The following is a 120,156-nucleotide window of genomic DNA, read 5'->3' on the forward strand; positions in this document are numbered from 1 at the left end:
CGGGGCCGAAAATTGTTTTGAAGTCCATAAACGATAACAGCCCTATAACTCCTTTAAAGGGTGTTATAAAACTGTTATGACTTTGTTTTATGGCGGGTTTATCGTTTACAAGTACTTGGACCGTTGACCGAATGATAATGTACGTATGCCGGGACGCCTCCATTTAATTTTGACAAAGATTTTGTATAATAATGTCATGGAGTCTCGAATCGAAGTTCGATTAATTGAATCGAATGAGGAGAAACAAACTAGGAGAAACTTAGACCGGCTACTCACGTACCTGCAGCAGGGGCAATATTGGGATTGGACCCTTAATTGCCTCCTTAATTGTTATGTGTATAGGCAAGCAGGGGCAATTTAGAGAACAACCGAAATTGCTCCGACCGCCGACCAACCGAGATTGTAGGTACCAATATCGCCCCTGCAGCTGCGGCAGGTACGTGAGTAGCCGGCATTATAAAACTGACTACTCCCTATGAGATGCACATTTCAGTTCGTAACTACTTAATATTGGGTTTTAGAGTGTGAATAATTTTTTAAATTAAATTCACAGGTAATAACATATACAGAAAGTACTTAGTTAGATAAAAAAAGAAAAATAGCAAAATTAAATGTTACAAAAATAAATAAAACGGACCCTTCTTTAGCTACAAATTTACGTGGCAAACGAACAATTAATTACCTACAGGCCCACCAGTCACCACCACAGAATACGTAGGTACTTTACAATAGTTACACATGGTTGAAAATGATGATTATAAAAAATATAATAAATAATAATGTGAAGAACATTTTCAAACTCATTTCTGCTTGTTCAGTGAACACTCTGAAGGACAGCAAAGTCAGCAAATATTACATTTAGCACATTGATGGTCGTGATCGTGTGGTTAGGCGCCCACAGAGACACCTACTCATTGGTATGTTTATTTTTAACATATCTATAGCATTCAATTCCACGATATTTGTACTTAACCCATTGAGCCCCGAACGGCCCGATGGGTCCACGACACAATAGATTATCTATTGTGTCTGTGATTCCGGGGCCTGAGTTATTAAATAAACCTACGAGAATCTCTTAAAAACCATGCAAAATAAATTACATAGTCTTTCGAAGTTTTGAAGTGAAACTTATTTAGGCGCGTTGAGAGTAAAATGTCAAGGTCACGTCATGGCAATACCGTAACGTCATGGAGCAAGGCGACGATTTTGGTACCTATCTTTGAATCTTGCCAAAGAAGTTTCATTTCTGACACATGTGCTCCAGTTCTTCGCATCAATATATTCTTGAATATCTAAAACATAGATGATATCCATATTGTTTGTCAAAGATTATGAAATTGTGTCATAAAATAATTGTTTGCGCGCCGTTGCGTCACGGCCAGCAATTAATCTCTGTCCCGACGAACTTTCATCAAGATTGATTCTCAATTAAGCAGCAAACATGGTGTATAGTTACAGGCTGTGAAGCGTGAAAGATTGGAAATATACTAATGTTATGTTTTTTAACATGTAAAGTATGTATGTTGTGCTTCTGTGCGGTACGGCGAAGTTCGGAAGTGAATTTTTACGTCAGATGTGGATGTGGAATGTTGGATTATATTTTTATGACTTCTAAAAATATAATTTAACACGTTAGGTGCGAAACAGGGCTTGAAACACCCTGTCCGTGTCTCGTCGTTATAGCGGTAGGAAAAAACTTAAACTTCTCTGTCGTGCGGGAGGCATAACTTCCATCTGGTTCAGTGTACCCCCGCGCACCTCGTACCGCACCCTAATGCTAGGCGTCCACTAGGCGGATCGGGCCGGGCCGCATCGCAACGCAAAAATACGCCGGCCTATGTTTTGTATGAAACATCGTCCATTAGCGACGGATCGGGTCGGGGCGGGCCGCAACGCATTGGCGGATATCGCTTCGCAGGCGGATTTCTGCCGGCGCGGCGGTGCGCTGCGGCCCGGCCCGCCCCGACCCGTCTAGTGGACGCAGGCAGACGGATGTGAGCGGCGAGCGTCTGTTAGATAAAATCCGCCTAGTCGGTCCGCCGCGCCCCGTACAGGTGGACGCAGGAGCAAACAGCGCGTCCATTAGAGACGGCCCGTTGCGATGCGACCCGGCCCGATCCGTCTCTAATGGACGCCTAGCATAAGCTAGCTTCACGCGGTTAGTGTTGTGCAACGCATTCGAGACTGAGCACGCGACGAAGTACGACTGCTGCCGCCTGCCGATTATGTCGAAACGTTGCCGAAAAAAGTTAATCAAGGAGGAAGATGAAGAAAAACCGGGTGGTGAATCTCTAAAATCTGAAATCTGAAAATTTATTACTTGGCCTGTTTTAATGAAAAACATCCATAAGTTTGATAAATAAATACAATTAAATAAAATCGATATTTCTTTTCCCATCACTAAATTATATGAAAAACTGCTATTGTTCAGTGCGGTATGGGGTACATCAGACCCCACATTTTAGACCCATAGAATCTAAACTAACTAATCTAACCACGGGCGACGGTAGATTTGCGTGCAATCAATGCAATGACGTGAATGAATTTATATGCACAATTAAAATAAAAATATGTACATTATCACATACTGTGATCACATATTAATATTATGAATCTATATTTATAAATATTATCAATGATAACACGAATTTGTGAATGTCTACAAAAATAAATCCATACATATATATTATTTCTTTGTGAAAAATCTAAAATGAGTAATACGACCTTGATATTATAAGGACTTAGAGTTCATTATCAATCATATAATAAACAGGTAATCTATATAATATAAAGAAACCTAGATAAATTGATAAAAACTTTCTTATCCAGTTGGAAGAAAAAAAGGCAAATAGTCTCAAATATGGATATTGTGTTTCAGAATTCGACGCGAAAACAAATGATGAAATTACATCGCATCGTACCGCGTACGATAGGTACTACAAGTAAATGTAAATATTTAAGTATTTATTCTGTAACGCCTATTTACTTATATCTATTAAAAAGCGCATGTTTCTATATAAGTAGGTACCTACATACCTATGTTAGCTTGTATTAAGTATTCTGTGCCAATGTTTAGATTTGTATTCAGGAACATTCCTGAAGACTATGTTCGACCCATAGATAAAAATCTAAATAACAGTGCCTTGTTATTTTGATTTCTATGGTACGGTATTTCGGTCGCTATCGTGTTAACAAGAAAAAGGATCCGCACATACAGACACACGGACGTCCAAGACAGAACTTTTTTAAACTGTTTTTTAACTAGTTTAAATAACAACAATAAAACCGGCCAAGTGCGAGTCGGGCTCGCGCACAAAGGGTTCCGTAGCAGCAAATATAATAAATTACAGTTAAATCAACCTATCTCAAAAACTATAAGAGATACTTTGATCAAACCAAAAATCGTTGAAAGAGTTAATTAGCATGCATCACCTCTATTTTTTTTAGAATTTTATACCCCGTAGTTATAAAAATAGAGGGGGGGGGACATACTTTTTACGACTTTGAGAGCTGATATCTCAAAAACCGTTCACTTTAAGAAAAATGTTTTTTAGAAAACTTTATATCATTTTAAAAGACCTTTCCATTGATACCCCACACGGGTATGTACATCGAAAAAAAAAATTTCATCCCTCAGTTACATGTATGGGGGGCCCCACCCCCAATTCTTTTTTTTACTATTTAGTGTCATATTTTTGTAGCGGTTCATACAACACATATTCCCATCAAATTTCATCACTGTAGTACTTATAGTTTCCGAGTAAATCGGCTGTGACAGACGGACAGACGGACAGACGGACAGACGGACATGACGAAACTATAAGGGTTCCGTTTTTGCCATTTTGGCTACGGAACCCTAAAAATGACATCAAAAATATCATGAACGTTAAAAATAGTGTTTTTTCTTATTATGTGTGTGTATGTATTATCTTACAAGTGCAATGTATGATACATAAAGACATTTTAAGTTTGAAAAATCAGATGTTTTGCGCGAAGTGACAGTAGTACCCACCTCAACGCTTCGCTTATGAGGCGTGCAATACGACATACATTTCAATATAATGTCGGAAATAAGAAAGCACGCCATAAAAAGATAAACTGCGTTTGATAAACTGTTTTATTAATTTATGTGGTAGTTTATTTTGTGGGATTTAAGAATAATCAGACTCAATTAGGGTTTTTAAATAATATTTATTATTGTTACGTACTTACAGTCGTATGCAGGTGCATGGGGTAATTATAAAATTGCAGATATTATGTACCTACTTACATAATGCGAGTTGTTATTTTGTACATTTTGAAATGTCTAATTACAATTAATAAATAATAATAATACATTAGGCACGCTTATTATCTTGGAATTTGTCAGCTATTTCACACACAAGGCTATTTTTATGTTTTCAAAATATTCTAAATACAAATTAATCATTATAATATCTAGTTACTATGTAATGTTTGGAAATGTATTTAAGTAATAATTTTGACATCATACTCAAGGAAACGATTTCAGATAATTTGGATAAAGAGGGCTACTCACACACCTGCCGCAGGGGCAATACCGGTTGCACGGCAGTCGGAGCAATTAAAAAACCACTACTGCAACTAAGGCTGCAACTGCTTGCCACAGAATAATATCACAGTATTACAATAATATATGTAATATCGAGTAACTAACGTTACCTATACACATTACAATAAGGGAGGCCATTAAGGGTGCAATTCCAATATTGACCCAGCGGCAGGTACGTGAGTAGCCGGCTTAAGAAGTAGGTACGATACAAAATTGCCAATGCATAAATATTTATAAACATAAGTTTTATTTTAGCACTAGAGCGTTAATCATCAATCAATATCGAAAAATATGATTTAATACGAATTCCTCAGACGTCCATAAAATTTCCACTCTCACTAATCTTTTTGGATATCTTCCAAAGCCCTGTAATGTAAACTGTGGTCTGTATTCAATTATGAAGTATGTGGTGTAAAAAACTGTTATTTTATGAGTCGTAAAATATTTATTACTTACCTATCTCTATGAGATATTTGGATAGAATTTACTTTCTAAATATTTTGTTGCCTAGGAATGTTGAATAAGAATGTATTATTCTACTGGTATTGCTTGTAAAAAATGTTATAAAATATTTATAAACTATACCTACCCGCTGGTCCCGGCTCCGCCCGGATTTTTCAGAGATGATGTTGTTTTCTGTTGCTTTACAAAAATTAGAAAAAGATTTAATCATAAAAAGGGAAAACAGACTAGGTATATCTATGGCCTGGAGGCCAGTGTCTGCAGAGGGCTATATGGGCTGATATTGTTATTATGCAATTCATAAACAATTAAAGAAAATAAACGTATTTAAGTAAGTAAGTATTATATTTATAGAAATAATAAAGTACCTATCCAAAGTTGGGTATTTAATATTTATTTTGAATCTAGATTTGATCGAGGATTATAGTTCATCGTCCCTATAATATATCATAATGGACGTATGTACCTACCTACATATAAATAACATTGGAATCCAAATAACTTTACAGATAAAAATAACAAAGGTTCTTTTGTTTAAATGAATAACCCTAAATTTTTATTGATTGATATCTGTAATCTCTATGTTTGATCTGTTTAACCTCAAATACCAAGTCCAATAGGACATTTACTGACAAAATGTCGATACTGATATTGTATAGCATAATAATTAATAATTAACTACCTACATAATAGGTACCTATTTAAAACAAAAAAGGTCAAACCGTCGAAATATGAAAAACTCATTTTACGCAGTCGAAGTCGCGGCTTTCAGCTAGTTCAATAAACATAAAGCTTACTCTAAAAAGCGCGAAAGCTGGTCAATCATCAACATCACTTCACATCAGCGAATACAGATAAATAATATACGTCCATGTATACACCATTCAAAAACATTAATTATTTAAAAATAAACCGCAATAAATCCTCCGCATTTGCGCAGATAATATTAATAGTATCACATAAGTGATAATTACTTGTGCTTGGCTTTCAGGACGTCTGAAAAAAAACAAATTTATATTTTATTCCTTCAGTGTTCCGCCATCCGCGTTACCGAATGCACGTCGCTCGTTATAGCATTGTGATAAATACGATAATAAAACGCTTAAACGGAATTAGTGGCTTACGAATTATATTTGTTTTCACATTAAAATAAGTATAGAGTATTTTTAAGTCATGTTTTAAAATTTATTATTTGGCGGGAATTATTATTTAATCGAATAGACATGTGATAATATTGGTTATTTTGGTGGGACAAATAAATATGAATTAAACAGACTGTGCGTGAAAATGAATCTTCTGTACATTTTATTTCCTTCTTGGAAGCATATTTTGGTGGCGTGTATTTATATTTTCGGTAAGTTGTTATTTATTATGCTTATATTTTTGGTATTCTTAATTTAAATGTTTTATTTATTATTCCTTCTAAAATAATTAAACATCTATAATTTAATCTTTTAATCTAAACAGAAATAACATGTGTGATGAAAATAACGACAAAAAAATAATTCAAAGTATTTTAATCCTTGTTGGTTTTACAATTATATGCGTTATCAACTATCTTAAGTACTGAGATTTATCTTTATAACGTTGCAGTTGCTATGTAGCCTAAATGATATTATGTATAAGTAAAAAGGTAGGTAGAATTAAGCTAAACGCTCCGGAAGTGGTACGTGCGGAAATGCGGCTAATTAGCAACATTCTACTTCAGTAATTGTCCCTTTTCGATCCCGATATTTCATAATCATGCCATTTCGCTTTGAAGTCTTATCTGCAACTATCCTACTCATATTGTAAACTAGACTTCCGCCCGCGGCTTCGCCTGCGTTTTCAAGTTCAGTAATATTTGGGTGAAAGAATGTTGTGAAAATTACTCTTTCACGTAAATATTACAGAACCGAATACAATTAAATTTGGTATATAGGTATCTGAAGACCCAAAATAAGACATAGGCTACTTTTTATCCCAGAAATCGCACAGGAACGGGCACTATAGTTTTCTTTGTAAACGCGGTCGAAGCCGCGGGCGGAAATCTAGATGTTTATAAAATAACAAACAAAAATATGTTTGTTGTAAAAATAAATGAATTAAAAGTCCACAGCAAATACCAAAGCAATTATAGTAAAACAATTATTTACTATCACATACTTATTTTGATTCTGGTTTTACTAAATAAGGCTAGGCTATAATTATTATGTACATAATTATATTTTATATAATTAATATGAAGATATAATGGCGCCGGTACCTGCACTATTAAATGAGTCATAAGTAATAATATAATACATGCTAATATAATATGAATAGCAGCTCATTCTATTTATGGAGTTTTAAATACAGTATTGCATGTATCTAAAAGATAGATAAAATAAATAAGCAAATACTTGACTAGCTTTAATTCTACATTCCCATAGAATCTGCAGCAACTTCGTCCGCGTTTTCAATGAAAAGCCCGAATAGTTCCAGTTCCCGTGAGATTTCCGGGTGTTAATTCTAGTAACCCTCTATAGTCTATACATGTGCTAAATTTCATTGTAATAGGTTCAGTAGTATTTGCGAGAAAAAGTAACAAGCATACATACATACATACATCCATCGACTGGTCTCCAGTAGCAGAGCGAGTAATATTATCTATAAGTCGTAATACATATGAACTTATTTTATTAAGCTAAAAACCCTTACATCCGCGGTAAACTGCGTAGTTACAAAATTTGTGTGTCTGTTTGTTTTTCGTATATAAATTGTGTTGACACACCGTGACTGACATATTATAGAGAATCAACGCGATAACGTTCAAAGAAACCGACCAAAGTACTTATAACATATTAACTACATGAATACAAAAACATATTGTAGTTGAAAAATTTTGTGGATTAATTGAAGCAGGATAATGCGTAACGACATACTTATAAGTAAGTGTAGGTAGTATAAAAGAAATCTTGTGTAGAGCGCTATTTAGTCAGTCACTGAGAAAAAGCTCAGCAAAGCTTGCGCAAAGAATACCAATATTGCACGCTTATTTTAGTAATTACGGTTAAACCACTAAAAACTGTAGGTACCTAATAAAAAATAAATTGTAGAAATAAAAACTAGAATAATAGTATTAGGACATTGTAATAATACTATTAGTTTTAATTTCTACTGTGCTACTTTAGCACGTGCGCGTATATTTATAATTGTAATAAAGTTACAATTTACGTTTGCTAGACAATTATTGGCTTTCGTTTAATCGTCGGATGTAGATCATAAAAAAATGTTTTGCAAATGAAAATGTATTTCTACATTTATTCAACATTTATTTTTGTCTTGCGAGCTCTACAAATAACGTCTCAAACCTAACTCTGTATTAAATACTAGCTGTGCCCTGCGGTTTTCCCCGCAGTGCTGCGCACCTGTTGGTCCTAGCATGATAATTTATAGCCTCATAGCCTTCCTCGATTAATGGGCTATCTAAGACCGAAATATTTTTTTAAATCAGACCAGTAGTTCCTGACATTAGCGCGTTCAAACAAACAAATAAACTCTGAACTTTATAATATTAAAAGTAGGTATAGATTAAAAATATTTAGATGTAGTGATTCCGGAGACTGCTTATTAGTTTATTTTTCATAACTCAAATACGTATCTATTTGTGCAATAATTATTTTATGAAAAGTACAACTATTATTGTTACAATATGGAATAAATCAACAACAATATATTATGTACTACACGTGTAACATACAACATAAATATGTATTACTTGTCTTCTTTCTACATATATATAAAAATCAAATCAAATGCTGGTTCGTTAGTTTGATAAAACTCGAAAACGGCTGGACCGATTCACCTGATTTTAGTTCTGAAGTGTTTGTCGTACCTACATGAAAGGTTGTAACCGAGAAAAAACGTAACACGAAAAAATAACGCGTGATACGAAGTTGTACCTACCGGGGCATCTTGTACTTACTTTCTTTTTCACAAGGTAATTCAACGTTAAACATTTCACACACAACAGGACGTCTATATATTATCATTTATCTCTAGTTTCTAGTATATTTGCCTCACCTTACTACAATATATTTACGTTACAGTGAATAAAGGCCGTGAAACTACGGGCGGTGAATTAACTCGAGTTTCCTTATTAGAGCTTTTACGAGGTTTGTAGTGGTGCTACGAGTTACGACGTAGCTAAATACTGACAGGTCTATTGGGAAAATATACCTTATTTGTAAACGTTTAGGGATTTTATTGGATTGAAATCATCTGGTATGGTTTTCTATTAGATTGAAAATTAAAAAACGTAGATGCGCATGAGCTACATTTTTCGTGCGTACATAAATTCAATAATTAATATTTTGTCTATCGTGTTTAGTCTTTATAAATATTGAGCGTTAATGTGTCCGTAATATTATAATTTCAATTAAGAGTATAAACGTGTTTATATCCATGACTGGAGATTTTTATTTTAAGCTTGGAATATTCTTGAAATCGTATGTTTTTTTGTGGGTTCGACAATCAAGAAGGCAACTTCATCGCTCTGCATGTGCCGAGTTAAATAAGAAGCTCTTCATTAGTTTTTATGTTCCAAAACCAGGGCTAATAACTAACCCCTTTTAATAGATAGCTAGTACGGTAGTACCTAGTAGATTAGCTAGTAATAACATCAATAAAATTTCAATTATCTATGACCAGCCCTTGCACTGTTCTATCAATTTGATCTAAAAATACATTTTTTACATTTATAAAAGGTCGATCGTCTCAAAAGTGCGTCCGACAATAAAACATATATTTTATGTAGTTGGAATGTAATAAAACTACATAAATAACTTGGCAGACTCGATTGAAATGTTTAACCGTTCCCTGTATCAAAACATGTGCTTTACGTTCATCAAACTGACTTTTATAACGATCGCGATGTATTTAATATGAATTATTTAAATAAATTCAGTTGATTGGATTGAAATTTATGGACGTTTCTCTGTGTTTAAAAGTTAAATTCTTAAAGAACTGTATTAACTATTTAATAGTGCAACATTTGCTTGTATGAAAATTTTATTATTGTTTAAAGTTTGCGAGTTTCGTACTCTTTCACTAAAAAACTTCTGCACAAATTTGGATTAAACTTTACAGAAATATGGGGTATACATCAGGATAACACATGAGCTATAGAAATATTTGATTTTGTCCGAATTGGGCGGCAAAGCTAGCATTTTTTTTTTAATTTTAGAAATTACATTTTTCATGATTTAACTCAACGTATGGCCCAATGAATACAGCATTGATTTTCAGTAGTTATAGGAGTGTCATCTATGTACTTCTAAATTCTTTAGATAATTACTTAATTACTAATGCATCGTCGATCCATTAATTACCATTGCTGTTTTTTATATTGAGTACGCCTTGAGTGATAAATATAGGCAATCGTTGATAAGATATCTCTGATAAACGTGAGAAAACTTTTAGCATTTTCACGACATTGCTTTAAATTCGACATAATATTTCCTAACAACTTTTTAATCCCTGTCAACCACATTTTATTACCTTATCTTTAATCTACAACGGCTACATTTAAAATAAAAAGACGTGTGGCACTCGGGGACTGCCGCGGTAAAGCTATTGCATAGCATGCCTTCAAACCACACCTCCGTGGCCGTCGGAGTGGGGAGCGTGAGGTTTTTTCGTTACGGAATTTCTCGATCCCCGCGCTTAAGGCCCGCGATAGAAGCTATGCAATAGCTTATAAAAATGTTATTTCTAATAACTTTATACTTATTAATGTTTACAGCAAAAGAATTAAGTATAATAATAATTAATATATGAATAATATCTGATATGCAGCATCAATCATACTTTCTAGTTTCTAGTTAGTACTCCTATACTCTACAACGGAACGTGAAAATTCTTTAAACTATTTACGTGTAGTTATAGTAATTGTTTCAAATTAAATCTGTCTCAATTTATATTATGTTCTGTGGTCTCAATACCTACCACGGTCGTTGACTCCACGAATGTCGTAGATATCTATTGTTTTAATTATCACCCACATCTAAAGCAGGTTGCAGTGTAATTACGTCCTACATAGTAGAACTGATAAAATTTTAGAACGTAAACTAGTTCCCAGTTAAAATGGAAAGCCGTAGAGTGGATAAAAATAAAATAAAAATACACATCACACATGTTGTAGAATTCGTCATTATAAATCAACGTCACATATAATATTTGGTACCAAATGCAACATGGTATCAATTTGTCACTTTATTTCGATGATATTAAATTATGTGAACCATTCTCCGGAAGCAGCACATCGAAATGTGGATAATAGCCACATTTTACTTCAGTTGTCTCTTCGCTCACAATAGTTGAATCTTACCAAGTTACCATCTCACTTTGGCATCTAAATCGTGTGTGCGATCGTGTGCCGTTTTTGAAGAACGAATGTTTTGGTGGTAACCTGCAGTACGGTTGGTATCTACCTACTCCTTTTTACTTGCAATATCATTGGTTTATTAAGTAACTATAACTCATACTTAAATCACACAAAAACTACTCTAGATTTCTTATCAGCAATTCTCTACACGATTATTTTGTTTTTGAACACATGTATTATTTTTGAAGCATTTTGTTTTGATTAGAACGACATTTGTCAAATTACGCGACAGCAAACAAAGACAGGCGTCATCTACTAATTAGCGACGGCGCGGCCGCGGCGTCGCGAGCGAGCAAACACCGAAGTTGCTAAAGTGTGGCCCTCGATAATGGAAATTAGGAATATAGGTAATAGCCGTAATACATAATATGAGTAGAGACGTGGGACGACCTCCCACATGATGGATAGAAGACCTGGTCCGAGTGGCAGGGAGCGGCTAAATGCAAGCCGCCGGTGACTGCTCGTACTGGAAATCCTTGAGCCTTTGTCCAGCAGTGGACGTCCCACGGCTGAAACGACGACGACGCGACGACGATGAGTAGAGAAGAATATTTTGTATGAAATTGTAAAGTCTATATGTATTATAATTTGGCGAAATCTTAGTTATAGGGTTCCGTTTTACACAAAACATAAAAATACACAAAACATAAGACTGACACAAAAAAAAATGAGGGTTCATACGAAAACCTACCTTCTGATTATGACTTAGAGCATTAATTATGAACACATTTGCTTTGTGATAAAAAATGTCTAAAAACGGTGACATTTTATCTATGTGCCTGCAAAACTATGCATTTAATAGGATTAATAAAATTATTATTAGCATTATCAAGAAATTTGGCACCCTATCATTGTGTAAGTTGATTAAGAATTGATACTATAGATATAGAGATAGTAATATCTAGAATTTTTAATTTTCAAAACTTCCTGATTAATTACAAATTATGTATGCTTCGTGTTTTTAAACAAACTTGAACGAAAAATCTAACAATGTCGCGATAAAATAAAGTAGTAGGACATAGTGATGTTCTTCATCCTTCATCTTTTATTCAAATGGTCAGAGCTAGACAAAATTTAATATATGACATGAATGTGAAATAAAAATGTTGTTCTGGGGTACTAAACCCAAAAAAATACAGTTGAATTGAAAACCTTTTTTTGAAGTCGGTTGAAAAGTCTTTACTATAAAGTCACAAGTTAGTTGAGAGTTGAGACATATTATTGTAGGAAAAGAATTTATTCGATTACGGTTAAATAGGTTAATTTGTAAAGATACCGCGAGTGAGTCATTCAATAATTGATGCTCTCGAAACTAGGCTGATTTATGACGAGGCGACTTTAGTATATTTTTAACTGCTTTTCAAATTATGATGATTAGAACTGAATTATTTTCTTCTTCTAGCTTTTCGCCCTGGCTTCGCACAATAGGCTCTTGATTCTTAATTATAAAAGGAAAGCACGTTTATTTTCGACAAAATTGATCAATTTTGCAATATCTCTTACCGAGCTATCAGTAGAATTCTTGCTACTTTATATTGTGACTGAATAATAATATTTAATTAATAATTTATTTATGAAGTGGATACTCATGCTCAGATCACAAGTCTAATAACAAAATGTAAATAACAGTTACCGAATACCTGAAGGCAAATATTGACCAATTTCAATATGTACTGTCTATTGGTTATCAATATCAAACATTACACCTTCAAGAGTTCAAGAGTGGTTATTATAAAATGTCTGTTTGCTTAACCGATTAACGACAATTGAGCAATATTGAACAATCTCAGAATAAGGTATTTTAACAGGGTTATGAAACTGTATAAAATCGCCGCCTTTATTTTTGACTAGCTGCACTCCGCGGTTTCAACGTGGCTCCGCTCCTGTTGGTTTTAGCGTGATGATATATTGCCTATAGCCTTCCTATAGCTATCTAACACCGAAAGAAATTCTCAAATCGGACCAGTAGTTCCTGAGATTAGCGTGTTCAAACAAACAAACAAACTCTTCAGCTTTATAATATTATTATAGATTTGATCCACTTCCATCTACCACATCCAACTTACAGATTTAATTCAAACTTTGTACTTTGCAAGTTTGCACACCTATCAAGCATACGTGATCTTATATATAAAAATGAATCGCAAAATGTGTTGGTAAGCGCATAACTCGAGAACGGCTGAACCGATTTCGATAATTCTTTTTTTATTATATTCCTTGAAGTACGAGGATGGTTTTTATGTAGAGAAAACGTAAACATGTACCACGGGCGAAGCCGGGGCGGACGGCTAGTAATACAATAATTTCGTGTGTCTTTTTTAAACTTATTGAGTGGTTAATACTTCTTGTTTATGAATTTACGCGCGGTTTACAATTTCAATATCACCTACGCTTTTTTAGTGTTTATAATGTCGGCTTTTAAAATTGATTAATACCACGTGTAACAGTCTTAAATTAGTTTTAGCTATTTTCAATTTATAACAGCGGAGTAGGCTTAAATTTTTTTGACGATTATTAAAACAAAATCGAATGAGAGATTTTAAGGCTAACTAAAGATTGTCTGTTTTTGCGACTGAATTTTGAATACCTACTTATTTAACATACGTAAATAACTACGTATTTATAACTGCTTTTTCTGAACCGCTGTTACTGCAACTTTTCTCTATCTCATTAAAAAACCGCTAATTTTGTCGTTTCAAACTGTGCCTCAATCCTGCAGAAATGCAGACAAAATTTATAGACCAGCATATAAAGCTCCATTATTCCTGACTTCCTTAAGCTGTCCTTTCTTATGCTACTGGTTCTTCAGTCGCCATCGGCCATGCATGCCCTGCATAACGAAATGTCCATGGTGACCTTTTTGCGGCTTGTAGTTCGTTCAAAATAACATTGAAATAACATAAAATAGATAATATTCAAGAACCCGAAATTTTGATCCATTACCACGATTCAAACACAGAGATCGATTTTGACACTATAAGTAATTTGGCCTTCCGGCATTTTTTGTTAATTGGCCACATACAGAGTGACCCAAGAAGAAGTGATATACCCTGTACAACAACAAATATTGCAGTGAAACTTCTTTAGGCACGTTGAGAGTAAAATTTCATGGCAATACCGTCACGTTGTGGAGTGGCGACGATTTTGGTATGTTTGATTCTTGCCCAAGGAAGTTTTACTTCTGACACGTGCGCACACACACGCTCTTTTTTATGTTACTATATAATTTACTGGACTATGGTGTATGTAAGATCTACTCTAACACTGCCACTAATTTTATTAATAAATGTCGTGTCTAGAAAGCCTTATCCCATATGTAGTTCAAACATCGTTGATAGGTACACTACAGTGGCATGTTATCAGCCATCTATTATGTGATAAGGAGGTGTCTTTTGATATCAAATATTAATATAATGCAGTTAAACAAGTGCCCGTTTCCGCAGTAAATAACTGTATTAATTCTGAGTTAACTTTTCAATGAATAAGTATTAGTTTTTTATGCGAATAACTTGTAGGTATATGACAGAAATTTGCCCTTGTTAAAGGCAATTGTAAAAACTAAAAGTATGTATCTCATCTATAAATTAGATAAAATAACGAACTTCTTCTTATTTAAAAACGATAATTGAAATTTGAAAGTATAAATGCATGTTTGAAATGAAATTCATTGTTTGGTTTTGGCATGATAATAATTGACTGCCATCTCTCTTCATTGTATATCTTTGTTCATGGCAACTATTTTATAAGCTTTATTGACAAATTTACAAATTAAAAATGAAAGCCAGATGCTATGTTTTGAATAGTTGTTCTAGCCAAAATACTTATAAATACATATAAAGTGTTTGTTTGCTCTCCTTCAAACTGCAACGAAGCAATATTGACGCATTTCATGCACAGAATACAGAGTAACAGATGGTTCAAATCAAGTGAACCAATTAACGTATTTATTTTACAGGTCATAAAGGCTAAAATTACTTATTTATTTTCTTACGTGGCCCAGTTAGGGCTTGACGAGGCACATGCATGACATGCTCCTTGATGAATCTCCAAACGAATTGGCGATATTCCAACAAGCTTACAATTAACGTGCGGGAGTTGGAATTGGAGATGGTTAAAAGGCCGTTTTAACAAAGTCTTTTAATGACTCTCTTAACGCTTTAACGAAAGCTTTGAAATTACCCCTTTAATAAGCTTAAAAGTTAAAATACATTTTGCGTCGAGAAGTGTAAAAAAAATATCAGCAATGCTTGTTTTTAACAAAAAAATGAACCGCCTTCTCATTGTCAGAATTGGACTTAATTTGAATAAGACCAACCGGAAGGCACTACCTTTCAAATAAAAGAATTATCAAAATCGGCTAACCCAGTCGAGAGTTCTGATATTATAACAAATCCCAAAAAATATCTATAATATATACAGTGGAATTAAGAACCTCCTCCAGCCGCCTTGTTTTGAAGTCGGTGGTAAATACAAAGAATTACTTCTATAACTTATCAAATATCACATAGTTAAGTGTTATTTCTAATACCAATACGCTACAGCACTTCCAAGTATCATGAAATCTGTTGAGTGTTTTTCAGGTAAAAGAATAACACACAAACTTTCGTGATTTTACATAATTCTGTTACCAATAAAGAGATATTGGGATATACGATAGACAAAAACATGAATAGAAAAAAAATCTGATAGTTTTTGGACAAATACAAAGTAAATGACAGTCACAACAAATATAATGAGACGTGGGGGGTGGATTATCGTTGGAAGCGATCTCTCAAATAAAATTAAGCTTAGATAATAGATACATATAGGTAAGTACGTTGAGAAAATTGTAATAGCTATAGTAAAACAAAACATGTTAATGTGTTCACTAACAAAACTGTGAAAAGCCTAATTATAATCAAAATAATTACCAAATTTCTAGATTACAGCTAGGTACATAAAATATTGAAATTAGTAAACACCATAACACCACGGAGAAAAGGTCATTATAACGTTTTTTTTTTTTTTTTAATGCTATTCACGTACCTACTTATCAACAAAAATGAATTAGTTCAGAGTCCTTGCTGCAAATTACTTTGTTATTTGACATCAAATAAAGACTTGACGTAATGTATCCACAAGGAATCCTTACAATTACAGACGAATTTCGTATCTACACGCCCACGAAACCAATTTGTTATTAACGATATTGGCATGTCATCTGGCAAAAGAAAAAAAATAGGATAGTTTGGAAACAATAAACTAACTGGAGCCTGCAGCGTCACTCCCGTACGTACCCGGTTAAAAGTAGCCCATATTCTAGTCCAGACAATAATCTCTCTCTGTACCAAATTTTATACAGATCCGATCGATCTATTTTTGCGTGATAAATTAACAAACATACGCGTTTGTATATTAGTAGGATAGGATAAAGTACCGAATAATTTTTCATGGAAAGATTAATCTATACGTGACTACAATATGACGTGACTATTGAGAGTGCCGACAAAATTTAGATTGTAGATAAGTGGACAATAATCTGCAAGAAATAAAGATAAAATCAACATACTTTTATAAGAAAATCCGCACCTAAAATAATTTGAATCTTAGATTTGAATGTGTTTTTGTTGAAATGTTCTTTATTTTGTGCTAGCTGTATCTAGGTAGTTGTCCAGAAAGTCTTGACTTCGCGTCGTTTAAAACTTTTGAATTTTAATAATTAATCGTTGTATATTTTCAGAAATTTTGAAATAATATGCACAATTTTCCGTTCTTGTTCCCTCTGCCCTTTTCTGGGTTTTCTTACCATACGAACCTTCCTTCTGCTTTACCAAAAACGTTAAATACCTAAATTTAAAATAGGTACCCGTAAATGTTCTCGAGTTTTACGCTTAGCATCACATTTGGCTATTCATTTTTATTATAGAGAAGATATATTGAAAAGGAAATTACATAACTGAGAAATACACGCCATTAACAACATAATATACACTAATTTTGAATTTCTTACTTTGTAAATCAGTCACTGTGATTGATTCAATTGCTTCATATTTTTCACCAGAAACATCCTCTCTATATACATATATTTATACACATGTCATGATCGTGACTTTGTGACTGTTTATCCAACAATTTAGTTCAACGTGACACACTTATTATAATATATGGAGTTAGTGCTGCTGTGGTCTAATTTATAAAATAAACAAATATACAGATGATATTAACAGTTGACTATAGTTTGCAATAGAGAACGATGAAACATGGCGGAATCGCGAAAAAAATGTGTTTACAAAATTTAAGGTTTATTTGAAAACTATAGCTTACCGCCCGCGGCTTCGCCCGCTTTGTCTAAAACCTAATAAATTATATACTAAAACCTTCCTCTTTAATAACATTATTTATTAAAAAAAACCGCATCAAAATCTGTTGCGTAATTTATTTATTTATTTTATTTATTTAACATAATATTAATTCTTATGATCTAATTTACATTGATGCAATCATAAACTCATTCAAGTTTTTCTGTGCACCATAAGCCCACAAACCGCTACATATGTTTTAATACTTATTGTTAGTTCTTAATCCTAATAAAAATTTTCTAAGTACCCTCTACTTAGAAAATTTTTAGTGACGAGCGACATCGGTAATCTTGCTGGCCGTGTAAACATACAGTATGATCCTTCCGTGAATCTATAATTTTGTATTATTTGTATTTATATTTAGATAAAATTAGTAATAAGTTCTTATTATTTTATGAATGAATAGTTTAATTATATTTTAGAGTTATTCAAGAGTTATTAGAAGGTTTTTTTTTTTTATGATAGTTTATTTATATTCACTAAAAAGTATTGCTTTAGTTTGAATTTTAGATTTTTGTGAGTAATTGAATCTCTTAAAGATAAAGGTAATTTGTTGATGAGACAGGGTACGATATAATTTAACGTTCTCTTCCCGTGAAGGTTTGTAAAAGATGGAAGTCTTAGCGTAGCGTTTGTGACGCTACGAGTTATTATATTATTATGAGGCGTTTTTTTAATTTTGTTTATGTCAATATTAAAGAATTCCTCTTTTAAAAGTGTTAGATTAATTTTTTCATGTATCGGTATGATTTTACACAGTTCAAATAATTTACGATAGTCATTTTTATATTTAGCCTTAATGTTATATGGAACGATCGTTTTAAGTAATCTTAATTGGAGTGTATAAATTTTGTCAAGATTGGTCTTACAAGTCCGTCCGTAGCTAGACAATCCATAGGCGATTATTGATTCGGCTAGTGATTTGTAAAGCAATAATAAAGTTTTGTAGGGAATTTTGTGTTTAATTTTCGAAAATTTAGCCAGGATACACCTCAATTTATCACACACTCCGTTAATATGTTCTTGCCAGTTCAGTCTGCTATCAATAGTAACACCCAAGTATGATTGATAATCTACAATGTCTATAGCGTTGCAGTTACAATGTGGTGAGTTATTAAAATTCTGATTTCCGTGCAAGCATTGGTGTTCGTGAGCTATTAGTCTGGGTATATGAGAGCTTCTGTTCTGACTAGAGCTTATGTACATTAATTTTGTCTTATTCTCGTTAACAGCTAGACCTGCGTCATGTGACCATCGTAACAATGAGTTAAAATCCTCTTGTAACTTCTCGAGTGCTTCGCTTACGTTGTTACCAGCAGCAACGAGACAGGTGTCGTCGGCAAATTGATAAGTCTCACTGTGTTTAATGACATTTGTAAGGCTATTTACGTACGTGAGATAGTGCAATGGCCCGATGACCGAGCCCTGCGCAGTGCCCTCCGTAGCAATAACAATGTCACTATTCGCATTACAGACTCTAACAGTGTATCTTCTATCGTTGAGGTAGTCCGAACACCAGTCCAATAGGTTGCCTCTAATACCGCTGTCATGCAGGCACTCTAATAGTCTATCGTGACAAAGCGTATCAAACGCCTTACTATCTTATATATAAAAATGAATCGCAAAATGTGTTGGTAAGCGCATAACTCGAGAACGGCTGAACCGATTTCGATAATTCTTTTTTTATTATATTCCTTGAAGTACGAGGATGGTTTTTATGTAGAGAAAACGTAAATATGTACCACGGGCGAAGCCGGGGCGGACCGCTAGTAGTCTATAAACACTACTAGTACATGTTTTTTGTTATTTAAATGTGAATGGACGCTGTCGGTAAACGCTGACAGAAGTTGTGTTGTGTTCTTGTTTGGCCTAAATCCATATTGATGATTGGTTAAAATTTTATTATTTTCATAGAATTCATATATATGTTTGGCAATATATTTTTCAATAATCTTATCAATAGTAGGCAATATTGTGATCGGTCTATAGTTGGTATAATCTGTTTTTGATCCCTTTTTATAAATCGGTCGGACAATGCCGGTTTTAAGCACTGATGGGTAGCTACAGGATTTTATACATAAATTAATTAAATTTGTGATGACTGTTTGAATTCTTGTACATATTTTTTTTAAGTCACAGGCTCTAATACCATCTATCCCTGGGGCTTTATTATTGTCTAAGCTCATGATTATATTTTTGACTGCATCAGGCTTCGCGGGTTTTAGTCGCATAGTGACCTGGGCCGAAGTTTTGTATTGTGATTTATTAAGTAATGGCATTGAGCAGTTAGGGGTAATATTTTTTGTGCTATTTTTAAAAAATTGTGCAAAGTTGTTTGCAATCTGTTTGTATGACACGTTAGTTTTTTGAAATGCATTATTAATTGTATCATCAATCGACCTCTTAATTCTACCAGTGATTCGATTTAGTATTTGCCATAATTGTCTAGTATTATTCCCGTTTGCAACTATTTCTGATTTGTAATAATTATTTTTAGTTCTATTAATTAATTTATTAGCGTAATTTCTCGATTTGTTATAATTTTGCTTTAATATTAGGTTATTGGGATCTTTTATCCATTTTATAAATAATGTATCTCTATTCTTGCAAGCATTCGTAATTTTCTTGTTTATCCAATTATTATTGCGATGTGTTGATCGGTTTTTTATTTTAATTGTATATTCAGATTTTTTATAACACTCCCGAAATTTAGAATTAATAAAGTTATATAATGTTTCTGGACAGTTAGTATCATACGATTCCTCCCATTGAATTTGCTCGAGATAGTTAAGAAGTTTTGTATTATTAATACAAATCTTTTTTTTGGGAACATCCTGTGTTCGTGTACCAATGCAAGCGAGTATCACCGCGCGATGATCGGCCAGTGTAGTACCGAGTGCCGCCGTGAATAGGTCTTGTGAGCGGGATCGTGCAAATATATGATCTATACAAGATTTACTTAGTTTGCCATTATTTAATTCTAGTCTAGTGTGTACAGTGATCCCGCATACAAGGCCCATTTCATATAACATGTTGTTGTATTTATGCTTTACAGGATTTTCACTCTTAAGGTCTATGTTAGTATCGCCTAGTAGATATAATTCAGTGGTGTTAGTGAATTTTTTAAGTGTACATTTCAATTCATCAATAAATAAAATTTTACTTAAGTTAGGCGGGCGGTATACCGCGCATATGTTGGCAGTGTAGTTAGTGTTTGTGGTTATAGAACAAAAGATGCTTTCAAAGTATTTTGTTTTTGCGTTTATAATATTACATTTAAGATTGTTATTGACATATAGTATTATACCACCGCCTTTTCTATAGTTACGAAGAGCTTTGTACATTCGGTAACCGCTTATTTCATATAATACACTATTATTTTCTGATACATTAGCCTCTGTTAGAATTACAATATCAATGCATTTGTTTGATTTACTTAAAATTTGTTCAAGTGCGGTGAAGTTTTTTATAATCGATCGTATATTAATATGTATACATAATAAGTTGAGGTGACTGTGAGGAATACAATTTAAAAAGTTATTGACATTACTACAATCATTGATTTCGATTATATCATTACAAAAATTAGCCATTTTTATAGACAAAGTTAATAATATAAGTGCAGAGACATGAAATTTCTTACTTAATTATTCCTTGTTGTTAGTCAATGCATGTATGTCTTTAATGGACCGTAAAGTAATAATTTTATCATTGTCTCCTTTGCGTGCTTTGATTAGTCCCCTTTTAAACCACACATACTTGTAGTTGAGATTATTTTTCAGCTCCTGTTTGGCATTCCAGAACAATTGCTTATGATGCTTTGTCATGGCTTCGCGTACATAGACAACGTTGTTGTTAGTTTTTTCGTTCGGAATTAATGCTGCAACTATTAACTTTGTACTTCTAGCTGCTGTAATCCATTTTTCCTTCACTTCTTCGTCAATCAGTTCAATTAGTATATTTGCTGTTTGCTCCTTCCGCCCCTGTAGTCTCCGTGCACTTTTGATGTCTTGTTTAGGCTGGTTAAGTTTATTTGCGATATTTTCAGTAATTAATTGAATGTCTTCCTTTGTTTGGTTTGGTATATTTGATATTTCGATGTATTTTCCTAGCTTCTCCTGTTCCGCCTCCTGTATTCTTTGTTCCAGGGCGCCGACACGTGTTTCAAGGTTGTTATTTTTATTTATAAGTTCTGTGTTCTTCCTCTCGAGAGCTTTAATTGTTTTTTTGAAGCCCTCGATGCATTCCATAGCCTCATCGAGTTTTGCGCTATGAAATTGCAAGGATTCGTGTAGCTGCGCCATTTCGCTTTTGATCGCTCTTTCTACGTCTTTTGAGATGTTACTTAGTAATTTTTTTGCATCGATTTGAACCGGTGCATCACTTTCGTCATCGTCCTCTTCAGGCGTAATAATTGATGTACGTCTTGGGAGTTCTTGCTGGCATTCGTGACACGTCCACTCCAGATTGGGGGCCGCTTTTAGGGCAGTAATCTGTTTATTTGTTAGCCCCGCGCACTTTGGATTTAGATGCACTATCCGTTCACACTTGCAGCATTCTAGTCCCGGAGAAGATTTTGATAGGTTCCTTTTGCAGGAGTCACACTTAGACATTTTTTATTTTTTATTATAACTGGGGGTAGATGTACTAGGCGTGCGTTATTAACGGTAGCCGGTTGCAGACTGTAAGTAGTTTTAAAGATTTATAGGTACTATCACAGACTAATAATAATATACTACGTACTATGTATATAGACTCTAGAGCTTATTGATGATATAAATCGTACTTTGTTTCCATACTACTTATGCAACTGCAAGTCCCAAATGTAACTTGTAGACAACTGTAGAAAAATTAAATCTATTAGAATAAGAATAGAATAAGAAGAATAAAATAAATTTATTGGAATCACCAAAGTACCACCCGCCACATAAAAAAACAATAACAAAATTGAAAATAACAGAGATAAAAAATTAAGAGCTAAAAAACTAATATAAATATTTGTGTGGCGACTGGTGACCTAAAGGGTCACTCAGACCACTCATGACCACTCAGCATATTATACTATGCCGCACTGGTATGGTCGGCATAGCGCTGGTTTTCAGGGCCCAACCAGACAACAGACGCGCGAATTACTCATTGCATCGAAAAAATTTAGGTATCAAATTATGCCATTATGATGACATCTTTATTTAGAAGCTTCAGCCCGCGACTTTCATTGTCATCGAAAAAAAAATATTTCGGTGCGTAATTTTTTCGGAGAGCCATGCAGCGTTAAAATAACATTCAGTTTGTAATATTTGCAGGATTGTATTAACTATTAAGTACCTACTGCTAATTCTGGAAATAATTGTTCAGTGCGTTATACGATAACACAAAGATATTAGATATTATATCTCAGGTATTTATATTCATACATATTAATAAAGACCACTAGTTCGTTTATCATTTATTTATGATAATTATAACATTCTTGCTGATTTATAAATCATGATTCATAAGGTAAGTTCGATTAAAAGTGACACCTAAAGGTACATAATAAAAAAAAAATAATAAACTCTTTATTAGCTGGTAGGCAATATTAAAATTAACACTTTATGTACTTACAATCTACACCTACATATGCTAAGAGGATTACCATTTACCGTTCAGCATTTTACAATGAAAAGGATAGGCTTTCACTAGTACTAGTAGTAGGTATCTAGTATACAATTATATGAAAAATTCTTCAAGTTTCATTTTCAATACAAACATACAGTTGATATGTTTCGACGTCCCCCGCGAATAATCCGGTAATGACCTATTACGGGGTTTTTCATGTTATGCGTTTTTCGGCATCTAGAAGTTAAAATACACCATGTGAATTTTTTTCAGAATTTTTCTATCTTTATTTACGAAGATATGAAAAATTACGCGTATATTCCATAAAATAACATTAAAATGTATTTTAAACGAATAATATGGTTTTAGATCTTTACGAAAAATAATATCAATATGCTTCGACAGTAAACATTGTTACGATATTATTCAGGTAAATAGTTTTCTACATTATTTAAGTAAGTGCTAGTACAGGCTTATTCGGGGCTTTATTAAGAAATCGATTTCCAGATACATTCATTATGGAGTGCAAGTATGCAAGGTATTTTTTTAAACACTTTCTATTACTGAGCAAATGATTTACACGGCCTTAGAAAAATTAAAAGAAATGAAAGTTTGATAGATAAACGAGGCAGGCATCAGGATAGACCACATCGAAACCTTCATCTTCATCTTCATTAGATGCTGTTCGTCCGACTCAGGTTCTACCTGCTGCCCACAATAAGCCCACATCAGTATGGCTTCATGCCACAGAGGAGCACCGAGGACGCCCTCTATAGACTAGTGAGCCACATCAGAAATAAGAGGGAGGAGAAGAAGATTTCTGTTGTGGTATTTCTGGACATAAAGGGAGCCTTCGACAGCGCCTGGTGGCCAGTCATAAAGGTGCGGTTGGCCGAAGTTGGGTGTCCGGGGAACGTAAGGCGGGTGATCAGCAGATACCTGAGTGGAAGAGGTGTGAAAGTTACCTAACTTTCACACCTCTTGTCCCCCGCATACCTGCGGGTGTGAAGTGAGTAGAGAGACCAACAAGGGGTGCGTGCAGGGTTCCATAGGTGGGCCGCTCCTGTGGGACCTCTTGCTAGATCTTCTGCTGTGGATGTTAGAGGAGATGGATGTGTTTTGTCAGGCTTTTGCCGACGACATTGTGCTAGTGTTTGATGGAGATACTGCTTTAGAAGTAGAGACGAAGACAAACTGCACATTGAGGAAAATTGACGAATGGGGTGTCAGAAATAAACAAAAATTCGCACCACACAAGACATGTGCCCTGCTCTCGACACAAAAATTAAAATTTGACATGCCACGACTTGTAATGGGGAGTGTGGACATCCAATATTTCGAAAGTATTAAGATACTGGGCCTTACTATTGATGGCGGCCTGACATTGACCGAAACGTCGGGAGCGTTTGCAAAAAGGCAATCGCCCGTTATAAGCTATTAGCAAGAGCAGCTAGAGTAAGTTGGGGGCTTAACCCCCAAGTAGTTAAGACTATATATATCGCAGTTAACCGACTATCTTGTATGCATCAGCAGCGTGGGCACCCACTACGGAAAAGATGGGGGTCCAAAAGAGGCTTAACACCGTTCAACGGGGTTTTGCCCAGAAGATCTGCAGAGCATATCGGACTGTCTCCCTGAAATCTGCGATGCTGTTGGCTGGGATTCTCCCTCTTGACCTCAGGATACTCGAAGCTTCGAGGCTTTATGAGATCAAGAGGGGTGTGTCGCACCCGGCGGTGTTGAGGGACAGGGAGGTGGAACGAATGGCTCTTGAGATTGAGGACCCACATCCGGCAGAGCAGGTAGAGCTGGGGCTCGGCTTGATAAATGAGGACACCTATGCTGACGTGGTTAACAGCCATGTCCACAGGGTCTATACGGACGGCAGCAAGATTGAGGGTCGAGTCGGAGCCGCCCTTTCCGTATGGAAAGGTGATGCCGAGACAAAGGCCATTAAGCTTGCGTTGCCACCGTATTGTACCGTCTATCAGGCTGAGCTCCTAGCGCTCAAAAGAGCAGTAGACATAGCCTGCAAGAGTGGAGCGGCAAAGGTCGGTGTCCTTATTGACTCCAGATCGGCGCTCCAGGCGGTCACCCTGAGTTCCCCTCATCCCCTGACTGTACAAACACGGGCGGCCCTCCGAAAAGCTGCATTGCAGAGGCGGGAGGTCTCCCTGTTTTGGATTAAGGCGCACGCAGGGCGGGGAACGAAAGGGCAGACGAGTTAGCCAAGGAGGCCGCTTTGGGGTTGAGGAGGAAACCGGATTACGATCTGTGTCCTGTTTCATTCGTCAAGCGTATTTTGAGACAGGCTACGATCAGCGAATGGGATAGGAGATACGATGTAGGAGGAACGGCCGGAGTCACGAAGCTCTTTTTCCCAAGCGCTGCTACTGCATACAAGGTAGTCGGGAAAAAGACATCACACACCACACCACACAAGTACTGACTGGTCACGGTGGATTCGCATTCTGTGAGGTTCTGATGAGGATTCTGATTAAATTTTTAACTGTAATAGGACCATAGTATAATTTTCATGATTATGTAATCATGTGTAATAGTCGTGTCTTCAGTGCAGTGTCTATTTTTTATAATAATAATAACTATCGTGTTTTGTGAAACAATCCAAAGTTGTTTCATTTAATAAAATGTCCTGTATTTCATAAAATATACTATAATAATCATCAAATAATACTTAAGTAAACTATTCGAATAAACAGTAATAGTTATAACAATAAAATGTACGTTACTGTTAAACAATCGAATAACCAAATAATAGATTTTTACAAATGTTCAGTATACAAAACAAATAACACGAATATTAGCGCAACAAGATTTTACTGTTGCCGTCGAAAATATAAATTTACACGAACAATATCGTAAGTGACATTACTGACCAGAGCTTGACCTACACTAGTATAGTAAAATGCATCCAGCTAAATTATAACGAAGCCCTTGGGACTACTTAAATTTTGTTGAAATAACCAGATAGCTGAAAAAATTAGCTTCCATATGCGATATTAAGAGTCTCTGATACTTGTTGTTTAATGGAGTTATTAAGGAAAAATGGTTTTTTATTTTTCCTGAACATTTTCACTTTTACGATTACCGGATTATTCGCGGGGGGCGTCGGTTTGTTAATTTACTACAAAAGCGTAAGAAGCGTATACTTACACAAGTCGGTATGAAACTTGGTAAACAAGCAATTAAGTAAATTGAAATACACGACAAGTGATATTGTTTAAAACGACGCAATAAATACTTACCAATACCTACACGTGGACTCATCTGAGTTCTTTGTGACACGTTTGTATGTGAACATATTTTCGTCAATATAAATCACAGAAAGTACAAAGTTTCTGTAATGTATTTGTGACGAGCGTAAAGTACGTTTTGTGGCTATAATGTAGTTATTTATTTATATAAGCAGTTTTTGTTATACATTCGCTAGTTTTTGGAATATACAATTTTGCTATACACATTGCCGATCAAAACCAATTTTGACTACAAATCAACGCAACAAATCCTCAAAAGTGGTTTTGATCGAGGCTCTTAGACAGTTTTTACTTAGAATTAGATCATTATTTCATGATCTAAGGTTTTTACTGAATTTTAAAAAAAATAATATTATTAGGGCAATACCTATTACACTTTCTGTAAAAAATATTTACATAGCACGATGAAAAGTGTTTCTACATCAGAGAAAGTGAGCGACTATGTATCGGATAGAGATACGTAATCAGTAAATAGTAAAAAAGATACTAATCAGTAATCGTATCTATACTGTGGATACGGGCAGGATGAATTCCGTTATATATTTATAGGTATTCAGAAATACATTCTATTGTATCCAGACCAGAAAGTGCCAGAAACTTGAAAGGAATTCCTCAAAGTATAAATGAGATAATATTGAGAAAATAAGGAGTAGGTATTTAACCTAATTCATGAATAGGGTTTGAAATGCAAATGCTTAATTCGACTGAATACGAAATGGCTCACTTCCTTTGATATTTACATTTATTGTTGTTATAAACTTCACTGTGCTATTTTTACCGCTTATCTTTTATCTATACAATACGTTAATAAATTCAAGTAGGTAAGGTTAGTGCGTTCAAAATGTGATAAATTACCTAGGCCTTGCGGACTCTACTTTGGAGGCGGAGCATTAATTAATTATTTATTTGATAAATAGTAGATTGTCTTCTCGTATGTATCTTGGTGTCTTTAGTGCATATATCGCGATAACACATATTATTTATCATATTATTTATATGTTTTACAGTTATCTTTTAATTATAATGCCAATTTTCCAAATTTTTGTTTCATTAGTATAACTACAGACGAAAACAGGTTATAACTTATAGCCTTTAGAATGATGCCCCATTTCATCTAACGTTTTAAAAACAACGATTATTTTATTACGTTTTATAATTTATTTTACATTTTACAGTACGGCCATGTGAAACAGACGCAGTGTCTGTGGTGTTGCTGAAGACGAACATCACGCGGCTGACGGCGAGGACCATCCATGCGGCCGGCTACCATCTACATACTATTGAACATTTGTGAGTTTTATCTACGATTTTTTCAAACTTTTGAATCTTCATTACATTTCCTAGGGATCCAGAAATACCTATACGCTATAACCAACCAAATGAGGATGCAGTGGACGCAACTCCTTCTTTCTCTCTAAAGGTTTTCAGTATGAACGGTGGAGCGGTCTTGCTCTGTTCAAGTGGAAGCTTTGCTACTTAGCCTAATAAATTACGACTACAATAGACATAATAGACTTTTAGACAATATTATTTTTATAATAAAACGCTTTCAGATCAGTGATGGACGCGCCCAACTTGGAGCACGTCGCCGTTGAAGATCTGACTAAGATGCCTAATCTCAAATCTTTGTGAGTACTCTCTTTTATACATCTATAGGTACTATAGATTTAATCATATTAAAAAGAGGAATTATTTAGGTTGTTGTTGATGAATACGTTCAGAAAATATTGAACCGATTTGAAAAATGATTTCACTCAGCAGAAAGTTATTGTATTCCTAGAATCCTGTGACATATTCTTTACTGTTTACTCCCGGGTCAACTGTTTCCAATAAAAAAGTATAGGTAGGCAGGTATAATAAAAGAAAGCAACATAAAAATATCGTAATCATCTTATAAATAAAATCGTAATCGTAATCGTAAATATCGTATCGTTCTTTATTTCTAATCAATACAAAATGTAAAACAATCACAATGAAGCGTGTCGAAGTAGGTAATATACCTACTAATAACTAAACCATTGTCTGGACTCTGTAGGTCATGAAATTCATTAATTCTATTATATACCTATAGCACAGACTAATAATAATATACTACTATAGGAAGTACTATTTAGAATTTAGACATAGTAAATTTGAAGTGCATTCTAACAGTAGTAAAACTAAACAAAACAATTAATTAAGGCGTCTTTATATCCTCTTAGAAACGCGTATATTTCGGTCCTTGTGGAAAAAATAATACCGTTTATTATAACAATAAACAAAGTTACTACAACAATCCTACTGATACTAAATTATACTACCATTATATTGAAATTTGAACTGCAGAAAGATTACACAGATAAACTTCTTACATCTTCCTAATCTTTATTGAGCATTGCTTATCTCAGAAGAATGGTTATAAGTACATAATTGATATTCTTAAAAGCGAAGAAAATATTTTATTAACTGAATTATAAGTTAGTAAAATTGGTCAAAATGCTAATTCTAAAATAACTATAAAAAGTTCTCCAAAAATGTATAATACTTCGGCCTACTACCTATAGCGCCATAATCTGTGGCCATCTTAGTGGCCATAGTGAATTTAATTTTAGTATCGTAAGTTATAAGTAAAAATATTGTTTTGAAGTTATTAATTAACCAATGTCAATGTTGTTAGAGGCCATTCTAACGACACTCCATGTTTCAAATTATGAAAAATACAGTAACTATACAGGGTGTCCCACTGCGCACTGTTGGTGTACTAAACTCAAAGGAGGTTATAGTTTTGCATACGCTGAGTACGTAAAAAATACTTATAAAATTCCAGACGCATTTTTTTTCAAATATGTAGATGAATTCTTGAAACTCTATGTGTATACCCCTAACAAGCAACCCGCCCAACTTTGCCACCCGCACGTGAGCTATAAAATGCTCACTTTAGAGAAGCGGTATATGCCGGCTACGCGTAGCTAGAGAAGAAAACATGGATTTTCAGGAAAAATTTAGCAAAATTTTTTTTAAGTATTTTTTACGTGATCAGTGTATGCAAAACTACAAGTTCCTTCGCGCTTAGTATACCAATAGTGGGACACCCTGTATAATTTGATGAAGAATGAAAATATTTTGATGAAATGTAAATTCAGTTAATCTTTTTGGTTTCACTCTAATCGCGTTTTAGCATAATACTATCTGTGGTTTAGTATAAATTATAATCCACAGTAATCATAGCAACAAGCAGTGAACAATAGAGATTACATTTACAACATGTTAAACGTCTTGAAGTATTTACTGCCGTTGTAAATTATATAATGAATGGTGCAATTATGATAATTTTCATGAATTATGATACAAAGCTGTTTTCAGAGCAATAAAGCTGATTTTTTTCTGCGTTAGAGTAGGTATCATTAAAAAAATATATTACCGGAGATAATTAAACATGTGTTTTTAATTTTCGATGTTTTATGCAAATAAATTACAATTGACCAGCGGGTAGCGAGCTAATAAGAATATATTGTTTCAAATATTATGTACCTATTCTTTTTACACTTCGTCTACTTTTATATATCTAATGTCTAGTAATTTCAAAGGAAAATCAGACAATAAGTTACCTATTTAAAAATGTATTTTTAATTAGATTTTTTATGTAAGTATCTGTTACCGGCCAAACCCGTCAGGACAAACTAGTTTTGCCTAGGCTAAACTAGTTCGTCCTAAAGACGATCGGATGAACTAGTATAGCCTATGGTCTAGGCTAAGGCTAAGGCTGTCCTGAAATCGGGTTTGGCCGGTAACATATCCAATATCCATCGATATAAAAATATATCTACTAGAAGTTATTTTAAACAAGAAATTATAAAACAAATATAAATTGTTAGTGTCAAGTCAAGGAATGCGTGAAGATAATTCAGTCGTACGATTATAATTATTCATAGTTTATGTAATTGGACGTTTAATTATACTTTAATATGAGTATCAATGAAGCTAATTCATACTTCATAGTGTATAAAATATAAGAAAATTAACTATGTATATTGAAATCCAAATTACCTAGGACTGTTCAATACTTTGACATCGCCAGATGCCAATTCACCAGGCCAAGTTTACAGTTCATGATACAAAATAAACTATAAAAATCAATAAATATAGTATGCACTATTGTTTTATTAGGAATTTATCATCACATTCAATACTTCAAAAAATTACCGTTCACTTAAATTATTATATCAACTACTTAACTATAGGTACAATCATAATTTCCTACACATAATTATTTGCTACTTTTCTATACTTTTTTTAATACCTACAAAGATGATAACATAACTTGACGACAATAAAATTGTAGGTGTTAATTATCCATATAATACACACATAGCCACACAGCTATAAAAATATAAAATCCCGAAGTCAGTAAGAGGTTGGTGATAATCAGCAAGCCAACAACATAATCTGAGAATATAAACCAAAACCACCAAAAGATACACTTACTTACCTTGTACAAGTTTAAATATACCTAAGTATAATTTTATATGCTTTGATAGTGGTAACTAACAGCAACAACAGTGTTAGGCTTATAGACCGGGAGATATTGACACAAAATTTCGAGTCATTTGTAACAGGATGGCGGTTCTACAGGGGTCTTAGTACGCAATGACAAAAAGAAAAATGATGGTGTGAACGCTGGTCAATCGTCTGACTATCGCTATTTTCCGACGAGTTCGACTAACGCCCACACGACTAAGCCGCCGGTATCTCCCGGTCTATTAGGTTTTAGTTAAGTATATGTAGACATTTCACATTTCCGAAATATGCTAAATTTTAACCACCATCGCTATTCGCTCCTCCGATTACTATTATAAGGAAGGACACAAAAGGCTGATCAGCTATTTGTCTGATAAGAAATCTATCAGTGAAACACATGCGTATTATATATGTACTAGTGGTCCGCCCCGGCTTCGCCTGTGGTACATATTTCGTAATAAAAGGTAGCCTATGTCCTTTCTCGGGTTTCAAAATATCTCCATACCAAATTTCATGCAAATTGGTTCAGTAGTTAAGGCGTGATTGAGTAACAGACAGACAGACAGAGTTACTTTCGCATTTATAATATTAGTATGGATTATACCTATCCTATATCCAACAAATAGACTCGGAAATTAACTTTTACTTTTATAAAGCTTGATAATCAAGATAATCGTATTGAAATATTTACAAAATTCATAATCGTAATCATTTTGCCAATGGCACATGTTGGGTGTAGTTTTTTTTACCAAATGTTTATCTGCCTAATAATTATTTTATATTAGCCTAAATAATATCCTGTTACCAGAGTCAAATGATGTTCAGAAATCAGAAGAAAATTACATCTAATCGTACCTGCTTACCTATTTGTTACAGTTTTATAACACAAGCACCAAGGCTGCAGAGGCTAGCGCCGCTGCCGGCGTTGCCTGAACTGCGCACATTGTACGTATGTATGTTGTTAATTGATGTTTTAAATAAGCTAGTTTACCACTTTGTTGAAGGTTTAGGGGATACTTCGATAGATTATTCATAGTTTTGTAGGTACAAGGGGAGTTTATTATGAAATGCAAAACTTACGTGCATTAAGTCATGTGCTTCAATGAAGAATTTGTTATTGCTGTAACTTATATGCACATGCCACTTCAAATTACAGAAATGTGCAATTTATACAATTTTTATGCTTATTATATTTTCCTTAATTAGTATCTAACTACCGTGTAAAATGTTGGCGAGCACTATTTGAATTTTTGTTAGTATTCTTTACAATGAATTCCTAATCTTAATATATATAAATCTCGTGTCACAATGTTTGTCCTCAATGGACTCCTAAACCGCTTAACCGATTATAATAAAATTCGCACACCATGTGCAGTTCGATCCAACTTGAGAGATAGGATAGTTTAAACATGTAGGTACCACGGGCGAAGCCGCGGCGGACCACTAGTTATTTATAAAATAACTAATTACTAACACACCGCATTAACTGTGGCACTACGAGGTTATCCAGCATAATAAACTACTCTACTGCTCAATTGAAAGAAGTTATATTCACAGCATGGTGACCACTTCTGGACTACTTGAGGTGCCCAACTTGAGTCACGTCCACGACCACCATAGGAAGCGGTCTAACAGCACACTATCTTATTTACAAGCTATGTAAGTACATAATATACCGAGCGATAGTACCGTCTCACTATGTGTTTTTAGGCCCGAAAAAGTTTCATTCTTGTTTTATTGGAAATATCTAAAGAGCTTCTCTTTTTAAATGCACGAGTAGAACACCCAGAGTTTTATTTCAAAAACACGATTTTTAAAAAAATATTTAAAATATTGGAATTTTCGCGGCCGACTGAGCTAAATAAATTCGTATAAAAAAAATAGATACACTAGATAATTTATTATGTTGCTAATATATGTAGTGATTACAGGCGCAAATTATCCCTTTTTGAAATTTTCGATATTGTCGATAGAGGCGAAAGTATTGTAATTTTTACTGATTTTCGTTTTTATTTTTTTATATTATATGCAGGCGTTAGTAGAAGCTCTGTTTAGTACCAAAAGAAGCCTTGCACTGAGGTCTACATGTGACAAAAATACCACATTCTAACCACGAAGTTATTACGAGATATCGATTTTCAAAGAATTCAATGTCAGGGTTGTCCCTAATAAAGAAAAAGTCAAAGCTGTTTTTTAACAATTATATAAATCGTCTATCTATTACCAAGTTTTTGTTTATGGTTTAAGTCGTTAGTTATAGTCGATATTTTAATATTATTCAACGATTTTTAATAAAATATTAAAAAATTGGAATTTTCGCGGCCGACTGAGATAAATAAATTCGTATAAAAAAAAATAGATACACTAGATAATTTATTATGTTGCTAATATACGTAGTGATTACAGGCGCAAATTATCCCTTTTTGAAATTTTCGATATTGTCGATAGAGGCGAAAGTATTGTAATTTTTACTGATTTTCGTTTTTATTTTTTATATTATATGCAGGCGTTAGTAGAAGCTCTGTTTAGTACCAAAAAAAGCCTTGAACTGAGGGCTACATGTGACAAAAATACCACATTCTAATCACGAAGTTATTACGAGATATAGATTTTCAAAGAATTCAAAGATAGGGTTGTCAATGTTTTTACTGTTAATTCCGTTTGACTTTTAATGAGATTACTATGATCAATGCTCAAAATATTGACGAAAAAGGAGATTTATTTGTATTAATTTGATATTATTGAATTGTCTTAAAAATCTAAGATTTTTTTTTATTCAGTTAATTTATTACATATCATATGGATTACCTACCTATAATAATATATTGAATAATATTAAAATATCGACTATAACTAACGACTTAAAACATAAACAAAAACTTGGTAATAGATAGATGATATACATATATATAATTGTTAAAAAAAAGCTTTGACTTTTTCTTTACTAGGGTCAACCCTGACATTGAATTATTTGAAAATCCATATCTCGTAATAACTTTGTGGTTAGAATGTGGTATTTTTGTCATATGTAGCCCTCAGTTCAAGGCTTCTTTTGGTACTAAACAGAGCTTCTACTAACGCCTGCATATAATATAAAAAAATAAAAACGAAAATTAGTAAAAATTACAATACTTTCGCCTCTATCGACAATATCGAAAATTTCAAAAAGGGATAATTTGCGCCTGTAATCACTACATAATATATTAGCAACATAATAAATTATCTAGTGTATCTATTTTTTTATACGAATTTATTTAGCTCAGTCGGCCGCGAAAATTCCAATATTTTAAATATTTTTTTTTTAAAATTGTGTTTTTGAAATAAAACTCTGGGTGTTCTACTCGTGCATTTAAAAAGAGAAGCTCCTTAGATATTTCCAATCAAACAAGAATGAAACTTTTTCGGGCCTAAAAACACATAGTGCGACTGGCCGGTTGGCTTGGTTGGTAGTGGCCCTGCCTTCCAAGCCAGAGGTCGTGGATTCGATTCCCACCCAGGGAAAATATTTGTGTTATGAACATAGATGTTTGCTCTGTGTTTGGGTGTTAATTATCTATATAAGTATTTATTTAAAATTATATATGTATGTTTATCAGCCATCTGGTTTCCATAACACAAGCGAAAGCTTAGTATGGGATCAGATCGTGCCGTGTGTGAAAATTGTCCTGACAAAAAAAAATATAAATGCTGTTGCATGATCTTTGGTCCTTATTACTTCTGGGGATTTCGTATGATTTTGAAAAATAATAACTCAATGCATTGTTAGTTTTGTATGCCTCTGCCTGTAGTTGATTATATTGTTTGACTCATAATAATAGTTAAATATGCTTATACCTATATCTAAACGCGTCAACCTTCCATCCAAGATCATCTTGGATTGCTTATCATCATGTCTATTTACTATTGTCATAATATTTGAACTTGTATATTAAAAGCCATTTCCTTGGATTTTAATCAACACTGGGAAAGCATTTTATGAAAGGAAGAAAATGCTATTCTGACGAATTATTACCACCTTTAGTGACAGTCGTTGTCGAAAAATGTAATTAATCCAACTATCATTGGCCATTGCCAGATTTTTTTTTTTAAGAAATTCGAAACTTTACTTTGTATTCCTCTCACTCTCATATTTTTCATTGCACTTTTGCATTTTAAATTCCCAATTATTATAAGTTTTAATGTTTGCAGTGATCTCGAAGGGAACCACATAAAGCGCTTACCTGCGCACGCGCTCAGAGTCCGCGCAGATCAAGTGTAAGTCACTAGGTACATGTTTAACCATTTATTTTTATTTTATCCGAACCCAAATTATTATTTTTTCCCTTGTTGCTTAGAAATATCGATAATTCTTTTTGACGTGACAACGTCTTATAATTCGATAGAGCCGGCTGCACGCACGAAAAAACATGACTCATGCGGCGTTACCTCGCTCTGAGGAGTTCCATGTAAGGACAGCGCGGAACGAGCGACAAAGAAATCAGTATTTTCTTACGACGTTGTCACGTTCAACTATCGTCAGTAAACAGACTTTACAGACAACCAATTTTTCTTTAATTTTTTTTCATTTCATATCGTAATTTCAGATATATTATTATGATTTTTCTTTCAGATCTCTCAACTACAATCTCTTAGAAGAGGTCCCGGCGCATGCGTTCAAAAACGCTCAAATTTCAAAGCTGTAGGTAAACTTTTAAGTTTTTTTTTATATATTTCATAGACTTATAAAAAGAAAGGAAGATTTAAAAATATTTTTTTTTATTACAGTAGCTTTAGAGGTAATCCGAATTTAAGAAGACTGGACGAACTTGCCTTTGCTGGTAATCTCCTGCTTCGACAATTGTAAGTTATGTTTAAGTACGAATCTAATTTAACTTGTTTCTCAAATACCGTTAATTCAATTTCTATAATTATTATTTTCGGGTTGATATAAAGGTGTTTGATGATGCACTTTTACGCCAAAACTGCTGAAATAATTTGGCAGAAAATACACTTTTAAATGTGAGGTGGTATATTTTTGCGATTTCCATCTAGTACCTTAAGAAAATGTACCCTCATGGTATCCAAAGACCATCTGCCTATCCAATAGTTTTTATATTGTTTAAGACGATACACAAAAAAAAATCCACTGCTTGGCGGGCGGAGTCTAATAGCTCGCTATCGCGAACGCGGGTGTGCGCGAAGTCATTCTTGCAAACTCGCCGCGCTGCCGCTGGCCGACTCGGGACAAACATGTATGGAGTCGTCATACAGTTATAATATTGTCATACATTTATTTAATTGTTGATTTATTGGTTTTATTTTCTTGCTTATAAACAAATAATCTTCTTTTTAACAACTACTTAGACATTATTAATAATTATTACCATTTCGTAATGTTTACTTTATTACAAAATAATACAGGTTATAAATAATCTTTAAAATAACAAAAAATATTGTTACTCTGAAAAAATGAAATGGTACTCAATAACGCGGACTACTGAATTGATTTAGATAGAATTTGATGCTGACGTAGATATTACATCATGCCCAGAAATGAAAGGTACTATTTCTGAAAGAAGTTATAAACCCTAATTCTTCTCAGTTAAAGTCAAGAGTGGAAGATATCACTAATACAGTAAAACTGATGCGAAACTTTGGATGTTAATTTGTATATTTTTTTGTTAGTTGTTACTTAATCACGTCAAGACTACATTACCAATTTTGATAAAATATAGCTAATTGCCTGGATTTACACATAGGATACTTTTTATCCGAACTGAACACTTCTGTGGGATAAAACAGGATTCACGATATAACCTAATTCCAAGCGGGCAAAGCCGCGGTCGGAGTGATATTTTTTTAAATAGAAAAATTGTTTTAAAAAAAACACAAAATATATTGACGCATGTATTTATTTTTTGCACTCTATTATAATTGTAATTATTCATTACAAATAATCAAAATAAAATAGCCAGAACAAAGTTAGGCCCTGGTAGGGTAGGTAGGCAGGTACAGCAATGTGAGACGAACACTGGCTTATTTATACCAATAATAATGTATTATAAACATTTAATTAAGTTTACAACAAAAATACATAATATTAGCTAATGTGAAAACGAATCAACCAATCATCCCACAACAATGAAATGTGCACACAAATATTCATCCAAATCGGTTCATGTGATTAGGAGGAGTGACTGCAGCGCCATCTTCCGGGCCCAATTGTGTTTCCAGATCACCCAGGAACTCAATTTAATATACTTACACAAAATTTTTCGAAATTAAAACTCACATTACTATGTAAATATGAATATAAACCTGTTTTAGTACTAAGCAATTTCCCGCACAGGTGTAGTAAGTATAAATGAAATAAATATCAACATCAAATTCTTTATACAACATACTTATCTACCACCTACTAAGAAATGTAATTCTTGAAATTTTATCGTATTTTTTTTAAATATAATACTACTCCAATGAGCTCCTGTTCCATATCACGTCCGCCATACTTCCACTAAGTTCACCATGATTTTTTATTTCTTTGCACTTTGTTGCTTTTTGCTAAAAATGGAATCATGCGATAAAACCAGTAGAACGTTGATAACATACATTTTTGACTGAATAAAGGTACTTACGAAGGAGTGGGTTCACATTGTGAACAATCAGTGGGTTTATTTTCCTTCTGGATTCCGGATTTCTGAAAAGATTATCTATGCTATAAATGAAAAAAATCTTACACATTCGTTATGTACTTAAAACAGGGGTACATATCAAACATCGTCTATAATACAATTATCATCAAATTTAAAATAAAACCAACTTCTTCATTAATTTGTTCCAATTGTAAGCATTCTTTTTTCTCCAACCTTTATGTTTCTTCTTCTTATTTTCTTTATTGTCCCCATTTGTCTCATTTTGTCTTATCGTGTTGTCACCCTTTTTTACGATTGCGCGAGCGACACAAGTTCCCCGTGTGACGGCCGTAGCGGGAATGACTCGTGCAGCGATCGGGGTAGGAAGGTACAGGGCGGCTCTCGCTATATTGGCTGGTCGCGCGCTAATTTCAAGTATTTCTTGTTTATTTCAAAACCATCGCATATTTCAAAATTCTAAATCGGTAGACGTATAGGTTGTATATTTTATAGTTAATATCCAAAAAGTCGTAACTTTACGTTTGTTATTTTGAAGATGCCAGAGATTATAAAAAAATAACAATGAGAACTTTGTATTTTTTTTCTATCGAGAAAATATCATGGAATCATGTTTCTAAAACGGTAGACGTATTGTGTTACTATTGAACTTTCTTGTCAAGAATTTTCATCACGACAACTTTAATAATATAAAAATTACGAAGGTTTGAAAAGGGCCGTAAATGTTAGAAAAATTAATTCATCACCTTGACCGGTTCAAGAGTTCCGGTGATTAACGCGATCAAACAAACTATTCAGCTTTATATTAATAGTTAAGATTTATTTATTTTTAGTGTTGTAGTATTGTATTTAACAAGATTAGATTTTAATTGTTAATTTATTTTCAGAGATTTAAGTAACACCGCCATAACATCATTGCCTACCAAGGGTTTGGAGAAACTAGAAACATTGAAGATAGAAAAGACACCCTCGTTGAAGTACATTCCGTCTATTTACGAATTTCAAGTGAGTGGCATTTCTGTATTTTGATATGCGTTTATATGCACTATCAGATATAGGCTATAGCTTTATGATTTATAAATGGACTTAGGACTACTTTTTTGTTTAAGTCGTATAGAATCTTAAATTCAATCTTCTACGGATTGATAGAAATACCACGTATGGAATTTGTAACAATTAGGTTGTCTATATATTTTTCGAGTTCTTATTACCTGTATATAATACAGATCCATACTAATATTATAAATGCGAAAGTAACTCTGTCTGTCTGTCTGTTACTCAATCACGCCTTAACTACTGAACCAATTTGCATGAAATTTGGTATAGAGATATTTTGATACCCGAGAAAGGACATAGGCTACTTTTTACCCCGGGACATAGGATAGGTTTTATCCCGGAAATCCAACGGGAACTATGCGGGTTTTTCTTTAACTGCGCGGGCGATGCCGCGGGTGGAAAGCTAGTAACTTATAAATAAGATCTGGAAAGGATAGTCAACCTAGGTATTTCTGTTCATATTCTGTATTTTATAGGCTTTTTATCACTTCGTTATGTATGATAAATACTTTTTGTCTGAGTGGTGATCAAACCTTATTTTATATACTTACGTAGTTATTTAGTTTTTATTTAACTCTTCAATAAAATAAATGTTTGTACTTAGTTAACAACAAAAAATACCAATAGTATTCAAACAAAAACACGGTATAATTAGTTCCCTATCACTTAGCATAAATTTTGTACTTGTAGAACTTAGAGCGGGCACATCTGACCCACCACTTCCACTGCTGCGCCTTCGCGTTCCCCGAGCGACACAACCCCGCGAGACACGCGCTATATGAAACGCAACTGGCTATTATGGCTCAGGTATTTATTATAATTATTTATTCAACTAACTGAATATAACTCGTGCATTATTGTTGTGAAATATTATTCGGTAATAAATCTAAAGAAAAAGTCTCTGGACATTAATTCAGAGGTGACGCGAAGACATTGTGATGGTAGGTGCCATTAAAAAAATTAAAGACATTTTAACCCATTGAGCCCCGAACGGCCCGATCGGTCCACGACACAATAGATTTTCTATTGTGTCTGTGATTACGGGGCCTGAGTTATTAAAAGATTTCTGCATTATTCATATAAATGTAACAATTAGATTGTATTGTTTATTTGTTATTTCAGAATACCCTGATATATTTATAAGATGTCTTCATACGTTTTTAAATTAGGTATTTTTCTCTTCCTTTCAAAGCTGCCTCCCCCTGCCTCGTAAATAATTTTTAGTTATAAACTGTAACCGATAGAGATAAATCGAGTTCCAGATATTTTAATTAGTTAAATTAAAAATAGTGTTATAGGTAATAATTATCTGCTCACAGAGATGCGGCAAAGACAAGAATGGATCGAACAGATCACGAAGATCGCTCCCACCTGAAGAAATAATGGAGATATCAACAGTTGGAATAGAGTAAGTTATAAATTCTATTGTCTTATCATATAATAAGATATTTTTTGGAATATGCATTTGAATATTTTCAAAGAATTTTCTTTGTCCAAATAAAACCACTAGATACTTCGCATTTGTAACTATAGTAGATAGTACTTAGTCTGTCAAAATCGATTATACATAAAATTAAAAAAATAAGTGTCAGAAGTGAAACTTCTTTGACAAGATTCGTGACGGTATTGCCATCAAATTTTGAATTTTACTCTCAACGCGCCTAAAGAAGTTTCACTTCAAAAATAAAAAAAAGTAAATTAAATAATTGTAATACGCCTATAACTACCTACGTACCTACTCTCTTTCCTCACAATAATTATTATACTTCCAGATATTCAGAAGAAGAAGAAACAACAACAAACAGCGAGGAATACGACGGCTGGAGTGAACAGCAATATTTCTCAGATTCTTCCAGCTTTGAGACCAATGACTATTTTCATCCGCCTGTTAATAATACTTTTGGAGTACCCTTGTTTGCGGAGTGCGGGAATTTTAGCAAGAGGTAAGATAAGTTAGAACAAGTCTATAATTAACTTACCTCTATCTTTTCAGCGTTTATTACAACCTCAGACGGAAAAAAAAGCTCACAACGTGTTGTGGTCATAGTAAAATGTTGCATTTTTTGTGTCGTGCTTTAATGAAAAATATACCAGCCGAATTGATAACCTCCTTCTTTTTTTGAAGTCGGTTAAAAACGCCCACGACACGACGCGTTGTGTCAACCTTGGATAGAAAGACTGTATTGGAAAATTCGTGTCGTAGCTGACTATGCACATTGCATGTTGGTCGAATAGCATGGCAGTCAAGATGGAAATTTTTCTATATATATCTATCTTAACGTCTCGTGAGCGCTTTGGTCTATGACAATAAAAAGACGTGTGGCACTCGGGGACTGCCGCGGTAAAGCTATTGCATGCTATGCCTTCAAGCCACACCTCCGCGCCCGTCGGAGTGGGGAGCGTGAGGCTTTTTACGGAATTTCTCGATTCGGTCCCCGCGCTCAAGGCCCGCGATAGCTTAAAAATAAACATAAAACTTATAACAATTTCCAGCCGTCGGAAAGTAGAGTGCACGCCACTACCAGACGCTCTAAACCCGTGCGAAGACGTGATGGGTTGGTCGTGGCTCCGCGCGAGCGTGTGGTTCGTGGTCGCGGCCGCGGTGGTCGGCAATGTCGCCGTGCTGCTCGTGTTGCTCACCAACCATACGGAGCTCACTGTGCCCAGGTCAGTGAGTAATTGTTTTTAAGTGCATTGTAGTACTAGTACATTACGTGTATCTGTTTGTTCTTTTTCTGTGTTTTATGTAAATCTTGTGTGTGTGCAATAAAGTATTATCTTATCTTATCTTATCTTATCTTATCTTATCTTATCTTACATTGTAGTACCTACTTATCGAAGTAGGCTATAAGTTATATAGCCTACTTCGATAAATGGGCTATCTAAAACCAAAAGAATTTTTCAAATCGAACCAGTAGTTACTGAGTTTAGCGCGTTCAAACTAACAAATCTACAAACAAACAAACTCTTCAGCTTTATAAAATTATATACATAAGTATAGATAAATAGACACACAATCACACTCAAAAACTGTCTGAAGCACAATTCTGCCTCTGTGTCTAGTGTATTCCATGCATTTTTATCATCAAGGCATTTGTTATAATAATTTTTTTTATCAATATTTAACTATAACTAAATGATTTTTTTAGGCACTAAACCATATAATTTTCCATAATTGATCCTCATTGAAAGAAGACAACCATATAAAATTAAAACATATAATATCTTTTCAGGTTCCTCATGTGCCACCTCGCGTTCTCCGACCTCTGCACCGGGTTATACCTCTTTATGCTCGCAGTAGTTGACCTCAGATCGTATGGAGAATTCTTTAACTACGCGTACGATTGGCAATACGGCACAGGATGCAAAGTCGCCGGCTTTCTCTCCGTCTTCTCTGGCCAACTCTCCGTCTTTACCCTAACTATCGTCACTTTAGAAAGATGGTTCGCGATCACATACGCAATATATCTCGAAAGACGCATTACTCTGTCCGCTGCAGCGAAGATAATGCTCGGAGGGTGGTTATTCTCTCTACTCATGGCTGGGCTACCGTTAGCAGGAGTGTCTGATTACTCATCAACATCTATTTGCCTTCCGGTGGAAAGCGAAAACATTGGAGTCGCTGTGTATCAAGGATCTTTATTCGCGACGAATGCAATCGCGTGGGTAACGATAGTGATATGCTATGTGCAAATATACAGGTCTTTGGGAGGAGGGGGGGAGAAGTATGGCGGGAGGGGGGCAGCGGCAGCGGCTGAGAGACGGATTGCGAACAAAATGGCTTTACTAATCGGGACTGATTTGCTCTGCTGGGCACCTGTTGCCTTCTTTGGAGTGACGGCCCTCGCTGGAATTCCTCTAGTCGACGTCAGCCACGGCAAAGTGCTCCTCGTATTCTTTTATCCATTGAACGCCTGTGCGAATCCATTTCTCTACGCGATACTCACGAAACAGTATCGTAAGGACCTTCTAACGTTGATAGCGAGGACGGGTAAATGTAATTGGTTGATAGAGAAGTATAAGTTGGGAACGCCGCCGCCAACAGCACATACGAACCCGTCGATGCCGGCACCTCTGCTACCGCTGGTCGATTATCAAAGGTCACAGTCCCAAGTCAAAGAGAACGGGGAGGCGATGCTTTAATTGTATTAGTGATATTATTTGTATTATAGCTGTAATTTATTTATATTTTGTTGTTTTATTTCAAAACTACGAACTCATTTGCCTACTTCCCTATCCTAGTTTGATGTTTGTTACCTATTATGATACAAGAAGTCTTGTAGTATTTGAATGCAATAGAATTAAACCCAATCGAATCAGGTGTAAGCAATTCAGTTCAATGGAATATTATGATAGTAGGAATGTATAACAAAGTATTTATACAAATTATTATAATTTAAATTCATGGAATGATGGAAATAATAAGACTTGGAAAAAAATCATTAATTCATCCCTATCCAAGATTCCATATTATACATAGTAGGTGTAGTAGGTAGGGTATATAAATCGAAATTAATTCAAAACCCAGTATAGGTAGTTCAACATTCGATTTGATTTAATAAATTTATATAAAGTAATGAGTTAGTCCCTACTAATATTATAAATGCGAAAGTAACTCTGTCTGTTACGCTTTCCTGCTTGAACCTCTCAACCGATTTTGATGAAATTTGGCACAGACAATCTTTAGACCCTGAGAAAGAACATAGGCTACCTTTTATCAAAACACCACGTGGGCGAATCCGCGAGCGGACGCTAGTATAAAATAAAACAAATGTTTAAAAAATTTACAAATTTATTTCCTTAACATAAAAACATCTGACCGTCATTAACACTATTCAACACATCTGTGCTAACATATTCCATAACCAATTTATCGTCTTCTAATAAAATCTCTTTTTCCATCAATTCCTGGATACCCACATCCATTTTCCCCGGACTTATACAATAACCATCAAGTTGCCGGAACAATCTGAGCTTTGTTGAACCAATTTTATTATTCTCGTTTTTAATATCACACGAATCACATATACTGTCTATAGTTCTTCCAAGGCTCCATTTAGAACTTATAAATACTGGTACAGTGCCTTTTAAATCTGGATCTAAAGTAACAGTTTCTATTTGGGTAATATTTTCCAGTTCATGTACAATTTTAACATCTTTTGGATCAGTATTTGCTGGTTTTTTGATAGCAAAATAAGTCCTATCTGATGGTGATACACTTTTTGGTCCTACAGCTTTTTGTTTTATTCTCATTAGATGTATTTTAGACGCTGTCTTCACTTTTGCTGTTGATTGCAATGCTTTTCTTATGTTTTCTGTTATCTGTAATGTTAAGAATTATATTTATAAAGATTTGTTTTTAAGATCAAAGGTCTAAGAATCTAAAAAAATATTTCATTCTCAAATTAATTTTTATATTAACCGAATATGATACATTCAAAACCAACAACCAATAATATTGAACACTACATTTATAATATAAAAAGTTATAAAACATTTAAAAATTCTTGTCATAGTGAGATAAATAATTAAATTCTGTATTATTTTACCTTTTCCTGTAAATGCTTATTAGCTTCATGAAACTGCCTTCTAGGAGCTTCAAGTTGTTCAATTTTGAATGCCATTGTTTCATCATCTATTTCTGGACATGACCTAAAAAATAAGCATTCAATTCAATAAAATAGTCTATTTAAATAATAACACTGCGATGACTGGATGCAGATAAACAAGGGCTAGCCAGATAGATCTATATGTATAACTGAAAATACTTTTTTGGTACATATTTCATCACAAACACAGAAGAAAATGTGTTTATCTTGAACTCTATTGCATTTTCAGGTAAAACGGAGATCGAGTTATGTGTGCAATTTATTAATTAGACGCTATTTACTTACGGATGAAACCTGTGCTCTATACAATAATGTTTATTACACTTAGTGCACAGCATCTCATGAAGGTTACCCTTCCTGCATCCTTTCTCTGAACATCTGTATATTTCATCATTACTAGGCACTATATCCCGAGGTTTTGGCGCCATTTCACATAAACCAGAAAGACAGTGGTCGTTGAAGTGAACTCTACAAAATATCTTTCCACATTTACACTGAAGAGGTAGAAAATCAGTCTGGTTGCAATCCTTATACTGGCAGTGTTCACCGAGATCAGGGAATTCCATTTTGTAGTAATTGTAAAAATATTGTATTTATGTTATCCAAACAAATATATATTGCAATAATATTTCTTGTTTACTTAAATTCGCCTGATCATCACAGCTGATCATCTGTGTTGTTGTCAAAAGTGACACATGTCCATGTGTAAATTTGACATTGAATTTGACATATCTTTTTGTTTGCTTTTTCACGTTTACGAATTACGATGCGTTCACGTAAACGTGTTGTATACAGCGGTGGGCTTATTTTTCCCATTTTGAATATGTAGTGCTACATTGTGCTACACCATAGCATACACCTTGCTCTGTGACATACACCATGCTACACGGATCTTTTGGATCACGTTACTGTGCGCTACTGTCTTAGAGTTACTGTATATATATATATTTTTATTATTAGATTTTCGAACATTAAAATGAAAATAAATCTAAATCCACTACATTCTATATCTAGCTTACCGCCCGCGGCTTGGCCCGCTTTGACTTAAACCTAATAAATTATATACTAAAACCTTCCTCTTGAATCACTGCTTGCGTAGTTTGAAAGATTTAAGCATACATTGATGGGGATATAGGGACAGAAAAGGCGACTTTGTTTCATACCTACTATGTGGTGATAGAAAAAGGAAACAAATAAAAAAACATAGACGTAAAAATCATTTATTGTATAAAACGGAAATAAATAGCTTACATAGATCGTGACCTTGAACACATTAATGTTTAAACTTTAAACAAATATATGCGAGTGATATATTATATCAAATATACATAAAGATCAGTTTTTACTCATTTCCATAATATTTTTCAACGTTTGCATAGCTTTATTAAGTTTTTCTAGTTCTCCTTTGATTTGTTTGAGTTTTTCCGAGTTGGCCGTTTGAACGTCAGCGGGAACTTTATTAGCGTAGTCGTCTACGGCCATCGCTTGGTTTAGTTTTTTCAGTGTTTGCTCTAATGTTTGTTCTTTCTTCACTATTTTTTGTATCTCCTTCTCCGCGTCGATGAGACCCTGGAAATAAATTATTGTTAGTTGTATTCGCTTAAACTATCTATTTTATTTTAATTTATAAGTAGTCTTAATTTCGTTTTATTCCTTAATATTATTATAAAGAGTAAATATAATATTATGTATGTCCCTCAAAAAATAACTGGGCTATATCACTCTCAGATAGTAATAAATTATTAATAAAAAAAACTACTAAACTGACTTTTAAAATTGTTTTATAAACTGAAAGTAATACATTCTAAAGATACTTGGTGCTTATTATCTATCCTTTTTTGCCTTTCACATAAATAAGTAAGCCCATAGGATTTTAATAAGAAATGCATTTTAATGCAATTGTTTTGAAATACGTTATACTTTTCAAAAATATCAATATTTTTTTTAATTTCTCATTGAAATTGTTAAAAAACTCACCATCAAGGACAGATGTACTTCAATTTTATCCGAAATCGGAAGAATCGAGCAGCCGGTCGGCGGCGCTTCGGCTACGAAACGACTATTTGCGAGACACTCCATCTTTTTGAACACCTGAAATCATATACAAGATAAAAAAACTTAAAACACACTTTAATATATCAATTTAAATTTGTTGTTTCACGGATCCTTGATAAGTTTGTGTTAGATCTGTCTGTTTGAAGTGGGTCATGTCAAGTCTAAAGGAGTCGGTTACATACAAACATGCAGATTTAAAGACAAGAATGGTGATATCACTTTAATGTGCTTTTACTATATACTATTTATATTTTCATTGTTAGACGTAACTTTTGATTTACCTCACTTTGCTAATAGTCGTTGACTTGCTGCGTTTTGTTATCAACTACCTACGTCAATTAGGTAGTTGTGTAGAATCGCAGTACATTCTTATTACATTCAAACTAATATTTAATCCGGCCTAGCGTCTTATTTCTTATATCATGATAATAATTTTGTTTACCTCTTTCAAATGTTCCAAATCGTCGCTAAGGACCAGATATACGTCCGTTTTGGTCTTATTCGGCACGGTATACTCGGACCTAGTGGACCGGATCACGTGGACCATTTTCATCACTTGCTCTACGTCAGATTCTAGCTTCTTGCACTGCCATGGCGTGTCTTCGTCCTGAAAATATATTATATGGTTATATATATTAAATGGTTAGAAAATTATTTTGTTTTAAAACTGTATATAGTTTTGGATTGGTCGCATTCAAATTTTACAGAGGTTTTGATATGACATTTAATTTAATATTAAATGGAAGTTTAGGTACTTAAAAAGGTGTGTGTTATAAAGCCAGTACACAAAGTGCTATAAAGCCAGTACACGAAGTGCTATAAATACAGTACACAAAGTGCTATAAAGACAGTACACGAAGTGCTATAAAGACAGTACACAAAGTGCTATAAAGATAGTACACAAAGTGCTATAAAGTCAGTACACAAAGTGCTATAAAGACAGTACACAAAGTGCTATAAAGCCAGTACACAAAGTGCTATAAAGCCAGTACACAAAGTGATATAAAGACAGTACACAAAGTGCTATAAAGTCAGTACACAAAGTGCTATAAAGCCAGTACACAAAGTGCTATGAAGACAGTACACAAAGTGTTATAAAGTCAGTACACAAAGTGCTATAAAGCCAGTACACGAAGCGCTATAAAGACAGTACACAAAGTGCTATAAAGACAGTACACAAAGTGCTATAAAGACAGTACACAAAGTGCTACAAAAGACAGTACACATAGTGATAATAAGCCAGTACTCACAGTGGGATAAGGCGCGACACACACGGACGGGCAGGTCGCATCGCTCCTCGGCAACCGCTGGTAAAGCTCCTCAGTCACAAACGGCATGAACGGACTGAGCAGTTTTAGTCCATACTCTAGTACGGTGTAGAGCGTTCGGCGAGCGGCCGCCTGCTCGTGTGGGGAGCCTTGCGTGAATACGGGCTTTAGGTATTCCTGGAAAATTATTATACATATTGAAAAAATTATTATCAGCAACTTATTTTTTTTTTACTCTAGATAGGGAAGCGCTCAAGCGCTTTGATATGACAACCACAATCTCGCCTGATGGAAAGCTAAGATGCGGTCTAAGATGGTACGCGCTTCCCTAGTAGGTACCGGTTCACTCTTCGCTTATAGTAAAAAATAAACTGCTCGTTAAAAATAGAACGAAATTTATTGTCTTAAAAGAAGTTGTGCAAATATATATTCTATTTTGAATTGTTCATTTTCATTTTAAATAACAAATTAAGTTTTCTCTCCGTTTTAAACGGTCCAATTAAAATGTTTCTGTTACTCTATTTTTGTTTTGCTAAATAAAGGTATGTTTATGTCAATGTATAAATGAAAATAAATTCATACTAGAATATGTATATTGTATATTAATAACTCAGGCCCCGGAATCACAGACACAATAGAAAATCTATTGTGTCGTGGACCGATCGGGCCGTTCGGGGCTCAATGGGTTAAAAAAAGTTATCTAAAATCGATATGCAATTTCCATTCCATGTCTTACTTTACTCTTCTGACCAAGTCTTGCTTTAAAATTAAAATTTAATCATATTGATACTTTGTTTAAAAAAAACTCACCAAATACACATCACACAGATCATAAAGCCACAGATTATAGCAGTGCGTAGTGGCTGACGGAAAGTCATAGTTTTTGAAGCCCTCGTTGACTTTATTCACTGCCACGGCTAATCTTGACATCATCCATTTGTCGATCATTGATAGATCATCTGGGAGGGGACCAGGCGTATGTACCTGAAAAAAAAATATTATGAAAAAAAAACACGTGTGTTTCTGGTTTTATTTAGTGTTTAAAAAAAAAATAATTGTCTGTAAAGTATATCTGGTAATAATATGAACATGTCACAGGGGAGTGTGTTTGTGTTATTAAAATGTTATTAAAAAATGCAGTACAATTTGAGAATTAATCTAAACAATATAAAATGAACTTAATCCTAAAATCTTTTTATTCATATAAACTTTTACAAGTATTAAATAAATCTAATTTATTACAAAATAAATCTGATGTTTTAAATGTATGTATGTAATCAAACATTTAGCAAAATTGTTACACATTACTCATACATTAAACTGCGGCTATTTTTATTATTTTTTATTTTCTTTTTCCTTTTGAACACAAAACTTACCTCATAAACAGTGTCCTTCGGGAAGTACATAAGCGCAAACTTGGTAGCGTTCCAAAGTTTATTGCAGAAGAAACGATAACCCTGCACCCGCAAGATGTCCAAGTTGAGATCGCGCCCTTGAGTCATGGCGCACAGTGCGAACCTGGATTATTTTAGATTTTTGTTATAAACATTTGTTTGTGTTAAAAAATTGTTATTTGATCAAAAAACTTGGGTCGTAATTTTTCTATGTATTATTGGAACTTTTTATATAAGCCAGACGCAAATCAGATTGCTAATTGAAACAAAAAAAATTGATAATAAAATATAACTTTTTCGCACAGTAAATTTGCAGCTTTGTGGACGCATAATTTTAATATTTGGTCAAGTAGGTTTTCAAAAATATTATTATAATGTTACTTTTGATAAATACACATAATTTTTAACATAAAATATATAAATAAAGATATACTGGTAATACCTGATTAACTCTCGTCTCCAATGTATAATATTATGTATTTTGACAAACTAAAACACAAGTGTTACCTCAACGCATCAGTCCCGCACTCCGGTATCCCATTAGGATAGTCCTGTTTCTGGCCCAGTTTCGCCTTCTCCACCTCTTTGGGGTCCAGGTTCGAGTCCAGCAGCTGTTCGTGGAGCTGTTCCAGTGTGATGCCGGTCACCACATCTACTGGGTCGATGACGTTGCCCAGGGATTTGGACATCTTTCTGCCGTGGGCATCGCGCACCATCGGGTGGAGGTAGATTTCCCTGGAAAATTTTGTGGGAAATGTTTTTAAGCTATTGCATAGCTTCTATCGCGGGCCTTGAGCGCGGGGACCGAATCGAGAAATTCCGTAACGAAAAAGCCTCACGCTCCCCACTCCGACGGGCACGGAGGTGTGGCTTGAAGGCATGCTAGGCAATAGCTTTACCGCGGCAATCCCCCGCGAGTGCCATACGTCTTTTTTTTTCTTGTTTATCGATATTCTACAGCTGTATTCAAAAACATAGTTAATAGTGTAAGAAGCACTGCACAGTATTTTGAGAAAAAACTCGCTGAATTTTCAAGTTCTTATTTGAATGTAAACTACTGTAATATTATGTGGGTAGTTAGAAATTAGAACTACCCTACAAACCTTTGAAAAAAAATTGCACTGAAAATATAAATTAATGTGACTGTGCACTTCAATGAGTACAAGTACCGTAAAGTGTCACTTCCCTCATATTATTTCAGTAATTTGTGTGTTTAATTAACTACATACATAAAACAGTTAAGAATATATATCTCCAATTAAATTAAGCATAAATCTATAAAACTCACTTGAAAGGTAGTTTGCCCATAAGCTTCTGGCCAAAGAACACCATCCTCGCCACCCAGAAGAACAGGATATCGTGACCCGTCTCTAGCAGTGTTGTTGGGTAGAACGCCTATAAAACAACAACCTCAAATGACTACTGTATAATCTTCTACTATATAAAAATAAGTTGGGTTTTCCTTCCTGACGCTATAACTCCAGAACGCACGAACCGATTTCCACGGTTTTGCATTCGTTGGAAAGGTCTCGGGCTCCGTGAGGTTTATAGCAAAGAAAATGTGTCTCTGGTGGCGAAACGGAGTTCGCCCGGTTTCCTAGTGTAATCATAAAATAATTGACAAAAAAATAAAGTTTACAGGAAGGATGGTAAAAGTGTGAATTTAATTTTTTTTTGTTTCTGTAATTTTAAAGGTACTTACATAATATTTTCTTAAACAAATTGAGTCAATACTTTAAAAGGGACAACTTTTTTTGCTTCCAGGATCACTGAGCCGATTTTAATAAGACTCATTAAAAGACAAAGGAATTTGTAAGGGATACCATTAAAAAAATATTCCAGACTGATTGGATATATTATTATAATTGTGTAACCTTGAAACATGGTAAAAAATTATTTAAGAGAAACCTCACCTTCAAATCATCAGTATTGTCTGGCCATCCGAATATAGCGAAGGGGAACAGGCCTGACGAGAACCACGTATCCAGTACATCATCATCTTGCTTCACGCTAATATCTTCTATTGGTACATTGTACTTTTTGGCGGCTTTTTGTAACGCCTCCTTTTGCGTATGCGCTGATACCCATAGCTCTTCAGTCTATTGGATTGAAGTTCAAATTTTAATATAAAAAAACTAATATCTAATTAGCATGCACACAGGTACAAAAAATAAACACTGCAAAAAGTTACGTGAAAAAGGTATGCATACTCATTTTTCGATTAAAATCGACAAAACAAAAGTAAGAACATGCTGCAAGGACCACTATATTACATTGGGTTATAACACGCATTCCAAGGTAGTGCGACGCAGCGCCGGTGCGGTCAGGTGTGCGAAGCCATGTCACTAACCTATGTATCATTACAGTTTAATAAATTTTTTAACATGAAAATCGAAAATAAATCGAACAAAAAGGAAAAATTACAAAAATCAAGCATCACGTCATCACGCAAACAAGAATCACTAGGTATATCGATCGAAAAATGAAAATATACAACTTCCATTTAAAAAAATATGAAAAATCGAATATAATACAAAAAGAAAAAAATTACAACAAACGATCGTAACGCTGCCTAAACACAACTCAAATAAGAAAAAAGAACACGAAAACAAGCAGGATTCCTAAAGCTGTGCGTACATACGTGCGCGGTCTGTGTGCGGGCGGGCCCGCGGCGCGCAGCCTTGCGCCGCCCCGAGCGCGTGCGGCGCCGGAGCGGACGTGGGTACGTTGTTACGTCACTGCCCTTCGACATTTTATTTTAATTATTCATTTTTATACAATTATAAATATTCAATGTATAAGTTATAACGCACCGAATCTGCCCTAGATATTTTTTATAATTTCTAAATATTTCATACTAAGCGAATCATAATATACAAAAGTCGAGAAAATCAACAACCAGTGAGATATGCGACTGGATTGGCAGTTTTTTAGACCTCCTTACAGAATGATAGTATTTTATAACAAACTGTTTTTGTTTTAGTAGCAAACTAACAGACAGAGGATTTAGGAAAAAAAGTAATGAGAAGAAAGATCCTCGGAATTAGAATTTGTTATTATAATAGATCGAAAAACAAGAAAATATTTTTAACACATTTTTTCCTTCCTAGCACTTTATTTTTGTAATAGTTCAAAGACCAGGAAAGATTTTTGAGAATTCTTCTCATCTAGCACGTCTATACTTAATAAGAACCTACTACTACACCAAAACCTCACCTTTTCCGGCACAGTAACCCGGTACGCGGGTATCTGGTGTCCCCACCAGAGCTGGCGGGAGATGCACCAGTCCCGTATGTTCTCCATCCAGTGGTACCACGTCTTCTCGTGGCTGTCTGGGATTATTTTTAGATCGCCATTTTTGACCGCTTGAATCGCATCAGCTGCCATTTTGTCGCAGCGTATGTACCTAAGAGATATTTTTTTTATTTTAAAATAAATGAATAAATATAATAATTGCGTTAACTATTTTATATTTAACGCAATTCTAAGTGATAATAAACAATTTTAGATTTTATTACATAATTAAATATTACAAATAAACATTATTCATCGATTTCAGTAATAAATAACACCCTGACAAACACATTTCCAAATGGAAATTCTATGAATTTACTGCAAAAATTTAAAATTTCCACCACAGATATAATTTCCATCCGGAAATTCCGATTATTAAACAAATTTCCACACGGAAATTCCGGTCGGAAATAATTTGCTCGCGGAAATTCCTCTCACCACTGGGGCTTCAGCATGGGTTCCACCACATCCTTCGATCTACTGCAGAGCGGCACCACCATCGCGTGGTCTTTCGTCTCGCGGTATAGCTTCTTCTCTTCAAGCACTTTGATTATTTCGCGGCGGACGTCGAAACGCTTTTTGCCCTGTGAATGAAAAAAGGTTATTCTGTTAATGCATTAAATATTATAAAATGTCATTTATATAAAAAGAGTATTTCTAACAAAAAATCATGATTTTTCTTTTGAATATTTTTTTCGTTTTTTGAGATACCTGCCGTTTCAATAATGTACGTGATCGGTGTGTCATAATTATAGGTAAATGTTTCTTAAATACACGAGTCGACTAGGTTATTGTTAGAAAAGACTTTTCTTATACAAATGCATTAAAAAGTCAATTAATAAGTTTCATAATAGCAATTAAATTATAAGTAATCAATTAACACTTTTGTTACAAATTAATTAATCTATATGTACAAAATACTAATTAATTTTGTAAATATGTTTACAACAGCACTTATTTTGTACACCACGTTACAATTATTCAAAAGAAAACAAATACAACTCTTAGGCACTTGTAATAAGGTTCAATATCTCACCGAGAAAGGTCCACAATTGTCCAGCAATTTACCCTCATCATCAAAAATGTTGATAAAGGGCAGATTATGCCGTTTGCCGATCTCATAGTCGTTTTGATCATGGGCGGGTGTTATTTTCACAGCACCTGATTTGATAACACTTATTTAATATTGTTAATTTATTTTGATTTATTTCATTGACAAATAAGAATAAAAATAACATTTTTTTGTGTTGTATTGAATAATTTTATAATTACTTTGTGAGACAGTTGAGACAAAAAATTTGTATTATTTGTAGTAATATTTTTTACATTCTTATTTATTATTCTTATTCTTCTAATTTATGAAATAATTTGACCTTAAAACCCGGTTAAATCATATGTTTTTGTATAAAAAATACAAAAATAAAACTAACCAGTTCCAAAGGCCATATCGACATATTCATCGGCGATAACAGGCAATTTCCTGTTCAGTATTGGATGTACCAACTTCTTGCCTATTAGATTCTTGTATCTGGAAACACATTTTCATGTTAAAAAGTTGGATAAATCTTGTAGATCTATTTTTTTATAGGCAAGCAGGAAATCTATCCAGAAGGACCAGTTTATAACAGTCAATATTTAGTTCAAGATTCTAGGTCCAAGTCCAAGTTATATATTATTAGCATGTTTAGTTATTAAAAACTAGCTTTCCGCCTGCGGCTTCGCCCGCGTTTTCAAAGAAAAACTCGCATAGTTCCCGTTCCCGTGGGATTTCCTGGATAAAACCTAGCCTATATTACTCGTGGATAATGTAGCTTTCGAATGGTGAAAGAATTTTTAAAATCAGTCCAGTAGTTTATGAGCCTATTCATTACAATCAAACAAACAAACAAAGTTTTCCTCTTTATAATATTAGTGTAGAAAAATATTCCTAGACATTCTTGTGTTACCCTCGCAATAGGTTTTAAGTATTTGCTCGTAAATAAAATTAAAAAAAAAATATCTTAAATATTTCATAAAAAGAATCCTAAAGTTAAATGGAATTTTTCGACACTTATAATTTTTTTTTTCAATCCAAAATATTTTTTACATAAATTACAAACCTTTCATCATTAGGATGCACAGCCACGGCCACATCACCAAGCATGGTCTCCACACGAGTGGTGGCGACTACCACTTCACCACTACCATCTTCGGATTTGTACGCAAAGTGGACTAGCACACCGAATTCCACCTGTTGAATTTTTTTGGTTAAATACTTGATAAGGATTTGCACAGATTAACTGTAGTAGTAGTAGTAGTTGTCATAAACTATGAAAAACTTACATATTATAAGGGTGAGTCCATTATTAATGTAAGGAAATTTAAATTAAAAAACGTTGTATTTTATTTTGCATAATTTGTACTTATCACATTTAATTTATAAAATTAATTTTCTGCATTGAGTTTGATGGAAATTACTTTTTTTCTACCAAAATCAGCAAACCATTGTTTTTTTTTACATTATTCCACCAATCACACTGGTTGGCGCAGTGGTAAGTATCTGCCTACTGAGCCGACGGTCCCGGGTTCGATCCCCGCGGCCTTATTAGCTAAAAATCAGCAGATAACGACTACCGCGCAACAGCAGCGCGACAGGTTCGCGACTGGTCGCAAAACGTCAAATAAATTCGTATTATGTAAGCTGTTGCGTCGCTGTCGCACAACATCTGCTTTCTTCGACCGATGCACTTGATTTTGTATGGAAAGCAGCGCCACTCACAATCAAGTGGCAACTGTTGGTACTATGTATGTTTATAAACAAGCACAGACACTCGTAGTTCTCCCTCTAACATTTATTAATTAATAAACATGTTCGTGCCATTGTTTATAAAATCGTAAATTAAGATATTATTAATGTATGCGATGACAAAATTTAATACCTCCTTATTGGTACAATGCTACAATTATGTTCGAAAACTTGTCGAAAATTTTAACCTAAAAGCTTTTGCACACTTACCGCAATATATTTTAATTATATTTATAAATATTTGATAATCTTAGTTAACAATCAATAAAAAACACTATATTTGGGAGTAATTTGGCGTTTTTATACACTTTAGTGATGATAATACAAGCAGCAACTAGTCAACAACAAGCATTAGACCTGTCGCATATTTAATAGATGAATTGCTAAGTTGTTGCTGTCGTGTTGCTGTCACAAGTCATAGATAATACCGTTTGCAAAGCAACCTTTGACTTTACATTAGCGACAACTGCATTTTTAGTTTTTCAGTTGCTCGACAGAGGCAGCACTGTTGACGGCAGATTATCTGCTTGTTGTCTGCTTTTACGTAATAAGAAATAGACGATTGACAACAGCTATTGTGCAATTTTTGGTTGTTGCTGATCGTCTGCAAGATCCGTAATAAGGCAGCCGGTCAGGGCAAATATTTGTGTGATGAACTCAATTATTTGTTCTTGGGTCTGGGTGTTATTATCTATATATGTATTTATTAAAATTAAATATTATATTTATCGTCGCCTAGTACCCACAAACACAAGCCTTAATTGAGCTTACTGTGGGACTAGGTCGATTTGTGTCATAATGTCCTATAATATTTATTTATTTATTTATTGGAAGGGGGCCTGTTCCTTCCCAAGTATTGACCCCTTGCATGAATTAAAACATACATTATTAATCGTCCTGAAATATATATCTATCGTTGTAGAACACGTTCTCGTTCGGTGTCCCCGCGGCGCTACCGCTCGGCGCGCTACTCGCGCTCGCGCTCGCGCTCGTACACGCCGCGCGGCCGCTCGCACTCGCACAGCCCGATGTCGTCGCGCCGGCGGCACACGGGCGACAGGGTGAGTGGTGTAAGTTTGATTGTATCCAAACCATATTACGTGCATGCTTTATTAGTTTTAAGTGCTAAGTGTTGTGTACTGGGTGGTGGGTAGAGATAGGGTGGGCAGTGTTTTGTTTTGTATAGTAGACTTATTGACGTGACAACGTCTTAGAATTCGATAGAGCCAGCTGCACACACGAAAAAACATGACTCATGCGTCGTTACCTCGCTCTGAGGCGTTCCATGTAAGGCTTGAAGTGCAAGCGAGAGCGCAGAACGAGCGACAAAGAAGCACAATCGGACGTTGTCGCGTTCAACTGTCGCCAGTAAACCGACTTTACAGAAAACCAATTTTTTTTGTATCATCTTTTCTCTTTGCATAAATTCTCATATCACATTGTTAGTTACCATATGTCTCTAAAACAGCCGAACCGATTCACATTAAATTTTGTAGTCATGTTTTACAATAACATAATTTTGCTTAACAGCTAGTTTTTTTTGCTATACGAGTGGTGGCGACTACCACTTCACCACTACCATCTTCGGATTTGTACGCAAAGTGGACTAGCACACCGAATTCCACCTGTTGAATTTTTTTGGTTAAATACTTGATAAGGATTTGCACAGATTAACTGTAGTAGTAGTAGTAGTTGTCATAAACTATGAAAAACTTACATATTATAAGGGTGAGTCCATTATTAATGTAAGGAAATTTAAATTAAAAAACGTTGTATTTTATTTTGCATAATTTGTACTTATCACATTTAATTTATAAAATTAATTTTCTGCATTGAGTTTGATGGAAATTACTTTTTTTCTACCAAAATCAGCAAACCATTGTTTTTTTTTACATTATTCCACCAATCACACCCTCTCATTCCAAATTCAACCTTCTTCCAACCACCATAAGGTCACTTATACCATACCTTATTATCATACCCCGGTATAGACAGCATAGTACGTCCAGTCAACTCCACTTTGTCCACTTCAATATCCGATATCGCACTTTTCAGCGAACACGACCAGTTCACAAGTCTGTTAGCCCGGTAGATATCCCCGGAATCGTGTAGACGGATGAACGCTTCCTTTACAGCTCGGCACATCACTGGGTCCATTGTGAACCGTTCTCGAGACCAGTCTAGAGAGGAGCCGAGAGAGCGTAGTTGCTCGTAGATACGGCCACCTTTTCTGGATTTGATTTATTAATTAATATTATATTTAATTATCTAGAATGCGAAGAAAATATTCAACACATATGGAGATGGTACATTTGTAAAGAATAGAAAAAAAACCGATCAAACCCGCGTATTCAAGGAGAAAGGTTTCGAACCCCGCCTCGATTTTTTTCTATTATTAAAAAAATATAATTAAAAAGCATTTGAATGCTATAAAAGTAAATATTAAATTCACATACATATTATGGAAATGCTAGCGATCCATGTTTTTTTTTTCTTTTTTTTAAAAGTAATGTTTTGAATTTACCACTGTTTAATTTTAGTGTCACAAATCCATACATCAATGAAACAATATAGCAAATAAGATAGATCAACAATATAATAAATCGGTTTCAAAATTTATTCTATCTTCTACCATGAACCATAGCAAGAAGTGACTAATCACGTAATCAAACGCAAACTTACTCTTCCTTCCATTTCCAAACTCGCTTGATAAACTCCTCTCTCCCCAGATCGTGTCTCGTCTTCTTTTCCTCCCGCCATAGTTTTTTCTCGACCACCACTTGCGTCGCGATACCGGCGTGATCGCAACCCGGATTCCAAAGTGTTGTTCGACCGTTCATTCTGGCAAAATAAATTGTATGTGTTATAAATTTGAAGCCAATGTTTTAAATGTAAATATGTGACTATAACAATATGTGAACCGCCAGACTTTGTTCTATCTCGCGCAAACTGAAACGCGTGAAGTATTCATTTTTGGCCATCGATTTCTTCAGTGTTTCTTACATAAGACCTTCTCAAAAAAACAAATATGTACAACAATATTGCATACTTGCAACATGTAGCTACAAAATTTTTAAACACAGAAAAACTGAGTTCATACTTCAATTTCAATCTATGATGTATATCACGAAATATTAATTAAAACAGACAAATTTACGATTTCATCTGTAAAAAAAATTTTGTACGCCATTTAAAATGGCTGTATTTGTGATAAAAAAAATTGTAAATACATATAAAAAAATTTTTATTATATATTAATTTTTTTTATTAAATTCGTAATAAATTTTTAAATTTAAATTCAAATAAAGATTTGTAATAAATTACCTATGCCATCTTGTAATAGCGTCTTCAACAGCATTGGTGAGAGCATGGCCAAGATGCAAGCTCCCCGTCACATTTGGTGGTGGAATGACCATGATAAACTGGCCTTTGGGATTTGGCTCCAATACAGATTTTTTCTGAAATAGATATATATATATAGAAATAATATTAGATAAAAGATGTCTCCTTAAAATTCTGAGTATTATATTGTATATGTCATATTGGTTTAATTTTTAATTCTTCCTTTAATTGCGTGGAGATGAATGACGATTGCCATGTTTTTTTTTAATTTAAATTGAAGTTGCATGGAATGATGATAATGACATAGATTTTTCACATAGCTTGTGGCAATTTTCTTTTGTATGGGGACAATTTATTTTACTTTAAAGTACTGTATGTAATGTAATGAAAATAAAAAATACCATACATGGTTTAATAATATTATTTTACACATGACAGTGTTTTAGTAGTTATTTATTATGTTAGCTTAAAAATCAATATAGATTGTTATATCTTACTACAGCTAATAATAAGAAATTGCAATTTTTGTTTATTGTATTCTTATCACAGACTTTGTGATAATGCAAGTAGAATAATTATATTTAAACTTTATTAACTAACTGAATTAACATAACATAAATTAAATGTACACATTATAACTTTCTCTTTTACCGGTAACACTATCAGTGTCACTTAACATTAGGTGGCCCTTTGCTTGTTGCGGAAGAATTCCAACCAATACCTGCGGCCCCATAATTAAAAAAGCTCAATGGTACACAATGGGGTTTTAGTCAATAAGAATCCGACATAACCCACGCCTCCTTCCTCGGGGGCCCTGGGTATCTATGCAAGATTTCGCCACTTAAAAAAAAAAAGGTGGCCCTTTGCTGACTCTGCCATTAAAAATAAATCACTAACCCCATATTCAGGTTTGAAGAATCCCTGCTTTTCCCACCAGGAATACCATGCAGCCTCCACAAACTTGGGGCTGTAAGCATCTGGCATAGGTCCATTGATGTCCTTTTTCTCTCCTGGTGCAGTATTTGCTGTATATACTGCGCTTTCCTTTGTTTCTTTTACTTTTTTCTATAAAATAGAATTTTACTGTTAGATATTAATAAGTTTCAATTATAGTGCATTGAATAGTATGGAGGTTCTATGAATAACAATGAGTTAGAAGATCATTATAAGATATTATAGATAATATATTGTATAAGAGTAGAAACGATAGAAGCATATGGGATAAACGCATGTATTCAGGAAATGATGCAACGTTCAAACAATACACGTAAGATTCCTTTCACCTAAACATTTTCTAACCTACAATTTGCATTATTTATTTTGATTTTTTAAACAATGCATAAAAAGTCAGGTATCATTTGGAAAATTTATGAGAGTTAAGCTTCTGCATAATCTACCTCAGGTTTATCTTTTGGTGCAGCTGGCGCAGTACTCTTCTTATCCAATTTGGCTTTCAGTTTTTCTAACTTAGCAGCCTTTTTAGCTTCTTTTTCCAACTGTTTAGCGGTCTTTTCCTGTGGTTGGTCGCCCGAGGGACAGTTTTCGGCATCTTTGTCACTCATGATTTTATAATTCTTTCTATTTCTAATTTAATAAAATAATGAGCATTTCCACGTCCACGCGAAATAATTCCCGATTTTCGAATTTATTGTGACAATTGACATCAGACATATGATTAATGACATTGACATATTATGATGACACAATGGAGAATGTTCACTAATTTTGATTATTAGCACTCCATATTCTCTGTCAAAAATAAATAATACTAGTGAAAAAATTACTTCGATACGTCAATTATTTTCCGATTTAGAAGTAAAACAAGTTGTAAACGCCCGGTGATGGTGTGACGTCACACCACAACACGCTCAATCTGGCTCACTCAGTCCGCTAGCGATCGCGCGCCCGCGCCGTCGAAATTATAATTAAATACTTTTAAAAATGTCCAATCCAAATACCAGAAAATCATGTGTTGTTCCTAAATGTAAAAATACAACTACCAATTCGCCGGATAAGTTGTTTTTTATAGTTGCAAAGGAAGTAAGCTACATATTATAATATTTTGAGAACATTGCAGCTGTTTTGCGTTATCCTTTGTTTTCTATACAAGTTTTAATCTATATTCTATACCTACTAGACTGTGCTGCTCCTCTGCTCGTATGGGCTAAGTATAGGTAGATGGCTAGTAAGATTTTTTCTTATGATATGGAGAACTATACTAAAATATAAGTTGGTCGGGGGAAGAATTAAACAAAAACAGGGTATAGTTCCACACAAATTCAAATGTCAACAGGAAAATGAAGATAAACCTCAGAGATCAGCAGTGCAAAAACGCAATCGTATAGAATATTTTGAGAAACTATTAAATAAAGATGAAACTTTGGTATGACTGTTATTTTATTAAACGAATAATAATTACTATTATTGGACTATTAACGAAATTCGCGGACGAAAACCCATCAAAATACTGCGCACGCTATAACTCTAATACTTATTATGATTTTTTTTTCATAAACAATTATATTAAAACATTTGCAAGATATTTGTCAGAGAATTTTGAGTAATTACTTTTAGTTTTGGTTTTATCTGCGATAAACCACTTTTATCGTGACAAAACCAAACGTTTATCTCGAGAAAAAAAGAGCGCCAAAAATAAAACCAAAACTAAAAGTAATTACACAAAATGATTGACGAATATCTTGCAAATGTTTTAATATAATTGTTTATGAAAAAAAAATCATAATAAGTATTACCATGTCAAGTAGAAAACGTAAAAGTGTGGAAATTAGAGCTAACTTGGTAATTTTTTTTTATCGAGTAAATTTTAATATTTTATGTTTTTGATTAAACAGAATCGTTGAACATATCATCTAGTTTGATATATATTTTATTTTTTAGATTTGGTCTTGAATATTACACGTATCATCCAATAGAAGATTGGTAATTTTGCTTTATACACACCGCGCGGGGACGCGGCCGCGCGGTGCGTTGTGACGTGACGTCACAAGCGGTCACGTGACTATTAGCCATTTGCTAAAAAGAAGAAGAAGAAGACTATTAGCGGGACTCGATATTTTTCGAAACTTTGAATGCGTATAAAATCAAAACTACTTGGTATTTTTGACTACGACAAAAACTAGTGTATTTGTATACATACAGGCTTTACTGAGACACAATTTCAAGGGATTTGGCATACCTAGTAACATTCTTCATTATGGTTTTGACCACAGATAATATAATACTATACTGACACAGATCTAGTATGTACAACATTGTACAATACAGCATTGCAAATCTACTTGTACTAGATCCTCAGAGGAATAAACCTATAGAGTTCTTATATTGAGACAGAACAAAATACATATTTTCTAATCTACTTACTCTTAGTCAATAACAGCATAAGTCAGATTGAGATAGCGATAGAGTATCTGCACTGTCTTCAAACGTAGCGCGCCGGCAGTCAGTTTGTTTTCCAACCAGCTGGTGGGCTCAGTGCGTCAAGTGTTTTTAACGAAATATTTAGAAAATATAAAGTGTATAGTGTTTCTTTTTATTTGTCAGTGTGCTAAAATGACTATTGTATGTTTAGCTACCGGCTATTACTAGTCGAATGGGAGTTTTGGATGAAAACAATGAAAAAATATCTTTCCATCGGTAAGTGATTTTCAGCAAATTGATAAATATTTATGTTCTAACCCTATTTGAAGGTTTTATCAAGCGCTTTTTTATAAGTTTATGTTGTAACTGTAACATTTACCCACTTTATGGGGTTGTGGAATACAAAAGAATTAAATAATTTTTAAAAAATGTCACAATATTATCACGTTTGGCATTTTGTTTACCACCGTAGTGTTGTAACACATCTAGCGTATATTATCGATTTATGACAAAAAATCTATTTCATATTAACGTTGATTTATTTATTTTGTTTCTTATATCAGATTTATATGTAGTTGTTGTAGCAAATAATAGATGTAAATTTTCTACAGCAGGAAAATAAAAAATACCACGTGGTTGTTTTATTTGACTTATCTGTTTAGTTTGTTGTTTCTCTTTTAGATTATTAATAAATTCATTTTGTTTTAGATTTCCAGAGCTAAATAAAAATTTGCTAGATTGTGTTCACTGCATTTCGAGCCTGCGTGTTATCAAGATGGATACTCTAGAAGAATTGTGCAATCTTACGCTTACGTTTTTTTTTTGTTCCTTTAGATAATAAATACATTTGTGTGTGAGTGAATTTTTATTTGGAAATTTTTTTACACATTTACTTTAAATGTGTAACTATGTGAAAATTAAACGGTTGATTAAATGACAGTTCTCATAGATGAGAAACTACTATTGAAATACTTAATATACATGCGTTTTCAAAGAAAAACCCGCATAGTTCCCATTTCTGTGGGATTTACGGGATCAAAAGTAATTTTTCCAAATTTCATTGTAATCGGTTTAGTAGTATTCGCGTGAAAGAGTAACAAACATCCATCCTCACAAACTTTCGCTTTATTAGTAGGATGTAAGGAAAATGTTTTCTTTAAGACTGTCCTTTTATGAACTTGTTAAAATTCATGCTGACTGTGCCTTTCTCCTCACTCCTTTAACTTTATTGATCTTTATTTTAAATTAGTTACATATCAAGTTTTAAAATTTATTTTAAAATATACTAGCTTTCCGCCCGCGTTTTTAAAGAAAATCCCGCACAGTTCCCGTTCCCGTGGGATTTCTGGTATAAAACCTATCCTATGTGTGTATGTACAAAATTTCATTGTAATCGGTTCAGCAGTGAAAGAGAAAGTTATCCATTCTCGCATAATTTCGCATTTATTATATTCGTAGGATTAAACAAATAATGTATTCAACTGAAATTTATGATTAATTTTGTTTTTTTTTATTATTTATTATTTCACGAAACCGTAAATGCAAAATGCATTCACGATTTTATCGATTGAAGCACATCCCATCACTATCACCTTCTATCTATCTAAATACGTACCTATAGTAAAAATGGTGCCATGACTATGTTGAAACGTAGCTTGTAGTCTATAGCTATCTCATTCTTTCATACGACGTTTTCTTTAGATAAAGAGAAACAAATATATGTAAATTGTATACGCTCGATACAAGTACTCTATAGGTTTATTCCTCTGAGACTAGATCTGTGTATACTGATTACTGACCACTGACTATGCTGACTGCTGACTATACTGACTCAAACACAAAAGATTGCAACATTTTTAAAATTAAGCAACACTTTTCATTATTGCGTGCAAATGAAACTTATTCAATGCTTATTAGTAATTAAATATGTTATACTGTATTCGTTCTACTACAATCTACAAAACATCCTGGTAGAAACTTTAGAGTTATTAAAATTAAAATTGCTCACTTATTTTAATGAGTTGAAAAGATATACAACTATTTAAACCATTTGGAAGTTATAAAAGTTTATTTATAAGTTAATTATTATGTATTTGAAATTCAAAATAATTTAAATTACAATTATAAGTTTTATTTTGGCATAGATAAAAAAATGTATGTAGTCTGTGGTTGCACGCCTCGCGCCGATTCAAGTTGTGAATGCGGTAAAAAGACGCCATTTTGTTTCTTTCTCGACCGCGTTGTCGGCGTTCGCATGATCGGTTTTGTTTTTAACCGCGATCTAAAATTAGAATAATTGTGCTTATTTAATAATAGTAAACGATTGTTATTTCTTTCGTTTTGTGCAACATGTCGGATCGAGAGGTACTATAATTAACTTGACTTTTTAGTTATTGGTTGAAGCTTTGTACGTTTTATTTTGCCGGGGCGCGTGAGGTTATTTGGTGCGAATGTATTTCTGGTAATTTCAGAGGAGCCGCTCTAGGACCCGCAACGGGTCTAGGGAGCCAGTACCAAAGCCTCCAACCATGTCTCGGGGACACACCAGAAGCCGGTCGAGAACACCGCCGCCGCCAAAAGCATCAAGCCGGAAGTATAGGAGCCCGTAAGTCTACAATTACAGCATTGTTTTGATTATAGTCGTTAAAAGTAGAGATTTCTAGTTATTTGCCAAGATATAATAGCATTTCCGTAGTTGTTTTTTATCGATATAACCTTGCTGTCAAGGCAACGAGTTGCGCAATAATATATTAAAAAACGATACCGCAATTTTGATTAAATTATTAGAACTTGAACATTTGATGTAAATTATGTGACCTCTATAATCATACGCCTACTGGAGATGTTTTTAAATAATGAGATACTATTACAAATTTAACATAGCATGATGTAAATTATAATTTATAATATACACTGTATTGTAGATATGCCCGCTCAAAAAGTATACAATGCTAGGCAGCTTGCGTGTTTGATCAATATAACACACATTGTTTTATCAATAACAGAAACGTTATTGCTGATAACGTTTATGCGTGCTTCGTTTTTACGATAATTGCAAACTTGTTACTGTGCTGACTGTTTGCTGTTTATGTAGCTTAAATGAAATATGAAAAAGTAAAGAAAAATTTGTAAAGTTTGCCATTTATTACGATAAATGATGAACATGTTTCCATTCATTTCATACTACATCTACAAATCTACAATTAGTAATTTTTTTTGCTATTGTTACAATGGACTTTAATTATTTGTTAACAATTTAATTAAAGTCTTATCAATAAATATGTTACGAGGATGTGTATAAATAAAAAATGTAATTCAGTTTGATGTAAATGGCAAATAAATAATAAACACGCTAAAAATGTACAGGATATTATGTGATAACGTCACATTCAAAACATTTTTGTTGTGAAGAATGATAGCCATTCTTGCGTTACTTTCCTGTTATGAATGCATGCAAAGTGCTACAAGGAAGTAGGTATATTGGTTAATGCAACACATTCTAGTGTCATCAAAACAGTATACAATATGCGAAATACAAAAGAATTTAGGTCAGGCAGATGTTTATTAAAATAAGCTTTGTAACTGTAAATAAAAGCGAAGACTTGAGTGTCAAATTTCTATCATTTTTCTAGCGGTCCACCGTACCTACATGTTTAAACTATCCTATCTCTCAAGTTGGATCGAACTGCACATGGTGTGCAAATTTTATTATAATCGGTTAAGTGGTTTAGGAGTCCATTGAGGACAAACATTGTGACACGAGATTTATATATATTAAGATTAATTGCCATATGGTTTTATGAATATACAATTATTGTGTGGAGTTATCAAATACATTTGTTTAGGAGAAAATATTTTATTGTTAAAAAAGGAAATGATTCATGTGCAGGTTCATGTTCAGTTTTTATAAAAGACTGTAGTTGCTAAATATTATTCTAAATTAAATTTTGACAATGTGTACGGCACTTTATGCAACTGCATATTGAAAATATTGTATGCGATTGCATTTTGGTAATATTTCTATGTGAGTAAATTGAATTGGCACAATATATTTCGGCACTTATAGCAATAGCTGTGCCTTGTGAAAGGGGAAATTATAAATTTGAATTTTGCATTAACACTATTTAAACAGTTTATTGTATAATATGGAACACTTAATAAATATACCAATGGCAATAAATATACTCGCACTTGGCCACTGTCGTGGATTAGGGCTTGTACCTTCACAGGAGACCTGTGTCTCAGAAGTGAGAATGTAAATGGTCTGATGATGTCAGATGATGATTTAACATTTGCACATCCAATCAATGAGTAGAATGTATTCCAAACATTGTAACCAAAACATGTGTAATTTGTAACTACATTCTTGCAAATATATAATTTGAATTTGATGATTACATGCAGCACCCGTTCCCGCTCAGTGTCAAGCAAATCAAACCAACAGTCTATATCTTATGTGCTAAACATTGGATTTATAAATAGTATCTATATAATATAAGATGTTATGTTAGGAATGTAAATAAAACAACAGTTATCATCGGTTCATTCGACTGACTGGGTTAGCTTGGTTGGTAGTGGCCCTGCCTTCCAAGCCAGAGGTTGTGGGTTCGATTCCCACTCAGGGCAAATATTTGTGTGATGTTTGCTCTGTGCCTGGATGTTAATTATCTATTAAGTATTTATTTATGTATGTTTATCAGGCATCTGGTTTAACACAAGCGAAAGCTTACTATGGTATCAGATCGTGCCGTGTTTGAAAATTATAAATAAATAAATACATAAAATCTTCATTTGAATTCATACATAAGTTTGTCCTATTGGATTGGGGTTCAGGCCCCCTTACTAGGTATAACCTGTATTAAGGGGACTCCCTAGTATTGATTCCTTGCATGAATTAAAACATAAATTAATTATTAATCGTCCTGAAATATATATCTATCATTGTAGAACACGTTCCCGCTCGGTGTCCCCGCGGCGCTACCGCTCGGCGCGCTACTCGCGCTCGCGCTCGCGCTCGTACACGCCGCGCGGCCGCTCGCACTCGCACAGCCCGATGTCGTCGCGCCGGCGGCACACGGGCGACAGGGTGAGTGGTGTAAGTTTGATTGTATCCAAACCATATTACGTGCATGCTTTATTAGTTTTAAGTGCTAAGTGTTGTGGGTGGGTGGTAGGTAGAGATGGGGATATGCAGTGTTTTGTTTTGTTTAGTAGACTTAGGCCATTCTCCCATTGCGATACACACAAGCGATTCAAGTATCCTGCAAGTCTCGGAGACTAGTCACCACGGAATATCTCGCATACATTGTACCGGTAGCGTAGTGTGCGAGCCTATATACAAATGTATGTGAGATACTCCGCGGCAACTAGTCTCCGAGGACTTGCAGGATACTTGAATCTCCTGTGCGTATCGTAATGGGAGAATTGCCTTATTTTGTATCATCTTTTCTCTTTGTATAAATTTTCATGTCACATTGTTAGTTATCATATGTCTCCAAAACAGCTGAACCGATTCACATTAAATTTTGTAGTCATGTTTTACAATTACATAATTTGGCTTAACGGCTAGTTTTGTTTGCTATATACATTATACATATAATAGTTCATTACATGCTATTAATTTTATCATTATTTATGTAGTTTAAGTGATATATTTGTAAATTATAATTAGTACAATAAATGATGTTAATGTAATTAGTAGGTACTTAAGCTAATGATGTTTCATTAGTTTAACATGCAAATATATAACTTAAGCAAGAAAATAAACATAGAGTTTTAATTTTGTACAGAATAAATTGAATTTGAATTTTCCAACACAGAAATGCTTGTACGAACTACTTATTCGTATTTGTATCCTATATGTTGGAAGAGTAAAGAGTGGAATTAGAGTGAGCTAACTGGAAAATATGTTAGTTTACTAAAGGCCCATTTGCACATACCTTTTAATATTCATATTCTAATATAATACCTTAATATTACATAAATCACACTAAAGAGAGCTTTGAAGGTAAAATTCATGTATGTATATTATGTAGTTACAAATAGTGTAGAAAAAGTAACAAAACACTGCTTAAAATTAATTTGCTGGGTCCACCCGACCACTTGGAAGGGTTTAGTTAGTAATGCATGCATGTAACATTCTCAATAACCTCATTTAAAAGGTGCTAACCAGATTGATACCATTACGATTTGTCTTGATAAACATACTCTCAAAAAGAATAATGTTATGAAAATTGAGCATGAAATTTAACTGTACATTAAATGATTTGAAAATGGTATATCATGACCATACTAGTAGTAGTGACTGTATTTTTTTTCTTACTTATTTTTATTTTGTTTTTTATTCATTAAAAAGCAATGTCAATTTTTTTTAAGCTTCTTTGCGGTTTTGTTATATGTAGAGAGGCGCCATACCACAAGTTTTAGTGTTCTCTTTTTTCAGGAGAACCCAACGCCATCCCGATGCCTCGGTGTTTTCGGCCTGAGTCTCTACACTACGGAACAGCAGATTCATCACATTTTCTCCAAATACGGACAAGTTGACAAAGTACAAGTTGTTATTGATGCAAAGGTGTGTAATACTGATTAATTTGTCGTGTTAGAAATGTACTGATTAAGTGTTTCTAGAAAGTCTGTTATCAATTACTTTTTAAGTGTGTGTTATTAAAAAAGTATTTATCATGTGCGAAAGTTGTTAACACTTACAATTTCTCTTTACTAAGTCATAATTTAACTAACTTACTTTGGTTTAAGCAAATTTAATTGAATAGTTGCAAATTTATTGCACGCCTCATAAGCGAAGCGTTGAGGTGGGTACTACTGTCACTTCGCGCAAAACATCTGATTTTTCAAACTTAAAATGTCTTTATGTATCATACATTGCACTTGTAAGATAATACATACACACACATATTAAGAAAAAACACTATTTTTAACGTTCATGATATTTTTGATGTCATTTTTGTTATTTAAACTAGTTAAAAAACAGTTTAAAAAAGTTCTGTCTTGGACGTCCGTGTGTCTGTATGTGCGGATCCTTTTTCTTGTTAACACGATAGCGACCGAAATACTTTACTAATCGAGTCTTTTTTTTTCTCTTACGCTTGAGTATGCTCAGGAATAGAACCCTTTCATTTTTCAGGGTCTGATTCGATGTGGTTTAATTGTTATTAAATAAACAAAAAATCTCGGATGTTTTTTTTTTTTTTTTTTTTTGAAGTGAATTTTTATATTTTTATTGAAATTGATTCCAGAAGATTACTGGGAACTTTAAAAATTCATTTTGTTACTTTTATTAGTAGGTACGATCCTTATAAGTATTTTAGTGTATTCAACCAACTTAAAAAAGTGTGACTATTTTACAACAATTTGAATATGAATTGTATTATTGTATACAATATCGAAGCTTTTTAAGAAATGTATAAAATACTTTTTTAAGAATTATTATCATACATAATATTATGTTACCGGCAATATATTAAAACCGGCATTGTATGCAATTCTTAGTAAATGTATGTTATTCCGAGAAACAGTCGGAATGAAATAAATTAAATTCGTCACATTACCTACTTATATCTTTAAATCTTAACTTTTCCTTAGTAGCAAACACATTTGCAAATGTGGGTGGTTTTTGGGGTAGCTATTAACCAATATGAGGTCAAAACTAAAATCCAAGATGGCGCCGACGAAAATTTGAAATCTTTTCGTCATGGGTGTCATTTTCATGGTTTTTGGGGTAGCTATTAACGAATATGAGGTCAAAACTATAATCCAAGATGGCGCTGATGAAAATTTGACTTTTTTTCGTGATGGGTGTCATTTTCATGGTTTTTGGGGTAGCTATTAACGAATATGAGGTCAAAACTAAAATCCAAGATGGCGCCGACAAAAAATTTACATCTTTTCGTCATGGGTGTCATTTTCATGGTTTTTGGGGTAGCTATTAACGAATATGAGGCCAAAACTATAATCCAAGATGGCGCTGACGAAAATTTGACTTTTTTCGTGATGTGCGGAGGATTTTCTTGTTAACACGATAGCGACCGAAATACTTTACTAATCGAGTCTTTTTTTTTCTCTTACGCTTGAGTATGCTCAGGAATAGAACCCTTTCATTTTTCAGGGTCTGATTCGATGTGGTTTAATTGTTATTAAATAAACAAAAATAATAATTAATAAATATTTATTAAAAAAAAATTATGAGGCGTGCACTTTTGGATTTTCCAAACTATTTCTTGTTATGTTACATTTTAATGTTGAATTATTTACCTAAATCATAGTATTTAATCTTTATCTACTGTATTCACAGACCGGTCGCTCGCGCGGTTTTTGCTTCGTATACTTCGAATCGCAAGAAAACGCCAAAGTGGCGAAGAACGAGTGCACGGGAATGGAGATTGACGGCAGGCGGATCAGAGTGGACTTCTCGATCACACAGAGGGCGCATACGCCAACACCCGGCATTTATATGGGGAAACCTACACAGTGAGTGACTTTGTCTACTATGTTGAAAGGAAAGTGCATGCTTAAATAATGATTGAAATCATGATATTTTTGAATTATGAGAAAATTGTTTTATTGTGGAAACTAATTTGGTAAATTACTTTTTCAGTCTTGGACGAGGTGACAATGGATATGACAGACGCGGTCGCGACAGAGAGTAAGTTGTGTTTTATTAAGTGCTTTTATTTCTCTATCGGTATTTCTCTATCGTTACCATCACCACATTTTTGACACTACTATCATTACCACCGCTTCAACAGTACTTCATACCTTTCTATCATTACTGCTGCCCCTTAACAGTGCTCATATAGCGCTCTATCACTGCCGGCACCACTTGAACAGTGTTCTTATATATTGTTGTCCCTTTCCAGCGACTACTACTACCGCGGCGGCGGCTACCGGGAGCGCGACTACTACGCGCGCGGCTACCGGCACCGCTCGCCCTCGCCGCACTACCGCCGCTCGCGCCGCTACGAGCGGGAGCGCTCCTACTCGCCGCGTAAGTGATACCGCAGTACCGCCGCACCGCTGTACCGCACTACCGCACTACCGGCACCGCTCGCCCTCGCCGCACTACCGCCGCTCGCGCCGCTACGAGCGGGAGCGCTCCTACTCGCCGCGTAAGTGATACCGCAGTACCGCCGCACCGCTATACCGCACTACCGCACTACCGCCCTACTACAAGACAACGTATGTGCACAACACTAGAACAGCTTTAGTGCAGCAGTATTGTGGAGAGCGCCTGCTACTCAGCCCGTAAGTAACACCAGTGCTCGTAGGAATGCCGTCCACGCATTACCGAACATTCATACCGCCATACCGCACCACCGTCATACTGCAACACAGCGCTTGTGCTCAATACAACAGCATTAGTGCAGCAGTGCTGTAAGAAACGCTGCTACTCGACCCGTAAGTAACGCTCGCAATGATACCGCCCATGCATTACCACGCAGTCATACCGCCATACCGCACTATCGTACGGTCTCGGTCATTACGCAAAAACAAGTGATGCTGTCAATCTCTGGTGTCGCGAAGTATGATGTTCTACTCCCCGAGTAAGTTACGCTTTACGCTTGCCCTTTAGTTTTTCGATATGTAAATGATAATAAATTCACATAGCAACAGTATGTTATTTACGCTAAATACTACAGTCAATTCAATATATCGATCATTTTATTTATTTTCATTTACATAAAAAAATACCGTGAATGTTGTTCGAGACAATTTATATGGATGGAAAAAATCCTTCAATCTCCCAATGTTGGTTTAAATGTAAGTATTTATATGTAACAAAGCACTGCATGTATGTCTATGTCATTTTTAAATGTGTTATCTTACTGTATGTATTTCTACTATGTTCTTTAATATGTTTCCCTAAAATTTTCTCAGAAAGTGTTAAGGAAGTGGTAAATATCTTCTATCTGTGTTGTAATATTTTTCTTCAAGCATTTGGTCTGAAGATGTCCCGATTTTATTGTATACTGGTCTGATCCCTTATGTTAGAGGAATGGAGAGGAATATAAAATTACGATGTGCATTTTCTATGACACTATTATTGTTTTTGTGTGATGGAAAATGCTATTTTATTTCGAAATACTTTGTTTTTTTAGAAAAAATTGAAAATAACTGCCGTCTATTACTTTACCAAAATATTTCTTAAATTTCCTGTTAGTAACTATAACGTTGCGTATGTTTCTGCAGATTCGCGTAAAATTTATGTTCTTTTTAATTGGAATTTCGTAACCTTTGTTCGCGTTATTAATAAAATAATATTTGAGTTTTGTGGGCGTTATTAATAAAGTAATATTTGAGTAATATAAACGAAGTATTTTCCGTTTGTGTGCCCTCCATTCGTCTACAGACGGGCCCGACCACGTGCCGTGTGCAGTTCCCGAAGTGCCGCGTGATTACATTGCTCTTTGACTTTGCAGGTCGGTATTAGTCTCGCGACGGTGACGTCACTTCAGACATTTTTTATACACCACCACTTCCCAAATGTAGCCGGATATGCATTTATAGAGAAATGTCGCGAACGGCTAAACAGTCATAGTGTAACTCGCGAGATAAGGGTCTAGATGTAAGGTAGCCACTAGATGTAACGCAAACGTTAGATGATAATAAAAGATTTACAACTAAGTCTAATATTGATTTTGTTTTTTTGAAAAGGTATTGAAACAAGAAGTAAAGGATGAAGTTCCTTGAAAAACTAACTGTGTTGAAGTTTTGCATTTTGAAATCTATATTGGTCGCCGAAAGAAGGGGCCGCCGGCTTGAGAACCGAAGTTTCGCGAACTTGTAAAGAATATGATCGGTCTGTGCAAGCTCCGATACCAAGAAGATCCGCCATCAGATCATATTCTTTCAACAAATTGTTCCAATACAAATTAAACACACCCTACACAGATATTTTTTGAGTGACTCGTACGTATTTCTATTCGATTCCGTAGAATTTGTATTTTATATATATGTAATTATTATTATTTAGTTTGATGATATCGTATTTTAGTGTAGACTTGTGTTGTGAACGAGTTGTTAATAAATAATGATTTTTTTAAATAACAGTGGTACTTCTTCATTGTAGTCTTTCCCACCTTATCTATCCTTTCAACATTTTATCTGTAGTAAACAATAATATATCTACATAAATATTTCTGAAGGAATTGCATAATAAATATGATGAATAACAGCAATAAATATCTTTCACTTTCATGTTTGGGGGAAACCTAATTTTCTATCTAAATATCTTGGGATCATTCATCCATACTATGTAGCTTATTATACTGAATAAGAAGCATTGAGTTACTATGTACTACGTACTAGAGGACATCGTGTAGTAGCGATATTTGTAAAACGAGTTAGAGCCAATCGTTTCAAACCAATTTTTGTTACATTGATTGGTTTTAATTGATAAGTTTATTCATATTTTTTTAATAAGATAAACAATTTTTTTTTTGTTTCATTGAGTTTTAATTTATAAGTAATAAGAGGCAGAATATCAACAAAGTGTATGACTCATTAGCCGCCCCGCGCCACAGCGCTTGTCGCACAGATTTTGTTCGTGGTGTCTGTCCTCTCTATACGTATCAATAATACCTCAATGATAAGAAGTAATTTTGTACACTTAGGGCTGATTTTTCACTGCTTGGTTAAAACTTATTCGTCGAATAATGTATAAAACTACCATTTTAAAAACGTATTCTAATTGCCTGTATTTGACAGTTTAAGTGACATTTTATTATTAACGTGTAATACTTTATTGGACGGATAAGTTTTATCCAAGCATTGCAAAATCGGCCCTTAGTAAAAGTAATCTCTTTACTTTTGTTCACTTCATTCATCATGATATATAAGTATGAAATAAAACCACAACATATTTGTAATATTTTATTCTCAGTATATTGTATTACACGTACGAGTAAAGTTAACAAAAAAATCTCACTATCGGGTTTTTTTAAAGTTCTTAAAAATATCTATGTATATAAGTATAAATAAATACCGCATTCTGTATTGGCACTTGTTTCTAAGATGGCATTGCGCAGCGGTTCAAAACGAAGAAACACTTTTTGATCAAAATAGTTTTGGACGAATATAATACAAAAGAATAGTCATTGCCAGTATAAAGTCAAAGCAAAAACACCTGTTGCTATATTTGAGTAAACGAGTTGGTATCGAAAATTACAAATTATTTGCTTACATACATACAAGATTCTGGTACAACTTAGAATTGGGAAAAATCTTAACAATACATGTTATAACACTTGAAAAGATACAAACTGAAAATTATACAAATTTTACTATAAATCATCACCATTGCTTCAACATAACATATGGAGTGTGGAACGAGCGGCGCCTGCGCAATCGGAAGACAGTTTTCTACGGTTAAGTATTAGATTCATTGTTTTTTCTGTATACCGAATTGAAAGTATGTCGTATTTACAAATCAAATTTCATATAAAATGGTCGTTTTTTTTGTTAAAGATTTAAAAACAAACTTACAAGCTATACATAATTGGACAAGTCATAAAAACAATGGTAATGATTACAATAAAAACTGATGCTACATTCTAGATTTACACAATGCTTAGATAATGTATAAATAGGTAAAAACATACGCTCGCATATAAAATGCCATAACTAATACTGAAATAAACAAAAACAACAAAATATAAGTAACAATGGAATAAATTAACAGGATTCTATGACATCGATAATATAATTTACAGTACTTATTCAAAATTATAATGTAACAACAATCTAAGAAATTGATAATAATCTGACAATAAAATATATACTACAAATCTTCTAATGTGGATATCTCATTCTGATTACAAAATTATTAAAAGTAATAGTACCATATAAAACGATCATGATAAGCATAACAAACATATTACAGCACATATTGCAAGAATCCCATGTTAAAAATATGGAATAAACATCTAAAGCAACGAATATGGAATGCAAAAAATCCTAAATACTGACACAAAATAGACGGCTTCGATATTTAAGATAAAGGCTAAGACATCAAAACGCCGATCTAAGCTTGTAGCATATTATTTGGCATCTACCTTACATAAAGTAGGTAAGGTCTAAGACCCACAAATTAAAAATATGAAGCTACCAGACGGCAAGATTGAGCATGACTAGCTGTAGATATATGGCCGGACATTACAAGCTAGCGTAGCATAGATAAGTATAGCTTCATTTCTATGGCTGGAATATAGATAATTAAAATTGTTTCGGACGCCATACGTTATATCTAATCTGTATGACATAAAAATTACCGCCAAAATGCAACTCTATGTCAAACAGATCAGACGAGCATTGCAATAAAATTCTAAATTGTTGCGAAATATTGTAAATAAATATTTACTTTTCGAGATGGCATCAAAGATATGTACGGATGTAAACTTACGGCTACTTAGTTGACTGTTTTTAATATGGAGTTATATTGTGGATAGATAGAAGGTTAAATGTTATAGCGAATATATAAAAATTCTAACGTCCGATAAGAGGACAACTGTCGCTCTACTATCTATAGTTACGTCTACAACGAAAAATAACAATCCTACTTTAATACTAATCGAATATCTACAACTAATACTAGGTATAATTACGGAATTAATACATTTTCAATGTTGAAAGTCTACATTTATTGTCCAGAGTCTACCAAGTCTGAACAGATTAAAAACTTAAGAATATTATAACAGATTAATAAGATAATAGTGCTGCCATGTATAAGGCTCTGTCTGAATAGATACAATAATTTTGGGAATGATAAAATGTAAAAAAGTGTACATAAACCATTACATCAATTCACATTAAAAGTAAAAGATGATTATTTTGGATAAAATTTCTTGCGAATAAATTCATTTCATTTCAAAAGATATTCAAATGCTTAATAATTTGTAGCTCTTCTTTCGAATATGTTGTTATTTTTTGGGTAGAAAAAGGACCTAATTTTAATACAAATCAAGTTCTACACGCGCCTTACCTTAAATTATTTGAAATTTAAAAGCTTTGTCATTCAAATCGATCGACTAAAAATATAAAATATTCAAAGTTCATTTAAAGGTTATTGACAAACAAGAGTAAAAAAATCATGAGATCCATATTAGGAATGTTTTGCTAGGGAGATTTCTATAACTTTGCATATATATGCAAAGTTATAGTATAGTTTAATTATAGGGTCAGGATATTAAAGATTGTGTCTTTTATAACGCCTTCGCATTTGCTTTAAACTGCAAATGTTGAAGTTCTTTTAGAAATAATCTTCTATTTAAGTTAGTTTCAATTGACGTCATCTAAGTCTTAATTTATGTAATAACTACGTTTTTTATCCTGGTTATCACTGGTTGTGGAGCAAATATCAGCTTCATACATTTGCAATAAGGTGCATTTTAGCATGACAAGAGTATAAATTAGTTAATGAAATGAAAAAAAAAATGTAATTGCAAAACTTGACACACGCTTTGGCCCAGTTTACTATGACATCTTGTTTACTCCAGTGTTTACTTATAAGTTATAACATTGAAATAAGGGTCAATTCACATGAAACACGTAGATGGTTACTCTCGTCTTGCTTTACATATAAACCACAAGCTCAGGTTCAGATTACATTGACACCATGCAATGATCATGATCATAGCATGAAAATATAATTTAAGAAAACATTATTACACATCGATACATATATTATAGTAGTTATAGCGCGGATTTTTTGTTTTGTCAAGATTTCACATGAATTTGAGATTTGAAAACCTCATATCAAAAGAATTCATGAGTCATATTCCAATAGAAAAAGGTCACGTTTGCAATCCTATTACCACATTTTTCACAATAGCACACAGCAGAGATGTTTCGTTAAGATGTCACTCCAATTTGAGATCTATTAGCACACATTACGAACAAATTTAGAACAACACCAATATTTCAATGTCAGTTCAAAATTAGATATCGAATTACAGTGCCACAAACTTATCTGACCCGGTGGCAAAAACTGGAACTACGTGCCGCCATTTTGAAATGTCACATTTTCACAGACTTTTCATACGGAATATTTTGTTTAAATAAAAAGAAAGCGACATCAGTGACACCGTCACCGGGTCAGATAAGTTTGTGGCACTATAGATCTTATAATTCTTACGAGGTGTCAATCGAATAAGAGTTTAAGAGCTATTACGCACTGTCGACTGGACTTACTCCTGGACGACTGACGACTAAGTGCGCAAGCCCCTATTTAAACTATAGTAAGTCACAGTCGCCGGCGACTGAGTCGCCGGCGACTGGTCGACAGTGCGTAATAGCTCTTAATGACAATAATAATAAAATAATGACAATAAGAGCTATTACGCACTGTCGACCAGTCGCTGGCGACTCAGTCGCCGGCGACTGTGACTTACTATAGTTTAAATAGGGGCTTGCGCACTTAGTCGTCAGTCGTCCCGGTGACTCGGCGACTCGCCGCGTTGTGGCGACGCACAGGCGACTGGCGGTCGCCGGCGACCAATAGAAGCACGGCTTCAAATGGGAGCGTTCGCACTGCAAGCAACTGTCGTAGCGACTCTTGTAGGGACCGGGTTCAGCACGAATGTACTTAGAATACTGTCGCTCGGCTTGGTTTCCTGCCCCTAGTTTCTCTGTTTTGGTCGCCGAGAGACTGAGTCGCCGGCGACTGGTCGACAGTGCGTAATAGCTCTAAAGGTCAATACATAGCACACTACATTATCACTTCCTCATATAACATAAATTTGCCACTCCAAATTATGGCAAAAATAAACTACTAAAGATGTACTCTATAAAAGCAGCGCGTATTTTTATATTTCAGACGTCAATAGAAATTGAATCATATTTCATTACAATAAAGTCCATATTCCGTTACAATAGTCCTTATAAATAAACGACACTGTCGATAACTTGTCACACCAAACTCAACCCTACCCCCACAACATAAGGTCTATATCAGAAACGCACAATGATTGAAATGTATCTTTACAAACGTCAGTGGCCAGGATGTCGGAGGGCCCGCTTGGTAGAACTCTTCCTTTACAATAAAGTCCACAACACCACACTATCCATAACTTTTTCACACGAAACTGAACCCTATTCCCACACAATATGGACCATTTTATATTAGCAACGCACAATGATCTCTATGCAACCGTCGGCGGGCCCGTAACGGTGCGGTGGCGAGTATATCAGAGGGGGGCGGCGGGCCGGCGGGCCGGGGGCCGCTCTCTTGGTAGAACATTTGTGCTCGACCGCATGAAGCGCCTAGTACTACGCTGTCGTCGCTCCTGGGGAGAGATAGTGATTATTATTTACACTTTATAGGATTATTGGGATAAAATAGATGTAGAAATAATGTGCTGTGTTTAACATCAAGAATAAAAAGGGAAGAATTATACACTATATAAAAGGTGGCGTCAATAATAATAAAGAAACTTCGCAATAGAATTTATTGTTTTATTTAATTGCTTCAAGAGAACTGCACTAAAAGAAACAGAATTTAGTAGAATTTAGGGTACACACTTTTAAAAGTTTTAAATAACTCTATAATAATTACGTATTATGGTAAAAACATTCTTAATTCGTAAGGCGTTAATTAAATTTTCAATTTATGCAGTTAATTCTGCATCTTGATGCACAAAAATTTACATAAAATTCAGTACATAATAAATTATCATTTTTGGGTGGACCGTTCCAAATTTATTTTCATAATATTACATCTCTTAAGGTTGATGTTCCGACTGTCCCTCCATACATTTTTGATTACCTCTAAACACTTAACACAGACACTATTTCTTTAAAACTAATCATTTTATCACTTCTCTATAATGAAATGTGTGCGCGTTCGACCTTTTTAATCAATAATTTACAATATTTACTTAGAAAAACAACAGTAAAATACCGGAAAAATTTGACACTTCTACAGTAGTGTGCGTGACTTTTGCCAAGCGAAACACGACATAAAGCACGACATCTAGCGCATAGACTATATACTTATTACAGATCTAGCGCGTCAATGTCTAAACGAAAGGCGATGTTTAGACATTGACGCGCTAGATGTCGTGCATTCGCGTTCGTTATCTTATGCATAATGAGCATAATTCTAATAAATCAAAGTTCTGTGTAAAAATTGAGTAATTTCATTTCCAATCGTTCAAAGAAAATAACAATAAAATAAAATAAAACTAATGACCTTAGAAACTATGTTTTTTTTTATTTATTACTCATTATTGTTCGTCCGTCGTAGGTCTGTAAACTGTATTGTACACTGAAGGTAAATGGTACTGTAGGTACTTTAGTTCGGCGTCGTCGCTCGTCGGCTTGATATAAAATTACATTCTTGATTTCATTGACACGCGCTATGATTTGCGCGCGGAATTTCTTGTGTTGTGAATTTATTTTTGTATGCTATGCATTTTAATTGATTCAAATTGCAATGTTTCTCTAGTATGCATTTGAGACTATATTGTAAATTGTAATAATTGATCGTGGGTATAGTAATTAATTATTCTAATAACGCAATTAGTAATATATGTATTTTTGGTGGGATTCAAAACAAAAAATTGGCCCGTGATTTTTATGAAATTTCACCACATTGCAAATCACATCAATCATAGTTCATACACATGTATGACGAAAGTGATTAGTATTGTAGCTAACATTGACTCATCAGTTCATCACTGAAACCAGTGATAAATCAGTACCTATATCATATTGTGTTTGAATATTTTTAAACAATGATATAAGTATACAATTATTATAAATCGGTAAACTATCAAAGTAATCACAAACTTGCAAACATTGGTAAAATGTCCAGTAGTTTATGAGCCTATTCATTACAATCAAACAAACAAACAAAGTTTTCCTCTTTATAATATTAGTGTAGACAAACACTATGAATACGATCACGAATGCAAATTCGGGGATTTTCTAATTATTGCTAAATAATAATTGAATTCGTTTTGAAATACTCTATAATTTTTAGTGTATAAATAGACATTTATAATGTGGTGCTCATTTTTTTTGTACTGCTAACGCTATTGTAGGTACCTATTTTCGTTGTTTTATTTCAAGTGAACACGGCCATACAATTTTGTCACGAGCCGCCTATGATTGTAGGTACTTTTGTTAGGCTCCTTCGTCGTCCGCGTCGGCTCGAAAGTTCTTGATTTCATTGTCACGCGCTATGATTTGCGCGCGGATTTTCTTGTGTTGTGAATTTATTTTTGTATTATTATTATTTTTTATTTTTTTTTTATTTTATTGATTCAAATAAAATATACGATACGATAGTGATGATGAATGAACATTTCAACAAATGCATGCGTGTTTTTTTATGTTGTTTTGTAATTGTTAATTGTTTCTTAAATAAAGAAATAAACTAAATATTTAAATGATGATTTGTTATTTGCAACACAACTTTATATTTGAGATTCTTTACAAATGTATATTTAGTTTTGTATCATCAAATTTATAAATTTTATTCCATAGTTTTCAAAATTAAATGTAAATGACCATAAAAACATTAATAAAGTAAATCATTGATGTAAGGTCAGGGAACGTAATACATATATACATCTGACCATGTAGAAGCTAAGTCTTGTTGACTGCTGAAGTCTGTAAAGTTTTGTTGTCTGCTGAAGTCTGTACGCAATGAAAATGTCTGCCGTTTCGAAAATAAGTTTTTAAGACCCTAATAAATAAAATATATGAATGGCAGATCTGGTCAAATACTTTCAAAATTGTATTTTTTTTCAGCACTTTCATAAGTGTCTGCCAGAATGTTATCCGCGTGATAATGGTCTGCCATTGTTATTTTCCGATAGTAATAATAATCTATTTTCAAATATCAAAATGGCAGACGTGGTCAAATGGTTTCAAAGTTCGCCAAAAATTTCCACCTGTCTTACCTAAGCGCGCGCCCCGTCCACCACTCTGGGCTTAGTGACTCCTCATCTCATGTATAGTAGGTATAGGGGAATCAACACACAAAAATCCAGGTCTGGTCAAATACATACAGGTAGCTTTGCGCTAGCTCTCTAGCTATTACTTCTTATGGAGAGAAAACGTAAACATGTACCACGGGCGAAGCCGGGGCGGACCGCTAGTAAATAATAAAATAATAAATAGTGTATTAGATTTGTTATTGTATCTTGTATACCTACGAATAATTATTCTTACGTCTTGTTGGGAAATGTTCAAATACCTACCTATTGAAATAATTTACTGTTACAAATCATTAGTGTTATTAGTTTTGAGTGAATAGGCATGGATCAGAAATTCAGAATATAATATGCTACTAACTACTCAAATACATACATGTTTACACAACAAACACCACTGACCTCTATAACTATAAGTTATAGAGGTCAGTGACCGTCAGTGACAAACACTATGGATACCTACGCTCGCGAATGCAAATTCGGTGATTTACTAATTATTGATACCTAGTCATTGAATTCGTTTTGAAATAGCCTGTACTTTGTAATTTTTAGTGTTATAGACATTTATAAAATGTGGTGCTCATTTTTTTGTAATAAATCATCCCGAACGCTATTGTATTTTCATTGTTTTATTTCAAGTGAACACCTATACAATTTTGTCAGTTGTCACGAGCCGCCTCTGGCCTCTGGGTGAAATAAACAAGTCAAATGATTTTTGTTCTAATTGTATTTTGGTAGTAGTTTGTTTAGAATTTACATTACCATTGTTTAATTTTTATTTTGTATTTGCAGTAAAATAAAAAGATGAAAAACTTCATTAGGTATATTGTACGACACCTCACTCTGAATCGCGCTAGCGAAATTTTTTCGTTACAGAGCACATATACAACTTTCGGACAATCTTCATTGAGGCCGGCCGGCAAATCGAGTATGTCGAGAAACTTCACTTATTCGATGGAGGTATTCTACCTTCCTTCCTCCACAGTTGTGGGACCCCGACGTGCATTGAACACGCAGCTTTCTGATACTAGTAGCTAAAATCAAAACCACAGATATTATGTCTGTGATCAAAACCATAATAATATTTTTACCTATTATTTTACTAAAAGTCGAGTGCATCGAAATCGTAAATATGTTTTTCACCTTCCTGGTTTTTTTTCCATAGTAAATAGTGTTTTTGATTTGTTGTTGTATGAATAATTATTCTTACTTGTTGGTTATGAAATGTATTTTGAAATAATTTACTTTTACAAATCATTAGTGATATTAGTTTTGAGTGAAAATGCTTGGATCAGCATAATATCATATTTGCTACTTCAAATACATGTTTTGATAAAAAAAAAACAATAGTGTAATGTAGGTAATAAAATAAAACTGCGTTTTATTGTAGGTAATCAATTTTGACATTATTTATTTCCCAAAATTACAATAAAATAGTTTACGCCAACAAATATAACTTTTATTTTTATAACAATCCTACTTCCTACTAATGCGAAAGTTTGTGAGGATGTGTATGTGTGTGTTTCACGCAAATACTACTGAACCGATTACAATGAAATTTAGCACACATATAGAACGTAACTTGGACACATTGAATAGGTTTTATCCCGGAAACCCCACGGGAACGGGAACTATATATATATATATTTTTGAAAATGCGGGCGGAAAGCTAATCGTTCATAATAATATAAACCGTAGCAGGTGGCGTTTTGAAGTTTTGTCTACAGAAAAATGAAAACCACAGGAGATTGCCCAAGTGACTATGGCACTTGGTATCGCAATCAAACTTCTTGTGTCAAGATGAAATATAGCTCAATTTAAAGCTTGATGTTAGTACTTTTAGATATGATTAAAGTTTTTATGTAAATAAGCCGCAGTTCGCGACAATAAAAATAAAACAATAGTTTTATTCAACACTTCAAAAAACTACTTAATCGAGTTTAAACTAACGATGAACGTTAAGTTTTACATTTATTACATAGGTAATATTTTAATTTACAAGACAAATGTGAAAAGTAAATCGTAATTTAAACATTATTTCAAAATAACATCGAACAATGCGTCGAACACATTCATTTGACATTTCAAATAGAAACTATGACATATGACGTTTGCAAGAGAGATAGATATAGGTATGTGTCAAAACAAAACTTTTACTTTTATTTCTATTTATTCGGTATAATTACAACTTAATAGTGATAAATATGATCATTATAAATACAAATAGGAATTAACAATATCACGAACACGTGACACAACTAGTATTTTACCGATTCCATACGTAGTCATACATGTTTCAAAAGAAAAACTTTTACTTTTACTATTATTTCAATTTATCCGGTTTAATTAAGACTTAATATTGATACATATGATCATTATAAATACAAATAGGAATTAACAATATAACGAATACGTGGCACAACTAAAATTTTACCGATACCACCCGTGGTCATTCTCCTTTGTGGGTCATTTGTAACAGGATGGCGGTTCTACAGCGAAAAAAGAAAAATGATGGTCAGAACGCTGATACCGGATACCTTAAGATACTGTAATATAAAATATTACTAGATTAGATAAAATATTATAGGTAGTATCTTCACCGTGTGTGACGCGCTTTACATTCACGCCATCTAGAGTTAAATCTTTATCATTTTTGTATACGTCTGTGTGTGTAAACGACCCTGTATGCAATGACAGATGTTAAAACGCATAATTTTACCGAATTGGGTGGATTTTAAGGCAATGATATAACATATTTCAATAAAATATAATATTCAGTAACCGCCATGACTATTCCTAGGTTTGATGACTATTCCAATTACGCAAAAACTCAAATAAACTAGAAATGTAGAATTCAGCGCCATCTAGCGGGATATTGGCTGGGAACAGATCGTTGCAATCACCTTAAAGGTAAAAAGTTATTTTTAGAAGTCCTAAAGTTTGAATCCAATTTTGGGTAAAACCGGCTCTGAAGGACAACAAACATTTTAAGGCACTTTCTTTATTACCTTTAAAAGCTTGTACTTTATTTTTAAAACAAAAATGAGAGCGCAATTTATCGATGGGCAATATTTACAAAAATAATCGAATTATTTCTTCAAATTTACTTTGTCTGGCACAATAAACTGCACAAATTATAGTTCTTATAACTCACCTTAGCATAAACTCTGCCAAATCGGGATCTTCTTCCAATTCATTGTGTATAAGTCCCATAGTGGCTATATCAACCGCAGCCCAGGGCCCTCCACGTTTAACCGTGCCCCAGTCGGGGTCCAACAGCAAGTAACTATAGTCACTACACTCGGGCACTGCCAAGGGGGGCTCCACACATTGCTGCTCTATGGGGCCCAACGCGTTAAGGGATGTCTCCCACTAGAATAATAGAAAAGGAAATTGCTGAACCTAATCATATATAGATAATCATATAGGATAGTATCTTAGTATTTATTCATTTCAAAAATTGTATCACTAGCTGTAAGGTACCTTATTATAAATCCCTACCTAATATTATAAATGCGAAAGTAACTCTGTCTGTCTGTTACGCTTTCCCGCTTGAACCTCTCAACCGATTTTGATGAAATTTGGCACAGACAATCTTTAGACCCTGAGAAAGTACATAGGCTATCTTTTATCAAAACACCACGCGGGCGAAATGTCCTGAAATATTTATTTTTTATTATATAGTATGCATGGTCCAGTTTCTTTTGTACCTTAATGCACGCTCCAACGATGCAATAAAGTATTTTCGACGACGCGGTTGGCGCAGTGGTAAATTAACTGCCTACTGAGCCTACGGTCCCGGGTTCGATCCCCGGTCAGGGCAAATATTTGTGTGATGAACTCAATTATTTGTTCTTGGGTCTGGGTGTTATTATCTATATATGTATTTATTAAATATTATATTTATCGTCGCCTAGTACCCACAACACAAGCCTTAATTGAGCTTACTGTGGGACTAGGTCGATTTGTGTAATAATGTCCTATAATATTTATTTATTTATTTATTTATTTATTGTATTAACTGGAATAACTTTGTCAATATAATATAATAAATACGAAATATTGAATACAATATTACACTTAAAAATATATTCGCATAAGTCAAAAAATAAAGATAGAATTTCGCCTTTACAAGTTAAATGACAACATAGCAAAAATACTGCAATTCACTAAATGCGTGAAACGCGAACACGCTTCGTCTTCGCTCGCTTCGCTATCGCACTTATATTGTGATATTTTTTATTTTAAGATTGTGTTTACTTTACTCACCAATGAATTAATAATATCCGCATCGTTAGCGGCTTCCAAATCAAGTAATTCCAACAGAGCAACATTGTGCAGACCGCTAACAAAGAGCGCACATCGCACGGCGCGGGAAGCGAACCCGCTGACGTTCGCTTCGCCTTCGCTCGCTTCGCTATCGCTGTCACTGTCGCACTCGCGTTGTGCTGGTTTTGGTCTGTGGATATTCAATTTTTTTTTATTCAATACATTGTTATTACAAAGAGACTAAAAATATGTAGCTGTTTTATTAATGTTAAATAATGGACTTGGTGAAAAGAATAATTTCATTATTGTAATCAATGATATTATATATAGAAACAAGAGGTAGATACGTCATCAACGCACCAAAATTGCTTCCGTGAATTGGTCCTATTTGGGACCAATGCAATCAGTCAGATTGTCACCGGTCCCAGTGAGCGCATGTGCCGATAGGTACATTAAAGTTGTCGAAAATGCCTTCCTGTGTGTTCAGAAAGTGCACGTATTCGTGCAAAAAGATAAAGGAATATCATATCACAGGAAAATATATTAAATTATTACAGTTTATGAGTAAAATAACAATTTACAATTCTTTATGAATGACACATGCTTGACACTTGTATTGAAATAATGAAAGGGATAAAACATTGCTTCAATCACTAGTGTGACAAAGCTAGCGTACACTGTGTTCAAAGATTATCATGTAGATACGATTATTGAAAATAGAACGGTTATTTTATTAATTTCGATTTGGGTAAATACTTGATTATTTTTATATTTAAATCCACACAGTGCATGTAATTAACAAATATATCTATTTATTATATACAAAGAAATCGTGATGGCAAAAATGTTTTTTTGCAAAAATGATGTTGAATATACGTATACATTAAAGAAAAGATTATCGCTACTGACGAAAAATGCTATTTGCTTTTCTGTAAATAATAATAATGTAATTGAACATAAATTTTATTTGTGTTTTAGATAAAAAAGGCTTTTTCATCCTTTCTTTTATTTCATCCTTTTTTTTCATCTAGGCACCACTATTATTATATTCTACAAGTTGGAGTGATGACCTTGTACGGGTTTCGGGAACTGCCTTGAAACGAATAGCGTAAGATCGGTCCTTATGGAATTCTATAAGGAGGACTATGCTCAGCAGTGGGTGTTTATCGGGTAAATGATGATGACCGAAAACGAACACCACAGCTAGTAATAAATACTTAATACAGTTGTATCTCCAAAAAAGTTTTTTCATTTTAATACAATAGTAAATGAAATTGTCACATTTGTTTACTTGTGCAGGAACTGTAACATCTATAACATTGAACCTTCTGTGTCGTTAGTCTATGCCAATTACCATGGCAACTATTTGTTTATTTATATTTAATTGGTGAATTCTTATGACTTTTGCTTACACCTGCGCGGAAGTGACAAACTATCTTTGTCTTTTTTTGTTTATATCATTTTATTAGAGCCATCTCTCTTATACAGTCTGTGAATGTAATAAATTAAGTAAAATGATACTTGTATTTGTGTGTGCCTGACACTGCATATGAAGCATTTTTTTGGATATATTGTGAGTATATAACGTATCTATACATAAAATATCATTGATTGTAATGCAATTTTAGTATAGTTAATACTTCACACTTTGTGTAAGACAATAAAAAAAACTTAATACTCTTTTTTCTATTTTTTTAAGTAAGTTTAAAATATCAAACAATGGATATGACTTACTTATTTGAAAAATTAATCGGTTTCTCCAAGCCCGGCGTTAGAATGTCCCTCAACTCCAACGGCGTCATCACTCGACTGCTGTACCCGCTAGATTTATCCGAGAACGCTAAATGGCTAAGTTTTTCCATTAACGGCGTCAGCTGAACTCCGGTCAACTTTTTCTTAAAGCTTATCGTATCCGTCTCCGTCTGGGAATCCGTGTTCAAAGACTTCAAAGGCAACGACAAAGACTTCCGCCTCGACTGGTCCGTAATCGACAAAGTTTTAGTCGAGTCCTTGGCAATTTTCTTGGGCGTCCTTTGCGGGGATTTCGCCAACTCCGAGTCGAAGTCTTGGAATTTATCCATTTCGCACAATTTGAGGTTGAAATTAAACATGTTATCTTCCTTCGATTTGTCCTTCATGTCCGCGTAATACTGTTCGAGATACTGATTGAAAAGCGATTCGGATATCGCGATACCGTCGTTTCTGAATACTGGGAAGGATGGATCGTTTATAGTTATTGTGTTCTGGTTTTTACGTTGCGCCGTCGGTGATGCATCTATATCCTCTTTGGACGTTTTTAACTTTATTTTCGATCCGTTTTTATTAGTTATTTTTTGTATTGTATCATGCAAATCCGTGACGCTAGATAATTTCCTCAACGGTTCGGGTTTATTAATAAAATGTTCGGCCACACAGTCGGTATTTAGGATCGTTTTCGTGTCGCGTTTTTCGTCTATTTTACAGTTTTCGATATTTTTCAGAACGTCTGGTTCCACATCAGTTTTTTCTTGGCTATCGAGGTTTTGGCAGATGGATAGCATGTTTCCGTGTAATCTTTTGTATTCGACCATTGGTGTTGAGCAAACACTCGTCTGTCCTGTGAAGACATTTTCGTCTTCTTTTACGTCTTCCTCTAACGACTTTTGGTTTTTAAAGCTAAGTGATAGTTTGTTGGGTCGCGGTCTGGGTTTATTGGCAAAGGGAACGACATCTGGCATACTGGGTTTCCGTTTCTCTCCTGGTATTTCTTCTCTATTGGGTGGAGAGATCATTGTGTGATCTTCCTCAGGTACTGCTGTAAATAATAGCGATTTGTCTCTTTTCATGCCTGTTTGTGGGAATTCTCGAGCTCTGTCCTTATCTGCTTCTTGTGCCTGTAAAGAATCACATATAAGCATAAAATTAACAATATTAAGTACCAAATTATAAGGAAACGTGTTGGAAAATTACCTTTTTAAACCCGTTGACCAGTTCCTCTCCATTTTTCGCAAATTCCTGTAACTTATTGGCTTGTTTCTTCAAACTATTATACGTCTTTCTGCCCACGTATACAACTAATACTTGTGACCCTAGGGGCAAAGGTGTATCGGTCTCTAAGCTCTCCGCTGGGGATTTTATTCGATACGGATCTACTACTGTTAGGTATGAGGTCAGACTCGGTGGTAATTGTGTTGCGATTATCCTGGAATAGATCATTAAATATGGTTATAATGTGTGTGAATCTAAAAACGTACGTAGTAGAATTGTCATTTTACAATATTAGCATCACGCTATAAATTACGTCCGGAATTTTATATTTAAATAGTGTTTTAGAAATAGTCGTATAATCTTTCTCAATCGTATTAGATTCATTAACGTATTTCCGCATTCGATATAACTTCCTTCATACATTTAATATAATCACCCCTATCAAACCAATAACACTTGAAGGCTAATTAATAACTACTTGTACAACATAAAATTCCTTGCGTCCAAAACATCGACCATTCCCAAAACTCGTTTTTGATCAAAACCACTAAAGGGGGCCATAAACACGGTCACTTTGGCCACTTTTGGCTCGAGAGAGATTACTGTAAATTCGACGAAATGGAATGTTCAATAAGTTGTACAATACTGTTAATGTTGTTACAAGTATTTTATGAACAATAATGTTTCATGTACATGTGTATGAATTGACGATTATTTAGGAATTATCGTGAAGGACATTTTAATTCTGAGCCATTTTGGACACTGTTTTGTTAAATATGGTGTTCTAATATTATTTTTTAACATTAACCAATGCAATATAATAGAGCTGCGAATGCTGGGAATTAAAATTCTTTGCTATTTATTATTAAAATCTTTTTCGAATACAGTCAATGCGTTATAATCGAGCAAAATTATGTTTGTGTTTTATATTATCCGCGCGGTTTCACCCCCGTGGCTCCACTCCTGTTGGTCGTAGCGTGATGATATACATATATATATAGCCTATAAGTTATCACCTTCCTTAGATAGCCCTAACACCTACAAATAATTTTTCAAATCGGACCAGTAGTTCTCGAGATTACCGCGTTCAAACAAACAAACTCTTCAGCTTTATAATATTAGTATAGATATTCAGATTATATTCAGATTGCAGTGATTGATAACGACGTCGCCGTCTATTCAAATAGAAAAAAATATTATCAATATAAAATTGCGATTCGATTTCTCTGTATTCAGCAGCTTTGAAAGCGTTATTATAACTCAATGACACTTATCTTCGAGGTCTAGTAGTCTATATCATTCTAATTATAAGAAATTATAATAAATCTATAATAATATTATAAAGCTGAAGAGTTTGTTTGTTTGTTTGAACACACTTATCTCAAGAACTACTACTGGTCCGATTTGAAAATTCTTTCGGTGTTGGATAGCAATCGAGGAAGGCTATAGGCTATATTATATCATCACGCTAAGACCAACAGAAGCGGAGCCACGCGGGTGAAACCGCGGAGCGCAGCTAGTAATAAATAATATTGATTATACTACATGGCCACTGCTAAACTGTGGAGGAAAATATCGTGACGAAACCGTCATGTCGAAGAATCAAAGTTCGACGACATGTGCCATCTGCCAAACCGCACTTGACCAGCGTGGTGGATTATGGCCCATACCCTCATAGGAGGCCCGTGTCCCAGTAGTGGGAACGTAAATGGGCTGATGATGATGTTGAATCAGAAACACTTTAACGTAAAACTTATAATGTAATCACACATGAATATTTAAAAAGCTTTCAAAGGCAGAATAACAAAATAATAAAATTCGATTAGATATACAAAACGGGTTTGGGAATGTCGCAAGGTAAAACTGGAATATCTAAACAAAATGAGATGATGTTTATTTCATTTTGTTGCGTAATATTATGACTACTAATTATATATCTCATGTCCTTATAATAACCGCCACCCACACTTAATTGAGTACTTCTAAAAAATAAAAATGTATTGGCACAATCATAATAAAAACCTCCACTGTATCTATAACAATATCTTACTGTTAAGTCTATTATATTGACAACCCTAAATACATCTACATCGAAGAGACAAAAGTACACCATTTCATTTTTATATCATTATCATATAACTATCTCAAACAAGAATTCTAAATACAGGCGTTTTCAACACCAAAATATTTATTTAGTGCTATAAATATCGACATCAAGTCAATAATCCGAGTATCCTAAAAAAGGTCGTGTTATCTCCAGAAATAACTTCTCAAACAGGTTCTGTTTCCAAAATATATTCGATATTCGCTTTTTGGTTAATTTTGTTAAAAGTCGCCTCTTTCACCGGATAAAATAAAAGGTTTACGAGGCAAAGTGTATGATTGATGATTAACTATGTAATAACATAACACTCAAATTAATGCGATTCTCTCTACAAATCATAACTCGATACATTATAATATACTAGCTTACCGCCCGCGGCTTTACCCGCTTTAAAACCTAATAAATTATATAGGTACTAAAACCTTACTCTTGAATCACTCGTTTTATACTATGTAGTGATGATGTGACGTCTTCTTGTATGATCTGTGTCCGTTATCTCTAAGAATTTCCGTGTTCCAAAAATAACTTTGTACGCAAATTGTATCCCAAAATACATTCTGAACCTGTTACCTTTTTGATGCCAAAATTAATGCTGTCTTTTACTCATTAAGTTTTAATTAAAAGGAAATGTATATTGGTGTTATAAAGGTTATAAGCATTTTATAAGTTACACGGCATAATTAAAACTGTATTTTTATAATGTAGTTTCTCAAAATTAATTACCTAATAAATCTTTATAGAGGCAGACTTCCCAAAACAGTGTGTCCCTTAGGCTTCTGGTACACACGGTTTTTCACCGTGAAAATCTACGGTTAATTCGCCGTGTGTAAGCACGGTCGTCAGTTTTGTATGGATCACTATGGGAGCTTGTAGAATCTTGCATACGGCGAATTAACCGTACATTTTCACGGTGAAAAACCGTGTCTGTAAAAGAGACCATAAGACAATTTTTTCAATATATTTGTTACCAAATGGATTTAGAGATTCTTACCTCACAGATTATGAGTGAACACAAATAATAAGGTTCAGATAAATATAGCAATACTTACTTATTATTATATAAAATAACTCCGCCCAGAACGCCTGTATTCCTTCGGCAGTGCTCTAATATCTGCATTGATTCCATGAACACTGATGTGGCACTCTGTTGACAAAATAATATAAATTAAATATACTTTATTCAACACTGATCAATAAATACATAAAACTTCTTGAAAATAAGCCATTTGTCATGGCTCTGCCCTTTGAAATAAACTAAAAAAATTATAGGTAGTCTGTCAAGAAGTTAAAAGAATATCCAAAATTCGTAGAATAGTTTTTTTTTTATCTAGAAAAATTATTGAATTTTAAATGTATAGAGAGCTTTATCTTTTTACTAGCTGTGCCGCGCGGTTTCACCCGCATTGCTCCGCTCCTATTGGTCTTAGGGTGATGATATATCGCCTATAACCTTCCTCGATAAATGGGCTAACACCGAAAGAATTTTTCATATCGGATCAGTAGTTCCTGAGATTAGCGCGTTCAAACAAACAAACTCTTCAGCTTTATAATATTAGTATAGATAAGCGTTCTAACTACTGAATAAATGTTGATGACTTGAGTAATAGATAACACGCAAAACACACGCGGGCGAAGCGCGAAGAACATTCTCGTAAAAAGGCATTTAATGGATAAATTATATTTCGAATCCATTACAAAGTCTTTCATTTCTAAAAGCATGAGTTAACAACATTAAAGAATGTTATAGAATTCCTATCACAACCGTTTTCCCCGTACAAAGAGATCCCAGTCATATTCCACAACATGACATAATAACATTTATTAAAAAATTGTTCCAGAACATTCTTATTATGTAACCTATTTCAAGTGAGGGTACTTTGCTAAATCTCTATACATAATATAGAAACGAACTGCACTGTGTGGCTTTTCTCATATTTTTTTATCTACACAGCAAATATCTATTACCATAACAAATATCAGCGAAATATGGTTAGCCATTTTTATAAACACAAGTAAAACACCCTAAGTTGCAAATTCAAACAAAATTTAAAACCCTTTTTATATCCGGGAATCGAAACCCAGGATTCTTCAACCCTTTTAAAAACCGGGTATTCAACTCACACTTCTAAGTTTTACCACTGTACCAAATAGGCAGTATTTAGTAAGAATTAAACCATTCTTAACCTAGCCTACACAACTTGTAACCCAGTCTTTTAGAAAAGGTCTCGACATAATATTTAGAGCGAATCAGTCTTTATATAAAGGCGTAATTATAACGTGGCATATAAATCGCAGGCTCTATCCGTCTACTTAGTCGCACTTAGCCTAGTTTCAACGAATTAAGAACACATTTTAGATAACTGTACGTAAAAATATTTACGTGATAATTTCACAGTAAATAAAAAAATATAGCCTATTACTTGGTTTTATTATGTTTAAAGTTAAAATCAGGAGTTTGATTTAGAATCATAGCATAAAAAAAATCTTCCTTCTTATCGCTTACTACTTTTCCTCCCACGTCCAAAACTTGTTAAAAATTCGGTTCAGTATCTGGTGCATAGTTTTAAAGATATAATGCTACATAGAGACAGAGGAAAGCGACTTTGGTTCACTATGTAGTCGGTAATGATTAAAGATTATATTTCTCTATTCCATTTTTTATTTCAGATTCTTATTTAAAAAAGATACTACACAAATAATCACACAGTAGGTAATCAGCAAGAATGCAACATTCCCATGTTTAGATACATTTTTCAAAACACCACAGGTTTCATCTAGTCAAAGAAATAGATTTTTCAAAGCAACACCACCGCATCTAGTCATAGAAATATACGTGTAGTACTTATAATTTCGTGTCTATTGTTCACAACCGCACCGTATCGTGTTACTAGATCGATACAACCTGTCTAAGCCTAATGGTATTATATTTGTAGACGGATTGTATATACATATTTATATACTAACTGTGTACTGTTTGTTTACTCGAGTTAAAAATGGCTCTTGTTATTTGGTAAGGTGAAGCTTTCCAATTGAAATTGGTTACTTATTTTTTGAGTTGAATCGTAACGAACAAACAACAGTCTTTGATCTTAATAATACGGGCTTTATTGACCTAGGACTGCAGTGGAGATCTGGATTTTCAAAAACCGATTTACAAAATCACTAGTAGAATGCTACCTTCATCTATGCTTAATGCTTAATATTATATAAAGCTCAAGAGTTTGTTTGTTTGTTTGAACGCGCTAATCTCGGGAACTACTTGGTCCGATTTGAAAAATTCTTCTTCTCGGTGTTAGATAGCCCATTCATCGAGGGAGACTATAGGCTATGAAAATAAACAAATAACATAAATACCATTAATAAAATTGCTTTCAATATAAGTGCATATATATAATCCATACTAATATTATAAATGCGAAAGTAACTCTGTCTGTCTGTCTGTTACTCAATCACGCCTTAACTACTGAACCAATTTGCATGAAATTTGGTATAGAGATATTTTGATACCCGAGAAAGGACATAGGCTACTTTTTATCCCGGGTAATAGGATACGTTTTATCCCAGAAATCCCACAGGATCGGGAACTATGCGGGTTTTTCTTTGACTGCGCGGGCGAAGCCGCGGTTGGAAAGCTAGTATTATATATATTTGAAAGTTAAGTTTGTAATAAGGGCATTTCCATCTTCGTTATTTCTGCTTCGTCTTCGCATTACGGTGCATTTACATCAAACGAACATAGAGCTAGAACAAGAGCATTCTTTTGTGATCTTTTAGTGTAAACGAAAACTCGTATTCAGTGTTGTTCAGTATTAGAACATTGCATAGAATCTTTTCAAACGCACTAAGAACAATGAAAGAATGCTCTACGCCTGTTTACACTAAAAAAATTTGTCAAAATGGGGTAGAGCATTCGCTCGTTTGATCTCAATTATTAAATTAGGACAATATTGGACTGAACAAAACTATTGTAAAGCCTATAATTTCTATATTAATTTCCAAATTCCCTATAATTGAGGTTTTGCGTTTAAACTTGTAAAACATAAGAAAAACATTTATTTATTTATTTATTTAAAAACCATCACATGCTATTACTTATAGGACAATGCCCAATTAAATACTAAAGTAAAATTACAAACATAACTTAACATAGACATAGAAAATTGAAAGAACTTTCTAAAAATAACAGATTAACTGTAATATCACCCTTGCGAATTCACTCATAGGACAATGAAATAAGTCCGCTCTTTCGTTCGCATCATTTATGAAATCAATTTAATACCGCTAACATGAAACGAGACTAAAAAAAACCTCGTCATGTGTTATTGATACACAGAAAAACAACCATTTCGGCTCCCATTACGAAATTTTTACATTTTTTTGCAATACATTTCGATAAAAATCAACTTTTTCAATGACGTCAACGGACACATTCCGAGTATTTTGTAAATGCTTGAGACACTCACATTCTTCCATATTTAATCAATATTATTGAAATTATTTTTTTGGAAAAAAAAATACATTTACATTTATTTAATTCCTAAATAAACATTTATTTAAACAATATAAAACATAAACGGTATTTTCTTTTTAATTCATTTTATGTATGTAGTTTTGTTCGTTTTTTCACATAAAATATTTTTGAGCAATTTGTTTTTGTTATTTGATATTTACAGTAATAAATAATGATTTTTATTGCTAAATACTTCCATGGTATTGTGGTTAGTAAGCACTTTAACCTAAAGGTCTTGAGTTCGATGTCCGGAGAAGACATGAAAGATTATCATACTTAGGGCGCTTGTGCACTACAAGGAATTTTACTGTCCGGCATTCCGATTTTTTACGGTCCGGTGTGGCATGAAAAAACCGATGAATTGCTTGTGCACCTGTCCGTCTTTACTCGGATCAGTGCGGTACAGTTCAAGGAAGTTTGGCGGTATAATACTATCATAAATGATTGTTTTTGCATTTTACAAGAAACGAGTAAAAAATATAGAAGGTGAAATATTATATTATTTCGTTATAATAAAAAGTAAAGTTCCGTAAGAGATTTAAAATGCGTGTTTCACTTATTTATTTTAATCGGTGACGAGGAGCTAAAGCTATTCCCACTTGAACTTTAACTTACCAACACTTACTTAGATAATAATTATAGGTCAATGCTTGGTCAATGTATATAAAATAACAATACCGACTTCTCAAATCTCATTGCCAACTAAAAGAAAGTAAAACAAGAGCTTGCTTTCAATTGGCATATGCAGTAAAAACAGTAAAATCCAAGCAAGTGGGCATTCGAAAACAATTATAGCTACAGCGACTCGTAGACACAAAAAACCATCCGGAATAGGGAAAAGTAAAATGTCGGACAGTAAAATTACGTATAGTGGACAAGCTAGTATATAGATTAATGGCGTGCCATACCGGACCGTAAAAAATCGGAATGCCGGACCGTAAAATTCCTTGTAGTGGACAAACGCCCTTAACTGTAAATCTATACTTATAATAAATCTGTAGAGAGGCCAATTCTGTACATGAAATATATTTAAAAAAAAACTATGAAGGGGTGATAAGGGATCGCTACTGATGCCAAAAATGCAATCAGTAAAATTTTTGTCTGTCTGTCTGTCTGTCTGTCTGTCTGTCTGTCTGTATATTCGTTATAGAAACAAAAACTACACGACGGATTTTAACGAAATTTGGCACAATTATTCTTCATACTCCTGGGCAGGTTATAGTAAAAGAATCATGTAAATCGGTGTAGAAACACCAAAGTTATACATGAAATACGCTATAAGTCATCGCGCGTGAATTACATGCCATAAGGATTATTTTTGTGTATCAGATGCCGCGTTCGACGCGCTTCGCGGCGGGAGCTATAAAAAGGCGGCGGGTCCGCACCCGTTTCGCGTTGTCACGGCATCACGTGTGAACGGCTGAACCGATTTCGATAATTCTTTTCTATTATATTCCTTGAAGTACGAGGATGGTTCTTATGTAGAGAAAACGTAAATATGTACCACGGGCGAAGCCGGGGCGGACCGCTAGTACATAAATAAATTTATATTGTAGGAAAAATAAAAAATACATACTTACGAGAAATCCATACTATTTAATATTATAAATGCGAAAGTAACTCTGTCTGTCTGTCTGTTACTCAATCACGCCTAAACTACTGAACCAATTTGCATGAAATTTGGTATGGGGATATTTTGATACCCGAGAAAGGACATAGGCTACCTTTTATTGCGAAATATGTAACACGGGCGAAGCCGGGGCGGACCTCTAGTGTAAAAATATAATATATTTGCCACTCTTACACTTTTCCAAACTTAATTTAAATAAGACTTGGGTCATTAATCTTGATAATTAAGTAATGAATGAATATGTATTAGCGTTTCGAGTGGGGTTGGATAAAAGTAGCTTTTAAAACCAAAACCAAAGCACCTGATAAACTGAGACATTCATGTTATTTTTACATTATTTTTAAAGCATGGAATACTTTTAAAATGTACTTAAATGTATCGAAAATTCTATAACGTACAAAATCAAGAAATACCTAAATAATCTAACAAACACAACTAAATTAACTAACCTAAAAAGCTAAATGTGAGCTTTTTAAAAATTTCACAAATCTAGAGAATTTGAAATATTATGCACTTGTTTGTACATGTGTGTGTATATCTATAAAATATATACCTGTGTGTATATACCTTAATCCAGTAACATATAATATTTGTATAAGTACGCTATTTATCTGTATACGTACGATAAGAAACAACTCGACTTGTCCTGAAATGGCCGCTCCTAAATAAACAACTTGGGAGTGCTTATGGAAAATTTTCTTTCCACTGAGTTTACGTTATGAAGAATATTTTTTGCAAGATTTTGCTTCATAATAAAATATTTATTATAGTTTAATTTATGCAACGACAGGATAAACATTGTAACGTTATTTTATGGAATAAATATGAATGAAGATTTTGTATTGAAGACAAAGATTATGAATAAGATTAAATATTATACTTTGAAATTATGTATTTTCGTAAAGTTTGGACATATTTTACTCATCTATGCTAATATTATAAAGCTGAAGAATTTGTTTGTTTGAAGGCACTAATCTCAGAAACTACTGGTCTGATTTGAAAAATTCTTTCGGTGTTAGATAGCCCATTTATCGAAGAGGGCTATAGGTTATAATATATGTATATATTATCACACTAAGACCAACATGAGCGGAGAACTGCGAGTAAAACCGCGGGGCAGACCTAGTGTATAGATAGAACGAGGTAATACGAACAAATATAAATATTTGTTCGTATCGTCGACATTTTGGTACAAATGGTATTTATTTCGTTTTCTTTCTGTATGAAATTAATTTTCCTTAAAGACGTCGTTGTATCGATCAAAAACGGTAGAGTCATAAAATGTCTTCCTTTTAATTGCTCTTAAGTAATTAGTTACTATGGAAACAATTCGCAAGAAAGTAAGCTATTAGGAAAATAATCGTCCGCTATTCGCTACGATACGGACGACAAATTTACTGTAATGAAAACAATTTATTACAGCTACTTCCTTTGTTCTAAGGAAGTCCCTGAATCTATTTTCTATAAAAACATGTTTAAACTACAATTTTTCTTTGTCTATTGTCATGTTTTTTTACTGAGGCTAGGTAGTCTAAACTAGTATAAAGGTTTTTACTTAGCATTATACAGTAGTACTGTAACGATTTTCTATCGACCATTAGAAATATCGAAAAAGTTACGTAAACAATTTTTCATCTCGGGTCAAATCTGGGCAAGCAACTAGTTAACAATTTACAATGTAAGCCTACTATAATATACCATTCTACAAAAAATGCCTTTTTAGGTGCCTAACTATAACCTAAGTACCAAATTTTATCAAAATAAGCTATTTACGTAAAAACCTAACATCCAACCAACCGAACCAACATTCACAAATATACCCGCCCTAACAAGCATAAAACATTAAAAACCTTACCTTCGGAAGACTCAACATTGGCACCCGTTGAAAGATATGACATCCATACTGCAGCACTGGGAGGTACGTCTCAAAGATTTGATACAGCTTCTCAGCAAGCCTTTTCTGATCTTCCATAGAATCAGCTAATGATTCCAGGTCCCCGTGGTACACTTTGATAATGGACGTAAGAAGGTTGGCTCGATTCTTTAGCACCCAGTCTGGTATGTTCCTGTCACTGCCTATCGCCTGTTGACAATTTGGAAGTTGGAATAAGAAAAGTAATACAAGAATAATTTCTAAATTAAATCTAGAATACTGTGATGGCGTTTCTGCGTATTTATATGGAATACTTATTCATTTATTAGAGCTTCTTTTTATTGACCTATACTCAAACTTAACAAGCATAATTTCCAAAAACTTATTTGGTACCTCATAAATCAGTTCTTTTTTGTTTTTGGTACCTTAAAACTCCAACAACGAACAAGGAACAACCTTAAAACGTGTTTAAAACCATAATTTTTTCATAGCAATACGAAAATAGAGGTTAAAAAAATCAGAGACCCTGCTATATGTCAATCGTAATTTGTAAATTTGTAAGCAATCTCCAAACCCATCAAAAAATGAACCCCAGCATATAAAATTCCTGATTGGAGTGGCATCGTTAAAACTGCGGGTCCTTGCTTTGACGTTCAACGTAACAATAAATGTACTAACGCACGCGGCTCGTAAAATTCCCGCGTTTTAAAATTTTCATAACTAGAATTTTTTATACCTTTATGATTGACGTGTACAAGTTGTACAATGTAAACGTCGACTTGACGATAGGACAGTTATTAGTTTCGACTTCATCATCAATGCTAGCGCCCACGGCTTCGCCCGCTTTGTCTAAAACCTAATAAATTATATACCTACTAAAACCTTCCTCTTGAATCACTCTATCTATTAAAAATAACCGCATCAAAATCCGTTGCGTTGTTTTAAAGATCTAAGCATACAAAGGGACATAGGGACAGAGAAAGCGACTTTGTTTTATACTATGTAGTGATTATCAGCCTATAAATGTCCACTGCTGGATATATGCCTTTCAAACCAAAAATCTAATACGCATCTACTAAAAACATATAAAATCATATTAAACATAAAAGTATGATTAACTCTTTACCACGTGAACCGTAAACCGATACCAATTCTGAAATTATTCGCAAAACATAAACACCATTACACAATGCAGCCTTACAAGTAATTAAGGCCGGCGAGGTATTAAACCATAAGACCATTGAAGCCCTGCAGCCGAGCTGGTCACGTGATCCACGAGGTGTCTAACAGGTCGTAGTGTGACTAGATATTCTATGTGGGATAGGGATGGATCATCACTACAAAATATAAAACAAAGTCGCTTTCTCTGTCCCTATGTCCCTATGTATGCTTAAATCTTTAAAACTACGCAACGGATTTTGATGCGGTTTTTTTTTAATAGAACGAGTGATTCAAGAGGAAGGTTTTAGTATATAATTTATTAGGTTTTAGACAAAGCGGGCGAAGCCGCGGGCAGTAAGCTAGTAGACTATAAACAATATACAATCGTTGATTAAAAGGTCGTCAAAATTTCTGAGCACCGTTGTTAAATATAATTTAAATTAACACCTTATTTCGGTGCGGTAACGTCTAAAGTCTATTGTATACGTTCATTAGAAAACTCTGCCTAATATATGAGTGGGTAGAGTTTTGTGTCGGACAGTTTTTAGCATGAGTCTACATAGTTGTTTATTGTTTTTGCGTAAATGATATGGATAGAGTTTTATCTTTGATCAATACATTGAACAGTTACAACACTCACGAGTGTTGTGGTCACATGGTCACGTGAGCGAGGTGTCTAACGGGTCATAGCCTCAAAGCGTGACAGGTATGAAACTGATACTATAAAGATCGAACTATTAGATCACATAGAGCTAGATCTCGCCCGACGTCGGATATTTCCTGACGGACGATTTGTGGATTATTGTACCTATAGTGTTAGTATATATATATAAAAACTTAACGGTCAACTTCAGGGCCCCAAATTATACAATAGGTACTCTCATTTTCAGAACATACACTAGTACGCATTGTTAATCTGTAAAATTTTCATTCCAAGAAGAAGGATGTCTAAATATTATCTCAATGCAGCTTGTAATACTTGTAAACATACTTGTTAACTTATTAAATTCAATATCATTGCATTTCTTCCTTCCGGCGTTGCTACGTTTTTGCGCTCTAACCTTCGTCTTACAATGTCACGACAATTACCTACTCTACATTTTCGCTATATCAAGCTATACTTATTAACTCATTAGTTATCACTATTCAATAACTTCATTTTATAAAAGTAATAAACAACTTTATATTCCAAAAGATAATTTCTCTACTAAAACTTTGTTTCCCAGAAAAGTTTTTAAATAACTCCTTCGTACCCAGTTACTTCTGGAAAGTTGTTTCATGATGGTTTTAATATCGCTAAGTTTTCTCATTCCTATTATTTTGTTTTGCTATAAACGAAAAATGAATAAGTTCGACAAGTAGTATTAAACTAAGTTTTAGTACCTATTATTTTATAAGATTATTATTTCTGTATTTTAAGCATAAGCAAAACTATTTTTGACAATATAAAAAGGTTTGTAAAAGTTATGAATTGCAGACTGCTATTGGTAAATAAATAAATAAATTATTAAAACTTTTTTACGGTATTGAATAAAATATAAGGAATTTAAAGTCTTTAGTCTTCACACACTCCTGCTTTCCAACAAGGTAGTTTTAATATTCGATCTATAACACCAATAAGATTATTATTATTAACAAATAACCAAAAGCATCACGATTCACGAGTCACGCCCTCTAGACAAAAACCGAATAAATTTAGAACTCTTGAATAAATTAATAAATTAACACCGTAATTAAAAACGACTTGAATCACTTATTCAAAGCACAAACACTTTCTCAACCATAAGTTCAAGTTGTTGTCCCTATAAATTAACGAACAAATTATTCCTACTGTTTATAAAGGGGAATAGAGGAGGGGTTATAACTTATAAGTTTGTTGTTTGTCTACGGCATTTGTGCTGTAGGATCAAAGTTGATTGGTTTTATTTTAACATTAATACTCTATCGGTGGCAAATTCTCAGCTATTTACCGTGTATTTAGAATCAGACATTAAAAAGATATTCATAAGAATTCAGCCTATCGGATCTGTAGGTATATGTAATACGGATATAAATATTATGGTCTGGATTAACACATGCCATATTATGACCTCTTATTTCCAGACAGATTACGCCTATGTATATGAATTTCCTAGTCAGTTTAATAAACTGACTGGGTATAAGAGGTCTTATTACGGCCCCTGGTCAAGAAGCTCTTATCGCTATTACTTTTAAGAAATAGCTCTGTTTAATTGGTGCATGCTGTGTTAACCTTTAATTATTTGTTACTTTCGGCAAGAACATAATATCTTGATGCATGTAATATTTATATTGTAAGAATCACTGTAAACAAATGTTGGTTGACAATAAAAGAAGACCCGGCTTCAACTACCCGTAATACATCAAAATAGATTTCAGCTAATCGGATCTGTAGGTATGCCGTATGTGGTAGAGAGACAGATTACAGACTGGATTAACATAGTCTTCTTTATCCCTTCTTCAACAGTAGTATACAGTATACAGTAAGCTGTATACCATTTCAAATGTAAATTTAAAATTCCAATAGACCATCGTAACACTAAAGTTTCCCGATAGCATCTCCACGGCGAATATCTCAGCAAATTTTATTGGCTCCCAGTTTTATGCACACTTTGCATTCGTTACCTGTACTCTGAGGAATTGTTTAATTTGAAGCAATTGGCTTGTTTAGGGGCTGTTAAAGTTTTGTGGGCACTGGTCACTGAGATTAAAGTGTGGTGAGGTTGATTACAGGTTTACATTTTGTATGTCTGTACGTATTGTAGCGTTCCAATTTTGACCAATGATATATGTAACTTTTTTCACGAAATAATAAGTTGAAGGGAGCGAAAGAGAGAAGGGAAAAAATGAAGAGGAAACTGCAATCGCGAATCACACGCAAGCAGAATCACAGACAGTGCTAGCTGTTCACATATGACATAGTTTAACAGGTTTTAATTAAATATTCTGCGAATGCAACCGGAAGGTAAACTTTCACATAGCACTAGTTTGAGAAAAGAGTCAATGCAAAAAATAAGTTACTATATAAAAAACGAGAAATCGGGCAAAATCAAGTATTTTATAGCTCATGTGACATTCTTAGTCTAAGATCCCACCGCAGGATCAGTGCGTTCATCGGTTTTTTGCTGAAAACCGAATTTTTATGTATATTTATAATTAGGAGAATATATATCGACTAGGTTGCCAGTCAAAATTTGGCCGCAAGCATGTTTAATTAAAATTTTTCTAATCGATTTTTGGGAAAAAAATTCGTTCACTTGTTTTTTGAATAAAATATAGTCTACATCACGTCAAATGATATAAAAATTCTAAAAAATCACGGTTGCCGCTTTTCACCTGGCCGCAACATCTTGGCAGCCTGGTGCAAACAGGTATGATTTCGATTCATTTTTACGTTCATAACGCACATTTATGAATCATATATCAAATTAAAGCTAATTTTTTTCTATTTATTATCATATATGGTTGCCTAATTAAATCCCGCCGAAAATAAGGGTTGCTGGCTTTTAAAAATTATAAATATAGGATTAGTGCGTTCATCGTTTTTTGCTGAAAACCGAATTTTTATGTATATTTATAATTAGGAGAATATATATCGACTAGGTTGCAAGTCAAAATTTGGCCGCAAGCATGTTTAATTAAAATTTTTCTAATCGGTTTTTGGGAAAAAAATTCGTTCACTTGTTTTTTGAATGAAATGTAGTCTACATCACGTCAAATGATATAAAAATTCTAAAAAATCACGGTTGCCGCTTTTCACCTGGCCGCAACATCTTGGCAGCCTGGTGCAAACAGGTATGATTTCGATTCATTTTTACATTCATAACGCACATTTATGAATCATATATCAAATTAAAGCTAATTTTTTTCTATTTATTATCATATATGGTTGCCTAATTAAATCCGGCCGCAAATAAGGGTTGCCGGCTGTTAAAGATGTTGAATATTTAAGGTTGAGTGTAAACATGCTTGCGGCCAAATTTTGTCTGGCAACCTAGTCGATATATATTCTCCTAATTATAAATACATATAGTTACATAAAAATTCGGTTTTCAGCAAAAAACCGATGAACGCACTAATCCTATATTTATAATTTTTATAAGCCAGCAACCCTTATTTGCGGCGGGATTTAATTAGGCAACCATATATGATAATAAATAGAAAAAAAATAGCTTTAATTTGATATATAATTCATAAATGTGCGTTATGAACGTAAAAATAAATCGAAATCATACCTGTTTGCACCAGGCTGCCAAGATGTTGCGGCCAGGTGAAAAGCGGCAACCGTGATTTTTTAGAATTTTTATATCATTTGACGTGATGTAGACTACATTTTATTCAAAAAACAAGTGAACGAATTTTTTTCCCAAAAATCGATTAGAAAAATTTTAATTAAACATGCTTGCGGCCAAATTTTGACTGGCAACCTAGTCGATATATATTCTCCTAATTATAAATATACATAAAAATTCGGTTTTCAGCAAAAAACCGATGAACGCACTGATCCTGCAGCCGGATCTCGTACTATCTGATGTATACTTATATTTCTTAAAAGTTCGAATTCGTCTAGCAGTTTTTTTGTAAAAGAGTAATATACATTTATCCTCATAAACCTTCGCATTTATAATATTAGTATAGGATATGCATCTCATTTGGAGTACTGTATACAAAAATAAGTCCACTAACCACTTCTAGAATATTCCCTGGTTATTTTTATCAGTCATATAAAACTCGACTTAACGTTGGAACGAGAAGCTGAGGGCACTCCAATATTCATAAGAAGATAAGTGGTTTGTTCTAGCCGGGCATTAATTAGTTATATATTAGCGCTCCGAGATTCGAGAGACTACTCTATAGAGAGTTATTTGAATGGGCTCTTGAATGTATAAAATCGAAGGTTCCATGGATTTGAGCTTCCGACGTATACTCACATCTAAGCTATATAACTTGTATGTGAGTTTACTTGGGGTTTATACCCACGTGAAGTTAACACGTGAGTTTCTGAATGTGTATCTCTATCTCATGAAAATGGATTGACAGAGATGAGTGCGTTTTTATAACCGAAAGTCGACTCTAGGCTGTTTTATAGAGTCGTCAGTAGGTAAATAACGCTCTGATTATATTTCGTTAACTTAATATTTTGAAACAGTATAAAAAATGAAATCAATTTCATGATTACAAGCGTAATTTTGTTGATTTGTCTTCCAATCACGCAACGATGTGATTTTGTACGCATTCAAAACCGCAGGTTGAAGCAAGTATTTCGTTTTATAAGTAAACAAAATATGTACAAGCATATTTACGAAATTCTTGTATTCGAATGCATTTTAAGATTTCACAGATATGTAAATCGAGATTTTATCAAAACGAGGTATTTAGATTCGTTTTATCACTTGCGAAACCTGTTAGTGAACCTAGAATCTAGATAGTCCTGTGCCATGTATGTTAATTAATATGATAGGTTCTTAATTCCTGATTCTTCCTAGTAATTGCACATAATCATACCTCAAACTTGTATTTTTATGCAAAGATGTTGTGGAAAAACAACTGTACGAGCTTGAGAACCTTCCTTCTTTATAATAGCCTTCCGTGTTCCCCAACCAATACGACATGGGAACCTTCAAGCAAAGAGCCTACACCTTCCTGAAAAACCAACTTCCACCTTAAAGCCGGCAATACGATCGCAGTGTTCCTAACGCTGTGGGCGGCGTCTATCACCTACCACCAAGTGAGTCGCCTGCCCTATTGCTAGGGTTACTATATAAAAAAAAATTTGGAAAATCCAAAAGTGCACGCCTCATAATTTTTTTTAATAATTATTTATTAATTATTATTTTTGTTTATTTAATAACAATTAAACCACATCGAATCAGACCCTGAAAAATGAAAGGGTTCTATTCCTGAGCATACTCAAGCGTAAGAGAAAAAAAAAGACTCGATTAGTAAAGTATTTCGGTCGCTATCGTGTTAACAAGAAAATCCTCCGCACATACAGACACACGGACGTCCAAGACAGAACTTTTTTAAACTGTTTTTTAACTAGTTTAAATAACAAAAGTGACATCAAAAATATCATGAATGTTAAAAATAGTGTTTTTTCTTAATATGTGTGTGTATGTATTATCTTACAAGTGCAATGCAGAGGCGGCTCGCCCTAAGGAGCGCTGGTGCAATGAACTCCCATAAATAATTATAATAAAATCATACTCCTTAATTTCATTATTAATATTAAGTAATTATTACTATTTAAAATCAATCGTAATCGTAAATAACTACTGTCAATACCAATGAATATATCCATCATTCCATCATTCCATACACCTGAATAATACTGTATTAAACAGTAACGCGCGAAGCGGTGCGCTCACGATTGCGCTCCAATGAAAAAATATTTAGTACATTTCCTAATACGAAATCCAATAGGAGTGAAAGAGAGGGTTTGCCAGTGCCCTGCGCGCGTGAAACAGAAGATTTTCTATGGAAAAATAGCAAAATTCGGAGCGCCGCTCCCGCAAACGTTGCCGGTTCGTTTTTACCGCCGCGCCTTATATTATAAACAAACACTCGACTCTCGAGTCAACTTCAATGCACGCGCGCGAATGCAAATTCGGGAATTTTCTAATTAAAATCATAAGATACGTGTTGAAATAGTCTTTAGTTATCAGTATTACTTGTGAGTGTGAAAAAGAACAATTATAATGTGGCGTTCATTAAAAAGTGTGTTAAAACGTTACAAATTCGGCTTGAATTGAAAGCTAAGGGACTGCCACGGCCTGAACTTGACCTTACGCAAAAATGTACGACAAAAACGAAAACATATACGCGTGTGTTTAAATCCGAACAATATTATGTGAAAACACCGTGGTTGTGTGGTTGTGATGAAAGCAACAACAGACATTTACGAATGTCTTGTCGCTTTAAGTTATAGATATTTTTGCACACCAAAAAGAAAGACGTATGTATTTCCTTTATAAGTAATTTTTTTGATAAATGTACTGCTTTACACCATGTATTTTCAGTGTTTTATTTCAAGTGAACACCCATAAAATTTTGTCACGAGCCGCCTCTGGTGCAATGTATGATACATAGAGACATTTTAAGTTTGAAAAATCAGATGTTTTGCGCGAAGTGACAGTAGTACCCACCTCAACGCTTCGCTTATGAGGCGTGCAAAAAAAGCCTTCTAACTTCTAGGTACGATAGATAACGTGTGAGCCTAAACCTATGGAGCTTTGAGCTCAAATATAAATAACTTGGTTTGATAAATTATCACAGAAAACTAAGGTATAGTATAGGTGAAGGTATCCGTGAAGAATTTAGTTTTCTATGATATTGTACATTTCATTATATTCATTGCTTAGCTAAAACAACACGAATCCATATGCACGCGAACTCATAAAATACGAAACATCTAATAAAGACATTAATATAATATTTCACGTTGGGAAATCTAAAGCTGCCTAAACTACATCATTTATAAATTATAATTATTAGTTGATAAACAAAATCACAAAAAATCTATTGTTCTTCATAATTACAACTCATTAATAAGTCCAAAAAATTGCATGTGGATCAATCAAGCGTAAAAATTATACCAAATTATTGCGAAAATGAAGTAGGTACTATAAGTAGTTACGGTTCATTGGGCGAGCCTTTTCGAAGGTTCTTTGATTAATATTGAGAATTTGTTTGTGACGAGATACAAAATAAAAATTAATAATATTTTTATTTATTTTCTGGTATATTGTACCTGGTAAAATATGAAAATATATTAGTTTATTTACCGTAGTATGTGGAAGAATTCGTTGAATGTGCCTACCGTTATTATTTTTATTTATTTTTTGACATTTTGATGTTTTTAAATAATTTATGGCATTACATATCATGAATAAAATCTTGTATTTTTTATAATAATAAACACTGTCTCTGGATTTCCTTGATATTTTGCAACTCAAATCATAAATCTTGGAAGTAATAATCATATATAAGAGGTTACATTTCCTGAAAAAAAAAACTTAAACGAATACCATCCAAAAAGAAGGCTTACGTGGGGACACAGATCCAACAGTCTTATGGCCGTTCCCAATATCGTATCTATCTTCTGTTTTACCCTACTAAAGATAGAAAATGCTATCTATCTTTTGTTTTGGCGTCCCAATTAGCTTACTAGCGAAAAGCTAACCTATCTCTGATCGCTATCTATCGTCTGGAGGACTAACTGCTTACTAGAGGTATATTTTTCTCTTTGAATTTGTCTATTTGAGCGTCCCAATAACGTTTTGACAGCTGTCAGCCAGTAATGGCCGTTCCCAATATCGTTTAAAACCAAGTATAGAACCTTACTCTATCAGAGATAGCTGTCTATCTATAACCGTAGTTTGAATATTGGGAACGGCCATTAATGTGTTAATATTATATTAATGCTAGCATCAGTCCGTGACACGAGTAACGTAGGTCATATAAAAAATACTAAAATCTATCTCTACAAAATTTCACTGAGATGCAATTAGCCGTTTTCACGTAGAAGAAGTACCTATCATTGTCGTATTATAATAAATTAATTATAATGAAGATAAGACTGGAAACAACGCATTATACTCGACAACAAGGCACTTCATTGATTCCGATACAAATGACTAATTTATTACCGTCTTTACATACCGGCTATCCTTGTGGAGTTATGCAATGTCGCTTTCATAAGATGTTTTATTGGAAACCTTAATTAATGCCGTATTATATAGCTTTTACGGTAGTAAAGGCATCATGGAATTAATATTGTTGTAAGATAATTATTATAGTAGTATAATGGGTGAATGATTAACATATTTTGTTGTCAATGTATTTTTACACGCTTTATATTAGCTTCACCTGTATGTTTGTATGTTTGTAACCAACTTCTTTGGGCGCGCTTTTGACCCACTTTAAGCGGCCAGATTTCGTTCAAACTTTGCAGATTTATTGAGGACCGATGACAATACACTAATTTGATAAAATTATTCCATTTTTTAGTTCGGTTTCTATAAAAAGCGTGTTTTTTAGTTTTTTTAAACTATTATTATTTAACTTTTGTAATGTTTCGCAATCATTTGTGAAGAATACGTAAGAATGTTTCTTAGTATTATTATAAAATAAAAGCTATTTGGCGTATACTGTGTCTAAAGCAATTTATTTATCGAAGATACCTTAAAAAGGTACAGGAAATTGTTACCTATTTATTTTTTTGCCATTGGAGAGAAATATGTATGAGTATTACTCATAACGTTTACTGATTAATTTTGAATGACGTTCTTTACTGACCATCTGGACTTTTTTTAAGTTAGTTTACGTTCCGGGAAAGCCAAATTTTTTGATTGATAAAAATCTATCAATGTACAATTCAAAAGGTCAAAGAAACCACAACGCAAATGTAGGTACCCGTAGAGTTAATCGACACATAGTCACTACATACGAATCTTCAAAGATCTCTTCATAGGTAGGTATGTATTATGTCATGATCGTCAAAGGATTTGATGCATCAGCTATTGTATGGAAAAAAAACTTTTATTAGATACTGTTTACAATTTACAACTCATTATGTTGTCAATATCTAAATAGATTGTCCTTTGACAAAGGCCTCTTCTAAATACTAAGGAAGGGATTTATCAAAGGAAGAAGGGAAAGGTAAGGAAAAGGATATAGTTAAAATAAAAGCAACTCACCAGAACATATCTGCCATATTCCCTGATGATGAACTTGCCGCTCTGCAGCGTGATAGCCGTTGGCTGGGAGAACAGCGACTTGACGCAGTGGGCCGCTCCCACCACCTTTAGAGGAAGGGCTTGTGAGTAAATTTTGCCTTATAAACCTTCCCCACACGGGAAAACGAGACTATAAAATATAAGTTTATGTGAGAAAACTGCTTTTCTTAGGTAGGCACAATTTCCTAAAAAAATCTCGCTCGCAAGTAAAATTGTATCAAAATCGGTATAGCTGTATTAGAATCAAAATTGATAGAACATTGCGTCGAGGATTCATATGTAGGTAGGTAATATTTTAAATTCAAGAATAATATATATATAAGTATATATATATATATATATATATATATATATATATTATATAATATAAAATTCTCGTGTCACAATGTTAGTCTGCATACTCCTCCGAAACGGGTGGACCGATTCTCATGAAATTTTCTGTGCATATCGGGTAAGTCTGAGAATCGGCCAACATCTATTTTTCATATGTACCACGGGCGAAACCGGGGCGGACCGCTAGTTTTATATAAATTATTCAGATTGTATAAGTACACAATATACTAATTAAACAACTAGGTAATAAGATACAAGGAAATAACCTCGTGTTTGTCTTAACGCTGCTTTACTGTTAAGTTCATAGCACTTATATTTTATAGCAGTTCAAAAACCTCATAGATCGCTATCTAATCCCAAGATGGCAATACCAGTATACCAACAATGTTGTCATATTGAAAAATTAATTAATTTCATTACACTTACTTCGCTAATAAACCTGTTGGACAACATTTTTTTATTCAATTGTTTATACATGAAGACTATAAAGACGTGTCCATTTCATATACCTATATTTTAACGAATGACTTTATTAGTTCTTTTTAGTTATTTTTATAGTGATTTTTATTTCATTGGGACAAATTATTATGGAAAAACTAGATTAGACTATTTTGATATCAAATCCAATTTACCAATTTACAAAACCGCGGAGCGCAGCTAGTAAATAATATACATTTTTAAAGATTTTCTAGTCATTTTTATTCAGGCAATATTACGACAGAAGCGATGGGCGGGAAATACATCGTAAATCGTTATTTATGATTTGGATAACGATAACTGTGACAGTTAAAAGCAATCCAATGCCATACAATCGAGATAAATATGATGTACCTATTCAGGATTTATTTGTTATAATTGTTGTATTGGAATACCAACATTGTTTATTATCATTTGCAAAAATAAAAAGTTTAAGATGTTATGTTATGTTGCAATTCAGTACTTTTAAGTCCAACCATACTACAAGTACTACTTTTAGAAAAGCTATGAAGCGAAATATATCCTATCAGTATTTTTTTGTTTTATTAAACAACCAAATCGAGATATCACATCTAACTTATTTAATTTGCGACCCATACATTTATATAATACTAGCGGTCCGCCCCGGCTTCGCCCGTGGTACATATGAAAAATAGATGTTGGCCGATTCTCAGACTTACCCGATATGCACAGAAAATTTCATGAGAATCGGTCCACCCGTTTCGGAGGAGTATGCAGACTAACATTGTGACACGAGAATTTTATATATATAAAATATATAAGGCACTTATTACATTATTAAATTAACATTTCCACCTTAGTACCAACTAAAAAGGCAATGCACTTAACAGTAGACGATAGACCATGTACACCCATCATCATTCTCGACGTTATTCCAACACTCCTCACCTGTCCAGCGAGCGCGTGTCTCTGGGTGTCAGATACCCACCCAGCACCCTGTGTGGAAGTACAGCACCGCATCTGCCGGGTCGTCCTTCTCAAACCCGCAGCACAGCGTGTCGTACACGAACACTATTATAATTTGTGTGTCGCGAGTATTAGCTACTGACCTGTCCAGCGAGCGCGTGTCTCTGGGTGTCAGACACCCACCCGGGGTGGAAGTACAGCACAGCGTCCGCCGGGTCGTCCTCCTCCGACACGCAGCACAGCGTGTCGTACACAAACACTATCATCATTTCCCTGAGAAAATAGATATATTTTAGACTCACTGTGCACTCGCAGTTATAATATTTTTTAGAGAAATCTAATAAAATAGAAATCATTGCAATCCATTCTTTTTTATTAAGTGGTGTTACTAATACGACTTTCATTTAATAACAAAATGGAAGAAACATTTACAAAAAACCATGAGCAATAAGTTTGCCAAAATAATATCTTTTTAATGAAATTCACAAGCTCTCAAACATAAATTACTTTACCTATGTTGATAATGTTATCTTCATGTATAACTTGAAACTATAAAAAGATGTAATTTTATTTATTCCAATGTATGGAATGGCTTAACAATGTATGATATGCCACGGATACCTTTTTTATGCAATTACCAACTACAGGTATAAGCTTAATTGAAATATTTACACACTTGGGCGAACACCCTTACTTGATAAATGGTGGTAAATTGGATAATTGCTCATTCTTATAGGCTTTTAATTTATTTTATTGGCATATTGTAAAATAGTAAAGTGTAATAGTGCATTTAAAAATGCAAATTTTTATTTCTTTAAAAACCACTACATACTATAGAACAAGGATGTCTGTCCCTATGTATGCTTAAATCTTTAAAACTATGCAACAAATTTTGAAGCTTTTTTTAATAGATAAAGTTGTTCTCAAGGAAGGTTTTAATATATAATTTGTTAAGTTTAAGACAATCCGAGCGAAGCCGCGGGCGGTAAGCTAGTAATAAATAAAACAATAAATACACATCACATAGTAAAATGTTGCTAATGAACAGAAATAAATAGACTATTTCAATTATCTCCAGTTTATTAATTTTAATTAAGAATAGAACACTTATTATTTGAAATAACAATTTTATTTTCAGACACATACAATTAAAATACCACAGCTAATGATTATAAAATTTTATTTCATTGGAGCGTATTCAGGTGTTATAATTTAATTACTCTTTTATTATAGTGATTTATATTCTATAGACATGCATTTGGCATTAATTAACTATTTTCCTTATAACTATGAAATAAATCATACAATAGCATTTTTATATTGCATATTATCATTATACGTATGTCCCTATGTATGCTTAAATCTTGAAAACTACGCAACGGATTTTGATGCAATTTTTTTATATAGAGTGATTAAAGAGGAAGGTTTTAGTATATAATTTATTAGGTTTTAGATGCAACGGGCGGAAAGCTAGTTCTTGAATAAATAAGACAAGGTTATTATTTTTATAATCAGTTGCAACATAAAAACAGAATATGTAGATTAATAATTAGTGTAAACACTTCATTTTTATAATGCGGCTTAGATTTGAGATTAGCTATCTATATTTAGGATTAAAATATTGTTTATATCAGATATAATAGAACAATACAGTAGTAATTTTTTCACTAATGCGTAAAAGTATATTAAGATTTGGGTCTATAAAATCTATACATTTTTTTTGCATAGCATTTACACATTTTTTTATAAATACAAGGAATATGAATAAAATGATTTATTTGATTATATTTCGATTTGATTTATATCAACAAAATAATGCTAAGAATACTCAAAGATTATTTAAAACACAATTTGTGTGTTGAAAATCTCCTAATTTTAAGAGTCGGTTAAAGATAAGATCATAAAATATGTTGACATGTTCATGGTCAAGTGTGATCTATAAAAGGATGAGGTTCAAGGACTTCTCTTTTGATTGTCATTCATTATTTAGTTTGCATATAATTTACATCAATAATTGAACTAAATGTAATTATTATACCCATATTTATTTATTTAATAGTGGAATTTTTATTTTCAATGTACAAACTGTATTACAATCTTCGATTTGTTTGTTTATAGTGCTTAATTACACAGATACATTTCTATATAAAATGTATAAAAATGGTATAAGTGTGGTAATAGAGATTAATAATTATCTGGTCTCTTGTTATTTCATTAATTTTTTTTAATAAAATGAAAACATTTGGTCCTACACAAAAACGTTTGTACACACACATTTTATATTTAAGCTGAAAATATAAGGTGTACTATGAAAATATATCCATGATAAAATAATATATCGGTTTGCGCCTTAAAACAAAAATATTACCTACAATATTTTTATAAAATTCAGAATAGGTACATATTATTTTAGAACTAAAAACGTAAGTACCTATCATCCTAAATATATCTAGGAGATAATAGCTTTCTCAAAATTCATGCTTTCCACTACACTTTTCACGGCTAGTCAAGCGATAAATGCAATGATCAATTTTCATTAGGACAAATTGAATTTCACTTACTTAGCCATTGTGGAATGTTGATTTATCACTTACGATTATTTAATCAAACTCACAACATATCATTAATTTTATAAAATTGAACTATGTAAATAAATCGATCAATGCGCGTAATATTTTCGTTTCACAAAATCCAATGTACGAATACGAACACTCGAACACACGATCGCGCTACAGACTATAAAATGAATTTTACTGACGTCCGAGATTTGACATTGTACTGACGTCAACATTGACGTTGTCGAGTCTTGGAGACAGATTCAATAATTTTACAGACTTAAAATTGTAAAATCAATGGAATAATTGAATGAATTATTGAATTATTGATACTTTAATGTTATGCTTACACATCTAATCATTGGATTATCTGATTGTTTATATAAAAACGAAATAACTACCATTCCGTTTTTGTATTTAGCGCCACCTGTCTATTCGTCAAAAATGTAACTACTGAGAATGAGCGCATTCATTTTAAATTTCTGCATCGATCACTAGATGGCGCTTATTAAATGCTAAAATGATTAATAGTTTATTAGTCCTCGGATCACAGACACAATAGAAAATCTATTGTGTCTCGGCCCGATCGGGCCGCTCGGTGGTCAATGGGTTAATACTAGCCTTCCACCCGCGGCATCGCCCGCGCAGTCAAAGAAAAACCCGCATAGTTCCCGTTCCCGTGGGATTTCCGGGATAAAACCTATCCTATGTCCTTTCTCGGGTGTCAAAATATCTCTATACCAAATTTCATGCAAATTGGTTCAGTAGTTAAGGCATGATTGAGTAACAGACAGACAGAGTTTCTTTCGCATTTATAATATTAGTATGGATGTAATTCTCATTCTGTTTTGGGCTTTTTCATTGTTTTCAAAAGGAAGAATCAAAAACCGTTTCATGTCACTTTCCTATTCATATTTCAATATTTTATAAGTAGTAGTAGTCCACTGAAATGTAATGTTCCACTTTTTATGCCTGCATACGTTTTTCCGAGACGCAATTTTATTCGTAGGGGAATTTTTAGAGATAAGTTTTCGCTATATTTTTATGATATTTATTTATGTCGCTACTAATGCGCTGTAAACTCAAATTCATTTAAATGTTACTAATAATATTTTAAAGCTGCGAATTGCTTGCTATTTTCTCAACGAACTAAATAAAATATATAGAAATAAATAGAATTAAAAAAATCTTTCCCCTTTCAATATTTCATTTGTTAAAGAATTAAAATATTCTTTTAGTTTATCACACTAAGGGCCGATTTTTCAATGCTTGGATAAAACTTATTCGTCGAATAATGTATAAAACTACCATTTTAAAAACGTATTTGACAGTTTACGTGACATTTTAATATTATCGTGTAATACTTTATTGGACGGATAAGTTTTATCCAAGCATTGAAAAATCGGCCCTAAGCTGATTTTTCAATCGTTGGTTAAAAGTTATTCGTTGAATAACGTATTAAACTACCATTTCAAAAATGTATTCTTCGAGATTCTTCTTGCCCGTATTTGACAGTTTACAGTTGACATTTAATATTATCGCGTAGGTAATACTTTATTAGACGGGTAAGTTTTAGGGCCGATTTTTCAATGCTTGGATTAAACCATAGAAATCTAAATAACAAGACACTAGAAGTCGTAAGCGTGCGTGACCTTGTCGCCACTCAGGTGATTTGCACATCACCAGTGCATTCGTCACTGTTCAGTTGCTCTGGAGACCTATGAGTGTATACATGGTGTGTTTCAGCAATTCCCATTGCGGAAATTCTTCCACAAGTTGTAATTATACTTATAAAGGAATAATATTTCATCGGAAAATATTTTTTTTTAGAAATAATGCCGTTTTTCCTTAAAATTATAGAATATTTACAAGTATTACGAGTGTCACCATAGTAATCGAAATAACAATGAATGACACAGTCGACCATTCTTATTATCACGTTTGTTCGTATTGGAGCAAAAAGTCTCATATACTTAGGGATGTTATTCTAAAATAAACCGTAAATTCGTGCGTTAGGATACATATTCAAAAGCTTAATTTAATAGATAAGTTAGTTTTCACTAAAATCAAGCTGTCCAATAAAAGGCATAGTTTACTTGTGTGTACTGTTTAGCTTTCGGTTTGAATGTGTTGATTTTGGCGACAGCGGTTTTCATACGAATTATGGCATTATAGCACTTCTATGTGTCTTGTTATTTAGATTTCTATGGATTAAACTTATTCGTCGAATAATGTAAGTACAAAACTACCATTTGAAAAAGTGTTCTAATTGCCCGTATTTGACAGTTTACGTGACATTTTAATATTATCGTGTAATACTTTATTGGACCGATAAGTGAAATGATTGAAACCTCGGGCCTAAATCAAATATTGAAAAATTGGGCCTAAGTATAGGCTGCGTCTGGAAAAGTAGCATAAAAAAAAGATAATTTCAATTTCTTGCAATTACAATAGAAATAAAATATTCATGAAACGCATATTGTCCCATCGGTGATCGGACGTCCGGTTCCTTTCGATAGATGCACCGGTTACACGAACATTCGCAGAATATTAATTATTTAATTATAACATTATATCGATAACGGAGTTCAAGAAATCATTTCGTAATTATTACTTGTGACTTATTATTTAATAGTACATTAATAATTAGTTAATTATATTGAATTATATAGATAACAGGTAATAGAAATTGATTATGATGATGACCTTTTATAACCTTTTCAATTCACACGTATCGTTTACTTTATTAAAAATTGATTAAATGCACATATATGTATGCACATACATATTTGTAGATGAAATTATACAATTAATTTTGCTTTGTTTTACTTAAATATGGATATCAAATACAAGATCTAAAAGACGATTAAAATGAAACTAAAATGTGAGCAGTCGGGTTCAAGTTTTCATCATGAGGTCTTGTACATATAGATAGATTTACATCAAATCTTTGGCTAAATTGAGAAAAAGTGACTGTACTAAGCGTAGGTACCTGCTAGACAGCCAACTGTTAAATTTAGCAAGCAGATAATTTAAATTGCAGCTAGCTGTACTAGTTTTATTGCACACAATAAATAACATAAAGTATTTGATTCGATTGGCTTGACTTTTAGATTATACATGAAATTTGTCGATAAAGTGAATGAATGAATGCAATTTTATAAAATATAGTGATTAATGTAGTACTTAGTAAATATAAAAAGAGTACCTATATTTAGTTATCTGAAGCAATATTAAATTGAGCGTAACGTAATATGCATATCATGTTACTAGCTGTCTTTAGAGATATTTCTATTAAGTAACTATAGCGGTCCGCCCCGGCTTCGCCCGTGGTACCTACATGTTTAAACTATCCTATCTCTCAAGTTGGATCGAACTGCACATGGTGTGCGAATTTTATTATAATCTAACCGATTAGGATTATTAGTGGTTTAGGAGTCCATCGAGGACAAACATTGTGACACAAGATTTATATATATTAAGATAATAATCTTTGTTTAATAAAATTAAGCTTTGATGTATATGTTGGAGTTGAATAGAAATCTACATCTACACTAATATTATAAAGAGGAAAACTTTGTTTGTTTGTTTGTTTGATTGTAATGAATAGGCTCATAAACTGCTGGACCGATTTTAAAAATTCTTTCACCATTCGAAAGCTACATTATCCACGAGTAACATAGGCTAGGTTTTATCCCGGAAATCCCACGGGAACGGGAACTATGCGGGTTTTTCTTTGAAAACGCGGGCGAAGCCGCAGGCGGAAAGCTAGTATAGCATAAATTGGGAATTTTTTCAACTAGATTGCAGATTATCTGTAATGTGTATCAACAAAGTAGAAACGGATTATTTAAAACCTTTATTGATTCGTAAAAAATGTTCCATTACATCATAAAATTAATTCTATTACGGTACTCAAACCATTTCTGTAATCTCTACGCAAAAATAAGTTAGATAGGTATGTGCGTGATCACAAGGCGTGGTGGACTACATTCCTACGCTCGAGTTTTTGTGAGTCCACGCATAAAATCTAGAAAACTAGACCATGTGTGTCTATGACTTTAAATAGTCGAATCTGTACTAATATTTTAAAGCTGAAGAGATTGTTTGTTTGGACGCGCTAATCTCGGTAACTGCTCTAATTTGAAAAATTCTTTCGCTGTTCGATAGCCCATTTATCGAGGAAGGTAGGCTATATATCACCACGCTAAGACCAACAGGAGAGGAGCACTGCGGGTAAAACCACGGAGCACAGCTAGTTGATGTTAAGTCTACATTGGGAAAAATATTTGCCATAATAATTATGATCAGGAATGCAATGATTTGTTTTTAATTTATATAATGTGTGATACATAAATTTATGGAATTTATAAATGTCGAAAAGTTGATGTAAATCGGTGTATTAAATATAATTAATACGTTTTTCTATGCTTATCCTTACCTATATGCGCAAATACCTAATGTAACTAAAATAGATGCTACGCTTACACATCTAAACCTCCAAACATATGTATATTATAATAAAATTTGATACACAGACAGATATGGCCATATTAACGGATATAAAATACGGAGAAACAAAGGACAAGGATAGTATTTGATGGGAAGATAATAAGAGTTGGTTTTTATGTGCCTTTGGGGAATAGTTGTAGGCTATAGCGTAATAATTTGAATGCATCGTAAGCAATCGAAAAATATAATGTAGCTTTGAATTATAAATAACCTTCAGCCAATATTTTTAGACGTTTTAATGTTTTTCCAAAGGGAAAATAAACCGTATCCGTTACATAGGTGCATTTTTCGAACATAATATGACTTTAATCGGATAACGTACGGTTTCGTTTTAATGTGTTCTCCTTTATATAGTTTTGTAAGATGTCTAAAGAATCAACGATACGATTAATAGACCGGGAGATACTGACACAAAATTTCGAGTCATTTGTAACAGGATGGCGGTTCTACAGGGGTCTTAGTACGCAATGACAAAAATTAAAACGATGGTGTAAACGCTGCTACCGGCGGCTTAGTCGCGTGGGCGTTAGTCGAACTCGTCGGAAAAATAGCGAAGTCAAACGATTTGTAACACAAAAATTTTAGAATTTACCGGTAGCCCATAAAAAAGAAGTAGGCGGTAGTGTCATGCCATACTTTTCCGGTGTGACTTACAGCCCGCCATACCGACGCGAATGTGTTGATTTAAAAAAAACAATTCAACCATTTGTACCAGGCTAACTTTTGCACAGGTAACCATCGTCGTGCAGCCATTTACGAAAATCGCCATGCCATACTTTTCGGACGATTCCAAATGGTCGCCATACCGCCGAAAATCTGCAAATTTTTTTTTTCGCCGAACCATTTGTAACACCTTAAATTTTTTTTTCAACAACTCCTGAATGATTATAAATAGAAGTGTGATAATGCCATACCTGTGGGAGGTGGCAAATGTGTATAAGATTTTTTTTTATTGTATGATTTTATTCGTATTTTGAACGATTTGTAACAGTATGGCATTAATCTTTCCTATAAGTTTGAGATTCAACAAATATAAATACAAAATTTTAAAGATCTAGGTGGTAGAAATCTTCACTTCTATAAATTAATAATAAATTTATTTATGAAGTATGGCAGCACTTTTTCCCCCTACTAGAAGTATGGCAAATATAATAATGGTCACATTTTACCAAATACTCTCCAAAAATCCAAATGCAATACTGGTACCAAAACTTTGGCGAAAAAAAAATTTTTTGCAGATTTTCGGCGGTATGGCGACCATTTGGAATCGTCCGAAAAGTATGGTATGGTGATTTTCGTAAATGGCTACACGACGATGGTTACCTGTGCAAAAGTTAGCCTGGTACAAATGGTTGAATTGTTTTGTTTAAAATCAACACATTTGCGTCGGTATGGCGGGCTGTAAGTTACACCGGAAAAGTATGGCATGATACTACCGCCTACTTCTTTTTTATGGGCTATCGGTAAATTCTAAAATTTTTGTGTTACAAATCGTTTGACTTTCGCTATTTTTACGACGAGTTCGACTAACGCCCACGCGACTAAGCCACCGGTACCAGTGTTCACACCATCGTTTTTCTTTTTGTCATTGCGTACTAAGACCCCTGTAGAACCGGCATCCTGTTACAAATGACTCGAAATTTTGTGTCAGTATCTCCCGGTCTATAAAATATCGATTGACGTTGATAAAGCGATCAGCGATGCATACTTTAAGTAAAATTATGTACTTTGTTTAGTAGTGTTATGTACCATATTTGTTTTTCGTTATAAGTATTGTATTGTTTAATTAATAATTTAAGCAAATGCATTCGATAAAGCTTTTGATGTTCGTGTTGGTGTTTCATGCAAAAGAATTCAACGCGTCGCGTCCTCAAGGCTACAGGTTATGATGACTCGTTGTTTCGCAAACTTCATGTTTCTGAGATATAACATAGTTTTGGAAAGTTTTATATAGTTATTTTATATATTTTAATAAACACTTAAGATCTGTTATTATTTATTTCAGCAAAATGTTATTGTTTGGTAAAGATGAGATACGTTTCCAAACTTAAACGGATTGGCAATTTTCATGCAAATTTTGTAATACCGAAGTTTATATCGAAAGAATGTTACAAAAACAAGACAAACGTCTGAAATACTATATCTTTTTAAAGACTATCAGGTTGGTAATAAAAACA

General features: G+C 33.8%; 6 protein-coding genes and 1 long non-coding RNA gene across 13 annotated transcripts; 2 read left to right on the forward strand and 5 right to left on the reverse strand.

Moving 5' to 3' along the window:
• Positions 1-6,078: 6,078 nt before the first annotated feature.
• Positions 6,079-43,019, forward strand: LOC149903636 (lutropin-choriogonadotropic hormone receptor-like). Of its 3 annotated transcripts, XM_090108702.1 has the most exons (14): positions 6,079-6,386; positions 27,825-27,939; positions 28,203-28,277; positions 32,023-32,091; positions 32,704-32,805; positions 35,335-35,400; positions 35,756-35,824; positions 35,911-35,985; positions 38,663-38,780; positions 39,522-39,638; positions 40,151-40,239; positions 40,604-40,774; positions 41,325-41,498; positions 42,065-43,019. In XM_090108702.1, the coding sequence occupies exons 1-14, from the start codon at positions 6,320-6,322 to the stop codon at positions 42,972-42,974; spliced, it is 2,217 nt and encodes a 738-aa protein (XP_089964828.1). In that variant the 5' UTR covers positions 6,079-6,319; the 3' UTR covers positions 42,975-43,019. The 3 variants fall into 3 exon arrangements, with proteins under 3 accessions (XP_089964828.1, XP_089964829.1, XP_089964830.1); XM_090108703.1 differs by lacking the exons at positions 6,079-6,386; positions 27,825-27,939 and having other exon boundaries at positions 28,247-28,277; positions 32,023-32,099; XM_090108704.1 differs by lacking the exons at positions 6,079-6,386; positions 27,825-27,939; positions 28,203-28,277 and having other exon boundaries at positions 32,023-32,095.
• Positions 20,609-22,451, reverse strand: LOC149903637 (uncharacterized). Its single transcript, XM_090108984.1, has one exon. It carries the CDS (start codon positions 22,387-22,389, stop codon positions 21,424-21,426), a length of 966 nt encoding a protein of 321 aa, XP_089965110.1. The 5' UTR covers positions 22,390-22,451; the 3' UTR covers positions 20,609-21,423.
• On the reverse strand, positions 37,012-38,480 carry LOC149903638 (uncharacterized). The gene is made up of 2 exons (XR_016457409.1): positions 37,946-38,480; positions 37,012-37,822 (listed from the first exon to the last, which is right to left on the reverse strand). It is a non-coding gene; the product is annotated as an uncharacterized LOC149903638 (long non-coding RNA).
• A 597-nt stretch (positions 43,020-43,616) lies between the features above and the next one.
• Positions 43,617-45,080, reverse strand: LOC149903639 (AN1-type zinc finger protein 1-like). The gene is made up of 3 exons (XM_090108859.1): positions 44,726-45,080; positions 44,381-44,483; positions 43,617-44,153 (listed from the first exon to the last, which is right to left on the reverse strand). Exons 1-3 carry the CDS (start codon positions 45,004-45,006, stop codon positions 43,632-43,634), a joined length of 906 nt encoding a protein of 301 aa, XP_089964985.1. The 5' UTR covers positions 45,007-45,080; the 3' UTR covers positions 43,617-43,631.
• Positions 45,081-45,644: 564 nt separating this feature from the next.
• Positions 45,645-60,237, reverse strand: ValRS (Valyl-tRNA synthetase). Its single transcript, XM_090108700.1, has 19 exons — positions 59,976-60,237; positions 59,476-59,643; positions 58,561-58,694; positions 57,919-58,077; positions 57,205-57,466; positions 54,551-54,681; positions 53,882-53,979; positions 53,488-53,612; positions 52,890-53,035; positions 52,374-52,563; positions 51,071-51,256; positions 50,446-50,552; positions 49,665-49,892; positions 49,140-49,281; positions 48,574-48,747; positions 47,746-47,940; positions 46,938-47,102; positions 46,418-46,531; positions 45,645-46,009 (listed from the first exon to the last, which is right to left on the reverse strand). The coding sequence occupies exons 1-19, from the start codon at positions 60,138-60,140 to the stop codon at positions 45,776-45,778; spliced, it is 3,123 nt and encodes a 1,040-aa protein (XP_089964826.1). The 5' UTR covers positions 60,141-60,237; the 3' UTR covers positions 45,645-45,775.
• A 3,911-nt stretch (positions 60,238-64,148) lies between these two features.
• Positions 64,149-73,019, forward strand: tra2 (transformer 2). Of its 5 annotated transcripts, none has more exons than XM_090108706.1 (8): positions 64,149-64,320; positions 64,428-64,561; positions 66,904-67,051; positions 68,402-68,527; positions 70,265-70,440; positions 70,568-70,615; positions 70,830-70,957; positions 72,625-73,019. In XM_090108706.1, exons 1-8 carry the CDS (start codon positions 64,306-64,308, stop codon positions 72,648-72,650), a joined length of 801 nt encoding a protein of 266 aa, XP_089964832.1. In that variant the 5' UTR covers positions 64,149-64,305; the 3' UTR covers positions 72,651-73,019. The 5 variants fall into 5 exon arrangements, with proteins under 5 accessions (XP_089964832.1, XP_089964833.1, XP_089964834.1 ...); XM_090108707.1 differs by having other exon boundaries at positions 66,904-67,042; positions 68,399-68,527; XM_090108708.1 differs by having other exon boundaries at positions 66,904-67,042.
• A 4,929-nt stretch (positions 73,020-77,948) lies between these two features.
• HPS4 (Hermansky-Pudlak syndrome 4 protein) lies at positions 77,949-113,640 on the reverse strand. Its single transcript, XM_090108808.1, has 10 exons — positions 113,474-113,640; positions 111,056-111,185; positions 109,137-109,241; positions 98,242-98,469; positions 91,296-91,390; positions 88,125-88,356; positions 86,910-88,048; positions 85,176-85,365; positions 84,061-84,278; positions 77,949-78,251 (listed from the first exon to the last, which is right to left on the reverse strand). The coding sequence occupies exons 1-10, from the start codon at positions 113,479-113,481 to the stop codon at positions 78,083-78,085; spliced, it is 2,514 nt and encodes an 837-aa protein (XP_089964934.1). The 5' UTR covers positions 113,482-113,640; the 3' UTR covers positions 77,949-78,082.
• Positions 113,641-120,156: the final 6,516 nt, after the last annotated feature.

The sequence above is a fragment of the Colias eurytheme genome, chromosome 13, assembly GCF_061535395.1.
Source record: "Colias eurytheme isolate Ceu_HAF_F1 chromosome 13, ilColEury1 Martin Lab GWU primary, whole genome shotgun sequence".
NCBI lineage: Eukaryota > Metazoa > Arthropoda > Insecta > Lepidoptera > Pieridae > Colias > Colias eurytheme.

Bases quoted from the DNA above. Each gene is read 5' to 3' on its own strand.
- LOC149903636 (XM_090108702.1), top strand. From the start codon at position 6,320: ATGAATCTTCTGTACATTTTATTTCCTTCTTGGAAGCATATTTTGGTG. The intron at 6,387-27,824 runs GTAAGTTGTTAT...TACATTTTACAG, and splicing joins GGCGTGTATTTATATTTTCG to TACGGCCATGTGAAACAGAC. The intron at 40,240-40,603 runs GTAAGTTATAAA...TTATACTTCCAG, and splicing joins ATATCAACAGTTGGAATAGA to ATATTCAGAAGAAGAAGAAA.
- LOC149903637 (XM_090108984.1), bottom strand. From the start codon at position 22,389: ATGTCTAAGTGTGACTCCTGCAAAAGGAACCTATCAAAATCTTCTCCG.
- LOC149903639 (XM_090108859.1), bottom strand. From the start codon at position 45,006: ATGGAATTCCCTGATCTCGGTGAACACTGCCAGTATAAGGATTGCAAC. The intron at 44,484-44,725 runs GTAAGTAAATAG...CTTATTTTTTAG, and splicing joins ATAGAGCACAGGTTTCATCC to GTCATGTCCAGAAATAGATG. The intron at 44,154-44,380 runs GTAAAATAATAC...TTAACATTACAG, and splicing joins ATAAGCATTTACAGGAAAAG to ATAACAGAAAACATAAGAAA.
- ValRS (XM_090108700.1), bottom strand. From the start codon at position 60,140: ATGAGTGACAAAGATGCCGAAAACTGTCCCTCGGGCGACCAACCACAG. The intron at 51,257-52,373 runs GTGAGGTTTTGG...TCAATCCAATAG, and splicing joins GGGTTACTGTGCCGGAAAAG to ACTGAAGAGCTATGGGTATC. The intron at 48,748-49,139 runs GTAAGTTTTGTG...TTTTTTTTTCAG, and splicing joins CGAAGGACACTGTTTATGAG to GTACATACGCCTGGTCCCCT.
- tra2 (XM_090108705.1), top strand. The intron at 67,052-68,398 runs GTAAGTTTGATT...CTCTTTTTTCAG, and splicing joins CGGGCGACAGGGTGAGTGGT to GAGAACCCAACGCCATCCCG. The intron at 70,958-72,624 runs GTAAGTGATACC...TTTTTTGAAAAG, and splicing joins GGAGCGCTCCTACTCGCCGC to GTATTGAAACAAGAAGTAAA.
- HPS4 (XM_090108808.1), bottom strand. The intron at 88,049-88,124 runs GTAATTTTCCAA...GATTCTTTACAG, and splicing joins TGGTCAACGGGTTTAAAAAG to GCACAAGAAGCAGATAAGGA. The intron at 85,366-86,909 runs GTAAGTCATATC...GAATATCCACAG, and splicing joins CCGATTAATTTTTCAAATAA to ACCAAAACCAGCACAACGCG.